This window comes from Chenopodium quinoa, unplaced genomic scaffold (assembly GCF_001683475.1).
Source record: "Chenopodium quinoa cultivar QQ74 unplaced genomic scaffold, ASM168347v1, whole genome shotgun sequence".
In the NCBI taxonomy this organism is placed as follows: domain Eukaryota; kingdom Viridiplantae; phylum Streptophyta; class Magnoliopsida; order Caryophyllales; family Amaranthaceae; genus Chenopodium; species Chenopodium quinoa.
Window position 1 is genome coordinate 2,220,582 of NW_018743050.1, and position 138,424 is coordinate 2,359,005.

General features: G+C 37.8%; 2 protein-coding genes and 2 pseudogenes across 2 annotated transcripts; all 4 read right to left on the reverse strand.

The window, feature by feature from the left end:
* Window positions 1-796: 796 nt before the first annotated feature.
* On the reverse strand, window positions 797-3,032 carry LOC110730786 (zinc finger BED domain-containing protein RICESLEEPER 2-like). The gene is made up of 3 exons (XM_021910608.1): window positions 2,250-3,032; window positions 954-2,168; window positions 797-844 (listed from the first exon to the last, which is right to left on the reverse strand). Exons 1-3 carry the CDS (start codon window positions 3,030-3,032, stop codon window positions 797-799), a joined length of 2,046 nt encoding a protein of 681 aa, XP_021766300.1.
* A 32,686-nt stretch (window positions 3,033-35,718) lies between these two features.
* Window positions 35,719-36,957, reverse strand: LOC110730787 (protein FAR-RED IMPAIRED RESPONSE 1-like). Its single transcript, XM_021910609.1, has 2 exons — window positions 36,518-36,957; window positions 35,719-36,397 (listed from the first exon to the last, which is right to left on the reverse strand). Exons 1-2 carry the CDS (start codon window positions 36,955-36,957, stop codon window positions 35,719-35,721), a joined length of 1,119 nt encoding a protein of 372 aa, XP_021766301.1.
* A 2,479-nt stretch (window positions 36,958-39,436) lies between these two features.
* Window positions 39,437-57,108, reverse strand: LOC110730905 (annotated as a pseudogene).
* Window positions 57,109-62,066: 4,958 nt separating this feature from the next.
* On the reverse strand, window positions 62,067-66,341 carry LOC110730906 (annotated as a pseudogene).
* Window positions 66,342-138,424: the final 72,083 nt, after the last annotated feature.

The following is a 138,424-nucleotide window of genomic DNA, read 5'->3' on the forward strand; positions in this document are numbered from 1 at the left end:
GTGAAGGGGATGTGATTCGCCTACACAGAGGCACTGAGACCAAGGGGTACAAGGTAAAAGTGGGACGGGGTGTTGATGATAGGGGTGTGGTTGAGAGTTCCTTAGGTGATGGATGGAGTGAGTTTGTTACTTCAAACAAATTTCAACTTGAAGACCGTATTCAGTTTATGTTAGAATTTAGTGACAAAATGTTGTATGTAGGGGTGTTAACGAGCCGAGCTGAGACCGAACATCTCTAGGCTCGACTCGAGCTCGACAATGTTGAACTCGTCAAGCCTGAGATATTGAGCTCGGCTCGAGCTCGAAACACTTATACAAGGGCTTGGCTCGAGCTCGAGCTCGGCTCGAGCTCGGTCCGAGCTCGAGCCCAACTCAAGGCTCGGCTTGAGCTCGAATATAGGATGTGAGCATTAAAAGCTTTAATTAGTCTGAGTTTTACCTGTTTACACAAAATTTATCCCGTTTTAATTTAACTAACTTATAAGAATTAGACATACAATTGTGAAGCACAAAATAATATTTTTAGCTATCAAAGTACAAAATTGACTATAAATACTTATAGGTAGCGAAATTTGGTACAAACTACTACATAAATATTACAAAATTTATAAAGTTAATGGTTTCGCTTTCGATCAATAAATAATAGTAGCATGCAGTAGCCCCTCTTTGTTGCCATATTTTGTTGGTCTTTTTAATAATGATTCCCAAACACCTGCACAATATGTAAGAGATTAAGAGTAGTCAATATATATTTTGAATAATATAGTATAAGGAGAAAAAGTTACAGAAAACTAACCTAAGGAATTGGAAGAGTGATTTCCTTTAGCTCATCTTCATCAACATTCTACATAGAAGAGTTTATAAAATTATAATAAAGTTATATATACAATTTACACATATAAATAGAAAAGGAACATATAAAAGAAAAAGAAAAATAAATATTAGTATCTTACTTTGTTCTTTCTTTTTACTCCAAAAAGAGACCTACGCCAATCTCCGGTGCATATTAGCATTTGTACGGTTTCGGGAAGCAGTGAAGCTCGATAAGGATCAATAACCCAACTTCCAGCACTAAAAGTAGCCTCAAAAGCAACGGTTGTAATAGGAATAGCTAAAACATCCGTAGCCACTTTAGACAAAATGCGATATTTTTTAGCTCTTTCTTTCCACCAATGCAAGACATCAAACTTAGTTGGGCTATTTCCTTCATCAATATAAGTTTCTTCCTCAAGGTACAACTCTACTTCTGATTTCCTAGGTTGAGATGTTTGCCTACTTCTTACAACTTGTAAAATTCTAGACATCCCATGAAGACTTGGCCCCATGTTAGTTTTTGAAGTACCGTTTTCACATTCACCAAATTCCTCCATCAAAGGGGGATACATATTATAATACTCATCATACAACTCAAACAAAGTATCTCTAACTTTATGTATATTATCCCTAACTTTATCTGAAGGAAACATTGTAGGAAAAGTAATTTCAACAACCTTCATTTTTACACGAGGGTCTAAAATTCCACCAATAGCCATGATCAAATTGCATTCACCCCAATACTTATCAAACCCTTCTTTCATATTTTTGACCATATCTTTAACAAACATATCAGGGGCATCATAAATTCTATCCAACATTTCTTTAATGTAATATACCTCGGACAAAAAAAAATTAGAAGTAGGATATTCTGATTCCGAGATAATATTAGTAGTATCATAAAACACCTTTAGGATATCAAGCAATTTTTCAATTTTCAACCACTCATCGGCACTAGGACAATAAACATACTCATTATCCTCTAAAGCAAGTCTAGAAAATACATCCTTAAATTTGATAGCACAAGCAAGCATATCATATGTTGAATTCCATCGGGTCTTGCATTCAAGAATTAGTTTCCTCTCTTTGAGATTAAATTGTTGGACAATCTCACAAAACTTTATTAATCTTGCCTCACTTCCATTAAGGTAATCAACATAATCGTGAACATTCTTAATGATTGATTTGACTTGTTTGAGACCATGTTGCACCATGATGTTAAGAATATGTGCATAACAACGAACATGGAACAATTTTCCCCCACAAATCAACCTCTTAGTATGTGAGAAAGTGTCTCTCATGATTTGTATGCTTGAATCATTTGCGGTGGCATTGTCAACTGATACCGTGAAGACCTAAAAAAAAAAGGTGTTAATTTTATCACTAATAACAAGTATATGGAATAAATATATTCAAATGTATTATTAACAACTTACTTTGTTTTCAATGTCCCTTTCCTTTAAACACTTAAATATGCAATTTGCTATGTCTTTTCCCTTTCGAGGAGGAGGTATATGTACAAAGCTCAACACTCGCTTTTGTAATTTCCAATCACGATCAACATAATGACCCGTAAGAACCATGTACTCAATCCTTTGTGGTCTTGAACGCCATAAATCCGTGGTTAGAGAAATCCTATCCACATCTTTTAAGGTTTCTTTCAACTTCTTTTTATCAATATCATAAGCTTTAAATGCATCATTTCTTATAGTATGACATGATACACTTTTCCATTGTGGTATTCCCCTCTTTAACATCATATTGAACCCTACTTCTTCTACAACAAAAAATGGTTTCTCATACATTATAATCCAATCTGCAATCTCTTTTATCATACTCAACATATCAAGTTTGCCATTATGCAAAGCACTAATAAATTCAAAATCAGGTGTACCCGCACTTGAATAAGATGGCAAAAAGTTTAGTATAGATTGTTTTTTCAATAAATTTTTTTTTGGTAAACAAGTAGAAGCATGACGTATTAAATGACTTGTACAACCAGATTTAGGAAAACTAAAAATTCTTTTGCAATGCTTACATTTAGTTTTCCGTTTTCCACTTACGAGAAAAGGTTCGTCAAAGTCTTTCCATACTTCAGATGTCCTTGCTCTCTTAGCATGTTGGGATACATCTTCCTTATTTGTCTCTGATTGGTTGTTAATGGGTACCCCTTCTTCAACATTGTCCTCCTCCTCCAATTCAGCATTGGGTATTTGCATTTCATCACCATGATTCACAAAGAATTCTTACACAAGGTGTAGAAGAACAATTAGGAGTTGGTAATTGTGTAGAATTACATTCATCTGAGGAAAAATAATGCAACATAAAAAAATTAGAGACAATGCACAAATGCACAGTGGTATTATACAATTTCAATTACCAACCATTTTAACAATTAAATTCTCTAATTTAACATGCACCCACAAATTATGAATAAAGATGAAACTCATTGCACGAGTACAAGATATTATTTAACAACAAATTTATAATAAATTTAAGAAGTACAACCAGAAACACAATAATTTGTCCAAAAAATTAACAAATTTAAACAAAAATAAATTAATTTAAACTCATATCCAAACAAACTCGTACAAGACATTAAACATAGATAAACGAATTTGATTTTGTTGTTCATAACCAAACTATGAAATCAAATCTTGCTTAATTACATAATCAATATATCACTCATAACTAACTTAAATAATTTCATGAGACAATTGAACGAAAGTCACCTGCCATATTTTTATCGGAGCTTCGGAGGACTAACGAACCAAAAGAGCGAGGCAAACAGGTGAAATCAAAGTTTGATAGGAAGACTACTCACCCGTCAGAGGATTGCTTAATTGGATCAGAGGAGTGAGGCAAACAGTGGAGTGAAGAACTAAGGGAGACAATCAGGCAATAACGGCTAGGGTTGAAACTTGAAGGTATTATATTGAGATGTGTATAATGGAGGGTAAATCTATAAATGAAAATGAGGCCCAATACAAGAATTGGGAAATACGTATGCAAAAAAAGTCTAAATAGTTTTATTTATTTATTTATTTTGTTATTTAATATATATAATAAAATGTTAATATAAAAAAATATTCGAGCTTGTTCAAGAGCTTTCGAGCCGAGCCATGGGTGGCTCAGGATTGGCTTGTTAAGATGTCAAGCCAAACTCAAACTCGAGTCGAGCCCGCTCGAGCCGAGATTTGACCGAGCTTTGACCGAGCCGAGCATCGAACAATTCACGAGCAGGATCGGTTTGTTAACACCCCTATGAATGAGGTTAGGATTTGGCGTGACGGTGAAGAGATCACAGTTCATAGATTAATTTAAACTCATAGAGCATGACGGCTCAATCGGTGATGCTGACACATCGGAGTTCGTTCCAACGGAAGTACTTGGAATACCCTCCTTCAAGTTTACTTTCACCAAAGGATACATGAGGAAACCTAGAATTGTAAGTTGACTACTCTATTATTGTTATAATTTTTTACCCTACATTTACATAGTATTGGAACAAGTAGTTCACATCTTAGTAAAGCATCCTTAAGGTTGTCAATTTGAACAAAACATCCTTATTTTTTTCAATTTTTAACAACACCATTGTTCCTTAAGCCGTTTCATATTTTCCATATTCATACAACGTTGTTGTTGGTGATTGTTTTTCTAGAATGTTCCTCTACCGTTTGCTAAAGCACATTTCTAAGGACTTGGGAAAGAAACTTCGATAGAACTTTGGGTGAAACGCAAATGGAAAGAAACAATGTGAATGAGGTTCGACAAAAATAAGTCAATTGTGTCCTGCAGCATTAAGAAAGGAGTGCCCGAAATGATGCGTGGTGAGGGGGTCCAACTCGGTGAAAAGGTGTATGTGGAGTTGGAAGGTATGCCTTTTACTTGAAGGTGACCATCTAACTGATGTAAAGTTTTGTTTATTCGGCTATTATAGGAAGTGGGTAGGGCTTTTTTGGGACTGTTTCTACTCTAATTGATAATCTAAATATGAATAGGGTAGTTGTAAATCGATCAAACTTAACTTTGAATGGTGTAGGTGTTTCATATTACAGCGATTGACTTTATAAATATGTTTTGTGGGTTGACTAGGGTACAAATGATACAAATATCACTAAGAGCATAGCGTAGCATTTGTTCTGGAGGAAATGACATATAAGGACATAATCATTTTTCATTATATAAAATTAAAAAATTTAAATAGAAAAAATATTTAAATTAGTAACATCGTACGGGCCTACCCGTAAGAGCCGTGGGCCTGAGACCCATAATGTTCGTCATAGTTTATGAGAACATGTTGGGACCACTTTCCCACGTGTGATAATTTTCCAAACGTAGCTTTCATGTTTTCAGAAACCACAAGTATGTGGTGTTGTTTAGAATAACTTTTAGGTTTTATTATTATTATTATTATTATTATTATTATTATTATTAGTCTCTCCAATATAATAATAATAAAGTTAATAATTATAATAATAATTAATAATATTATTATTATTATTGTTATTAGTACCTTATCATAATCATTGTTATTGTTAATTACTTTATTGTTATTATTATTGTTATTATTATTCCAATTATAACCTCTTATCATAATCATTAGTATTTTGACTACCACTCTAATTATTATCGTCATTAGTATTTTGTCTACCACTTTAATTCATTAAAGTAAATAATGGACATCTCACATCCCAAATAACATACGAATACCAAAAGCAATCATAAAGTTGACCTCTACACACTTCAAGTGTACTAGTCCTACAAAAATAAGTAAACCATCTGTTCTGCAGACACGTGACAAGCATCCAATGGCCAAACCAAAAACAAATCTTATAACTTTACCATCTTTCCCATTATTTCTTGCTCTAATTGGTTTTAAAAACAGAAAGTCAGATTATAAGTTGAGATAAATTTTGTATATATATGACGTATACATGTATAATATATAGTCACGCTATAATGATTAAAAAAATCGACTAGTGATTTTCCTTTAATATGCAAATAAGTCCGACAGATTTTTAGTTAAACAAGAACGAAGTATTTTCCGTATTATTAGCAACAACAATCACTAGCAACATTTTGGGATATCACCATGCCAAACACTTGATCGGTAACGTCATACGTAAGGTTTCCCCAAGAAACTATATTATAAAAAAATTGTTACTAATCTAATGAATTTTCATAACTAAACAAGAGATAAAACAATCATTTAAATTGACGAGACATCTGGGTAATTGTTCGAAAATTTGAAATAGTAGATTGATAGCCCTCCGATATTGATATGCTAATATATACAGATGCAACATTATAGGAGTAGCGCTAAGAAAAAAATCAAATTATTTTAGACTCCTCATCAAGAAGCCCAACGGGAAATGTGGACTTGCATAAATGTAAGACATAAAGTGTAGCAGACATCTAGGCAATGTATTGTCCACTGGTCAGTTCTTATAGATGTTAGTTCAAGATAATGACGACTTAAACCATTAGTAGATTTGACATCCATAAGATAAAGTAACGGTAATTTAAATCATTGGTAAATGCTCCCCAACCACCTTCAACTCCACATCACTCTTATATATATTGTGAGAGCTCAACCCACATAATTAAATCCTCATTCACTCACTCACGGTTGCATAACACCACTTAAAAAACAAAGAAGAGAGGTATGGAGGGTGTTAGGGAAGGAAACATCACAAGAGATACATATGTGAGGTCTGAAGGAGTTATGTCTTCGTCGTGTGCAATTACTAGATATATAATTGGATCAAATTATGGAGATAATTAAGTTCGTACTTTTGGGTCGTCTTTTTGCCATAGCTAGAGGTACTAACGATCTTTGGACTAGTAAAATAGCCCAAAGCCCAATTGGACGGATCCTATAAGGTCACACAAAGGGGCTAGATCGAGCATTAGAGGACGAGGCCCATCACGGGCCTCATCACTCTAGGTGGCCGGCCATATGGAGTGGACAAGGGAGTTTTGGGCTTCGTGCCCTAGCCCAAAAGCCCCAACCACCTCTCTCTCTCACGACTCTCTCCTCCTCCTAGGCGCCGGTGGTGTGTCGTGGTGGTGGTGGTTCGTGTAGTGGTCGGTTGTCCATAAAGGTGGTGATCGTGGTTTTCCTCAATCACTTGACCAATCTAGTATTGGTGGACGGCTTGTTTGAATCTCGTGGACTAAGTAGAGGAGCAACGCTTGGGGCTCTATTCTCTCCCTGATTTTCTTGTCGAATAGCTTCGTGGAATTCACGCGTCAAAGGTGTGATTATGTGTCTTGTGTGTTATGCATGTGATTCTTGGGATTGGTACTTGATTGAATATGATTCATGATTATTTCCGCTGCGTAGTACCTATAAACTCCTACAGTGGTATCATTTAGCCTCTTGCATGAACGCGCTAGATCATAATTATACGATTATTTGATGTCCACGTTAATTTTATAATCAATTAAGAGGGAGAAATTATTTTAATTATGGTTCAATTATTATTTTTAATGTGATTAAACTTTTGGAATTGATTAAATGTGATTTAATTATGCTCAAAATAGCCATGAAGGGACTGAATTTTAGCCCTAATGTGTTCGAAATTTTCGAACCCCCTAACCCTAAATTTCGAATTTTTCGAAAATCCTAGCCCTAAAATATGATTTTTGTGCTTGATTTTGATTTAATTCGATTTATTTTATGATTCATAATTTTAATTAGATTGATTTATGCATAAAAGTGTTTTGTGTATGATCATAAATTTAATTTTAAAAGTTAGAATTAAATTGGGATTAATTTTATGAAGAACCCTAATTTTAAAGTTGAATGTGATTTAATTTTAATCTTATGGACTGATTTAATTTAATTATGATAAATGTTATTTTAATTAAATTAAAACACAAAAAAAAACTATTTTAGGTGGCCGGCAGCCGCGGCTGGGTGGCACAGCCACGACGGCTGCCGATCAGGTGGCGGTCCAAGAGGGAGGGGAAGGGAGAGGGCGGCGGTCTTGGTGGCTGAGGCAGCAGTTGTGCAAGTGTTGCACGCTGCTGCCATGGCTGCCGCTGCTGCTGGTTGCTGCTGCCTTGCGGCAGTGGCTGCTGCAAAGCAGCCAGCCACCGTGGCTAGCCCCGGCTAGCCAACCACGGTTGCCAACCGTGCAGTCACGGGTTTTTCAAAAAAAAAAATTATCTTATTTTTAAAAAAAATTATTTCAAGATAATTATGAATTATTTTGGGATAAAATCAGTTTTATTTTGGATAAGATAAAATATTTTGAAAATATGATCTTTTATTTTAAAAGATAAAGTTGGTTTTATTTGGATAAAATCTTTTATTTTAAAATAAAATCAAATATTCAAGAATTGTTATATTTGATATTATCCATATTTAAAGTTGTTAAACTGGTAATTATCCTAATTAAAGTGGTTAATTTTGGATAAGATTAACTAGGATATTCTGAGCATATTCCAAAAGGATAATAATTTATTTAAATAATGTGATTATCCCATAATTAGATTAGGATATAATTGATTTTAAAATTATTTGATTGGCTAGTAATTAGGAATCTCGTAAATTTGTTAGGATAATCATGAAAGATTAAATATGAGTTATCTTTCTAGATTAAAATATGATTTGATTCTATCTCATGACTAAATTAAATATATGATATTTTATTATCGGTCATGAATAATATGTGATATTATCTAATTATGATTAAAATATGAGATATTTTAGGAAATGCGTTGACTTTATTATGAACATTCGATGTTGTAGTTTAGACAAGCATGTTAAGTGATTTATTATATGGCACTTTTATAATATATGATATTATGTTTCTATATAAAGACTAGTATGGCCCATGGATTCTTAAATACGATCTGCGCATCGTGATGTATTTTTGTAATCTAAATACGGTCTGCGTACCGTTAAGTATTTTTGTAACTTTTGTGTAAAGTAAATAGAATAGTTATTTAAATAGTGTTAGTCCAAAGAAGCCCATGAAGTGAAGGCCCAAAGGAGCGAGGTGGATGGAGATCAATGACGATTCAAGTGGGAGTTTTTTCATTTCTAGTTTTCTTAGGACTAAGGGGCCATAATATGTCATGATTTATTGCATTAGTAGATTATTCATGTTAGATTTTATTTATGTTGATTGATGATGCACTAGAGTTCACTAACTAATCACAACATAATAAATCTAGGTCCCAGTAATATTGAGATTGCTTTTCCAATTAAAAACCCGATGAAACCTTCGATATTTATGATGGGTCATGCCAAAGCTGGGTGTCATATTATATCTTAGGGAAGTGGGGGTAAAACAAATTTTACACTTTTAATTGGTTGTGCTCAACAAGGTTACCTAAAGAGTTTAGAACCTTGAAGCAAAGGGAAATAATTAAACATGTGATGATTAAATATTCAACCAAGAGTTACAAGAGTTGTAATCAGTAAAGAGTTTACTCACCTTGAAAATGTAATGGTTGATGGTAGGGCCAAAGTACGGTCAATTATTGCACAAATAAAAGATCTTGGAATCACTTAAATTCAATTGGGATCAATTAATTATTGAATAAAGTGTTTTAAAGTTACCAAATGAATGCGTTTATGGTACTTTAATTTTAAATTAAACATAATTATTAAACTTTGCCTTATTTTGACATAGATGGGTAGCCGTAATCACAATGACAACAACGTTTACAACCTTCGACCATTCCTTGAGAAGGATAGGTTGACAGGGGAGAACTTTTCCACTTGGGAAAGAATGCTAAGACTTGTTCTGAAATCTGAGGGTAAAGAGGATATCATTGATACCCCATTACCAAGACCTTTGCCAGAAAATCCAACTGCGGCAGAGATCAAGAAGCAGAAGGAAGCTCATGACAGAGCTATACCTATCACTTGCTTAATGATTGCTACCATGGAGCCTAGTCTTCAAAAGCGTTTTGAGGACCAGGATGCCTACTCAATCATGCAAGAACTCAAAGCTTTGTTTAAGAAACAAGCTAGGGTTGAAAGGTATGAGCTCCATCGTGAAATTCTGGATTGTAGGATGGAGAAGGGAGCCACAGTTCATGATCATGTTTTCAAAATGATCGGCCTAATTCAAAGTATGGAAAAACTGGGGCACCCATACAGTGATGATTTGGCAACACACATCATTCTCCATTCAGTACCAGAAAGTTTCAACCAGTTTATCATGAATTTTAACATGACTGCCACTGCAAAGACTATGAATCAATTTCATACAATGTTGGTTAGTGTTGAGAAACAAATCCCTAAGGAACCTAAGAAGGAAGTTCTTATGATTCAAAAGGGAAAGGGGTTCAAGAAGAAGGGGCAAAAGGCTAGTGCTAAGAGCAAGGGCAAGCAAGTTTCCAAGGCTCCTGAAAAGCCTAAGACGACTCCAAAGCCCAAGGTTGCAAGTGAAAGTGAATGCGTTTACTGCAAGAAGAGGGGGCATTGGAAGCGAAATTGCCAGAAATACCATGACTTCCTCAAGAAGAATGGAGCATCAACCTCAGGTATAATGTTATATACATTTTAACTTTCACTTAGGTATATGATACCAAGTTGCAGTGCTTAACATAGTGATGTTGCGCAGGAACTGCAAATAAGTGAAGCTAGCAAGGAAATGGAACTTAAAGGTTCACTAGAAGTGTTTGAGTGGCCAGAGATAGCTTCATAGTTTTAAATTTTGATTAATTATCATGATTTTAGAACAATTTCCAGTTTTGATGAGACAATATTTCGGTTTTATTGTTTTGAATACTGAATTTAGTTTACTTGGCTTGGACAAGTGTTGATCCATGACCAAGGTAATAAATTGTTTTCATTTATTTTGCTAGATATGAGTTAATTTTGTTTTATGACATTGATATAAGTAGATCAAAAAATAAGATTTAGATGATTCAAAATACACTTACTTATAACAAAGTAAGGTTGGGTCACATTAACCATTTGCACATCCAAAGTTTTGGATGGACTCTCATTCTTATATGATTATGAATCACTTGAGAATTATAAGTCATGCTTGATAAAAGTTAAAATGACCAAGTTGCCTTTTAATAGAAAGGGTAAAAGAGGCTAAAATGACCTTTTGGTACTCATACATATGATGTATGTGAATCAATAAGTTCAAAACTAGCAAAGAGATTTAACTATTTCATTGCTTTTACTAACGATTTAAGTAAATATATCGATAATTACTTAATGAAGTAAAGCTTGGAAACATTGAGATGTTCAAAGTTCCAAAATGAAATGTAAAATTAGTTTGAGATAAACAATTTAACACCACAATATGATTGTTGTGATAAATATTTAACTCAAAAGGAATGATCATCTAAAGGGAATTGTTGAATTAAATTCACAATCCAGAAACATTACAATTAAAGTGTATGTTTATGAAGAAGGAATCAAACTTTGCTTTCCATTGTTCGATCTAAGATTTAATGATTTACAAATATCGTTTTGAGGATATGCATTAGAACAACAACAATTGCGAATATACTAAACAAGAAACTTGACCAAAGCAGTAGAAAAGATGTCATAAGAGTTATGATTTGGAAATGTTCCAAAAGTTATCTTTTCTAAACAGGATTGAGGGATATGAAATCAATGTAAAATGTTTACAAAGGTAACATAGTACACCCTAAAAGAAAAATAGTTCTTCATGGGTTTTCTCATGGAAACTAAGAGGTATTATTCCTATAATCGCGTAGAACAAAGTGTTTGTTGCTCACGATAATGTCTTTATAGAAAGAATGTCTTCCTACAAAGCCAAGTGGGAGTAAAGTTAGATCTAAAGTTAGATCTCGATGAGATTCGAGACGAGCAACAAATGGATGTGGATAACACTACATCAGAGACGAAGGCATATGAAATCAGATAATTTGATAAAACGTGTGTCGAAGCAAGCTAATTCAACTACCGAGGCTTCTATCGTCCCACTAGAATGAAAGACATTAAAGAGTTGAAGAGAATAATTCTATTGTCGCTCATACCTATTGTAGGTGACTTGGGATCAAAACAAACAGTTTTCTGAAATTCTGAGAAAAGGTGGATTCTAAAATTTTCTTATTAGAATGGTTAGAATCCATGGCCTACAAGCAAGCTTTGGAAAAATGCCAACCCAGGAAATGGCTTAAAGCTATGAAATCCAGTATGGACTCCATGTTTGTAAAAATGTGTTAGTCCATAATAGTCTTACAAATAGGGTCAAACCTATTAGTTGGGTAAGCCTATTCGGATTATTCTAGTAATGGATATCAAAATCACTTTCATGAAATGTTCTTGATGGTGAGAATGTATATGATACATCCTAAGAGTTTTGAAATCCAGAAATTCCTAGAAAGTTTTGCAAACTTCAGAAATTCATTTATGGATTGAAGTAAGCATTAAGGAGTTGGACCATTCGTTTTGATTAGGCAATCAAACAGTTTGATTTCCTTAGTAGAACAAAGGAATCTTGTAGAGACAAGAAGTTTAGTGGGAGCAATTGGTCTTCTTAGTCTAATATGTAGTTGACATAAAGTTCATATGAAATGATATATCAATGCTTGAATGAATCAAGCAATGGTTAGAAAGATTGTTTCTATATGAGAGACTTAGGAGATGTTGAGTACATATTGGGAATTAAAACCCATGAAGTGAATCTTGAAGAATGATTGGAATGAATCGAGAGACTTATGTTGATAAGGATCTTGACAAGTTCATGAAGCAAGACTCTAAGATAGGATATCTTCCCATGTTTCATGCTATTACACTCAGTAAAACTCAGTGCCTTCAAAAGCGAATAGAGTTGAGTTGTATGGATAATGTACCTCATGCTTTTGCAAAAGGGTTCATTATATGTGCCATGAAATGTACAAAGAAAGATGTTGCATGTGACTTGTGCATGTGTAGCAGAATTCAAGCAAATTCAGAATAAGCATACGGAGAATTACCAAGAACAAATCCTTGAGTACTTGAGAAGCACTAAAGGAATTCTTCTAGCTATTACGTTAAATGGTAATTTAAGCAAATTGTTAAAAGGTCACACGAATGCAAGTTTTCCAAACAGGCAAGATGATTCTAGATGATGATCTAAATGCATATTTGTGTCTGGATGGAAAAGGACAGTGAGCTTGAAGAGTTAAAAAGCAGAGCACTGTTGCATACTCAATGTCAGAATATGTGTATTAAACTATAGTCAGATAGTTACAGAGGAAGTTCGGATTAGAATGTCATGTGACTAACAGGTCACCTTTGCCCAAGAACAAAGGAGCCAGAGTCACATCACAAATCCAAACAAAAGGATATGAGATATCACCTCAATTGTGAGATCATTAACCAGCGGAAGGTCATGTCCTGTAAAGTTTTATTATGAGTGAGAAATCACTAAACCCCTTCTATGGACTAAGATATGAGAGTCATATTAAAGTCTTAGGATTGAACCAAGTTATGTAATTTAAGTTGTATATGTTTTGAGAAAACATATTACATGAGAAATGCATCAATTTGAAGAATTATGTTTAAAATAGAAATTATTATTTCTCTTATTTAATTATGATTTTGGAAATTAAATAAAATGTCCAAAATAATTATGAATTGATGGGCTCATCAGGTTGATGACCTGGTGAATTGAAACCCCACAGGTGAACAAAATTCATATATTATTTAAAGTTCCTAGTTCGAGATCATTAAAGTGGACATAAATTATTTCATTAAATGAACTAGCATGTAAGATTGATTGGATAGCGCAGTTTCATGGGCTATAGGGGCATAGTGATGCTCGGTCAATCACTTGGATATGCATGAATGATGCATGATCGAACTATTGACCTACTTTGAAGTTCAAGTATAGAGCTTCCGTATATATTAGTGGATTCCTTTGACATGAGTGGAACATTGATTTCATTCAATGGATGTTGTGACCATGGTACACTCAAACGTCTAGCCGTAACTGGAGATTATAAAGGGTGTTTCCTGGTTATTTCAGAAGTTGAGTGGGAGTCATGTTTCCACAAGATTGGATAGAGTCTACCTATTAAATTAGGAAATGTGTCATGGCCTCTTAAAGAGGGAGAATTCAGAAAATACGTGGCCGCGTTCAAATTCATTACACAGTAATCAGTTGGTTTTGTAATTCTAACTCAAATTTCAAGAAACTATTTGTAGAGTAATATGATCTCGACATGTGATGCAATCATATTATCAAATCGACACATATATTGACTTAAGGAATTTGAATATTGCACCCTTGTCTCAGACAAGTGGGAGATTGAAGGAGTTATGTCTTCGTCGTGTGCAATTACTAGATATATAATTGGATCAAATTATGGAGATAATTAAGTTCGTACTTTTGGGTCGTCGTTTTTCCATAGCTAGAGGTACTAACGATCTTTGGACTAGTAAAATAGCCCAAAGCCCAATTGGACGGATCCTATAAGGTCACACAAAGGGGCTAGATCGAGCATTAGAGGACGAGGCCCATCACGGGCCTCATCACTCTAGGTGGCCGGCAATATGGAGTGGACAAGGGAGTTTTGGGCTTCGTGCCCTAGTCTATAATGAGATTATAAATAGACTAGGTGCCTAGGTTTGCAGCGAGGAAGCAATTAACTGATCAGTGTGATCAAACCCTAATTAGCAAACACGAAACCCAACCCTCTCAAAGTCCTCTCTCTCTCACGGCTCTCTCCTCCTCCTAGGCGCCGGTAGTGTTTCGTGGTGGTGGTGGTTCGTGCGGTGGTCGGTTGTCCATAAAGGTGGTGATCGCGGTTTTCCTCAAATACTCGACCAATCTAGTATTGGTGGACGGCTCGTTCGAATCTCGTGGACTAAGTAGAGGAGCAACGCTTGGGGCTCTATTCTCTCCCTGATTTTCCTGTCGAATAGCTTCGTGGAATTCACGCGTCAAAGGTATGATTATGTGTCTTGTGTGTTATTCATGTGATTCTTGGGATTGGTACTTGATTGAATATGATTCATGATTATTTCCGCTGCGTAGTACCTATAAACTCCTACAAGGTCAAGCCTCTTTGTCGGGCCTAGGGATAGGTTGCTAACACCTATCAATGAAGAGATGGATGAGGGTGTCACAACCACCCCTTTTGGCCCAATGTTGGGCTTAGGGCCAACATAAATGGACTTTGAGGAGTTGTTTCGAGGGGAACTGCCTTACAATGGCAACGAAGAGGATGACGAGTTTCCTTCTCCCGTTGATATTTCGCTTCGCAGCCTGTTATTTTCTACGTTTGATCATGTCCCTTAATCCCTTAGGGTCATGGCTTATTCAACCTAGTGTTGGAAGTCCTGAGGCAAGGTCAGTGATGGATGAAAATGACGATGAGTTTCAGGTTTCAACCAAGGTTAAGAAGATGTTTGCATGGGCAAAGGGTAAGATCAATCAAATGGGTCGAGTTTTTTATACCAAGAAGAGGCCTTTGTCCGTGGGTGGGGGAGTTGAATCGTTTGTTACTCCTACCAACAATGACCTAGGGAAGAGGACACTGAAAGCAGTTTCCAACACAAAGGCAACTCAACTGATCAGTGTGGCTGTTTTGCTTAGGTTATGCTAAATCTTTGGTAATACATGTCATAAGTAGGCATTAACTGACATGGTTTTTGGCAGGGTAATGGAATTAGGTCGGCTATGTATTAGGAAGTATTAATTGTTGCTAATGTTTACTTAACTGATCAGAAATTCAAGTCTAAGCTAGGGTTAGTATTTGTAATTTTAAGTGTTAACCCCGAATTTGTGATTTGCTTAGCTTTTATATATTTTGTAAATCATGTCCCTAGCATGTATTAATTGACATGATTTTAGGCAAGTTAATGGTATTAGGTCTTCAGAGTAATTAGGTGTACTCCTTGGAGTGTTTTAAGTAGCCCATAAACTGTGTTGTATTGCACTAAAACCAAGGTTCATGAAATATGTAGGCCGAGTTATAAGGCCCAATTTATCCAACTTAAAGTAATCTAATATCTACTAACTTTGAGTCTTTGGCCCAATTTATATTCATATTACATACATACTATGTTAAAATGGGCCTTTACACAAATATAATATGGGCCATTTGAAATCCATGGTAACATACAAACTATGTTAAATGAATTGGGCACCACTATCCCCATGTATTGTGGGCCATAATGTGGATATGATTCTAGAGTAATTGATAGATTATAAGACATCTACACCATATTAATACACGCATTATCATTATCATAAATGTATCAATTTAACAATTTTAACCTCACATAATTAAAATATTTTTAAAAAAATAAAATTAATATGATTACTGAATAAACTAAACATTAAATTATAGGTCGATCCTACTAACACACACTTTATCACCTTCGTTGATACAACAAATTATACCCCCATCAGTCCTTACTTCACTAGTTTATTACATTTCAATTAGGACTTTCATTCCAAGCATAGGAGAATCAACTGCACTTGTTCTTCTGAAATTTGCAAAAAGGGACCACATAATAGACTGCAATACTAATTCTTAGGTGTTCGTATCCATAGTTTAATACCATAAACAGAACTCAAGCAGAGGTTTGTTTTAAACAATAATGGATTGAAGGCATTCACATAGAATGTCCCCTATGGAACTATTATAAAGCTTACCATAATGGATATCCATTGACTCCTACAAGTATTCGGACAAGCTGGTTGATGTGCCAGTTAGAAGTATATCATCTTCTGCAACATATTCCATGTGATTAGTCTCCGCGACTGCTTGTTGAGAAGGGAAATTTCGCCTAACATGTAAAAAACACCAATTAAAGTAGATACTTGCGTTATGGAGATGATTGCCATTGGGAAATTTACTTGTAATGGAATGTGAAATGAACATACTCTCATCTTCTTGGGCTTGTTAGAGGACACAGCTTCATCTCCTCTATAGGTGTTGTAGACACCCATTTGTGTCTCCCCAAAACCAAACCCAGTGATGAGTACCTTTCACGTCGAATCATAATCGAATGAAACGAAAGTGTGGAAAGGTCTAGTGTTGCGGAAAGTTTTATTCCTTTTATCTTCTCTCTGTTTTTGAAAACTTTATTTTAAGAAAAAAGCCAATCCAGTTTGGTTGGTCCATGATATAGGTCCAATAGTGGTGTAGTTGGATGGGTCTTGCAAAGACCTTTCCAACGATATATTATAAGCCCAATTCCGATGAATATTGAGGAATTTATGGCCAATTTACTAAACTGGGCCTGGTTTGAGCTTTAAGTACGGCCCAATGATCTAGGGGAGGGCCTAATATGATTTATCATTCCTAATGTAATTAGGAATGGTTTTGGTCTTCTAGAACATTCTAGAAGGTCTTATCATTCTTAATTCAATTAGGACTCTTCAGAGTTTTAATTAGATCAAATAGCATTTTTGACTGAAATTATATTATTTTATCTTCCAGTACGGGAAATTTATCAGATTTTCGAAAACGCGTTGAAATACGGTTTGGCGTCCAACCCCAGGCCTTGGCGCTTGGAATCAGGATTGGCGCCAGACGCCAGCCATTGGCGCCTGGCGCTAGCCACTGGTCCTGGCGCCAATGAGCCAGGGCTGGCGCCAATGTGTTTTTGCGATCTTCAGACTCTATTTTGATAAATTATCTTTTTTGGATGATTTTCTCTATAAATATCGTATCAAAAACTCCGGTTTCATTCATCAACAATCACTTTATGATTACCAATTCTCTTTATTCTTAAGTTTTAATCAATTCTTTTCATTCATCAACTCTCTTCATACATCATTCATTCATCAATTTTCAATAACATTAATCTTTTAGCATTCTTTTATGAACCTTACTTTTTCATACAAAATTCCGCATTCACAAGATCTAGAAACACCTAGCCATATTCGAAGTTGCCTTCGCCCTAGACGTGAAAGGTTTTAATTTCTGAGGGTTTGGTCCCAAATCTTTCTTTCAATTATTTAATTTAATTGTTTTAATTATTATTTTTCCTTGAAGTTACTAACGTGTGTATTTTGTTATTAGAAAGAGGTACGAGGCATCCAAGTAAGTACTTTGATGGTTCAATTGATTTCATGATGTAGATATCATGCTTAGATTGTTATTTATGATTCCTAGTATCATGTCTAGGGTATCTTTAATATTAAGTATGATTAAAAGTATGATGTTTCCTATGCTCTTCCTAATATTAATTATCATTGATTGATTATGATTATTATTAATGATGTTGATTATTGATTATGTTGCTTGATATGCATATTATTTTATATTGTTATTGCTTGATCACCTTTTATGTATGTTTAAAGGGAATTGGTATTTGCAATCACGCTTAATAAGATATTAATAATCTTGTTAGGTTAATTGTGATTATAATTCAAGTGATCGCCAATAATAGTTTATTTGTTTATAAATATTCAACCAACATAGATTAAACAGGTTTAGGGTTAATCCTATTGATTGTATGTTAGTCAGAAAGCGCACATGAATACGAGCAGAATAAAGTAGAGGCCTATTATTAGGGCAGGTTCAATCTCTTTTAGGTTGGATTTGTACCATCATCCCCGAACCCTTATTTGGTTCATGACCTTATGGAGTTGACGATCTCTTGGATTGTTAAGGGGTGTAACCTTCACCTCGTGAACGGTTTACAAGTTCTTTAAAAACTTGTTGGCGACTCTTTTGCTCTATCTTCTTCCCTTTTGGACGCCACCGTACTTTAGTGTATGATCACAGTGGGGTTCGAGCTAGTGGGACTTCTAAAGGCTTGAAATTATTCCCTACAGTTTTTGGCGACTCCACTGGGGAGGATTTCTATTTTAATTCCTGAATTTGTTTCGGCAATGATTTAGAATGAGTGGATGAGACTCGAAAAGTTCTAAGTATTTCATGTGCGTAATTTTGATTAACATTATTGTCATATGCATAAAAAGGTTCTCATTGGAAAGACCATCCGTAATGAGTCAAAAACATAGGATTTTACACGTAGGGATTTTGAGAAACGTCTTTCACAACTAGGACTGAAATAACACCGCGCGAAACTGGATGATTTTATTGAGCAAAGAAAGCTGTTGAGGCATGTGGGAAGTAGCGTCAGGGGCCAGAGCTTGGCGCCAAACATTTAGCCGTAGTGCCAGACGCCAATATTGGCGCCAGGCGCTACAGTTAAAAGTTGGCGCCAGTCTATGTTTGCTAGCGCCAATTTCCCCTAATACCGAGCCAGAAATATGCGTTCTAATATCGACCGGTTTTTCGTATTGTTTGCTCGATCCTACTTCCTAATTGAATTTTTTCTCACTTTTCTGAAACCCATATGTGTTCTACATATGGACATAACCCTCTGGGAATTCATGCTCTATCTACCTGATTGAACGCTCCTGGCAACAAAGGGTACATCTGAGAGGTTGAATTCACCAAACCATGGAAGTGAGTTTTTTCTAAAAAACTCGCGGTGTTCTATCCACACGCGTTAACCCTTCACGGTTAGGCTTCTACGCGGTGCATCTGGATAATTAACCATGGACCCTATTTGACTAAACCATATCCCGAACTTTAGAGAACTAGAGCCATGGTTAGGTTGCGAACTCATTGCATCATATTGTGCTTACTTGCCTAATTGTGCATTATTTGTTGTGCATATATATCCTATGCTCCTCCTAACCGTTTGTTGGTTTGTGTTGAGATTATAATTAATGACTTAAAGAACTTTGCCTAATTAATTAATTAATTAATTAATTCGAGTCAATAAAGTTTTTTCTTCTTTTAATCGGAATCGAAAACAGTCCCAGATCGAGGCTCCAGTATTGGTGCCAAAATCTGGGCTATAGCGCCACTGTATGGTGTGTAGCGCCAGACATTTACTAAAAAGTCTGGCGCCAACCACCATATTGTGACGCCAGTCCTGTCGCTTGTCCGACAGTTCGGATTATTTGTCGAGTCATCACCTAATGTCTAATTAATCAGTTTCCTGTTTAATTCGGTTAATTTTGCCGGCAATAATGCTTAATTGAATCAATATTCGAGTTTAGGCACTAAGTCCCATGGTCTTACACAAGAGTCCAAGCATGTCACTTACACTCAATACACACACTAATACACATGTCTTGACCATGATTAAGGGAGTCTTGTGTGCGCGCGTCATTTTTCGTCATTTTTTTAGGGGGGTAAGTCGGATATTAATCCTCCAATAAATAATAACACTTAAGTTCCCTAAACACATGTAAATTATTGCTCCCTAAAAATATGCATACTTTTTTAAAATAAAAGCCATAAAGTCAAACTGATTCGAGTTAAGTAATTAAAACACAAACTGGCTTAATTTACAACGCGTGGTCAAGAAAGGAAGGGCGATTAATCAAAGATAACCTCTTCGTACAAGTCCAACTTTTCGACAAACCTATAGCTCGCAAGAGGAAAGCAAGAGTTATAATGGCAACTGAGGAAGAAGTTAATGATCTCAAGAACCAACTGGCTACTGTAACTGAGACACTGAAGCTTCTCACACTTAAGATCGAGGATCCCGCGAAGCAACAACAAATGGACCTCATGCAAGAAAGCCTAAGCAAGTTGTCTAGCGACTACAAGTTTCAAGAACTCACATCCCAAGGGGTCTCGGTGGATAAGGATCTTCTTCCGTAGAAGTTCAGTGCCAATGACATCCCAAAGTTTAGGGCAATCGACAACCCCTACTTCAATCTAAGGGCATTTGAAACAATAATGAGTATCAAGGGTATCGATAAGAAAGTTTTCCCTTCTTTGTTCTCGTTATCTCTCGAGACCGTTTGCCAACAATGGTTCTTTTCTCTTGAAAAAGAAAAGACCTCTACCTGGGAATCCATAGCAAACGCTTTCGTCGATAGGTACAAGTGCAACGTTCAAGTCGAAACTGACCATAGAGAACTTGAAATCCTCAAACAGAAGGAGAATGAAGGCTTCACATCTTTGTTTAACAAGTGGAGGGAAACCTCAGCTAAAATGATTGAGGTACCAAGTGAAAAAGAGTCTGTGAGATTGTTCATTAAAAATCTCCAAGAAAAATATTCAAAACATCTTAAATATCAAAATAACCTTCATACCTTTAAGGCTGTTTATGATATTGGGATTTATATTGAAGATGACTTAGCTAAATCTAAAGCTGCCAACAATAGCTCCAACAGTGGCTGGAAAGGAAAGAAGAACGACAATCCTTCTTCTTCCAAAACCGCCCACTCAAATAATGTTAGCGCCTTTAATCTAGGAGAAGTCCTCGCCATGAACAACCAAGGACAAAAGAAACCGTTTAGGAGAAACTTCACTCCTATTGGCATGAGTTATGACACCGCGTTTGATCGGCTTAATGCAAAAGGTCTTATAACTCCCATTGGACCATTTGGAGATCCACCAATCGAGAAGAGGTCTCCTAATTGGAACCCCAATGCGCATTGCAAATATCATCAAGGTAGGGGCCATTCTACTGAAAGCTGTTGGAAGCTTAAGGAAGCTATCCAAGACCTAATTGACAGTAACAAGCTGTCGTTGCCTCCTGCCAGTAAGAAACCGAGTATTGACAATGCACCTCTAGCTCACACATTGGTTATCTTCGATGAAGAAAGCGAAGTTGACCCCTCATCTCTCATTAAACCTGTCAAAGCAACCAACGTCGAAGAGGAAGAAGAAGAGACCTTTTTTGATGTCGAAGATAATCTTCCAGAACTAGCAAATGAGGTAGAGATACGAATACTCACACTGTATCTGAGGGAGACATCGCAACTGTTACATGAAACTCTCAAAATTTTGAATGAACTTCGCAAGGAATATGATCAAGAACCTAAGAGAGAATTCACACCAGTAAAAATGACTTATGAGGCAAAACACTTTCCCTTACAAGTCACCGAAAGACCCAAGAAGAGCAATAAAGTTTATACTCCAATTGGGATCCCGTATACACAAATGTTTGAAATGCTCTCCGAGAGTGGAAAGGTCAAACCTCTTGAACCGAGACCATTTGAATCATTAAAAAAGACAGATAGATATTACTGTCAATACCATCAGTCAGGAGGACACACCCTAGAAAACTGCTTCAAATTCAAGGATTTGGTGCAGAAAATATTTATAGAAAGGAATTAGTCCAAGTTCAACAAGAAGAGGACATAAATGTTAATGGAGTATGGGACAGTGATGAAGAAGATGTCTATCTAAAAGAAATATTAGGACCTTCACCTTCTGTATCATACACCACGGACGACATTTGGGCTGAAGAAGATTCATCAATAGACGTCCTCACAAGATCCGGAAGAATACAACCTCCCGTTTCAACACAACCTATGCCTACTATAAAACAAGTTCCCATACCTATCATCGAAGACAATGACATTGTTAAACAATTCAAGAAGACAAAAGTTGAGATGAATGTATGGAAGCTTCTGGCAACATCTCGAGAACATAGGTTGGCTGTGATGAATGCCTTGGATAAAATTGGGATAGATTCTGACACCACTCCTGAGGGACTAGCTAACTTCCTCACGAGTGACCTCCCTAGTCCGATTAATCTAATCACCTTCTCTGATAAAGACTTACCCTCGGAAGGTGACAAACACTACAAGGCGTTAAACCTCACAGTAGTCTGCAAAAGAATGAATGTTCCCATGACTCTTGTAGACAATGGATGGGCTATTAATGTCTGTCCACTTAGGACTGCGAGGATGCTCGGTATAAAGTATGAGGATTTAACTCCGTCCACACAAGGAATAAGATCTTACGATAATACTCGACATCAAGCTCTTGGCAAAATAACCCTAAATGTGACGGCAGGAGCAATAGAACATGCTACTACTTTTCAAGTGGTAGACATCAAAGCCTCATTCAATCTTTTGTTAGGACGCCCTTGGCTCCATGATCTAAAGGCCGTCCCTTCATCTCTCCACCAACAAGTGAAAGTTATAGTTGGAGGAATCCCCATCACCATTGATGCTTCTCCAATGAGGATCAAATCAATAGAGAATCCAATCATCAACGTGGAGCACGACGAAGATGATGAAGATCTATGGGGCTTTAACGAAGAAGTCTCCTTAATCCAAGAGGATGAAAGGACATCTCTTTGCTACGACCCCCATTCCAACATGATTATCAACACTATGCTAAAGAAACAAGGACACTTCTCTGGGATGACTTTAGGAAAGAAGAAGGGGATAGCAAAATCGTTAGAGTCACCTGGCCTCCCTAAACTAGATACTTTCGGACTTGGTTTCGAACCGACTCGGAAAGATCTCAAGCGAGCCTAGGACAAATTGAAAGCACGTAGGGACGCTCGCATTCAAAAGAAAGCAATTCCAATGGATGAGTACCCTCTTACGCTTAATGGTCAGTTTATAAAAGAAGGAGAGGACTATCCATGCCATGAATTTCCCGAACCATTTGTTGTAAATGGCATACGACAACCAGGATTCGAGATTTTCTTGGATTGCTACTTCATTGACGAAATCCCAACTCCTGTCTATAAGGAGAAAGCACCCCCATGCTTTGACTTTAACGTCATGGGATTACTGTTTGGGTGAGAAAAGATTGAGCCAGTTTATGAGGAAGATAACTCCTCACTCATTCAAACGGTCCTATAAAGTGAAAACTTCAACCCCTCAAAGCTAATTACTCCAGCTGAAGGATTATTGCAAGGGTGGCGCAAGACTATCAAGGTGATTACTCCGAGTGGGAGGAAGATATCAATCACGAGAGGACAAGGGCCAATGTTTGAAGAATCGTCAGAGTCAGAGTCAGAGTCTGAGTCAGAGTCTTTCCCTTTAGAATCTTCTAAGTCTTTAGCTATAACGCCTTCCCTTCCTTCTTCTTCTCCTAGGATAGTTAGTGATCCAGTCCCTGAGGACATATCACTCTTTGATGTAATGATCTCATAGTATAATAATATCGCTCATTCTCCTTACTTCTCGTGTTCTTCCCTAACCCAAGATGACGAACATTGCTTAGCTAACGATGAAAAAGATAAAGAATTTATTAAAGCAATGGAAACACTTGAAAAGAAAACATTAGTAATTGAAGAGACTGAAACAATTGACATCTCAAATGATTCAACTCATTAAAGAGAAGTTAAAATCGGACTAACATTGAATAAACAAGAAAGAACCGATTTAATTAACTTGCTTAAAGAATTTATCGATGTATTTTCTTGGTCATATGAAGATATGTCAGGCATTAACAGAGAAATAGCTCAACACACTATACCATTAATCGCAGGAATGAAACCTGTAAAACAAAAGTTGCGTCGAATGAAACCCGACGTAGCACTTAAGATAAAAGAAGAAGTTCAAAAACAAATAACTGCAGGTTTCATCAAGGTATCCAAATACCCCGAATGGGTCGCCAACGTCGTCCCAGTTCCAAAGAAAGACGAAAGGGTAAGGATGTGTGTCGACTATCGAGATCTAAATAAGGCAAGTCCAAAGGACGACTTCCCTTTGCCACACATCGATATTCTGGTAGACAACACAGCAAATCATGCGCTTCTCTCATTCATGGACGGATACGCAGGGTACAATCAGATTCTCATGGCGGAAGAAGACATGGAGAAAACAACTTTTATCACACCATGGGGCACTTACTGTTACACGGTAATGCCATTTGGGTTTAAAAACGCAGGTGCTACTTACCAACGTGCAGCAACTGCCTTGCTCCATGACATGATGCACAAAGAAGTTGAAGTATATGTCGACGACATGATTGTGAAATCAAAGGACCGTCCAGGCCATCAAGTAGCCTTAAGGAAATTTTTCGAAAGGCTAAGAAAATACAATATGAGGTTAAATCCATCAAAATGTGATTTTGGAGTCACCTCAAGCAAGCTCTTGGGGTACGTCATAAGCTCTAGAGGAATAGAGATAGATCCAACCAAGATTGAAGCAATCATGTCAATGCCACCGCCCAAGACCGAGAAACAGATTCGAGGATTCATTGGCCGGTTGCAATACATAAGTAGGTTCATATCAAAACTATCAACGATATGCGAACCAATCTTCAAAAAGCTCAAGAAGAATGTACCAGTAATATGGGATGACGAGTGTCAAAAAGCCTTTGACCGGATCAAAGCCTATCTCGCAAATCCTCCCGTATTAGCGCCAGCACTTCCCGGAATACCTCTTAGGTTATATTTGACGGTTACCAAAGAGACAATGGGAGCCATGCTAGCACAAGAGGTAGAAAACAAAGAAAATGCAATCTATTACTTAAGTAAGAAGATGCTCGAATACGAAACACGCTATACACCACTCGAGAAATTGTACCTCGCTTTGGTGTGGGCCACAACTAAGTTGAGACATTACATGTTGGTGCATACCGTTTTCGTGGTATCTCGATTGGATCCACTCAAATACTTGTTCGAGAAATCAACGCTCAATGGGCGTATTTCAAGATGGATAGTCAACTTAGCCCAGTTCGATGTGCGGTTTATGCCACAAAAAGCTATTAAAGGATCCGTGGTGTCAGACTTTCTGGCAGATTTTCCAATAGAAGACTCGACACCAATACAGGACAATGAATTTCCAGATGAAGATTTGATGGTCACCGAAGATGATACTTGGACCTTGTATTTCGACGGAGCCTCAAACCAAAAGGGATGTGGTGTCGGAGTGCTACTAGTATCACCTAAAGAAGAACATGTCCCAATCTCAATAAAGCTTGATTTCGACGTTACCAACAATGCTGCTGAATATGAAGCATGTGTGGTAGGCCTTGAAACAGCCCTGGCATTGGGAGTAAAGAAGTTAAGGATATTCGGAGATTCCTCTCTAATCGTCAATCAAATATCTAAAAGGTGGAAAGTAAGGACCGAAAGCCTAGCCCCTTACCAAACTTATCTGGAAACTCTTACCGATCAGTTAGAGAAGGTGGAATACACATATCTACCTAGAGAAGAAAATCAATTTGCTGATGCCTTGGCGAGATTAGCCTCAATGGTTAGGATTCCCACGGATATCGAGCAAATGCCTCTAACTATCGAAAAAAGGCACAAACGGGCATATATACAGGCTATAGAAGACGACGACCCAGTCCAAGACGAAGATGAAGAACAAGAAGAAGAACCATGGTACACAGACATTCTCAACTATGTCACCCATGGAGAATACCCTCCTCATGCTGACAAAAGAGCAAAACGAGCCTTGAGACTTTTGGCTTCTCAATATGTACTCATAGACAACGAGCTACATAAAAGGGTACCTAAAGGTCAAGCTCTCCTATGTGTAGGGAAAGCGGATGCACAAAGAATAATGAGAATGCTCCACGAAGGAATCTGTGGAACTCATATAAATGGCAAAATGTTAGTCCAGAAAATAATGCGAGAAGGGTATTATTGGACTACCATGAATAGGGACTGCCATCAATATGTAAAAAGATTCCCTAAGTGTCAAATATGCCAACTTACAACACGTTTCTTCATCTTTGCTCTACACCTACACATCACCATGGCCATTTTCTACATGGGGAATTGACATAATTGGCAAGATCGCTCCTCCAGGGACAAGAGGCCATGAATTTATTCTAGTAGCAATTGATTACTTTACGAAGTGGGTTGAAGCACAATCATATGCTAAACTCACCGCAAAACATGTAGCACTTTTTATCGAGAGAAATATCATTTATCGATATGGAGTCCCACATGAAATGATAAGTGACAAATGGAACTCACTTTCAAGCCGAATGTGAAGAATTGCTACATAAATATGGGATCCAACATCATCATTCGTCCCATTATATACCTCAAGCATACGGAGCAATCGAGGCAGCTAATAAGAATTTAAAGACTATCATCGAGAAAATGACAGAAAATTATAAGGATTGGCCTGACAAGCTTCACTTTGCATTGTGGGGTTATCGCACGTCAATCCGTACGTCAACAGGAAATACACCATTTTCTTTGGTATATGGAATGGATTCCGTACAACCTGTCGAGCTAGAAATACCATCTCTGCGTATTGCGCAAGAGAGTAAACTCGATAAATTTGAATGGACTAGGGCACGACATGAAGAATTGATCCTACTCGACGAAAAACGACTAGAAGCTCTACATCACACTCAGTGCTATCAAACTCGTATGGCTAGACATTTTAATAAGAAGGTCAAGAAAAGAAATATCAAAGTAGGAGATTTGGTATTAAAAGCGCTAAGAAAAAATGTTTCAGATCCAAGGGGAAAGTTTAGACCTAATTGGTCTGGCCCCTACATTGTCAAAACAATCCTGTCAGGTGGTGCAGAAAAATTAACTAACATGGATGGCAATGAATTCTCAAACATGACCAATCTTGACCAACTTAAAAAATACAACCCATAATTACTTGAGTAGGACACTCAAGAGAGCTACGTTCGGCCTGATTCCTTAGGAAAGGATACGTAGGCAACCCATTACGGGTGCGGCCACTTTATTTTTCGACATCTCCGCGTTCCAGAATCAACAAAAAGTCAACAGAAGTCGAAAAAGCAACTGGCGTCACAGAACAGAGTCTGGCGCCAACCAAAAGCCATTAGCGCCAGACGGTGGAATTGGCGCCTGGCGCCAGACCTCAATAGCTGGCGCCAATCTGCAATTACTGACGCCAATTCAGTCATAATATCTGGGCGAATTTCGGTGTTTTTTCGGAAAATTTTCGACTTCCGTACTCGAAAGGTTTCCGAAAATTAATTTTTTTCGGTTTTTCATTGCTTTAATAAAATAAATTTAAAGTAACAATTTAATTGAAAGCTGAAATTTCATTAATGAAATAAAATTGCATTGTTAAAGGAATTTAAATAAGGCTAAAATAAATTAACTTTAAATAAAAATTAAGAATCTAATACATCTAAATCTAAGCAATGGTCTAGTCTTTCTTCTCCTTCTTTGCTCTTTTCCAATTCTTTTCTGCCTCCTCCTCTTCATCCATTACTTTAGCCAGTAGGCATCCTTTAGAGGACCTACATTCAATTTTAGAATAGATTGTTTCTCCTTCAGCTAGCACCCCATGCTTCTTTTCCACCCAAGCCTTCTTGTTTGTAGCTTTCCTTTTCCCCTTGTCTTTAGTAGTATTCTTCTTCTTAGGCATTGTAGGTGTCTTGAACTCAATTCTTGCACCTAAGCGTTCCTTGGCCGGTGTCACCCTGTCACCTAGACGATTTTTCACATCGGTTCTACCCTGATCAATTGAAGACTTCTTCAGCAACCACTTCTTTACATCATTAGGTAAAGAAGGGGGAACCTTTTGGGTAATCACCTCCCATAAAGGTCTAGCGCTCCAGTAAGTGTCAAATTTATCTACTTCTTGAGATATGGGATACTCATAGGGAGGATGAAGATCCCCGGAAGGAATATTTCGAAGCAAGCCATATTGTCTCTTTACTCTGCAGGGGTAATAATATGTCATGCGGGACAAGCTTGGAAGACGGCATAAAGGTTGCTTGTTAACACCAACCATCCTTTTTATTTTCCACCATGGGATGACCCACTTGATAGCGAAATCACGTGATTCAAAGACTTTCTTCCACCCATGGCGCCCAATTTTAGGGATGCGCTTCTTTCTTCTCACAAAGCAAGTGGGCGTATAACTTTCAATGTCGTCCGGAGGGCTAATTAATCCTAGCCTTTCCATTAGCCACATCTATAAAAAAAAATTCCAATGCAAATAAATTAATATTACAATACAAAAATATATTTTTTGATTTCTATAATTAAAAATATTATTTTTCTACCTGTAATAAAATTGGAGAACCGCGAAGAGGTGCTTTTGGGTCCCTTTTCAACTCATCTAGACTAATCATAGTCTCTCCAACTATCAATGGCATTGGATTTCTCCCTGATTCAATTTGTTCAAGCACAGTGGTTATAATTGATTGACCCTCATTAATTTTACCACTACTAAGACAATATTGATTAAGCATGCAGAATAAAAACGCCCTTCTTCTATATATGTGAAAAGATTTAGAAAGCGGTTTATCAAAATAATAGCGTGCGAATTCTTTTAAGTTCCCTACGTTGCCATCTACTATATTTGATAAATCCCTTTCCTTCATGTTAAAAAAGCGCTCAAAATCCTTATAGTAATATGCATCTACTCTAGGGATTACTACCAGGTCTATTGCAGGGAAGCCTAAAATAGCACCAAATTCCTCTGGAAAAGGGCTAATTTCATCATACCCTATTCTAAAACAATGTGTATCAATGTTCCAATATTCTAAAGCGGTATGTATGAAGTCTATGTCTAGATCTACCCCTTTAATGCCATATATTCCCCCCAAGTGAAATAAATCCAATTCTTTTCTTTCTCTAGCATTGAGAGATCGACACCATTCATGAGAATATTGGGTGAAGGTTTTAGTGGCTAAAGACATGATTATTATTTTTTCTAAAGAGAAGAATAATTTTTTCTCTGGAATTATGTGAAGAATCGGCTGAGCAGGGGGCTATTTATGCTCGAATTGCGAGGAATTTCAATCTAGATAAAATACGGAGTCAGCGTCGATTGCCGTCAAAACACCGAGAATTGGCGTCACCCATCAGCTTTTGGCGCCACACGCTATTTATAGCGCCTGACGCCACGCGCCATAGGCTGGCGCCAGCTGGCGCCAAGTCAGCAGGACAGCCGCGTGTGCTCAGTTTGCGTTTTGATATTAAATTGGAGTCGGTTAATAACTTTATGGCCTCGTTTTAATTTCTTCTAAATATCTTTCTATCCTTTTCTTAATTAATTAAATATAGCAATTATTTTTAGTTAATTTTTATTTCCTTTTTATGATTTTATATTAAAATTCAAAAATCAGCCTTTCTCTCCGTTATAGTTTTCCTTTTTATTTTGGGGGAGAGAGTCGGATAATACCCTCCATCAATAATGAAAATGACGGAATTTTTGCGCAAAATTGTTATCACATCTGCACACACTAACATACACTAACATAATAATAGATAATAATAGATTTACAGAACAAAGTGTCTAAATAACAAGTCAAAGGCAAAGTTCTATAAAAAGTCAAAACAAAATGCATATACAGAAATAAACTACGGCGTCGGAGGACGTAGACCCATCATGCCATAAAACTGCGCCGTCCGAGGAGTCACCTCTCCACCAGCTCCTGCCTTAGCACCAGCTCCAGTCTCCGTAGGAGGAGGGAAACTCAAAACAGGACCGCTCCAGCCAAGGTCAACCTGAGGCTGAGACCGCGGAGGCTGCTGCGATGACAAGCCAACCTCGTACATCCCACCACCTCTGAAAGCCGAGGTAGCCTCTCCCACCGGTGCAGCAGGAGCACCCTCAAAAGAAGACCCTGAGCCCTCAGCAACGTCGGCTCGAGCAGCCTCGGAACGGCCACCTCTACCTCCTGACGAAGTGCGACGACGTCTTGAGCTAGACCTCGCCGGCTCTTTCCGCTCCTCAGGCCTCGTACGGGTGTGAGAAGCAATCGGCTGACCCTGCAAAAAGAATTAAATCAGAAACAAGGTGAAAACTGAAGCATAGTGCATAAATAATAAGTAAAGAAAAGTTACCTCTCGGACAGCGTCGTCTCGACGACAGGTAGCCGCGTTCCTCATCCGGACGAGTTGGCTCCGGAAGGCATCTATGCATCGTGCCATAGCCGAAACCATCTCGCGTGAGAACTGTCAAGGAAAGTTAAGTCAGTAAAAGTGCATGATAACTGAATACAAGATTTTGAATTAGAACTAGACTTACCCTGGTCTGGTGACGAGGAATCGACCGCTCCACGAAGCGCTCGCCCTCAGGAGCCGGAGAAATCATCTCCTCGATCAGTGGGACAAACTTAGTGGGACCATCCTGCTAAGACGGAAAGAAATCAGTAAGGTATTACTTGGGGGCTACTTAGAGAAAAATAAAAAGCTAAGGATCTTACCCTCACATTCTCGGCCGACACAGGGGCTGGAGCCAACAAAGGAAGTAGCTCCTCAGCATAACTCCGCCCAAGGATCACATGGGACCGCCAAAGAGAACCAGGCTCCTCAACCATGCTCAAAAACTCTCTCTCGTCGAACATGTGGCGTGGTGGAGGAGTAGGAACGACAAAAGCATCGGAAGAGTGTTGTCTGGCGACTCTCTCTCCTAAGTACACAACCGCTCCGTAGGTCCCCAGAAAGTAACGGCGCTCAGCAGAGTACTGTGCAGCTAATCCAGGGACTGTCCAACCACCCCATGGTCGGTATACTACCTCAGGTCTCTATAAAAATACCAATCGGGTAAGAACATGTCTAAAACGTCGCAGAAGAGCAAGATAAGCACCAAAATTCGTACCGAGATGATCCGACTCCGGACACGTGCAGTAGACAGGTCCACATGGTGGCCGCCCCAAGAGGCGCTCACCGGATACCCCCTCGGCGATGGTCTCGCCGGCGCAATGGAAGGAAAGTACTCATAGAACCAGATCTACAAAAAAGCTAAAGCATGAGTAAATGCTGCCTAACATATAGGGCTAAGCTTTATAGGGAATAATGTTTACCTCTACGACTTTCCAGAAAGCAGACAGAGCAACGTTCGTCCTAAAGGACCGATGGCGACACGAGTCCCTCAGTGCGTGAACGAAGTCAGTATAGGCCAAGCTGGTCAGTTCCCATAGGAGTCTCGTCTCTCGATCTCTGGCGATATGCATCCTATACAAATCGCCTAGACCATCACAGCCAGAGCCGTGATGCCGTGTCCTCCCAGGCTCGGTTCCCCGTCTCACCCTCTCAGTAATGTGGTGGACAGGGGCAAAGAACAAGGTCTTCTCATCCCACTTTGGGAACTGACCAAGCGAAGTGGACGGTGTAGTGTCGTCCTCCACGGGCTCATGCTCCCGTCTAGTGTTTCGGGACCGTGAACCTGAGCCTCGTTGTCTAGCCATGCTACATTGTGCAAAATCATCATAAATTAAGGTTCTATAGTATCTAAAGGTTTGCCTAGCCGCATGATACTATGTTCGCAAAAACAGAGTATGTAGTACTAAAACAGAGCACAAATTCAAATTGAGCATGACAACATTTTTTCAAGCAATCAAACAATTTCTTGCAATACTATAGTGATTATTGTGACAAGGTGAACAAGAATTGCTAGCAAAAACAACAAGAACAGGTCACATTGTTCTTCACGACCTTAGGAGGTCCAACAATGGCGGATTGCTCATTTCTTCACCAAATTGAGTCAAACAAGTCTCAAATTACTCCCAAGGCAATATACAAACATAAACAAGCAATTTCATGGCATAAAACTTGATAAACAAAGCACATTGAGCATTATAAGTTTCGAATTTTCTTAAAATTCGTGAATGAACATGCCAAAAATTCATAAAAAACCGGAGTGAGTTGGAGGGAAACTTACATAGATCGGGAATATGGATGAGAAGATCTTTGATTTGCAACAAATTTGAGCGAATTCGGTTGAGAAACGAATGAGCAACGATCAATTGAAGTTTCGACTTCTTTCGAGCAGCGTTCGCAACAAACCAGAGCACGAAATGAACTGAAAACGGGAATTTAAAGTGATTCCCGTGCTGGCGCCAGTCCCTAGGCATTGGAGTCACATTCCGTGCTTGGCGCCAGACGCCAATTTCAGCGCATGGCGTTAATGCCGTAAGGCTGGCGCTGATTGATTTTCAGCGACGCCAAAGCAGCCAGCCACCTGTTGGGGTTGTGCTATCCTTCTGCAATATATTTTGGGTTCCTTGATACGCCAGTTAGCCCCTCTAAGAAATTTGACATGATTAGGTAATCGGCTTGATTACGTAAAGTGATCGACCTGATAAAAAGATCGTCTCACTTAGCTTAAAGCGCCTATGCATTGGCTCATTAGCAAAAAGCACCGACATATAGGTTCAAGAGCATAAAGCACCGACATACAGGTTTAAGAGCAAAGAGCGCCGACATACAGGCATAGCACAAGCAAAGTTCAGGCGAACTTTTAAAGATCGACAGGCGTGGATCTTCGGTATTTTCCTTTGGGAGATTATCGCATCAAATGAGGATGACTTCAAGAGAAGATGTCTTCGACATCATTCCCTAGCTTGCGGAAAGTTGTCACAAACAACTGAAGGTAATTTCAGGGCGAAATTGTCTTCGATCATAGTTCCTGAGGCATGGAAGATGATCATAATGCGGATGAGAATTATTTCAAGAGAAATAATTTTCGATGATGTTCCCTTGGACGTGGAATATTATCACAGCGGAGAAGGTAGTTTCAGGCGAAGCAATCTTCTAATTGGAAGCAGTTACAAGGCGTAGCAGTTTTCAAGCGGGATGACATTCTCTAGCTTGCAGGAGGTCGTTAACAGCAACATCAACAGCAGCAATAGGTTACTTTCAGAGACGTGTGCTCGACGGTGCAAGATACACGTTTCTTAACTCTTTTATCTGTTTAACTAATGCTAGTTTTGTAGGTATCGGCGTTATAAGATTGATTTGGGATCGCAGAACGTTCTGAATCATTCTCCGTCCCTATCGATACTTTGACTTTTGTTTTCGAAACTTGCGTTTCTCCAAACTCAGTCAAAGTGGGGGCTTCTGTAGACACCCATTTGTCTCCCCAAAACCAAACCCAGTGATGAGTACCTTTCACGTCGAATCATAATCGAATGAAACGAAAGTGTGGAAAGGTCTAGTGTTGCGAAAAGTTTTATTTCTTTTCTCTTCTCTTTGTTTTTGAAAACTTTATTTTAAGAAAACAGCCAATACAGTTTGGTTGGTCCATGATATGGGTCCAATAGTGGTGTAGTTGGATAGGGCTTGCAAAGACCTTTCCAACGATATATTTTAAGCCCAATTCCGATGAATATTGAGGAATTTATGGCCAATTTACTAAACTGGGCCTGGTTTGAGCTTTAAGTACGGCCCAATGATCTAGGGGAGGGCCTAATATGATTTATCATTCCTAATGTAATTAGGAATGGATTTGGTCTTCTAGAAGGTCTTATCATTCTTAATTCAATTAGGACTCTTCAGAGTTTTAATTAGATCAAATAGCATTTTCGACTGAAATTATATTATTTTATCTTCCAGTACGGGAAATTTATCAGATTTTCGAAAACGCATTGAAATCCGGTTTGGCGTCTAACCCCAGGCCTTGGCGCCTGGAATTAGGATTGGCGCCAGACGCCAGCCATTGGCGCCTGGCGCTAGCCACTGGTCCTGGCGCCAATGTGGTTTTGCGATCTTCAGACTCTGTTTTGATAAATTATCTTTTTTGGATGATTTTCTCTATAAATATCATATCAAAAACTCCGGTTTCATTCATCAACAATCACTTTATGATTACCAATTCTCTTTATTCTTAAGTTTTAATCAATTCTTTTCATTCATCAACTCTCTTCATACATCATTCATTCATCAATTTTCAATAACATTAATCTTTTAGCATTCTTTTATGAACCTTACTTTTTCATACAAAATTCCGCATTCACAAGATCTAGAAACACCTAGCCATATTCGAAGTTGCCTTCGCCCTAGACGTGAAAGGTTTTAATTTCTGAGGGTTTGGTCCCAAATCTTTCTTTCAATTATTTAATTTAATTGTTTTAATTATTATTTTTCCTTGAAGTTACTAACGTGTGTATTTTGTTATTAGAAAGAGGTACGAGGCATCCAAGTAAGTACTTTGATGGTTCAATTGATTTCATGATGTAGATATCATGCTTAGATTGTTATTTATGATTCCTAGTATCATGTCTAGGGTATCTTTAATATTAAGTATGATTAAAAGTATGATGTTTCCTATGCTCTTCCTAATATTAATTATCATTGATTGATTATGATTATTATTAATGATGTTGATTATTGATTATGTTGCTTGATATGCATATTATTTTATATTGTTATTGCTTGATCACCTTTTATGTATGTTTAAAGGGAATTGGTATTTGCAATCACGCTTAATAAGATATTAATAATCTTGTTAGGTTAATTGTGATTATAATTCAAGTGATCACCAATAATAGTTTATTTGTGCATTAATATTCAACCAACATAGATTAAACAGGTTTAGGGTTAATCCTATTGATTGTATGTTAGTCAGAAAGCGCACATGAATACGAGCAGAATAAAGTAGAGGCCTATTATTAGGGCAGATTCAATCTCTTTTAGGTTGGATTTGTACCATCATCCCCGAACCCTTATTTGGTTCATGACCTTATGGAGTTGACGATCTCTTGGATCGTTAAGGGGTGTAACCTTCACCTCGTGAACGGTTTACAAGTTCCTTAAAAACTTGTTGGCGACTCTTTTGCTCTATCTTCTTCCCTTTTGGACGCCACCGTACTTTAGTGTATGATCACAGTGGGGTTTGAGCTAGTGGGATTTCTAAAGGCTTGAAATTATTCCCTACAGGTGTCAACGTTATCCGAATAAGGGTTAGCCTGGGAGTGATTAGAAGAACTCCATTAGTAACATTATTTTATTTTATTTAAGTTTTATTTTAAAAAAATGTAATAGACAACTAAAAAGGAGAAGAAATAAAACCTTTCGAAAGAAACAAAGACAATCATAGATTCATAGTACCTGGACAACCTTCTTCTGTCGTGGCTTCTTATATCCAATCTCTGCTAGTCCCTTGTTGCGAGAACCTTTGGGCCTCCCCTTCCCCTTTTCTTGGGCAAGGGATCTTTAACTCCCATATCAATTGGTTGTGGCAACGTAGTTGTTGTACCAAAGTCATCCGAAGTTGGTTGACAAGGTGGAACATTGTCTTCCGGGTACATTAACGGGAATGTTTGCTCTAACTTTCGCTTGCTGCATTGACCAACTTCTGACTTAAGTTTCTCAAGAGAATCAAGCACCATTGTAACTGCCTCGTCGTTCACCATGGCAGCCTCCTCACATATTGGCTCAAACGCATTCATTAGTGTATTATATGATTATATCTTTTCCCCACCAATGTCTTCTCCGGGTCATATATAGTAAGAAACCTTCACGCATGTGTGCTTCCTTAGTATATCTTTCCTCCACCTATTCAGAATATATTGTTGGGGGATGTCAACAACTTATTTATGTTCTAGAATCCTAATGATGTGCCTGCAAATAATGCCACTAGTCTCAAATTTCCGACAATCACAACATATGACTTTTGTTTCCGTGTTGAAGGTGGCAGAATAAAACATTTTCCTGTCTGTGATAACGTCCTCACTTTTACCCTCAGGCACAACCCAAACACGGTCTTCAATCAAATACTGAATAAGTGTATCAGACACTTGTATCTCTTCCCGTGGGTAGCTAAACATCATACGTGTACATTCATTTTGCACCTCTTGGAACTTGGTGTCAGTATATATCTTCTGAAACACAGCTTCCACACTGAAACCACTTACGAGTCTTCGAATGTACTTCGAGCATTTTGCATCAGCATCCGTCTCATCTCCAACTCGTTTATCCATTGCTGCTGCATACTTTTGTGGAAATTCATACAACTTTGTGTTGCGCGTAAGGAAACCGTCAAAGAAACTATTTATACTTTCCACCCTCTGTGTTGTCTTCATACCCACCCAAAAGTAGTGTATCATGAAAGCAGATACCCACATATGACGTTCCAAATATAGATCGCATAGCCAATCATTGTTTTGCAACTTGTACTCAACAATTAACGCATTCCATCTGTTCTCGAACTCCATTACTGTAATACTTTCATATACAACTTTCTTCAACTCAACTTTCAGGTATTGGTACCTATCAGACATACATCAGTGTTATTCATTATATCAAACGCAACATGTTAAATTTGGTGAATATAAAAAAAATAATTCATTTAACCTTTCACATTTGCCCAGTTTTTCAGGAATCTTTCACATTATGTGCCATATGCACCACCGATGTTGGGAAGTTGGCATCACCTCTTCAAGTGGCTTCCTCATAGAAGCAGCCTGATCAGTGAGTATAGCTTTGGGCGGGGTATCGTTCATACAGTGTAACCATTGCCGAAACACCCACCGGTACGTGTCACAATCTTCATGGGATACAAGAGCACATCCTAGCAATATGGACTGCCCGTGGTGATTTACCCCCACAAAATTAACAAATGGAAGGTCGTTTGGATTTGTCAGATAGGTTGCATCAAAACATACGACATCTCCAAACTCCTCATATGCAGCCCTGCTACGAGCATCCACCCACAACACGTCTTTCAGCCTTCCCTCCGCATCCAACCATTGAGAGTGAAAAAAGTTGTGATTGGCAGCTTGCATCTCCTGAAAATATGTCATCATTGCTACAGAATCACCCCCATCCATCTTTAATCTCCTGCTTTTGGTTACCCCATGTTAAAGGTCTTTGACAGTGTAAGACAAAGGGTTCGAGCCTCCCATCTCTTTGCTAAAACAACCATGAATTTGAGACACAGGTACACCCAAGTTAAAATAATTCTCTAACCTCTTTCTAGCCCTAGAATTAAAGTTTTTCATTCGATATTCTTTCACAAGCTTTGCATCAATAGGTTTAGGTGTGTGGTTTGTATGTTCCAACTCAACGCCCTTAATTTCCCACTGCCCCTGCGATTCAAGCTAGCATAAACCTTTTCTTTATAGTCACACTTCTTATACCTCCTTTTACTGCGACTCGGCTCATCCTCAAACTCCAATCCACCAACAACTCCACCTGAACCACATACACCCATAGCCTTTTCCCTCTTTCTGGCCTCCCTTTGCGCCCTCATATCAGGCCTACCATAACACTCACACCGCCATGTTGTAGATATTCTATGCCTCCTCTCGCCTTTCGATAACACACCCTAAACCTTACTCACACCAAAACCCTTTTTCTCACCGTATTCTTTGTAAAATGCTTCGACATCTTGCCATGATGTAAAGACCATCCCTACTTTTGGTTCTTCCACTGTGACAATACTATTCTGATTACTTCCCACCACTGTTTCTGATATCTCAAAACTCCCTATGGGTACGCTCAAATCAATACTTTCAACATTAATGCAAGCGGAAGAAGTAAAACCTCCACCTACCCCAACTGATGGAACAATCACACCAACACTAGATGTACAACGATCAATGTTATTTAATTTGCAGGCGCCTGATGAATTCCAATATCACGTCCTCTAACCCCGCTGCCCATATCACACACTCCATTTTCATTACCAGACCTGATTGTCGGAGATAAGACCACTATCCATTGCAACCAACTTATACTTACAGAGTTGCACACACACTCATCACGCAAATCCATATTAAACACTTCTCATGAGAACTTGATACATACAACCAATATCTCACAAACACGAAATAGGATTTACAGTAACTAATTAGTGTAATTATGTTTATATACAAATACATTTGGAATCCGAAAAAATATATATTTTCTTACAACGTCTAAGAAATTGTTTTCATTTGCTGATCAACTTATTAGATATCCATTAATAGTAATAATTTTTTGTTGATTTCCCCATTTATCCAAGAGTTACATAGTAATCGCCCTCTAGTAATTTATTGATTTTATGTTTTATTCCTAAATTTTTTAAATATTGTCATCCATAGCAAAGGGATTCTTAGCCTAAAATGGGTAATTTTTTTTTTGAAGTTTATGAATCGATAACACTAATACATACACAATTCTGTATTAATACCCGAAACTAATATAACCAATTCATGATTATTATATGATTAACGCCGAAATCATTTACATCTTCATATATTGAATAATGCCAAACTTTCCTACGTAATAAGTTAAGATACACTCAATAAATTTCAATTTACATAATCTTATTATGAATATCTGTTCAAATTAGTAATCATATATACTAATAAAAATGAGAAATCAATTAACTACAAGTCTATAAGTAAAACCAGCATACTAATCAAAATACATGTAGCACCAACCACCTAGTATACAATTCTATACACACGCAGCATGCTTTTCAACTACCCAATACCTGCGAAACTATACAACAACTGATAATAAAACATACTAGGTGGCTGAAATATGTTCACGAACAAGATTCAAGCTGATACACTTGGCGCCTCACTCAAAATCGTCATTCTTGTTCACTATTGTTCCGCTTTGAACTAATTGTATCGAACAAACAAGAACTCCAACTACTTACCATGTGCTAAAAGGTCAAACATTTATCACCCAAACACTGCTGCCAACCAATTTGCATCAGGAAACGGAGTTATATTTGGCGTCAAAGCCACATGTACTGCAATCCAAGTCTTCATGCCACATTGAAACCATTATACTACACCTCAGCTCTTACGTGGTAATGTTACTGTTCTTCTTATTTACTCTTTTGCCACAAGATAAACGAACCACGTTCATCATAAAGATGAATGGGGGCGCCCTAAAAAAATTGCTCTCATTTCATGCAAATTGCGAATGAGCAAATTGTGCAATGAGCAGATTTTATGTAAATGAACAAATATTACTGATATATCCTTGGTTGCACCATGTAAGGTACAACCAGTTGTATAATTAAAATTGCCTAGGTATAGAGGTAAAGGTACATCATGCAATATTTTGGTTAGTTGGCTAAACATTTAAGGTTGTTTTAGTAAATTCATTGATGGGGCTTTTGAGGAGGACAAGTATTGAATGTATAAGGATTAATACTTTGTATGTTTTATGTTTCAAATCAAATGTTGTACCAAACATCAAATTTGTACATAAAAATCACAATTTGTGGTATATCAAAAATCACAAATTAACAAAAGCAAAAACTTTGCAATTATTTACAAGTTTGCCAATAATATATACAATTACGTATATGCATATATCTTACAAGAATTTCCCTTTCTTCAATGGTTGTAATCACATACGAGTATATAATTACCTGAAACGTTTTAGAAAATAGTGTAAATTTATAAACAGATTCATGGAGTACGTAAAGCATAACAAAACATCATTGATACAAATTATATCCCGGCTTTAGAACTATTTGTTCTTTTGGGAGCATGATACTATTATTACTATCATTTTCTAGATTGTAGGATCTACCATTGCATAATTGGTAAGAACAAGGAGAATAGTATATGAAAATTTTCACAAACATTAGTTGGTCTATATATACATTCGGGCATTCGGCATCAAGTCACAGCTCCAAAACCCCAAACTGCAAGACACTTTTATCTTTTTGCAAAAGCAGTTTGTGAAGAAAGCTTACATGGTTGAATTTTACAAGGGCGCTGCAGGTCAAAACTAAGTATGTTGTCATCAGGGTTTGAGGTGTGGACAGGGAACCAACGAAGTCTTCATCTCCTATACATCGTTCTCGCTTTTCATGTCAGCTCATCTGCAATGATCGCTTGAAGGTTACAACTATGCATCTGACTTTAAAGTAGGGTAAATCTACACAAAGAAAATACACAAGGATAGTAGTGTACCACACAACCAGAGCTTTTTCTGAGAATTAAACCAAGGAGTAGGGACCAATTGTTGTTTGACGAAGAATTTCGGAGCTTTGATCAAGGCCATGAGAAGCCACCTAAATGAAAAAGTGTTAGTGTACAAGAACTTGAAATAGAAATGCAGTATTAATGTATGACAATGGCTGTCAAAATAAAAAACCATATGACAATGGAGCAACAAAATGATTTTAAAATTTCAGCCCTCACCATGTACGTCAAAGCAGCATACCGCTCCTCATTAGATACAGTGGCTTGCCCCTACGCATTTGAGCATCCTGTGGATAAAATACGAGTAATGGAAAATGAAATTAAGACGATGGAAACCTAAATCAACTTTGTAATTTTCTCGACATATAGCAATAAAACCAGTCTATCAGTCCGCCTTATGGATTAACTGAAACATGAGCATGTTGACTTAATCAGAGTGTAGACATACAGTGAGTAAAAGCATTTCACAGAAAGAAACCATTAGCTATACTTCACTGGACTTTGACAGAACAAATACTTGCATAATGAAATCTTCTGATATTTTATTGTTACCTCTTCACCATATGCATCAAGGTAAGGCGAAGGCCAAAGAGCTTTGCGTACATTTCGCTGAAGTAAAATTGTTGTTTTCTATTCACAGGGGTTTAAAAAAAAAAAAAAAATCTTAGTGAAAATCCACACAAAAATAAGGTGGAGGAGGTAGGCATGTAGTCCCAAGAAAAAGAGAGAACAATGAAAATAATCGCCTGCAACAGGTCATGGAATCCTTACCCTAATTAAAAGGAACACCCCAGTCCCAGCACCACATGACATTGCATGAGCTTGGCATTCGCTTCCACTAGATACAATGATAATATCAGATATCAATTAAAATTTACAGTTTGAGTCAAAAAAAATATCATTATTCTCTACTGATTCAATAAGAATGGAAAAAGCGATACTAACCTGCAGCAAGAATTCCTGGCTGGAGAGCATAATCTACCACACAAAAGGCACAAGGCAGGTTCAATTTGCACAGTCCCACAGATTGGACATGGAACTTTTATATACCTGAATTAATCAAGCAGCCTTATATCATAGAGAATTTTACCTTTATTTAAGCAATACACATAAAAAAATCAGTTTCAGTTAAACTTAACAGCAACAATGACAATAGACCACCCTACTCATGACACTAAAGCGTGAACTTATCTAGCTAACTAGCTTCTAGAGATTTTTATTTTGAGTAGAATTAGCAAACTAAAATCAATTCTGAAATCACCCACTGTAGTTTGAAAATAAATAAATTTTGAAAAATAAAAAAAGAAAAAGAAAATTCAGACAAAGCAAACAAAAACCTCTGCACAAGATCCTGGTAAACAGCAGGAAGACGTATCAGCTGAAATGGAACAGCTGGAGTTGAATACAGAGTACGGTGAACACGTTGATCCTCAAAGTCCTTAGAAAAATGATGAAACCATTTAAACATCATTGAACGTAGACCTCCATCTTTAAGAACAATATCCAGTGGAGGAATTCTAAAAATGTTGCATAATTCATTAGTCTCATCCCTATTCCCCAGCATACCAGCATCCTCCTGGAAATCAGAGGTACCTATTGATTTATCAAAGTCATCAACCCTTAAAGGGGAAGGTGAAATTTCAGAACATTTGAGAAGTTTCTGTAACAACAGACATCTTCGAAGATATGGTAAGGTTAAATTATCAATCACATCTTTGACATGACAAGACGGATTGACATGATTTGAAACGAAAATCTGCTTTGTAATGGAAGATGTTTCAGCTAGCTTGGCTATATCAGCAATTAGGCAATCATGGAATCCTAAATCATTCACGTTGCGGTGTGCAATTGAACAGTATGTGACTACAGCCTGAAAAGTTTTTAAAAGCATACAGAGGTGATGAATCAACACATAGTTGCAGCACCAATAAAGTAATATTTGAGAAATTCTAACACACCTGAATGATAGAGATACCGTAAAAGACATGCACAAGAGATAAAAAAGAGTCTCTTGTTGACAAGAATGGAGAGGGAAGGCAAAATAGAACCCACATCAATGTTGAGAAAGGATCATGGATAAGAACAGGGTGTGAAGCTTGATCCCAAAATTGCATATCAGGATACACCATCTTCCCATTTGCATGTTTTAATATCCACAAAAAAATTCCTGAAAAGTTAAAACTAATCAGATGCAACACGTTTATGAAATAAGCTCAGAAAATTTAAGAGCCAATATGAGAGAAAATGACAAAGGTTAAAGATTTATACAGAATTGCTATCAAACTAAAATCAAAATTTAGCAATATGTATAAATAAAATTGGCACCATTGATCATATTGAGTACTGTTCATGTACCATGCCTCCCAAAAATAAAAGCATCATTTAGCCAAATATACTTTATTAAGTGAAGAGTATACTACACAAGAATAAACATTATATTATACGGCGTGTAACTATATGATTCTCAAAGAATGTTGAAGTGCAATACATTAATATAAAAGAAAAAGATGGGGAAGTTAATTATATATCCAAGCATTTTGTCACACTTTAATTAAACCACTTCTGTCATACACTTATACACACCCCCAAATTACCCACCCAAAGGAAAATAAAAAATATTCACCTTTTACGAGGAAAAGCAGAGGTACACACTATATTAATCAAAACCTTTTTTGAAGATCGTCAATACTCAATATTACTAAAGAGCAAAAGTTAAATAAATCTGCAAAAAGCATGGAAAACTGCAAAGACAGACATGAAACTCAAACTAGTAGACCTCAATCTCTGCAGGAAAATCTATCCACTCATGTGGAATTTCAGCTATTCACACTTTCCAGAAATTGGCCAATAGCATATACCTTAGATTTTACTACAAGCTTACCTAAAATGAAAGCATAAGACTATATTTTTCTCACCTGTCCACCACTAATTCTTTTCAATAAGAGAAAAGCAATTCAGTCAATTACAAATACTGTTTCAAGATGGGTACATAAAAATAATAATATAGAGGGAATATACAGACATCAAAAAGATTTTCCCAAAGATAAGTGAATTGCACTCGGTCGAAACACAGTTTTGTGATGGATATAGTAATAAAGGATATAAACATCAAATTTTTTTAAAAATTATTCTCCTACCTTTTCCACTGATTGCTCCCTCTGGGCACTTATCGTTGTTAATGCCAGAGCAAATGGACGCTGAAAAGAGTTGAAGGGGCCTCTAAACCTTACAAGCAAATCAGGCAAGTGTGTGCTTCTAGTGCTTTGGATGGCTTTTAATAACATTGGCAGTATAAACCGACAAGATGACTTATATTCATCATACAAAGAACTAAGACCTTTTCTTGCACCAAGAGAGCTCTTTTCGCAACGAGATGCAATTTCTGTTGATACAAGTGAATGCTTGAGTGTGGCCCACATAAGAACAGAAGGGCTCACTCTCCCTGATCTTAAGAAAACGTCTTGTTTCCCTGGAAAATACATTCCACTTAGCAATTGGAAGACAGGTTCAAGATTAGGGCTGATCCTTGTATTTCTCTGAACAGGCAAAGCCTTCAGCATTTCACTTCTTGAAACAGTAGAAGCTGCGGTGTGTAACATAGACAAGGCATACTGAAGCCGCAATGAACCACATTCCTCCTTCGATGCAGTCAAAGAGCCAAGAGAATGCATTGAAGGGATATTGAAATTTGTAGGCTGCTCCCAAACATTATGAGGATCACCTGGTACAACAGGTAGTGTAGAATCTGCAAGGCGGCGACATACAGGACAAAGAAACTTACCCTGTAAAGAAGTAATAAGTGAATATAACAAAAATTTGGAAAGAAACAGTACTAAAGATCTTATAGAACTATACTTGATCTGAATCATCAATGAGTCCGCCTTCAGATACCATTCGTCTACTGATAAGTCTGCAATTTATATCATCAAAATAGCTGTGAATGACTTCTAGAGTAAGAAGACCAGATATAACAAGACAAGAAAGCTATCACCACAGAAAGATGGTTCAATCCATTCATTCCATTACAAATTGCAATTGGCCAATTGCTATTTGCTACTAGCCACCAGCCCACCACTATACTGAAAGCACTAATGTCAAGATTGTCAACAACGTGGTAACTCTGGTAAGATTAGTATGAAGCCTATAAATAGAACTTTCCCATAAGGATGATAAATTGATTTTACATCTTGAACATTTATTTGTATCAATGTTATCAAGTGTGGTAACTCTGCTAAGATTAGTATTCTTGTACTAATAATTTTTTTATATGAATTTACATTCTCTTTCTCTTTTCTTTTTCCTGATCAAATTAAAGTATGATTTTTACAGAATTTTGTCGGTTTAAGTTGGAAAAAAAATAAAAAGAGCCTAATGGTGAAAGGAGGATTAGAACGATAATGGACTCAAATTAAGGAAAGGCATGTACTATTTTGTACCTTTATATGCAAAAAATGTTTCTTTAAATTTTGTTTTTCCTAGGATTTTCCAATGCGATTTCCATCTCCAATCATCCAGTCATCCCTAACAAAGTTTCAAGTTGCAATTTTTTCATGTCTTTTTATAAATATTTCCAAATCAATGCAAAAAAAAAAAAAAAAAAAAAAAAAAAAAAAAAATCCAAATCAGAATTTCTTTATGAATTTTGATTTTTTTTTTTTTTTACCTTTTGGAGACTTTTTCCAACGTTTATCAGTGTCAGATTTGATGAACTGCATGGCCACAAGAGGAAATATATACTGAAAGGGAGAGGTACCCAAAGTGGAAATGTGGAACACCTTTGTTTATCTAGAGTAGAACTTACACAAAATTGAATCACCTAGCAAAACTCACCTTTCATTTGATGACAAATAACGATCAAGACAACCCTGATGAACTGCATGGCCACAAGAGGAAATATAAATCCCATCAGAATTTGAGGGGCCAAACCCATCATAAGAAGGAAATGTGTTGTTGCTTTGTGAAGTATCCTTATACTGTTGTGTGAGAGCAGCTATGTATTTTCCAAGCAACAAAGAGACCTGGTTTGATGAACTTCTAGTATCCTCTGCAGTAGAGATTCCTTCACCATTGCTCGCAAAACCAGAGTTGTGATTACAACTCATCTCTTTGTAAATAGATAAAAACAGATCTTTCTCTAAAGACTCAAGGGAGTATGCAGTCTTATTCCTCATCTCAGTAGATTTTCCAGGTTTCTTTATATTTTGAAGCTCAGGAAACCGAGACTTACAAAATACTACAAAATTATTAAGTTCTTCAGGGTGAGCCTGAGCAGCAAACTCACCTATTGCACCTTCAACTAACGGCAGCAACTCAGAAGATGGTAAACTCTCCACAGAGATGGCATTAGAACCACTAGCAACAGGATCCTTTTCCATACACGCTTTTACAGCGCTCTCCAACCCATCAGAATGCCAGCCTTGGTCCCATGCAGAATAACCTCTGTCAACAAAGTTTACAATCCTAGATTTCTGTTTATTTTTCAAAACGAATAAGAAAAATAAAATAAAATTATATCAATATTCAGAAGACTATTGTAAACAACATCTATTAGCCAACAAAATAACCCTGATGTGGTTGTCAAGAGAATAATTACCCAGATCACATCAAAAAAGATAAGAAGCGTGAAGCATGGGAATATTACCACAGTAGCAAAACTTAGTAAAAATAACAATATTAATAAAAGAAAAAAAAATCTGTATTCTTGGATTTGAATGCGGATTAGTGAAGCTGATAAGAAAAGCTTGGTCTATTGAGGAATGCTAGAAAGCTTCGATACCAGTGGGTTCCTAAGGAAATATTCAGCATAAATGCACCTTATAAAGACTCTTTAGTCTTTACAATTAAGCGGCATAAGTTAATTTGGAATTCCTCCTCTAGCACTAGAAAATAGATTTATTTTTATAGGATCACAGTGAAATACAGTTATTGGTATTTGTTGGTTTGTGATTCTGCCTCTTGAACCATGAAATGTGGAACAGATAGGTAAACTAAATCAGGTCATAGGGGAAGAACTGGCCTATATACAGGGGCGAAGCCAGGATTTGAAATTGATAGGGCCGAGACTTATATTAACTAAAATAGAATTGTATTGCATATACGTAGTATACTTTTCCATAGCAAACTTTTTTCTGTTGCACTATTATAAATTAGCTTTGAGCACATTTTTCACTAAACAACGAGAATCGAACTCCAGGCTTTTGTGTCAGAGCCCAATAACATAATATACTACTGTTCCTACCGCTAAGCTATGTATTACAATCATGTATTAGTGTGCAAATTTGGTTTATATAATAATACTTAAGGGACCAGTTTTGAGATTTCAGTGTGATAAGATTATAAAAGTACATTATTTTGTTTATTAGACTCTTGTTTTTATATTGACTTTTAATGATTTCAATGTTTATTAAAAAAAATTTCTTCCTAAGACAGAGTTACTACTATTTGATTTATTTGTTTGTAGGAGGGAAGATTACGGTATCAAAATGCATTGTACCCAGCTCCGAAAAAAAAGAAACAAAGCTTACAAGTGAAGTCAAATACTTTAAACCCAATAGTCACATGAATCTTGAATATATCAACTTGACCCTCAACCAAAGCAAAAAGAACAAAACAAAAAGAAAAATAAACTGTTCTTGCGGGTAACACCGACTTTCGCGGGTACCAAACTGTCAAGCAAGATATGATGAAATCAGATGATTATTGGAGCGAGATACTCGGAGCTGCTGAGATGAATCAAAGGCTAGTTTCTTATCTTTCTGAGGGGAGTTTTTGGGAGTTATCAAATCTGCATTTTAGGGGATTTTTCTAGGCTAGGTTTCACCAATAAATGGAGGAATTTATCTCAAATTTTGGGAGGTATCTAGCAGAGAAAAGTGATTGGAGAAGAAAAAAAAGAGAACCCAAGCTGAGGGAACGAACAGGAGGCAACTCAGTTCAATTGATGTTGACTCTGCTTCTACTAGAAAATTTGGTATTGTAATTTTGATTTGGATTTTCTTGTTATTGAATTTTCAGTTTCGGTTAGTTTTCTAGTTTAGATGATTTGCTTTGATAATTAAAGAGAAAAAGTTAGTGCTTTGAACTCCTTTTATTAGTTCTTTGCTATGTTAGTTTAGTGGAATTTGGCTAATCAATTTAATTAATCTAGCTATAATATGTCAGTACTTCTTGCTTGGATCATTAGTTATAATATGAATTGTATAATTTCTACTTTTGTTATTCAATTTTCGTATCTTAGTATGTCAAGCTAGATTGAATAAGGGTAGGGAGATATTATGCCCTGGGCTATTGTATTGTGAGAATGGATTTGTTATAATTATTGGGTATTATGTTTATGTCTTGTTGGGATTGGTGATTTCGTTTGATTATTATGAACTAGTAGGATTATATTTTAGACCGGCCATCTTTAGTGTAATTTGCTAGTTTAATTGCTAGAGTATTAACTTGTGATCCGTAATTGTTCTAGTTAATACCATTAGTAGTGATTAGGTGTTTGATTGGTGACTAAAACTTGTCGTAATACCTAAGATTATCAACCCTTTGAGTTGCACAAGTCCGAGCTTGTGAGATTTGTGGCTTAAGTTAACGACTTCCTAGTTATTAATGCGGCCAATTAATCGAGTCTAGAGAGCTTGTTCTAGCTTATTTATTAGATCATATCATTATTTGTTCAAAACAGGGGTTTCTAACTTACACAACTAATAATTTGATAATCCAATTCTCTGTGGGATCGACCCTAGCTTACCCTACAACATTTTAGGAGGTTTTAGCTAAGTTTATTTTTGGTAGACACACGACAGTCGTACCACAGTGATATGCGGTTGGGCCACGAGCCCCCTGGCTCCGCCCTTGCCTATATCTTCAGAAATGACAAGGTTCAAGCTGCGATAACAATCACAAAGCCTTAATCCCAGAAGGATGGGGTCGGCTGCATGAACCAAGAATTAATATTTTTTGGTCATCCACTGATTTATCTTTTCTCCTTTATTCACTATTATCTAGTGAAATTCTTTTACAAATGCAATATTAAAGATATCGTTTTTTTAATCCCTCCATGTCATCTTCAGCATCCCTTGGCTTCTTCTAAAATCTGTATAATACCAACTCTCTGATTTCCTTTCTGGGGCATCTACTGGCCGCTGTTGCACATGCCCAATCCAATGTAATTGATACTACCTTATTTTATCCTTTTTACATACAGCTCCAACCTTACTGAATATCCTCACTACAAATACTATCCCTTATGATGACCCCAAAACATCCATCTCATGAAATACATATTTGCTACACGCCTTTTCTAAATACAATCCTTCCTAAATGCCTCACAAGGCTCACATTCCGACCCATAGATGTTGTATTAACCGTCACATAAACTTTTCCATCCAAAACTAAGGCCTACAACCGCAAATACAATCTTTCCTGGCAGGATCAAGAACTAATTTTGAAGGGTTGATAATCTAATAGAACGCATCGCTGATAGGATAAAATTTTCAAATAAGATGTATTCTTAGAGGTTACATTGGATATGGAGCTGCTGTGAAATAGAGTCCACTAGAAAGAGTTTGGTATCAATATATTTAAAAGGATGTATTTTGTTTAGATTATCCCATCCCATTGGGGGGAAAAAACTCACTCTTGGTATGCCCAAGGATTGTTGTATAATTGAGATGTAGACTGGCCATGAAACTTTGACTCTTTGAGAAGTCAAAGCTTTGAGGATCGGCCTTGATACAAGTAACAGCAACTCTTTATTTTCCATTTCATAGAAAAGGATTTCGAAAAGAAAAAAAAAATCTAAACCTATCCCACAAGGCTAGCACCACCCCAATCTGGCAAGAAACCAAAAAGAGAAAGATAATTCATGCAGTGTTGTTTTTCCCAATAAGGCTTTTCATCCATTCTTATCTTTTGCCTTGATGCCTTCACCTATCTTAAAAATGGGAGGAAATTTTATTTTTTTTCCCTAAAAAGAAAGGCCAGTGAAATGGAGAAAAAAAAAAATTTGTCTATTACACAAACACTATGTTTAGATAACAATAGTGAAGGGTGAGGGAAGGGAGAAGGTGACCTTCCATTTTCCTTCCAAATCTATCCAATGGAGGAAATTGGTTTATTAAAAGGGGAAGGAAAATGGATCCTTCCATTAGGTATTCAAACAAAGGTTGATGCATCCTTTCTTTTCTCTTCTTTTACTTTCTTTCCATTTCTCTCTATCCATACATAGTGTAAAAGTAATAGCAAAGAATAAAATCAGCATACCTGAAGTAATACAAGGAAAGACATTGGGTTTGTAGAATTAGGATCATGGCAAAGACAACAAACGTGTTCCACCTTCCCAGAGCCAGAATAATCAGACTCAGTATCAGCTGAACCCTTCAAGTTTGCTAGAAATTTAGATTGCTCAGCTTTCATTTTTGCCTGTACAATGCGAGAAAAAATCATATCATAAACAATTATCACAACACTTTAAAGCCAAATATGTCAAGAAAGTGCCCATTCTTCAAAGTTATATAACCACATCCAAGGGCAGGAAATAGAAAAATGTATAAAATGAAAACATAATTAAATTATTTTGACTATTCAACTGAGTTAAGAATCCTGTCATTTACTAGTTGACTTCTGTCCTGCACTCTTTCAAGACCTAATCAGCTTTTTTCACGCATAGTATAGCCTCGGTGTCTTACCAAAATGGCAGCTTGTCTTTCCCTGGCTTTCATCTTCTGCTTCTTTGTATCAGAAGCTGAACTTAAATCCACAATACTATCAGTTCTGTGGTTAACAATTTCAGGAGCAAACTGCTGCAGTTTCACCATGCATTTCGAGTCTAATTCAGCAAACTTCAGCAGAATTTCTACAAGGGAAGAAAAATTGAAGTTCCCTGCTTCCATTGTGCTGCCCATGTTTTGTTTCCTGTGCATCCTCATCAACATGACCAGAAGTAATAGTAAACTCGGGCAACCAGATTCATCATGCAACCCCACTTCAATTTCCTCCGTTGCAACCAACATCAACGGAAAGCAATCCTCGTCATGAGTAGATATATGGCCAGATTTTTTCTCTAAAGAGCAAATATCTAAAGCTAGCGAAAGCAAGTGCAACGCAGTTATAAGTACCCCATCAGGAGCACGTGACTCCGCCGATCTATCCGTAAAGACAGCATAATAGAGGACAGCCCGAATAACCTGGAGGATAGTCTTGCAAGTAGCTACTCTAGCTATTCCAATTAATGGTTGATAGACGTTTGTCCACTTTGGCAATTGAGCACTCAGGGCAGAAACCCCACAAAATCGAGAGTATCTTTCTTCAGCAACCTGCAAGTCTCTCGTTTTCCAATATGGATGATACAAATCCAGTTCTTTTTTAATATGGCATTCGTAGAGAGTACTTCCCCTGAAGTACAGAAATTATGAGACAGAATGCATGAATGCGCCAGACACAGAATGGAAAAGAAAGGAGAAAAGAACAGGCAGATAAAAGGCAAACCTGATTTAATCCTGATGGACTGGAGTATGAAGCAATTTTACCTAAGACCTCCTGTAGCAGATCCAGTTTACATAGTTCCTTAGGTAGACCCTTGACAAGCTCACTGTGTGTAAAATCACCTGTTGCAAGCTTGCAGATCAGTTCTCTTTGCAGACTCTGAGATGTTGTTAGTCCACACAATTGCCTCTCTTTGACTATCTGTATTATTAGAGTGAGCATCTCCTGCAATAAAACTGATTCATACCTGCAAATATGGCAGCAACAAGTAAACCAATTTGATAAAAAACAAAAGAACATAAACATCATTACTAAGCAATAAAGCCCAAGCTCAGCACAAAAAAAAAAAAAAAAAAAAAGATCAAAATAGAATTATAAGACAAAGGCATGTTCATTCACATTTCATAAGGAGAATGAACATACTATGAGGTTTGACGAGATGACATACTCACTAACATGCTTGAGATCCAAAGCAAGGTAATTAGACAATTGAAAACGTTCTAAGATTCTTGTTACATATAGGTCAGCTGGAGCAAAAGAAGCACATAGCTGTAGCAAAAATAGATCAAGCTCTGACTCTTGATTAGACCTGCAAAAAGAACAATTTTTGAAAAATAGATCAAGCTCTGAATCTTGATTAATGAACACTTGATATGCACCCATATGCATACAATCACAGCCACATCCCGTTGCAGTATACACAAGCTCAATTTTACAGATTGATGCATATCGATAAATAGATGGATAAAAAAAATTCAGATTTACAAACTATTTCTACATATCTGCGAATAAAACGATATCGATGAAACAATAATATAGCAGAATCACCATTTTTCCTCCACATCCCAGCACGAACCTGGGAACAAAACACCCTGCTTTGCAGGGGATGCTCCATCATGAATGAAGAAAATCCATATGGATGGCAGCCTCTAAGTACTTTTTGAAAAAAATAAAGGTGATCAGATAAAGGATTTAGATAAGTGACATCATCCTTATTTGTCAGTACAGAATCTCCATAATAGTGCTTAAGAGCCTGCTTCAAAATTAAAGAAAGCAATCCATGAAAGGGCATATGTAATGATATCCCCTGTGAACTTACATCGTAGTCAATATCAGGCCAAACAGATAAACTCAACAAAGACAAAGCATCTTTTTCAACAGATGTTTCTGATTCGAAGAAATTCACATCCTTAACCATATCCCCAGTATTTACTGGGAAGGCATGTGTCAGTGTCACCGAGGGAACATCAGATAAGCCTGAAGTGAACACCCCCTTTTTGACACTAAATGAGGCCTCCTTGAATGTGGATACACAAAATGAAATGTCGCTAGTGACATGAGAAACAAGATTACTCCCTGCCAACCAACAATCTATAGCCTTTGTTGACTCAAAAGCCAATTGTAAGACAGAAGGCAAAACAAAAAAATCTTGATTTGCGTCAAACTTCTGTGTAGCTTCACTAGAAAGCCTTTCAACTTTAGCTTGTTTTTTACTATATCCATCATCAGTATCTTTTTCCTCTCGCACAGAAGAAGCCTCAGTCATCACTTCACTATCATGGTCAGAATCAGAGAAAGCACCCTTTACTAAAAGAAAATGAATTTTGGCAATATACTTGCACATATCAAAAGGTAGCTCAGCATTTACATCTTCTCTAAAGTAGGTTCTTTCACGTTTTCGAGGATTCATGCCTTGCACTAAAGATATAATTTGCAACCAATCTTTGACAATGTCGAATCGTTCATGTGTCACATACTTTAGTACGTCATAATGGCTTAGAACATAATTAATGTCTTTCACAACACTGATACAAAGATTGTGTACAACTGGCCACATGCTAAACTGCATAACAATTTCCCAACAGCATATTAAGGGATAAGATATGGAATGTCTACTAATGGTAATTTAAATAATAAAAAACTGTAATATTCTTCGAAGATGATAAGAATAATGAAACACACAATAAATCTTGAGTACAAGCCTGATAACAGGAAGAGAATCATTTGAAATAAATGAAATATATAGACAACAAAAGCCATATCATATACTTGGATCCCTTCGTGATTAAAGAGCGACACTTTCCAAAAACAGACACTTTTTCCAAGTGCAATTCCTCCATTACCTCAACTTATTTCAGATATAATAAGTTCAAATAAGCAGCTCGGCTTGTGTGCGGCCGGCCATACCGTGTGACCACTTAAAGTAACCCCCTATAACATTGATTAAGTAACCCTTGTAATCCCTATAACATTGACAGAGTAACTCTATAACAATGATAAAGTAACCCCTTTAACACTGATCAAGTAACCCCTATTACACTAGTAAAGTAACCCCTATAGTGGCTGGCCACATGGTGTGGCCAGCCACATATAAGACTTTGTGAATGGCCAATAAGTTGAAATAAGATAAGGGCTGATAAGTTCTGAAAAGATAAGTTTAGGGCTAATAAGATAAGATAAGTGAAGAGTACAATACCAATATTCTTCCCATGGTCCATACTCACATTTCTTCTCATGTTATTTCATCTCACATCTTCTACTATAGAATTAAATATTAAATCACTCTCTTTTTATACTTGATAATTTCCCCATGAAGCCCACTTACACAATATTTTAACAAATTTAAATCAACCACCTAAATTCCACGCGAGTCGAAGTGTATCACTTATAAAAAAAACTGAGGGAGTATCACATGAATCATCAGCGTACTTGCCATAACCTTTGCACAGAAATACTAAAGAAAATTGAGAAACAAAATGAATAAGTTACCATAATTCTCACAGATGCACTTATGATCTTGCTTTGAATAGAAAGACATAGCTCTCAAAACATATCATCACATAACCCTCTCCCCCCTCCTATCCCACAATACATCAGAGTTAAATTCTAACTAATACACAGATATTGTGAACAAGTCCATCATGTTACACTTTATAACCAAGGCTAACATTACATAAGCGTAGTTACAACTTACAAGCTCACAATAAATACACAGAACTAATAACAATCAAAAATAAATAAGTAAAAATTACCTGAATACGGCCATCATTTCCGCAGCAAGAAAAGAGAATCTCGAACAGACATCTTAACAGCACAGCCAAGAGATTACGCTCCTTTACAAGATGTGGGGCCAGTGTTGGCACAGTTATAATGTGCACAGAAAACTTCGCCACTAGAGATTTATGAAAATCAGAGCTAGATGTCTTAAGAACCTCAGAAACAGTGACAGGGTAATACTCTGTAAATACTTCAGCAAAATCATGCTTAAATATAGGTTCACTCAGAAGCTTCAGTAGCAACTCAGGCAACTTCTTTGTGACATCATTACTTAAGAATCTCTCAGATCTTGCCAACAATTTCAGCAAATCAACTGTGTGAATCAACCTCTTAGAAACAAAACTCAGCAAACTTTCACTGTGATTGCAGAAGTCCAGAAGCATCTCCACAATACTGTAGGAAAGCTCGTCAACAACTTTTCTCAGCTCATAACCATGTTTATTGGTTGAATCTCTTCTTAACATGTCTTCCCAGAACTTGAAAAGCAGATCCAATACTGGTTCAACTGAACTGGCTATCTCATCTGGAAGAGGCTGTATTTGTTCTGCGCCTTGGTGCTCTGAACAAAAGCCCTGTCGTTTCCAAGCAGACTCATCACCACAATCACAGCAACCCTCACCAGGAGTTATGGTAAAAAAGTCATGATTCTCGTGATTTCCTTTCTGGAAACAAGGTAGACAGATTACACAAGCTGAGTCATGTCCACAGGTATAACAACGAATAGCTAAATCATTTTTTCTCCAAATAACAACACACACACCACGCTGACCAAAATTCAAATTAGCCAGGTTATTCAGTGCAATATTTGGTTCATGCTCAAACATCAACCACGTTAGCCAACACATACTTTCACGATAGACATCTTTCAAGTTTAGATGGTCAAATGCTTTCTTAGACCCAAATTCCCCTTCACAAACCATCCCTGAATTACCTATGGCTGTAGGTAAAATGGCCGAGACTATTTCAGGCAACAAGGGTTTGTTGTTTTTAACAAAACACACTAAACCAGGCTGGAGATCTCTTAGGTACTCCTCAGGAACGCCAATCATGGATAGTCCCTGCCAAAGAAAACAATAACCATTTATCAAAATATAATGCCAAGATAATTGTACATACATAAGGGGTTGTCAATTGTGTGTGGTCCATTGTTTGCATGTCATCATTTGACATATAAAGTAGTACTCCCTCCGCTTTATTTAACTTTATTTGTGAGAGAATCAACGTCAAAGCAACATGTATACACGTAGACATGCACAAATTCCTGGGCACACTGCGCATGTCTCCTTGGCTTCTCCATAGATCCTAGTATCCCACCCCAACGCATCCAGGTTTGCTGCTTTTGAATACATCATTTAAAGGAAACATCTTTTTTTTTCTTTTTTTTTTTTTTTTTTGGTTTTAGAATATCATAACTTTATCATAAACATGCTTGTTCTGGAAGGGACATACTATAACTCCCCTCCTTTGTAAGGGAAGGAACCTTGTGAGACACAATGATGCATTGATGCAACCATGTGAATTCTACCCACTACAGAATGTATATCATTTCAGACAATGATGCAAGCAGTTGTGTATACTATCATATACTTCAGATCAACAGCCTATATAGAGGCCTAAATATTTCCAACACATGTACGACAAAATCATTGTACACATACAATAAAAAGTTCTTTATAAAAAAAGATCCTCAGTGATAGAAATTATTACAAACCCTTCACCAAAATGCACAACTCATATTTATTCAATTGATAATGGACATCATTTCTGGAGGATTTCCGAACATTATTGTTGATAACATAACTGAAAATATTGCATATACTTCAGTACTTCTAATCAGAATTCCCATACTGTGATTTCACTTTTTATATTCAGGCCTCATGGCTCTAAAAGATCATTTAACAAAAGAACGTGATTTCTAACCCCACAACTTACAATGTTTACCTTATGTCTCTAAGCCCCATCCACTTCTAAGTAGCACATTTGAGCTTAGGTGTCTAGTATTCAAAATACTTGTGTCAGACATAATTATGTGTCTCAAGCTTGAATGTAATATGATATTATGGCATTTATTGGTTTGAAATTAAGTGCCAAGAATCCATTGTACGGTGGGTGTCTAACCTGCCTGAGCCTTACTCCCATGGCGTTATCTACGGTGCATGCAAAGTCATGCATAATCTATAGCGAAGCAAATCATGATGACAACTTACTTCCAGGGTCATCATGTGGCATGTGCGGACTGATCAAGATATAAACCTTCTTTCAAAAAATATATTTTTATTTTCCTAGTTTACATATATTACTAGAGCATGTTTAGTTAGTGCATTTTTGGGGCTGGAAACGAATTTGGTCAAACCATTACCATCACCGAATGTTTGGTTAGAAGGTTTGGTAACAACTACCTTTACCTAAGGATAAGAGATGCCACACATTTGTTAACTCTCTAAAACCTAAGGTAACAAATATCCTTACTCTCCTTTAACACAAAGGATTCCTTTCAATAGTAAAATCAAACAAATAAAAAGGTAATAGTTAAATCATTCCTTTCTCCCCCTTTTATTTGTTTCCTTTCTACTTCATTTCCATTGTTCTAACAAGTGGTACCTAATACAAAATATGTTATAATACGCAGAACATATATGAATTTGCAATACGCGAGATTTTAACCAAACGTGCCCTTAGGGTTTAGTAAGAACAAAACAACTTTAATTCGTGCCAAGGACACAAAAAACAAAAAAAAAAATATATATGGAATACACACTAGATAAAACATGACAAAAAACTTGTCTAAATTAGTCCCTCTATCCCGTCAAGTACCTCTTCAACTAGGTCAGACGTGCAAAGCGCTCCACGTGAGAAGATATTGCTTTTGTTTTGACAAGTCAAAATAAAAAATTATAGTTGTTTCGGCAAAAAATGAGCTAACCGGGCCTTGGAGGGGTGTCTGAGAACCTCGAATTTGGGCCTTGAATGGACCTGCAAAATGAACCCCGAGCCCCGGGGGTTGAACCCGGGACGGAGCCTCCGACGCCCAAGTTAGTTGCCAAACAATGCATATTTTGAGAGGAGTTTAGGGGAGAGAGTGGAGGAGTATGGTCATCTTAGATGATAAGAGTGACCTCCTTTTACCTTATGCCCTTTGAGGGGTATTTATATGAGTACATAAGTGGGTTTATGAGCCCTAAAATTACATATGCGGGTCGTTGAAGGCCATATTGATGTATTTGACTTATTTGGGGCCTTTTATACCTTTTTTATGCCCTTTGGGCTTATATGGGTAGAGTTACCCAAGACTAAAATGGGTATGACCATTTTAGTACCCAAACAATTAGCCCCCGAGACCCAATTCTATTTGAAAAAATGAGTTGGGTTTTGTTTCAATTTCCCAAATAATTCGTTCATAGAAATTGAGTCGAAGGACTTTATTTGTTCAGGTTTATGCAAGGCAACACTCTTGATCCAAGGATTGAAAAAGTTAATTACTCTTGATCCGAGGACTGAAAGAGTTCATCCGAGGCAACACTCTTGATCCAAGGTTTGATCCGAAGACTGAAAGAGTTCATCCGAGGAAACACTCTTGATCCAAGGTTTGATCCGAGGACTGAAAGAGTTCATCCGAGGAAACACTCTTGATCCAAGGATTGAAAGAGTTAATTACTCTTGATCCGAGGACTGAAAGAGTTCATCCGAGGCAACACTCTTGATCCAAGGTTTGATCCGAGGACTGAAAGAGTTCATCCGAGACAACACTCTTGATCCAAGGATTGAAAGAGTTAATTACTCTTGATCCGAGGACTGAAAGAGTTCATCCGAGGAAACACTCTTGATCCAAGGTTTGATCCGAGGACTGAAAGAGTTCATCCGAGGCAACACTCTTGATCCAAGGATTGAAAGAGTTAATTACTCTTGATCCGGGGATAGAAAGAGTTTACTCTTGATCCGAGGATAGAAAGAGTTTATTACTCTTGATCCGAGGATAGAAAGAGTTTATTACTCTTGATCCGAAGATAGAAAGAGTTTACTCTTGATCCGAGGATAGAAAGAGTTTATTACTCTTGATCCGAGGATAGAAAGAGTTTATTACTCTTGATCCGAAGATAGAAAGAGTTTACTCTTGATCCGAGGATAGAAAGAGTTCATTACTCTTGATCCGAGGATAGAAAGAGTTTACTCTTGATCCGAAGATAGAAAGAGTTTTACTCTTGATCCGAGGATAGAAAGAGTTTATTACTCTTGATCCGAGGATAGAAAGAGTTTATTACTCTTGATCCGAAGATAGAAAGAGTTTTCTCTTGATCCGAGGATAGAAAGAGTTTATTACTCTTGATCCGAGGATAGAAAGAGTTTATTACTCTTGATCCGAAGATAGAAAGAGTTTACTCTTGATCCGAGGATAGAAAGAGTTCATTACTCTTGATCCGAGGATAGAAAGAGTTTACTCTTGATCCGAAGATAGAAAGAGTTTTACTCTTGATCCGAGGATAGAAAGAGTTTATTACTCTTGATCCGAGGATAGAAATAGTTTACTCTTGATCCGAAGATAGAAAGAGTTTACTCTTGATCCGAGGATAGAAAGAGTTTATTACTCTTGATCCGAGGATAGAAAGAGTTTACTCTTGATCCGAAGATAGAAAGAGTTTACTCTTGATCCGAGGATAGAAAGAGTTTATTACTCTTGATCCGAGGATAGAAAGAGTTTACTCTTGATCCGAAGATAGAAAGAGTTTTACTCTTGATCCGAGGATAGAAAGAGTTTATTACTCTTGATCCGAGGATAGAAAGAGTTTACTCTTGATCCGAAGATAGAAAGAGTTTACTCTTGATCCGAGGATAGAAAGAGTTTATTACTCTTGATCCGAGGATAGAAAGAGTTTACTCTTGATCTGAAGATAGAAAGAGTTTACTCTTGATCCGAGGATAGAAAGAGTTTATTGCTCTTGATCCAAGGATAGAAAGAGTTTACTCTTGATCCGAAGATAGAAAGAGTTGATTACTCTTTCTTCGGTTCAGACAAACCATCTTCGGCAGCACCCTCGGCTCATATGGTTGTGAGCTTCGGCTGGGAGCTCGAATCTCGGCGAAGGTAAACCTCGGCTGGGCTCGGCTTCGGCTATGGCTAGCCTCGGCCAGGAGATAAGAGTTGAGCTTCGGCTCGGCAATGGTTACCGACCTTAACTTGGGAGCGGTAAACTGTACCACCCTTGGTTTCTGTTGAATCACCTTCGACTCGCCCAGAACGCCTTCGGCTTGGGCTGAAACTCCTTCGGATAGCCTCGGCTGAAAAGCCTTAGGCTTGGCCGAAACACCGGTCTCGGCTCGGCTGGCTTGCTCAGAACACCTTCGGCTTGGGCTGAAACACCTTCGGATAGCCTCGGCTAAAAAGCCTTAGGCTTGGCCGAAACACCGGTCTCGGCTCAGTTGGCTTGCCCAGAACACCTTCGGCTTGGGCTGAAACACCTTCGGATAGCCTCGGCTCGATGAGCTTCGGATTCCTTTTGCTTATCCGAGCTATTTGCTTCGGATTTTTAGAGTGGTGATAGTTTGAGCTTTTTTAAGCTTCAACAATGGTAGACAACCTCAGATCTTCTTCAGCTGCTACTTTAGATGTGATGTGAAGAGATTTGGCTCACTTCACAATACTAGCCTTGACCCCCATTGACCTCGGCATGTGTTGCCTAGGATGAAATGGTGAGTCGTTCTAGTGGTGGAGTTGTGAGCCTTGAAGCTTGTGATGAAGACAATGGCAATTTCCTTCGGCAAGCATTGAATTTACATAAACTTGATTGATTTTTTATGTATGTTTCATGCCACCTGCTGCCTCTTCAACTTGGTGGTGTGAATGAAAGGCTTGCTTTTGTGAGCTTTCCATTAGAGCCACGTAGATCTAGCTTTTATTCTTCTTCAAGAATAATTAAGGTTTGACCATATTCATGGGATATTTCCCAATTTTTTTGTAAAGGCACGAAGTACCTTGTTAGTAGTGGTTAGATTGGCGACAAATCAAAATGTTTATCTATCATCTCCATCATTTGCAAGAATGATTACCCCTTTTGACAGGAGTAATAATTTTGGGTTAAATTTGCTAGAAATTTTGACCCTTTTTCGTGATAGAACACAGTAGCCATGAATTAGTGGATTTTTATGGGTAGTAGTACTCGTCTCCCCACAGACGGCGCCAAATTGTTTCGGCAAAAAATGAGCTAACCGGGCCTTGGAGGGGTGTCTGAGAACCTCGAATTTGGGCCTTGAATGGACCTGCAAAATGAACCCCGAGCCCCGGGGGTTGAACCCGGGGCGGAGCCTCCGACGCCCAAGTTAGTTGCCAAACAATGCATATTTTGAGAGGAGTTTAGGGGAGAGAGTGGAGGAGTATGGTCATCTTAGATGATAAGAGTGACCTCCTTTTACCTTATGTCCTTTGAGGGGTATTTATATGAGTAAATAAGTGGGTTTATGAGCCCTAAAATTACATATGCGGGCCGTTGAAGGCCATATTGATGTATTTGACTTATTTGGGACCTTTTATACCTTTTTTATGCCCTTTGGGCTTATATGGGTAGAGTTACCCAAGACTAAAATGGGTATGACCATTTTAGTACCCAAACAATAGTCATATAAGACATTGTTTTATAATTTTTGTTAATACATTATTAAGTATTAACGTTATTGATAGTCAAAGGCACATCTTAAAGACCGTAAAGTGAAGGTAAGGAATTGAGTTGGTACCTACTAATAATGGTAGCGACTAGTGAGGTAATTATGGTTTTCAATATATGCTTGAATTTTGAGCAAAGAGGGTAGAAAAATAGAGTTTGTTGATTGAATTTCAATATCGACGCATGAACCTTATGCTAACACAAAGCAGTATAAAAACTACTAATATACTACGCATTAGCTAATTATAATTTAAGTTACTAATTTATGGATTTCTTTTTTCCCCTTTAATAGCCATTGAGTTCTATTAGACATGATTTTGATTTGTAGAAATTAATTGATTGATTGAAACTTTATATTTGTGTATCTATGATTGATCATACTAATGGACATAAACAAATCAATGTAATAATTTATGTTGGGACATAATCAAAGTAAGTGATTGTTGTATTTTTTTTTTTCCCATGTATCTCTTTGTTGATTGATTAATCTTTCAATTTTATTTGTTGCCCTGGGAGGGGGAAAGGGAAGGAATGGCTGGTTGGTTGGTGGGGGTGGTGTTTCTTTTTTAAATTTATAAATTAATATAATAATTATTAAATGGTACTGGTAAATTAGAAGAAACTAGAGATTAATTAAGTGAATCAAAGGTACTTCAACAAAATAAATTTAATTATAATTGGGTTTTCTTTTGCCAAAAAACTTTTAAAAATATATTTTTTCGCAAAATGGTGCTTTTAAAAGGTTTTTCTTACAAAATTTTCTTTTTTAAATAGAATTTTACTACTATCTCTATCCTCAAAATAAAAAAATTAAATTAATTAAATAAAAAGGACAGAGACAAAGAGAAGAAGAGCATGACCTGAATAATACGATGACGAGGAGAGAGAGTGGACGACGGCGAACCGATGTCCATTTTGACAGTTGCGCAGCCAATTCAAAGTTCCTGAATCGAAAATATTCCGGCGTCAGTTGGTCATCAAAGACAATTGATAGCAAGTTCAACCTCACCAATTCAGATGATAATCGCAGTAGAATTGAAAAAAATGAAGTAATGGACAAATTCAGATTGTAATACCAAAAGTAACGAAGATGAAAAACAATAACGAAGTATATACTTGTTAATGAGTAATGACTAATGAGAGATACTATCAGACGGTATGAGAATTGGAATATTTATTTGGCGGGGAGAAGACTTTTATACTCCTTTTTCTTTTTCTAACATTTCTCGAAAAAAAAAAAAAAAAAAAAAAAAAAAACCTTAAGAGTTAAGAGTTTGGCATGGGGGATGTAGACAATTATGGGTGGATGGAGACTACATATCACAATTTAAATAATACAGTATTTAGAAAAAAATAATTCAATAAAAATAAAAATAAATTCAAATCATTATACTAGTGAATTAAATAAGTTCAGCAAAACAAAAGGTTCGGTTTAACATAAATAAAGCAGATGCAAACATTGTTTTAAAAAAAAAGATGTAAATATACATTGCATAAATATATGATTGGAATTAACAGGAGCAGCAATTAAGATAAAAGTAAAATATATAATAGTAACCACATAATGGTAGTAATTCAGCCAAATTCTTGCTTCAAGTACTCTGAAAGATTTTCATCAACAATGGAATTATGCAGATGAATTAAAGTCATGATACAGAGAACTTAGACCACTTCATAAACTACTAGGGCTCTTTCTGCAGCAAGCAGCAATTTCTGTTGAGATAAGAGAATACTTGAGACATAGAACAGGAGGGCTCCCCCTCTCTGACCTTGAAAATGTATCCTGTTTATCTGAAAAATATATTCCACTTAACAATTGAAAAATAGGTTAAAGATTAGGCCTAATCCTTAAGCATTTCAACCCTTGAAACAGCAGAAGCTGCAGTTAATATAGACAAGGACACAAGGTGTATCGAAGCTGCAAGGAACCAAAATAAAAGGATGCACTGAAGAGATGTTGAAATCCGTAGGCTGCTCCCAAAATTTATGAGAATCAACTGGCACAGCAGGTAGCGTAGAATTTGCAAGGTGATATAAAAAAAACGATTAGTAAAATATAGCAGAAATTTGGAGAAAAACAGTACAGAAGATCTTATTCAACTGAACTTGATCTGGATCAACAATATGCCTGTGCTCAAATACCATGCTTCTGATAGGTCTGCATTTATAAATAACCCAAATAGCCGTAAATAGACCTATAGATAGGGTAATCAGCAGACCAGATATCAAAGACAAGAAAACTATCACCACAGAAATATATCATACTCTCACCAACTGTTTAACACTGAAAAGTACATTTAAAAGACTGCTATGTATTATCATAGCTTGGGCATCATAAAAATGGAAGAACGTAGGAAGAAGATGATAATCCCAATTTTGAGAAGTAGACTCTCTACCAATTTAGCCTTTTAAAGCTAACCCAAAACATTCAACGATGTTCAACGTGATTATCTCTCTCTAATTAGGTCTATATACAGAGCATTTCCCTAACAAACAAACTAAGTTCTCCTTTAATCTACTCCCTAAATTGCCCCTCTTCCCTAACACCAGTTCATTGCACACTTCACTAAAAAGTACAGGAAAAGAGGAGTTAAAATTGTTTGTGTGTGTGTACTTCACTAATAAGTACAGGTAAGAGGAATTAAAGGAGTTAAAATTGTTTGTGTGTGTGTGTGTACTTCGCTACTATGAAGCTATACAATGGTATCCCCGGCTACCAAAAATCACCACATGAACACTTGCCAGCTTTGAAGTGATGAAACCGGTAGGGATCCTTCAATAGAATTTCCCTGCCAACTGCTGCACTAACAAACTTAAAAACAGAGTGGCAATCACCACAGACACGAAGGTTCTTGAATACTCTGATGATTGAGCCTTCTGGGGAGTTAATTAACCCATATGCAAGAGCAAGTCTCTCACTGTGGTTCCATAAATTGTGTTCCTTCTGCTCTTCCCGTATCATGCAAAGCAAAGCTTGTATCAGGGACATAACCTGCTTCAGTAATCAGCTTCTTGACTTCTTTGAGTTTTGCATCTATTAGCTTTGTCTGAGAGTGGGTTTTGTCTCCCATTCCAAAAGAGCTGACCTTGTTCTTCAACTTGACCCAGCTACATGCAGGCTTTTTCTTTACATAACCCAATTGCATTTGATTTCTGATACTCTCCACAGCCTCCCAGTTCCCACTTGATGCACATACGTTTGAATACAAAACATATACAGAGTCATCATCAGGTCCCATTTGAATAAGCTGCTGTGCAGCTTTTTTACCAAGTTCGACATTACCATGAACTCTACAAGAAGCCAATAAGCTCCGCCAAACAAATCCATTGGGAGATACTGGCATTTCAATCAGAAATTTCTCAGCCTCAGCGAATCTTCCTGATCGCCCAAGCAAATCAACCACACATACACAATGCTCAATTCCGGGTGGAATTCCAAAATCCCTTGTCATGGAATAATAATATTCAAGACCTTCATCAATAAGGCCCCCATGACTACACGCACTTAGAAGGCAGACAAAAGTCACATAATCAGGTCTTATCCCTGCATCAAGCATTTCATGAAAAGTGTCTCTTGCTTGTTGAAAAAGCCCATGCCTTGAGTAAGTTGAAATTAGAATGTTCCATGATAACCTTGACCTGTTAACTGGTTCTGGAAGTATATTCAAGACATCATCCAATTCCCCGCATTTCCCATACATATCCATTGCAGCATTTATTACATGCAAATCTATGTCCAACCCAATTTTAACAGTCAGTCCATGGAGCATTTTACCCTCTTCCAGAATTGCCAAGTTGGCTACAGCAGCAAAAGCACTGGAAAAGGTAAATTGATCTAAATCTATCCCCAGATTGTACATATTTTTGAACAGTTTCAATGCATCTTCTCCCCGGCCATGACGTGCATTAGCAGAAACTATGGCATTGTAAGTGACAAGAGTTATGTTCCTGGATATACTGATTAGTACACTGCTTGAATCAAGATCACCACATTTGGCATACATAGTAAGAAGAGAATTCTTCACATATTCATCTGATTCAAAACCTGTACAAACAATATGTGCATGAACAGACATTGCACGCATCAACAGACTACTGGAAGAAGAAAACGAAGAAAGAACATTCACTATGGTTATGTAATTTTCTTGCAAGCCTCTTCTTCTCATCAACTTATAGGACATAAATGCTTCATCAGCTTCTTCATTTTCAGCATATCCTCCAATCAAAGCATTCCATGTGACAATGTCTTGATCAGGCATCGTCTCAAAAACTTTTTGAGCTTTAATTGTCAAACCAAAATTTGCATACATGGTAACCAACGAATTGCCGACAATCAAATTATTGGCAAGGCCAGAACTGACAGCAATAGCATGGACAATAATGCCTTCAGGAAGGAACTCTTGGCTGGTACATGCTCCTAACACACTAGCAATACTGACTTGGTTTATTGATGCCCTTGCCTTCAAAAGCCTACTCAAAAATCGAAAGGCATCCATGGATTTTCCATTTTGGGCATAACATGTTATCATTGAATTCCATGAGATTAAATCTTTCTCTGGCATTGTAGTAAATATCAACTCGGCATCATCAAGTTGTCCAGCTCCAGAGTACATGGTAAGAAGAGTATTGCACACACAAACATCTGTATGAAATCCATATTTGACTACAAGACCATGAATACCCCTGCCCCATTTTACGAAATCAACATTATCAGAAGCCAATAACAAGCTGGAAAGTGTAACCGAGTTCACCTCATCATGAACGAAACGCATCTGCCTGAAGTATCCTAGGGATTCTTCACAAAGCTTGTGATGACCATATGCTGTAATTATTGAATTCCAAGAGATTGTATCCCGTTGCTTCATCAAATCAAACACATATGATGCCTCATCCAAATATCCAAAGCTATCAAACATTGACATGAGAGAATTAGCAACCGACAGATTTGACTCGAACCCAAACTTTATAACATGTCCAAGAATTTGCAGACCCAAAATTGGATACTGAAGCATCCCACAAGAACTGATCAACACAGTAAATGTATTCTCATTGAAGCCTACCCCCTCTTGCCTCATCTGTTGATACATATCAATAACTTCCTGAGGTTGTCCACTATCAGAATACACAACCATCAGCGCAGTTCGAGTAACTACACTCTTGTATGGCATGCCCTGATAAAGAGTCTTAGCCTCCATCAAAAACCCATTAGTTCCGTAAAAATGCAGCACAGAAGTAACAACAAAGACATCATCCAATAATCCTGACTTAACAACAAAACCATGTAATTGAAATGCTTGAGAAATCATATCATTAGACCTACAACAACCAGTGATCAAACTCGATATTACAAACCCATTCGAAGCAAAGTCAGAAAATTTTCTCATATCACAAAATAACTTAAAAGCCTTCACATACAAACCAACTCTCACAAACCCAGAAATCAAAGTATTCCAAGAAGCCTCATTTCTTTGCGGCATTTTATCGAACACATGGTGGGCAGCATCAATACACCCGAATCTCGAATACATACCAATCAAAGTATTTGAATGAAATATGCTGAAAGGGATCAAACCCTTGAAGCAAATGCAATGCAAAGCCTTCCCAGTGGATTGTTTGGTAATATTTGAGAAACCTTTGGTATGAAATTGAGAAATTTCTGGGTTTGGATGATAAGAAAGCCATGAGAGTAAATCTGTATTGTTGAATTTATGGTCTGAGGTATTATGTTGGACTAAGTACGTCTGAAATGCACGCTTATATAGCGAAATTACAGAGAATTGAATTTGGGGATGAAGAAATGTTGCAACTGATCTTGTTCTATAACAATTCATTGGCAAATGAATGTTTGGACTTTGGAGGTCTATAAAATAGGTTTTTTCAAAAAAAAAAAAAAAAATTGTTTGGCGGGAAGTATATTAATCAATAATCACAAATCTATCTATCTTATACTAATACTAATACTAATACTAATACTAATCTAATATATATAAATAAAATAGGCATTTTTCAAGAGTCTTCGGCGCGCCACATAAGAAAATGTAATATTTTGACCAATGAAAAATTAGAATAATAATTTATTTTAGAATTAAAAAATTCACTCACCACCTAAACAAAAGTGACAAATAAGATTCAAGAATTTTACCACATACATAAAACAACGAATTGTGAATAATTAAAATTTAAATTATACAAAAAACTAAAAATTATCTTTTTGAAAAAAAAACTAACAATAATCTTTAAATATTAGGATATAAATTATTAAAAAAAAATTAATTAGTATTTTTAATTTTTTGATATTTATAAACAATGTTAAGATACGTGCATTATAAGTTATCATAAGGTTGTGTGCATTATAAGATAATTTTTGACAATACAAGCTCAAGAAACATAAATAAATAATACTTAAAATTATATCACAAATAATATTAGATTTAAATTATAAACGTTTTTAATAAAATTTGTGATACCTACGATTATAAGATAATTTTTTACAGCGTTATAAATTGACGCATCATACGAAATACAAAACCCAATCAAGGGAATTTGTGTTAATAATTTTCTCTCAGTTTTAAGTCATCAATGGTTGGGTAAATCTTAGCTTAATTTTTAAAATTTTATATTTGTAATTATTACTTACATTATGTTTTTTGGGATATTTAACGAGTATATGTGTATGTTTTGTTTAATTTATTGAATTTTGTTTTTACATACCTATCTAATTTAATTGGGGAATTAAATTCGAGCAACAATTGATTGGAAAATCAAAGTACGAGCTCTCGCCTATTTGACATACTAAACATCCCCAAATTAAACAAGATAGCTTAATAAGTTTGTATATGGTCCAATTGGACAAGGAGGTATTATATTTTTATAAATTGTTTACCTTTATTAATTTTCAATAATATACACCTTTTTGGTTTTTTTATTAATTAATATAATGAAAAAATCTAACTTAATTTCTTATTTTTAATTGTAGGGTGATTACGTTCATGCCTCAATTAAAGCCAACTTTGTCCAACACTTTCGTCCAAAATATATTGAAGCAAATAATTTCCTTATATGGAGCATGTTTATTTTAGCTTTGGAATTACAATATTTTGTTCAAAATACATAAATATTTTAACAAAACAAAAAGAATACATAATAATTAGAATTAACATATTCAATTTCCAATAAATACTTAGAAGCTAATCTAAATAAATACTACTCATGTACAAAGGGATTTATAAAAAAGTTTTATAAGTTTTTTAAAAAGGGAAAAAAAATTCAAAAATATTACAATAAAATCTGTGCATCGCACGGGCTTACATCTAGTATATACTAAAGTACTCCCCAAAATAACTCTTAAGTTACACGTGTCAACACCCTATTAAAAACTGTGTCAAAAAAAAAAAACACCGTACTAAAAAATTTCCCTCTAAAAGCTTTTTTTTTTGTCATTTTTTCATACAAAAATAAAAAATAATTTTATCAAGATAAAAAGACAAGATAGAAAATTTTAATTTCAACAGACATAATCCATTTCCAATTTGATCGAATTTAAATAAGTAAATAAATAAAAAGTAAGTTACTATTGGGATATATTTTAGGAAACAAGATAATTGTGAATATTTTGAGAATATATTCTAGAGAATATTGTGAGCTATTTAGGTTATTTGGTCTTGCTTTCCAAGTATACCTAATTGATAAATATATTGTATGTGGCCATTGTGATTAATGAGAATTACACAGAGAATTATACGATCATAGTTTGTCGTGGTATCAAGAGCCTGAGTGAGATCCAAAATTAAATTTTTATTTTGTTCGTAACATTCATTGTTCACGTACAATTAGAGTGTGAGTGAGAGTTCACTGCTTTGAAATTTATACATACACAAATTCGTGAGTTATGTGAGTTTGTGGGGGTTTACAAATTTTGTGAGGAATTGTGAGATTGATTCCTTCATTTGTGAGGAATTGGGAGATTCATTCTTTCAGTTGTGAGGACTTGTGAAATTAATTAATTGTGCCAATTACGTGACATTACATTGTGAGTGTGATAGCTGGATGTGGTGAGCAACGTTTTGTGGGCCTTTCTTCCGATCAATATCAGCAGCTTCTTAGTCATCTAAATGGTCTTAAATTCAAGACTAATGGTAACCATGACCCGGGTTAGATCATTGACACCGGGGCATCAAATCATGTCACTTGCGAGTTATCTTTGTTGACGAATATTTTTAATGTTCAAAAATTGTCCGGTGGGATTGTCGGATGGAAAATATGCCAATGCTAACAAAATTGGCTCAGTGACTTTGCAAGGGGGCTTAACTATTGAGAATGTCCTTTACGTACCGCAATTGAATTGCAATTTAATTTCGGCGACTCAATTATGTGATGACTCAAATTGTGTCATGCAATTTACTAACAACCTTTGTGTTATACAGGACCTAATGACGAGGAAGGTGATTGGAGCAGGTGAACGAGTAGATGGACTTTATTATATTCGGGGTGTTTCTACGGTGAAGACTTTGAAGATAGATGAGGATCATTTGACAGAGTTGTGGCATAAACGTTTGGGGCATCCTTCGGCAAAGGTACTACAACAACTTCCATTTGTGAGTCGTAGTAGAAATAAATTTAAATCATGTGATGTATGTCCTCGGGCAAAACAACATAGGAGTAGTTTTCCTTTGAGTCAAAATAAAGCTAGTTGGATTTTTGAACTAGTACATTTAGATTTGTGGGGTCCGTATAAGACTCCATCGTCTTGTGGTGCCCATTATTTTTTAACCATTGTCGATGATTATTCTAGGGATGTGTGGACTTATTTAATAAGGAATAAAATGGAAGTTGAGTACATGTTTTATAATTTTGTGGCTATTGTGAAACGTCAATTTTCTCAAGAGATTAAAGTGGTTCGTAGTGATAACGGTACGAAATTTAATTCCTTGAAGAACTACTTCTTTGAAAATGGGATATATTTTGAGACTTCGTTCGTACGCACGCCTCAATAAAATGAGCGTGTTGAGAGAAAACATCAACATATCTTGAATGTGGCTAGAGCTTTAAGGTTCCAAGCAAATTTACCTCTGAAATTTTGGGGGGAGTGTGTGCAAGCAGCATGTCATTTGTTAAATAGAACACCTTCTCGATTGCTTGACTATAAAACCCCAATTGACATGTTATTTGGAAAATCACCTTCTTATGAATATATTCGGGTGTTTGGGTGTTTATGTTACGCTTATAATCAAAGGAGTAAAGGTGACAAGTTTGCAAGTAGGAGTAGAAAATGTGTGTTCATCGACTATCCTTTCGGGAAAAAGGGGTGGAAGTTGTATGATTTGGAGACCCGAGACATATTTGTTTCGAGGGGTGTGATTTTTCATGAGGATGTATTTCCATTTGTTACACCTAATGTGGATGAGAAGCGTGTGACATACTCCATTCCTTGCGTGGATGAGGGTGTAAGTGATGACGAGTGGACCTTGGAGGATAAAGAGGGGAGTGGTAGAGACGTGAGAAGGGATGAAAATGAGGTAGGGCAGCAGACCACACCGCAGGCAACTTGCGGGAGGAGGCCACAAGTCGTGACTAGGCTGCGGGAGAGTCTATCAGGGACTCTGATCAGCCCGCTGGCTCTCGAGCGCCCACTAGTGCAGCGGGCAGTGCGACAGCTCAGTGCACGAGCCTGAGCAGAAAACTTCCACCCCCCATTCAGAGCAACAAGTCGGGCAACTAGTTCATAGCAGCGACACAGTTGATGTTGGGTAGCCAGTAAGTACTGAGGCCTTGGGTAAAGGCATGAGACCAAAAATTCCTTCTGTGAAACTCCGTGACTATGTGACACACACTATCCGAAATAATAGTCCATCTACACCAACTCAGAGTTCACTTGTGACATCATCTCCCTCAGGTACTGTTTACCCTATAACACATTATGTTGATTCTCACCGATTTTCTGTGAAACATAGAAAATATATTGCTGCTATTACAAGAGGAAATGAACCCAAATGTTTCAGGGACGCCATGAAACATGAGGGTTGGAGAAAGGCAATGGCAGATGAGATACAGGCGCTTGAAGAACAGGGCACTTGGGTGCTAGAAAAATTACCACCTGGTAAAAAGGCTCTCGAGAGCAAATGGGTGTACAAAGAGAAATACGATGAGCATGGGAATTTGCAGAGATTAAAGGCGAGGCTATTTATCTTTGGCAATCATCAGGTTGAAGGTCTAGACTACAATGAGACGTTTGCTCCAGTGGCAAAAATGGTGACAGTTCGGACCTTTCTTGCAGTAGTGGCGGTGAAAAATTGGGAAGTCCATCAAATGGACATTCATAATGCATTTCTTCATGGTGATTTGGAAGAAGAGGTATATGTGAAAATTCCTCCTGGTTTTGCGAAAGATAATTCTGACAAAGTTTGCAAAATGAAGAAATCGTTGTACGAGCTTAAACAAGCTCCAAGATGCTGGTTTGCAAAGCTTGCTACAACTTTGAAAAGTATGGCTTTAAACAGTCATATTATGATTATTCTTTATTTACTCTGACAAAGGGTAAAATGCAGCTCAATGTGTTAGTATATGTCGATGATTTAATTGTTGCAGGCAACGATCAAAATGCTATGCTCAGTTTTAAATCATATCTTGGAAATTGTTTCAAGATGAAAGATCTCGGAGTGTTGAAATATTTTTTGGGGCTAGAGGTAGCCCGGAATAAATAGGGGATTTTTATTTGCCAGAGGAAGTATGCGTTGGATATCATTACCGAGGCAGGTTTACTAGATGCTAAACCTGCAGAGTTCCCTATGGAGCAAAATCACAGGTTGGCTTTGGCTCAGGGAGAGTTTTTTCATGATGTAGAGAAATATCGTCGTCTCATAGGCTGACTGATTTATTTGTCTGTTACGAGACCGGAATTAGCATATTTAGTTCATATTTTATCGCAGTTTATGCAAAATCCCAGGATTGATCATTGGGAAGCAGCTCTGCGAGTTGTTAGATATTTGAAAAAGAGTCCGGGACAGGGAATTTTATTGAGATCTGATAGTGCTTTACAGTTGGAAGGTTGGTGTGATTTAGATTGGGCAAGTTGTCCTCTCTCTAGACGTTCCTTGAGTGGTGGGTTTGTGCTTCTTGGTTAACCTACTGTTGCTCTTCTTCATCGGAAGCAGAATATCGTTGTATGAATGCAACGACTTGTGAATTAAAGTGGTTGAAACGACTTCTTGGTGACTTAGGTGTTAAACATGAGAATGGGATGCACCTTTACTGTGATAGTCAGTCAGCGTTATATATTGCGCAGAATCCGGTGTTTCATGAACGAACAAAACATATTGAATCAGATTGTCACTTTGTTCGGGATGCAATTACAGATGGGACAATTATACCTTCGTATGTTTCTACGACGGTACAGTTGGCTGACATTTTTAAAAAGGCTTTGGGAAAAGCTAAGTTCGAGTTTCTACTTCGCAAGTTGGGCATTTGTGACTCGTATGCTCCAACTTGAGGGGGGTATTGGGATATATTTTAGGAAACAAGATAATTGTGAATATTGTGAGAATATATCCTAGAGAATATTGTGAGCTATTTTAGGTTATTTGGTCTTGCCCTCCAAGTATACCTAATTGATAAATATATTGTATGTGGCCATTGTGATTAATGAGAATTAAACAGAGAATTATACTATCATAGTTTGTCAGTTACACATTGATAATCTAATCATAAAATAAAACTAATATATAAAGCTAAACTTCTAGCCAGACCACGAGACAGTGACACTTGACGCTCCAACTTTTCGTCAAGTGACACGCCACGTTGGATAGATTTAGGGGTTGTTTGGCAATTGGCTTTTTATCTAGCTTTTAGCTTTTGGCTTATAAGTTTGGTCAAACAACCAAAAAATATGTTTGGTAGTTGGCTTTTTTGTTGGCTTTTAAGCTAGCTTTTCCGCCAAAAGCCAAATACTAATAAGAGTAGCTTTTTTATTGGCTTTTGGCTTGTTGGCCCACTTTATCACTAATAAACAGCTAACAATCATTAATAATTTTACCAAACACTTTTGAAAACAGCCAGCTTAACACAATAACTTAAAAAGCCAACCCATACAGCTAATAATTCCAGCTAGTCAAACAAGCCAAGCAAATAAGCCAACAACCAACCGCCGATTGCCAAACAACCCCTTGGATAGATTTTATTGGATAAAAAAAAATAATTTAGAATTTTATTTTCAATCAAGTTTAGATAGAATTTTAGGATAAAATTGTTAGTTTTGAGTTTTATTTTCGATAAAATACCAATAATAAATTGAATTTTTTAAAAAAAAACTAATTAGATTATAATTCTCAAAAGATATCATAATACTACTTACCTTTTTTGGAGAGAAAGTAGTTCTAATGCAAAAAAATCCATTTATAATATACTTAGTAATATTCTAATTGATTAAAATAATATACTTCGTACTTCACAATCTAATATAATTTTATTATTAGGTAGACCTATGAATCAGGGTCGGGTCATGAGTCATTTCGGATCGGGTCACTTCATGTTACAGGCCAAGAAATGTTCAACCCTTGCCCAAAGTTTTGAGTTCGGGTCAACCCAACGGATTTTGAACATTTTATTTATTTATTTATTTATTTATTTGCTAATTCACCAAAATTATTATTACTCATTATATGCCAACTAGATAGAAAATCGTCACAAAAGTACATCAATTCCTAACTAATTTTGTATCAATGATATATTTTAAAATTTGACATATAAATTAAAAATTTATCTTAAAATTTAATCAACGACCCGGGCATCGCACGGGCACAAACTAGTATATATATTTAAAGGGGAGTTTTTCCTCAAGTTTTTAGAAAGCCACGTAGGATTTAATTTCTTAGCGTGCCATGCACGTAGGATTATAAATTTAAGTGGTAGCCAATTAAATAAGAGATTATTAATTTCTTTTACAATTAAATAATTCAAATATCACGTTAGCAAAATTAGCGAATGAGATTTTAAAAGTTTAAATTAATTAAATACAAAATATTATCTTTTGAGATTAAAAATTTATCTAATATTTTAAAACTAATATAATAATAATTTTAATCACATAAATATGAAAAATATTTTTTTTAAAAAAAAAATACTTACAAACCGTGCATTGCACGGGCTTTATCTAGTTCCATTTATTGACCACTAAATCATTATACAAATTTTACTTTTCATGTTATGCATAAAATTAATCCAACCATGTATTAATTGAAAAATTCGAGCGTGGTTCCGGCATTAACTAGTCTCACAATATTCAGTACTCTGCCCGTCCGCCGGTAAAGAGCTTTTATAAGAACTTTATAGCTTATTAAGCCCTATTAGAGGTAAGAGGTTTGACAATTTTTAAAAGCTAACTAGTGTGTGGATCGGACGATGCCCCGAGTTGCTAGTTTGTACTTGTTGGTTTCGAGTTTAATAAGTCTTGCTATAAACAATTTTTAGTTGTAAAACTCAATCATTACATAATGGAAACAAACACTCCCTCCGTCCCTTTATACAAAGCCTCTTTCGAACATTTATTACTCACATAATAAAGAAAAAGAGGCTTTTAATTTAGGGACGTAGGGAGTAGTATAATAAAACACCAATTAACTTATCTAAGTTAACTATACTTTCGTGGATAAAAAAATAGAAATAATAAATGGCTAAGATGGTAAGATTTGCAAGTTAAGACTTGTTGGTCTTGAGTTCAAGTCTTGTAATAAGCATTTTCTAGTTGCAAGCCTAATACATGTTGTGAATGTGACATGTTGGTAGGCGTGTCGCGTACCTATAAAAAATAACCTAACAGACCAATACTAATGTAGACTGGCAAGTAAGGGTCGGATCCCAAGAGACTAAGGTTCAAAAATAATTAAATAGACTCGAATTTCTACTAAGCAAGAATCAATTATAATCAATAACTAAGGATCTAAAATTTAGGAAAAATTCAAAAATAAACTAATTAAGATGATTAAATCAAGCAATTAAAAACATCCAAGATCTAGCTTCACCATAACTATTATCGATGCAATTGTAATTCTACCCTTAACATACGATTTCAATTGAACGGGGAAAAGTAAACCCTAATAAATACCAAGGATCTCTCTCGAGTATCAATGGCTTCCCTAACATACAATCAATCCTATTCTCATGGTATCATGCATATTAGAGACATTAAACACATTACTCTCACTTCCCAATTATCAAACCCAACTACTCTCGTGTTGAGAATCAAACCCTAAATTGAATTACTCAAATCCGTTTATACCCAACTCTCGCTGTGATAAAAACAATGGAATAATCGCAATACTATAGTTACGTCTAACCTAGCATTGGCATAATCACAATCAATTTAGAAATTCAATTTTTAAAGTTGTCAAAGAATTTAAAGATTTAATTCATGCATCAATAATAATAGGGCTACACTAGATCTTGAATTAAAGAATCTACTCACACATGATTAAAGAAACAAAAACAATAATAAATAATGAAAACATAATTAAATAACAAAGGATGAAAAATAAATACCAAATCTTGAATAAAATTGAAAGTAGAAAGCTTGAATCTTGAATCTTGAATTACAAAACTTAGAAAAATAGATGGAGAACTAGTTCTTAATGAGAGAATAAAACTAATATAAGGCTTGAATAAAACTTAATGAAATAATAAAACACCACTTGGTATATAAATAGCCTTAGAAAAGATAAGAAAGTCGGCAAAAAGCTTGGCGCACAAGGATCCCAGGAGGCACTGACGTGCCTCTCTAAAAACAAAAACGCTGCTGAGTCTGTCTTCCAAACACGGACGTGCCTGGTGATGGGCACGGACGTGCCTGCTCTGCTGCGCGTATCACTCATCTTAAATCAGTCATAACTTCATATCCGGAGCTCCGTTTGAGGCGTGTAATATATCGTTGGAAAGGTCTTAAAGTCTCCTTTCCAATGCAATTTGAATCACTCCATTATCATTTGTATATCAAATGTTATGAGCATAATAGTGAACAGGTGTCATATTTGTCAAGTATTTCATCAACGTTTTGCTTCATTTTCACTCAATTAGCTCCGTTAATCCTGAAATACATCAAAAACAACGAAACTACCCATAAAAGCATCGAATCATCGAAACTAAACCAAATTACACCAAAATGGACTAAAACACTCGACTAAGCTAATAAAACCAACCAAAAATAAGCTAATAAATACGCACAAAACACGACTTATCAAACTCCCCCAAGCTAGACTAATGCTTGTCCTCAAGCATTTAACCATGAATCACAAGGGAGGAGAATGACAACTCCTCAAACAATCACAATGTGCCATCAAGTTCAAAACCACGATAAAAACGAAATCAAGAGTCAACTTGCACAAAAACCACCATTCATCTCATATACTTGGACTTGACAACCAATCTTACCACACATCTCCCCATACCTACTCACACAAACATGAATAGTTCTCACTTTAGTTGTGAAAAATAAAAACAATAACGCTCATGTGTTTTTGGGGTGAAATATGAAGCCACTCAACCTAAGCATAGCATGCATATCAACTTCACACAACCGGCCTCTTTAGGCTTGCAATGTGACTTTCTCCACTTTTAGTGATTGATGCAAACACGAAAATCATGAAATCCATATTAGGTAAGCTCGGTAAATAAGGGTTAGACGATGTATTTTGGGAATGTGGTGCTCAAAATAAAACAACTCCTAATCCCACTACACATTCAAATGTCGGGTTCAATCCAACCTTATTTCCTCCAACTCCATACATTATAAACATAGCCCTTTATTCTTTCCTTCCTTTTTTTTCACACAAAGAGGAAGGGATTAAATAAAATAAAATGGAAGACTTCTCTATTTTTTCAAAGGCCTTTAAGACCATATTTCTTTTCTTCTTTTTTTTTTCTTTCTTCCCTTTTTTTTCATAATCTCCCTTCTTTTCTCTTTGTTTTCTTTCCTTTTTTCTCTTTGTTTTCTTTATTTTTTTCATTTTTTTTCCGTTTTTTCAACATCATTCACACTCATAGGGCTTAACAAATATAAAACACCTTCAAAATAAACCTAGAAAAATAGCTCTAAAGCTTTAAATGTAGGGTATCAAGAAGGAGTTAATATGGCTCAAATTGGTTCAACCTACGGGTGAATGTAAAATAAAAAAAATAAATAAAAACAAAAAGAAAAAACATGAAGGCCTAGAATGTGGAGGCTCTAAATTCTACAAGGGAATTTCAATCATATTTTCGCGACATGCATCATAAAGTCTCAAATAGTCAAAAAGCAAGACCAAGAATTCGATTATATGAAGGATAATCTAATCACACAAGAAGAAACATGACCGAGGTAGAGTGAAATCAGTCAAATAAGGCTCAAGACTCTCACCGGATACACAAACTATTCACATAAGTAGAGCGGGGAGACCATCCTGGCCACTACCTAGCTCAATTCCAAGCACATCAATGAATGGGTTTTCGAAAACTCTCTCTTTTTTTTTTCAAAAAGCACACATATGTGATAATAATCATAGAAGCATAGTCATGCAATGGCATATTATTCGACACTAGAAAGAAATAAACTACCCAAAAACTGAAATAAAACTAATATATACATGGTGAAAAGCAAATCCTCCCCCAAGCTAAACTATACATTGTCCTCAATGTATGCATAAATCAAGGCAAATAAACAAGGGGAAGGGAAAGACAAACTACTGATCAGGAGGGGTGGGGGGGGGGAACCATACCTCGGGTCGGGTACTAGGACCGCCCTGGAAGTGTTGTCTCATCATGCCCCCTATATCATAAAACTCAGACTGGAAGGCGGCAAGTTGATCTCGCAGGTCGCCGAAGGTGGTCGCCATGCTATCATGGGACATCGATAGATTTGTGACCGCTCTCTGGGTCTCATTGACGTCCCTCCTCAAGTCACCCATGCCTAGCACGATATGGTTGAGATCGGCCCTCATGGAGGCTATTTGCTCCTCCAAAGTAGGTGGGGCGTGGGTCTCCTGATGTGGAGCATCTTGCTCCATGTGTGCATGTCCCTCACCACCATATGCACGCCCTTGTCCTCCATAAGCATGCCTCTCACCACCAGGCAACTGGACTCCCTCCCCCATAGGCATCGGGACTCCCTCCCCAGTCTGTGGTGGCCACATGAAATTAGGAGGGATAATCCATGTATCCCTCTCGGTCACCTGAGGGATCCCGAACTTCGGGAGGTAAGCATAAGGGACCGGTCGGGGCAGAGTGGGGCGACCGACCAACCACACAAAACCTTGGGCGTTTCGGCGCCTCTTCACCCAGCACATCTGCTGGAAGCTCTGAAAGCTCATCGTGGTGGGGCCTCCAACCCTGTACTGGTCGATAACTGCCCAATCCTGCACATAGCCAACAACCAACAAAGAAAGCATACCACCTAAAGCATGGCTACATTATATAGGTGGTCTAAAAACCATGCCCCAGGGTTAATCATGTCTTCTGCCTCAGTGGGGTCGGGGTGCAAAGCAAATGCCATAGAAAATAGAGTTCTTTGGCCGAGCAAACTCCTCCTGTGTTACATCTAGCAAAAAGGGTCCAGGAAAAGAGTCGGCAAATAAGTCTCATGGCCGAGTGGATTATACATGAGGTCTTAGAATGGCTAGGGTCGTAGTCATCTAGCCCAGTCAAATCCCACCACATGTTAAGGTCACTGTAGCCAGTCAACCTACTGTAGTTTGGCCTACCTATTTGGCCGAAGGTGGGGAAGCCTAACAAGACATTAACCTCCCTCACCGTAAGGGTGTGACGTTCACCAAACAAGTTGAAAGAAACGTCCCTAGGAGTGTGGTCGTCCGGTCTACGGCGGACCTCTAAGGTAGAAAGGAACTCATAGGTGATATTGGAGTAGGTGTTGGCATGTTTGGCTAAGAAACCGTCCCAACCTTGTCGGTTAAGAATGCGTTGAACCTCACCTCCCATACCCAAGATTTCCATGGCCTCTTGGTCAAAAAACCGTGTAGGCACTAAGGGTCGTGATCTAATGCGAAGAAAATTGTTTAAGTGTTCTTCATTACCCTTAAAATCAATCCCAAAAGTCTCGATGGGTGGGATATGGGCAAGTGGTGTGGGAGAAGGTTGTGGAACGGGTGGGGTTCTAAGGCCTTTGGTAGAGGTGTTCCTAGGCCTATTTCTTCTTTGGTGAGACGAGGATGCCATGAGTTCAGTTAACAATCAATGTATAACAACTCAAGCACACAAACAAGCAATCAATCAACCACAATTTCACAAAGGTTCACAATAATTCAACAATACTCCAACAATGCTTCAAGATTAATAGTGGTTTTTCAGTCACACTACACCAAAATATAATCACAAATATCCAAACAAATAGAACCAACCAAACACGATTAACAATCTCTAACAATTTTTTATGAACAATTTATAACAATTTATTCATGAAAACCTAGAGAGAGAAAGTGTGAGAAAAAGGGTTACCCAAGGTATGGTGGAAGTAAGGGTCGGATCCCAAGGTATGGTGGGTGTTGGATGCCCACGAATGATCCACAATTTACGTATATAGAACCCTTGAATCCCTTCCTTGCCTTCCAATTGCTCCAAAGAACTTTAAATCAAAAAGCCCCAAATTGATTTTTTTGAATCTAGGGTTCTTGAAAAATTGGACAAAATTGTGTTTGGGATGATTTTTGTTGATAATGGAGTGTGAGAATTAAGTAGAAAGATGAGAAAGTTGAAGATTATGTAAAAATTTGTGAGTTTGGGTGATGGATTGAAGAGGGGAAGGCCGAAAATCTTGAGTGGAAGGAGAGGAGAGAGAAGCTCTTGAGTTTGAAAGTGGGGGAATTATGGATGAAGAATGGGGCCCGTGCCTATGTTTCGGGGGGGGGGGGACAGACGTGCCTTATGAGAGATCGAGTTTCAAAAACAATCTGCCTCAGGGGCACGGACGTGCCTCTGAGCAGGCACGGACGTGCCTCTTATGCATTTTTTTTTTATTTTTTTTTTAAAAATAGTTAAAAAAAATAAGTACGGAAAACCGAGGCACGGACGTGCCTAGTGTGGAGGCACGGACGTGCCTCTCTAAACCTTCATCCCCCCAAACTTTCTGCCTCAGAGGCACGGACGTGCCTCTTCAGGGGCACGGACGTGCCTCTGCAGAAATTTGTTTTTCTCTTTTTCCTTCCTTTTGGCGCTTTTCCTCCTTGTTTCTTCTTCTTTTTGCTCACTTTTCACCTAAATAAAAACCACAAACAATTCAAAAACTAAAACACGAGGATCAAACCAAAGAAATCAAAACGAAACAAAGAAAAAAAAAAAAAAAAAAAAAAGAAAAATAACGAACTAAAAGTGAAAAGTAGAGAATGGGTTGCCTCCCATTTAGCGCTTGTTTATGAGGTCTTTAGCTCGACCGTATGGCTTCTCATGGGCTTGGTGATGGGGACGAGAGTGTGATATCCACCCCCTCATCGATGGGATCACCGACTCGGTAGTGCTTCACTCGTTGTCCATTGACTTTGAAGGGTTCCCTTCTTGTGTTTTCTAACTCAATCGTGCCATAGGGGAAAACTTTTCTAATCTTAAATGGTCCCGACCATCTAGACCGAAGCTTTCTAGGGAATAATTTCAACCTAGAGTTGAAAAGAAGGACTTGATCCCCTTCTTTGAACTCCCTTCTCACAAGATTCTTGTCATGCCACCTTTTTGTCTTCTCTTTATACAGCTTCGAACTCTCGTAAGCATCAAGGCGAAGCTCATCCAATTCGTTGAGTTGCAACACCTATTCTCTCCCGCTGCTTTGGCATCAAAGTTCAAGCTTTTTATGGCCTAGAATGCCCTGTGTTCTAGCTCAACGGGGAGATGACATGCTTTACCATAGACAAGCCTGTATGGGGTCTTACCAATTGGTGTTTTGAAGGCCGTTCAGTACGCCCATAGTGCATCGTCTAGCTTCACAAACCAGTCCTTTCTTGTTCGCGCAACAGTTTTCTCTATGATGGACTTGATCTCTCGGTTAGACACTTCTACCTGGCCACTTGTCTGTGGGTGATAACCAATTCCAAGCTTGTGGTGCACTCCATATTTTTTCAACATCGCCTCAAATCGATGCTCCAAAAAGTGTGTTCCCCTGTCACTGATCAAAACACGTGGTAAACCAAAACGAGGGAAAATAACTTTCTTGAAAAACTTGCTTACCACACGAGCATCATTGGTTGGAGTAGCTATTGCTTCCACCCACTTTGAAACGTAATCGACAGCTAGCAATATGTAACGGTTGCCATGGGAGGAGGGAAACGGACCCATGAAATCTATCCCCCACACATCAAACAACTCGACCTCGAGTATGTTATTAAGTGGCATCTCGTTCTTCTTGGAAATCGTGCCTGTCCGTTGGCATCTATCACATGCCTTGACATAAGCATAAATATCTTTGAACATCATAGGCCAGTAAAATCCACAATGCAAAACCTTAGCAACTGTTTTCGAGGGGCCTGCATGTCCACCACAAGGTAGGTCATGGCAATGTGAAATAATATTACTTATCTCGGTTTCTGGAACGCATCTACGGATCATGGTGTCTGCGCATTCCTTGTAGAGGAAGGGGTCGTCCCAGTGGTATCTCCTTGCTTCAGAAAAGAATTTCTTCTTTTGTTGAGAAGAATAGCCATGAGGCATTGTACCTGTGGAGAGAAAATTAGCTAAGTCAGCAAACCAAGGGGATTTAGTCTGTAATAAAGCTAATAAATGTCCAGCAGGAAAAGAATCATCAAAAGGGATATCATCTCCATCTTCAGGGTCAAGGAGAAGACGGGAAAGATGGTCTGCAACGACATTCTCTGTTCCTTTGGTATCCCTGATTTTGATGTTGTAATCCTGTAGCTGGAGAATCCATCGAATCAGCCTTGGTTTGGCATGTGTCTTGGTCATCAAGTACTTCAATGCTGCATGATCTGTATGAATGATGACCTTGGAACCTACCAAATAAGAATGAAACTTGTTAATAGCATATATAACTGCTAACATCTCTTTTTCAGTTGTGGCATAATTCATTTGAGCAGAGCTTAAAGTCTTGCTAGCATAGTATATGGCATAAAGCTTCTTCTCCTTCCTTTGCCCCAATACGGCTCCCACCGCATAATCACTAGCATCGCACATGATCTCAAACGGCAGACTCCAATCTGGGGGTTGCATGACTGGAGCAGTGATTAAAGCTTCCTTCAACCTGTTAAAAGCTTCAAGACAAGCATCAGAAAAGACAAAAGGGACATCCTTGGCCAATAGCTCAGTTAAAGGTCTAGCAATTTTCGAAAAATCCTTAATAAAATGCCGATAAAAACCTGCGTGACCAAGGAAGCTTCGAACTCCTTTTACAGAGTTAGGGGGTGGTAAGCGCTCTATAACCTCTATTTTGGCCTTATCAACCTCAATCCCTTTATTAGACACAACATGACCTAAAACAATTCCCTGTTGAACCATAAAATGGCATTTCTCCCAGTTTAAGATTAGATTAACTTCTTTACATCTTTGGAGTACCTTTTTTATATTTTCAAGACATACATCAAAGGTTGTTCCATAGACAGAGAAATCGTCCATAAATACTTCCATAGATTTTTCTATGAGTCCTGAGAAAATAGCCATCATACATCGCTGAAAAGTGGCAGGAGCATTACATAATCCAAATGGCATCCTGCGATATGAAAAGGTGCCATATGGACATGTGAAAGTAGTCTTTTCCTGGTCACAAGGACGGATGGGAATTTGAAAGAAACCTGAATATCCATCCAAGTAACAGAAAAAGGAATGCTTTGCCAACCTTTCAAGCATCTGGTCGATAAAGGGTAAGGGGAAGTGATCCTTCAAGGTGGCCTTATTCAACTTCCTATAATCTATACACATTCGCCATCCTGTGACAGTTCTAGTGGCGACTGGCTCACCCTTGTCATTCTTAACAACGGTCATACCTCCCTTCTTTGGTACTACTTGTACAGGGCTAACCCACTTACTATCAGAGATAGGGTAGTTTATACCTGCAGCAAGCAATTTCAGAACCTCTTTTTTAACTACCTCCATCATGTTAGGATTAAGTCTTCGTTGAGGTTCTACAGAAGAGGCATGATCGTTCTCAAGAATGATCTTATGCATACAAAAAGAAGGATTAATGCCCTTGATATCATCAATGGTGTACCCAATGACACATTTATATGTTTTCAATACGTTGAGCAATTGCTCCAATTCTGTGTCCTTGAGTTCAGCATTGACAATAACGGGATATGAATTATTTGGACCAAGATATGTATATTTTAAGTTAGAGGGGAGGAGTTTCAACTCTACCTCAGGAGGCTTAGAACTCTCCCCAATACTCATTGTTTCCAATGTCTCTCTGATCGGGTTCTGATTTGGATTGGCCTTTGCTTCATTAAGTAACCTGGTATACTCCTTAGACTGCCAATCTCCATTATCATCTTCCTTCCCTAAAAGCACTTGTTCGAGGGCATCATCATTCTGATTCAAGGGAAGTTGCTCGTTCTGCAGCTCATCGAGCACATCAACCTGACAAATAGTGTCTCCCATAGAAGGGGCACCCATAACATTCAAAAGTGAGTATTCCAATTTCTCATCACCTACTTCAAAAGTAATCTTACCTTTCTTCATATCAATAATTGCACCTGCAGTAGCTAAGAAAGGTCTACCAAGTATAATTGGAACATTCACATCTTCATCCATCTCCATTACAACAAAATCATAGGGAATGAAAAACTTACCTACTCGGAGGGGTACATCCTCAAGTAAACCCAAAGGAAACTTCACTGACCTGTCTGCAAGTTGCAGAGATATGTGTGTGGGTTTGAGTTCACCCATCTGCAACTTCTTGCATATTGACAGTGGCATGAGGCTCACACTTGCACCTAGGTCACATAGCGCCCTATTGATCTCAATATCTCCAAGCTTCACTGGAATTGAGTAGCTACGTGGATCTCCTAATTTCTTAGGGAGAGTGTTCTGCAAAATAGCACTCCACTCTGCATTCAAAGCAACTGTAGTATTCTCTTCTAATTTCCTCTTATTAGATAGCATATCTTTCAAAAATTTTGCATAGGAAGGCATTTCAGATATGGCATCTAGAAATGGAATATTAATATGAAGCTTTTTAAGTACATCGAGGAACTTACTGAACTTTTTCTCAAGTTTAGCTTGTGCTAACCTTTGAGGAAAAGGAACCTTAGGCACATACAGAGCAAGTGGCTTTGGTGGTGCTCCCTTTGAATCATCTTCAACCCTAGAGTTTTCAACTTCCTTCTCTCTTGCACCTACTTCGTCAACAACCTCCCTTGATGGCTCCATGGTAGGAGGATCTTCCAATTGCTTTCCACTTCTCAGGGTAACAACATTCATTTGGCCTTTTTGAGATTGTTCAGTCTGGCCCGGGAAGGTTCCTGGAGTCTTTAGGGCTTGGCTAAATTGGTTGGCCAATTGGCTTATCTGATTCTCCATAAGTTTACCTTGAGCCTGCAACTGTTGGATAGAGCTATTTTGATGTTGGATGGCACTGTTTGTTGCGGTTATAAAGCTCTCTAATGTCACCTCTAGGCTTGATTTCTGAGGTTGTTGTTGCATTGGTTGTTGGGCATTGGTTGTTTTCTGTTGGAAACCAGGTGGTGGTTGGTTGTAGGTGTTGGATGGAGGTGGTGGTGGAGGGTTTTGTTGTGCTTGGGAATTTTTGTATGAGAAGTTAGGAGAAAGGGTCATAAGGTCTCTTTGGGTTAGAGGAGTAGAAAGCATTGGCTTGCTCGATTGACATCTCTTTTGTATTCTGCGAAATCTGTGGGCAATCTGGAGCAACATGACCCTGCACATGACATAACTGACACAACTCCTGAGGGGTGTTAGAAGTTCCTGCTTGGAACTTATCAAACCTGCTTGTTAGTGCTTGAACAGAACTAGTTAACATAGTTAAAGCATCAACATCAAGTTTACCTCCCTTTTTCACAGTGTTTCGGCCTCCAGGATGATAGTTATCATTAGCCGCCATCTTCTCTATGAGCTCCTTCGGTGGGGTTCTTTGTCAAGAGAGAACCTCCTGACGCAGCATCTATGTAAATACGAAACTCATGAGTCATGCCATTGTAAAAGGTTTGCATCAAAATCCAATCTGGAATGCCATGGTGAGGGCATTGTCTCTGCAATCTTTTAAATCTCCTCCAAGCCTCATAGAGAGACTCATCATCTGACTGCTTAAAAGTTTGTAGCTCATTCCTCAATCTTGCAGTCTTCTCATTCCCTAAAAACTTCACTAGGAAGGCTTTCACTAACTTGTCCCATGTATCGAACGAGCCAGTACCTTCATCTCTTAACCACTCCTTTGCCCTGTCTCGAAGTGAGAAAGGGAAAAGGCGTAGTATGATTGCATCATCTGTAACACCATTCAACTTCATAGTGTCACATTTCTCCAAAAAGCTATCTATATGGCTTACGGGGCAATCGTGTGGTAGCCCTACAAATGAATCATTGGAGATGAACTGTATGAATTGTGGCTTGAGCTCGAAATGCTGAGCCGTGACTGGTGGTCTTATGATGCTTGAAAGGACTCCGGTAGTCGTATCAGGAATACCGTACTCCAAAAGGGATTTTGTTGGTTGGTCTACCATGTTTCTATTGGCTTGATTTCTCCTTCTTCTTCTACCTGCCCGTCTTCTTGCGGTTGCTTCGATTTCAGAATCAAAAGGTGCTAGATCTTCTGAACCTGAGCTTCGTGTGGGCATGCAACAAGAAAACTAGAGAAAAAGTATCAAAAACACAAGAGAAAATAGCCGAAGCAACGAAATAAGCCTAGCAAAAATAAATCACAATTAATCTAATGAAACCGTTAGTCCCCGGCAACGGCGCCAAAATTTGGTAGGCGTGTCGCGTACCTATCAAAAATAACCTAACAGACCAATACTAATGTAGACTGGCAAGTAAGGGTCGGATCCCAAGAGACTAAGGTTCAAAAAATAATTAAATAGACTCGAATTTCTACTAAGCAAGAATCAATTATAATCAATAACTAAGGATCTAAAATTTAGGAAAAATTCGAAAATAAACTAATTAAGATGATTAAATCAAGCAATTAAAAACATCCAAGATCTAGCTTCACCACAACTATTATCGATGCAATTGTAATTCTACCCTAAACATACGATTTCAATTGAACGGGGAAAAGTAAACCCTAATAAATACCAAGGATCTCTCTCGAGTATCAATGGCTTCCCTAACATACAATCAATCCTATTCTCATGGTATCATGCATATTAGAGACATTAAACACATTACTCTCACTTCCCAATTATCAAACCCAACTACTCTCGTGTTGAGAATCAAACCCTAAATTGAATTACTCAAATCCGTTTATACCCAACTCTCGCTGTGATAAAAACAATGGAATAATCGCAATACTATAGTTACGTCTAACCTAGCATTGGCATAATCACAATCAATTTAGCAATTCAATTGTTAAAGTTGTCAAAGAATTTAAAGATTTAATTCATGCATCAATAATAATAGGGCTACACTAGATCTTGAATTAAAGAATCTACTCACACATGATTAAAGAAACAAAAACAATAATAAATAATGAAAACATAATTAAATAATAAAGGATGAAAAATAAATACCAAATCTTGAATAAAATTGAAAGTAGAAAGCTTGAATCTTGAATCTTGAATTACAAAACTTAGAAAAATAGATGGAGAACTAGTTCTTAATGAGAGAATAAAAATAATATAAGGCTTGAATAAAACTTAATGAAATAATAAAACACCACTTGGTATTTAAATAGCCTTAGAAAAGATAAGAAAGTCGGCAAAAAGCTTGGCGCACAAGGATCCCAGGAGGCACGGACGTGCCTAGTGTGAGGCATGGACGTGCCTCTCTAAAAACAAAAACGCTGCTGAGTCTGTCTTCCAGGCACGGACGTGCCTGGTGATGGGCACGGACGTGCCTGCTCTGCTGCACGTATCACTCATCTTAAATCAGTCATAACTTCATATCCGGAGCTGCGTTTGAGGCGTGTAATATATCGTTGGAAAGGTCTTTAAGTCTACTTTCCAATGCAATTTGAATCATTCAATTATCATTTGTATATCAAAGGTTATGAGCATAATAGTGAATAGGTGTCATATTTATCAAGTATTTCATCAACGTTTTGCTTCATTTTCACTCAATTAGCTCCATTAATCCTGAAATACATCAAAAACAACGAAACTACCTATAAAAGCATCGAATCATCGAAACTAAACCAAATTACACCAAAATGGACTAAAACACTCGACTAAGTTAATAAAACCAACCAAAAATAAGCTAATAAATACGCACAAAACACGACTTATCACATGTCATGTTTATAGTGACATGTGGCATATATTGCTTACATGTTGAACTTGAAAAAGGTGACACGTAGAACCTATTCTGTTTTAGGAACGTTTTAAAATATATAAGTATAGATAAGTATAGATTAGTGTTTAGCTGGGACAATGCCCCGGTCTATATGTTAAATATTCTTTATTTTAAATTAAGTTTTCTTGTATTACAATAATCTTAAATACTTTTATTATAGATTTAGTTGAAGAAAAATAAAATTGTATTAAAAAAATAAAAAAATCTCATGTCATGAATTAATTACGAGAATATTTAAGGGGCAAATACAAGATTATCTGCCACATAAACGAATTTTTGTTAATCTGGTGGCATTTTTGTAAATATATTGAAAAGGCGTGGTCATTTATTCAGTACTTTTGGTGAGCTGTCCAATTACTGTTTACAACTTGCATTTAGGAAATTACACATGTACCCCTCAACTAGTACATGAAAAGATTGTACCCCTCAACTAGTATTTGAAAAGACGACTATACCCCCAGATTTTGTTTATTTGGGGAATTAACTAGTCATAACTCATATTTAAGAAGCATAAATAAACAAAGGTATTAGATAGCAAAGATGGTATGACTTCTTATTTACTTCGTATTTTTTAATGGACTTGAGGTCAATTCTTGACATAAGCATTTTTTAGTTCACATCCGCATGAAATATACTTCGTATTAAAATAATAAAAATATGAGAAAGAAAATATTCAAATATGGAATAGTTATAATGTGCAAGGAGATATTTTAAGAATTTTATTTTAGATTTTTATGTAAAATAAAAGTCATAATCTAAATACAATCTTATTTTAATATAATATTTTTTTTTTGGAAAAATACACTTTAATAATCCCAACTACCGCCGATTTACTTCTAATAATCCCAACTAAGGTTTATTTTTTAATAATTGTAACTATTACATGACTTTGCTTCCATTAGACCCAACCAGTCAACACCAAGTTAATGACTTGTTGTAATAGGTTACCAATACACATGTCAGCACGTGATTGGTCTATAATTAAAAAAAATAACTTAAAACCCTAAAATCCACCACCCCTTCCCCTCCCGCCACCATGAAACGCCACATTCAACCCCTAGCTCACCGGAAAACGGTTGGTCGTCTCCCCTAACCCCCGAAAACGGCCAGTCGTCCCCTCCCAACCCCAAAAACCACCCTAGCCGTCCCACTCCCACCCCCAAACCACCCATCCTCCCTTGAAAAACAACATCCACCACCGAAAATGGCGCAGCCAAAGTAGCGGTAGCCACCACCAAAGCAGCACAGCCACCGCAATGGCGCGACCAAAGTAGCGACGACCTGCATCCCTCAATTGCAACAGCCCCAAAACCATCCTTCCACCACTTCTCACAGTCCTTTGCATCCCTATCACTCCCCTGAGCCATCACAACCCTTTAATCTCTTACCTCAGCTCGCTGCACCTTAATTGCAGCACAAATATGGAAAATTGGGAAAAATTAAGAGCAACAAACCAATCACCTCACTGCAAATTTTCGCTCTATACATCAGCACTGCCATTAACCTCCACCAATCACCTCCTGATCCACCATTCACCACGCCGCCACATTCACCTCCAAACATAACAACACCAGCAGGTTGAAACCTAGATTTGCACCAATTTTGGCCTTAATTTGCAATAATTTCGAATAGCGACCACCATAAATTGAAACCCGGATTTTGTCCGGCCATTTTCGGAGGGTTAGTGAGGTGGCCGATGGCTTTCAGTTGGTCGTGGTGGTTGAGATTTCACGGTGTGGTTGCTGGGTTGGCTGGGATAGATATCTGTTTTTTTGTTATTTATTTTTAAATATTAGGCCAATCATGTGTTGACAAGTGTGTAGACACTCATTTGTGTCTCCCAAAACCAAACCCAGTGATGAGTACCTTTCACGTCGAATCATAATCGAATGAAGTGAAAGTGTGGAAAGTCTAGTGTTGCGGATAGTTTTAATTTCTTTTCTCTTCTCTTTGTTTTTGAAAACTTATTTTAAGAAAATAGCCAATCCAGTTTATTTGTTCCATGATATGGGTCCAATAATAGTGTATTTAGATGGGGCTTGACAAGAGATTTCCAATGATATATTATAAGCCCAATTCCGATGAATATTGAGGAAGTTATGGCCAATTTACTAAACTGGGTCCGGTTTGAGCCTTATATACGGCCCAATGATGTAGAGGAGGGCCTAATATGATTTATCATTCCTAATGAAATTAGGAATGGTTTTAGTCTTCTAGAATCTTCTAGAAGGTTCTTTTCGTTCCTAATTCAATTAGCATTGATAAATTGACTTGTTGACTTTTCAGAGTTTTAATTAAAATCAAATAGCATTTTTGAGGAAATTATATGATTTTATCCTCTAGTACGACAAATTTATCTGATTTTCGAAAACGCGTTAAAAGGCTTGGCGCCTGACCCCAGGCTTTGGCGCCTGGAACCAGGCCTAGCGCCTGGCGCTAGCCATTGGCGCCTGGCGCCAGTGTTGGTGCCTAGCGCCAGTTAGCCAGGGTTTGCGCCAACTCTGTTTTTTGTGCGACAGACTTTGTTTTATTTATTTTATCTTTTTGGCTGATTTTCTCTATAAATATCATATTAAAAACTCCGTTTTCATTCATCAACAATCAGTTTTCATTCACAATCATTAATTCTCTAATTCTCTCTTAATCATTCACCAATTCTCATCAAGTTTTCTCGATCATTCATCTCTCTCTTTTTCCAAACTTTGTTTTCTCATACAAAATTCCGCATTCACAAGATCTAGATACACCTAGCCATATCCGAAGTTGCCTTCGCCCTAGACGTGAAAGGTTTTAATTTCTGAGGGTTTGGTCCCAAATCTCTATTTCAATTATTTAATTTAATTGTTTTGTTTATTATTTTCCTTGAAGTTACTAACATGTGTATTTTGTTATTAGAAAGAGGTACGAGGCATCAAAGTAAGTGTTTTAATGGTGTTAATTGATATTATGATGTAGAAGTCATGTTTAAATTATTATTATGATATTCCTAGTATCATGTTTAGGGAAAATGTTATAATATCAAATATATTAAATATGATTGTTGCGATGCTTCCTATTTTCTTCCTAATATTTATGATTGTTAGTATCATGTTAGGGTTAAAGATTTGATTTTTATTGCTTAGTGACATGCTAGGGTTTGTTATTAATCTTGTTAGTATCATGCCTAGGATCTTGCTTTTATTATGCTTTAGTATTAATATGAACATGATTATGAATATAATTGTTATAATTTATGATGATTATGAATATTATTATTATTATTTTAATGATGATTATTATAGTTCATGATTATTATTGTGATATTTATTTATTATGATGCTTATTTATTATTATTATTTTGATGATTATAATTATATTTGTCATGATTATGATTATTATTATTTATTTATTATGTTGCTTGATACAATATTTATATTTATTGCTTGATCACACCTTTTATGCATATTAAAGGGAATTGGTGCTTGTAATCACGCTTAATAAGATATTTAATAATCTTGTTAGGGTTAATTATGATTATAATTTCAAGTGATCGCCAATAATAGATTGTGCATTAAATTCAACCGACATAGATTAAACAGGATTAGGGTTAATCCTATTGATTTCATGTTAGTTAGAAAGCGCACATGGATACGATCAGAATAAAGTAGAGGCCTATTATTAGAGCGGGTTCAATCTCTTTTAGGTTGGATTTGTACCTTCATCCCCGAACCCTTATTTGGTTCTAGACCTTATGGAGTTGACGATCTCTTGGATCGTTAAGGGGTGTAACCTTCATCCTATGAATGGTTTACAAGTTCCTAAAAAAAACTTGTTGGCGACTCTTTTGCTCTATCTTCTTCCCTTTTGGACGCCACCGTACTTTAGTGTATGATCACAGTGGGGTTCAAGTTAGTGGGATTAAAGCTTGAAATTATTCCCTACAGTTTTTTGGCGACTCCACTGGGGATCTCTACAGTTAAAAGCTGGCGCCAGTTTCTGATTGCTGGCGCCAATTTTCCCCAATACCGAGCCAGAAATGTGCGTTCTAATTTTGACCAATTTTTCATATTGTTTGCTCGATCCTACTTCCTGATTGAATTTTTTATAACTTTTCTAAAACCCATATGTATTCTACATATGGATATAACCCTCTGGGAATTCATGCTCCATCTACCCGATTGAACGCTCCGTGCAACAAAGGGTACATCTGAGATGTTGAATTCACCAAACCATGGAAGCGAGTTTTTCTAAACTCGCGGTGTCCCATCCACTCGCTCCAACCCTTCACGGTTAGGCTTCCGCGCGGTGCTTCCGAACAATTAACCATGGACCCTCTATTGACTAACCCATATCCCGAACTTTAGAGAACTAGAGCCATGGTTAGGTGGCAAACGCATTGCATCATATTGTGCCTACTTGACTAATTGTGCATTATTTGTTATGCATATATACTCTATGTTTTTCTTAACCGTTTGTTGACTTGTGCTGAGACTAAATAAATTAATGACTTAAAGAACTTTGCCTAATTAATTAATTAATAAAGTCTAATGTTTTAATCGGAATTGACCTAGTACGAATTTAGGCATACCCCGATTGACTAATAACACCGAAAACAGTCCCAGATCGAAGCTCCAATATTGGCGCCAAGATCTGAGCTGTAGCGCCACATTATGGAGTGTAGCGCCTGACGACAACTCTGTCGTCTGGCGCCAAGCTCCACGGTGTGACGCTAGTCCTGTCGCTTGGCCGACAGTTCGGATTATTGGTCGAGTCATCACTTAGAGTCTAATTAATCAGTTTTCTAATTAATTCGATTAAATTTTGCTGTCAACAGTATTTATTTGAGTAAATGATCGAGTTTAGGCACTAAGTCCCATGGTCTTACACAAGAGTCCAAGCATGTCACTTATACTCAACGCACACACCAATACAGATACTTTGACCATATTTAAGAGAGTCTTGTGTGCGCGTTTTTCCGTCATTTTTTTTAGGGGGGTAAGTCGGATATTAATCCTCCAATAAAAAAAAATATAATACTTAGTTCCCTAAAAATATGTACATTATTTTTGCCAAAAAGTATTCACCCTTTTCTTTTTTCTTTCATCCTTAAAATAAACCGTAAAGTCAAGTTGATTCGAGTCGAGTAATTAAAACGCAAAATGGTTTAATTTACAGCGCGTGGTCAAGGAGAGAAGGACGGTTAATCAAAGACAACCTCTTCATACAAGTCCAACTTTTCGACAAACCCATAGCTCGTAAGAGGAAAGCTAAGGTTATAATGGCAACACAAGAAGAAGTCAATGATCTTAAGAACCAACTGGCTACCTTGATTGAGACACTAAAGTTTCTCGCACTCAAGATCGATGATCCCGTGAAGCAACAACAGATGGACCTTATGCAAGAGAGTTTAAGCAAGTTGTCTAGCGACTACAAGTTTCAAGAGCTTACATCACAAGGGGTCTCGGTGGACAAAGATCTTTTTCCGCAGAAGTTCAACGCCAATGACATCCCAAAATTCAGAGCAATTGACAACCCTTACTTTCATTTAAGAGCATTCGAAACAATAATGAGCATTCGAAACAATAATGACTATAAGAAAGTTTTCCCCCCTCTGTTCTCACTATCTCTCGAGACCGTTTGCCAACAATGGTTCTTTTCTCTCGAAAAATAAAAGACCTCTAACTGGGAGTCAATAGCAAACGCTTTCGTTGATAGGTACAAGTGCAACATTCAAGTCGAGACTGACCATAGAGAACTTGAAATCCTCAAGAAGAAAGAGAATGAAGGCTTCACCTCCTTCTTTAACAAGTGGAGGGAAACCTCAGCTAAGATGATTGAGGTGCCAAGTGAAATAGAATCTGTGAGACTGTTCATCAAAAATCTCCAAGAAAAATATTCCAAGCATCTCAAATATCAAAATAATCTCCATACCTTCAAGGCCGTTTATGACATTGGGATCAATATTGAAGATGACTTGGCTAAATTTAAAGCTGCCAACAATAACTCCAATAGTGGCTGGAAAGGAAAGAAGACCGAAAATCCTTCTTCTTCCAAAACCTCCCACTCAAACAATGTTAGCACCTTTAATTTAGGAGAAGTCCTTGCTATGAACAATCAAGGACAGAAGAAACCATTTAGGAGGAACTTCACTCCTATTGGCATGAGTTATGACACCGCATTTGATCGATTAAATGCAAAGGGTCATATAACTCCTATTGGACCATTTGGGGACCCACCAGTTGAGAAGAGGTCGGCTAATTGGAACCCCAATGCACACTGCAAGTATCACCAAGGTAGGGGCCATCTCACTGAAAACTGTTGGAAGCTTAAGGAAGCTATCCAAGACTTGATCGACAACAACAAGCTGCCGTTGCCCCCTGCCAGTAAGAAGCCAAGCATTGATAATGCACCTCTAGCTCATACCCTGGCTATCTCCGATGAGGAAAACGAGGTTGACCCCTCATCTCTCATTAGACCTGTCAAAGAAATTAGCGTCATAGAAAAAGAAGAGGAGATCTTTTTCGATGTCAAGGATAACCTTCCAGAACCGGCAAATAAAGATGATATAAAATTGCTCACACTGTCTATGAGGGAGGTATCGCAACTACTACGTGAAGCTCTCAAAGTTATGAACGAACTCCATAAGAAATATGATGAGCTTCCACTTCCGAAAGATGAACCTAAAAGAGAATTCACACCAGTGAGAATGACTTATGAGGCAAAGCATTTTCCCTTACAAGTCACTGAAGACCCAAAAAGAGCAATAGAATTTAGACTCCAATTGGGATCCCATATGCACAAATGTTCGAAATGCTCTCCGAGAGTGGCGAGATCAAACCTCTCGAACCGAGACCATTCGAATCGTTCAAAAGGACAGATAGACATTACTGTCAGTATCATCAATCAGGGGGTCACACTATAGAAAATTATTTCAAATTCAAGGATTTGGTACAGAAAATGATTGATGAAAAGAAACTAGTCCAAGTTCAACAAGAAGAAGATGCAACCATTAATGGAGTTTGGGACAGTGATGAAGAAGATGTCTATCTAAAGGACCTAGTAGGACTTCCACCTTCTGTGTCATACACCACAGATGACATTTGGGCTGAAGAAGACTCTTCGATAGACGTCCTCACAAGATCTGGGAGAATGCAATCTCCCGTTTCAACACAACCTATGCCAACCACACAACAAGTTCCCAAACCTATCATTGAAGACAATGATATTGTTAAGCAGTTTAAGAAGACAAAGGTTGAGATGAATGTGTGGAAGCTTCTGGCAACATCTCGAGAACATAGGTTGGCTGTGATGAATGCCTTGGAAAAAATTGGGATAGACTCTGACACTACTCCTGAGGGACTAGCCAACTTCCTCACAAGTGACCTTCCTAGCCCGATTAATTTGATCACCTTTTCTGACAAAGAATTACCCCCAGAAGGTGACAAACATTACAAGGCACTAAACCTCACAATAGTTTGCAAAAGGATGAATGTTCCCATGACTCTTGTAGACAATGGATCGACCATCAACGTCTGTCCACTTAGAACTGCGAGGATGCTCGGTATAAGGGACGAAGATTTAACTCCGTCTACACAAGGAATAAGGGCCTATGACAACACTCGTCGTCAAGATCTTGGCAAGATTACCCTAAATTTAACGGCAGGAGCAATAGAACATGATACTACTTTCCAAGTAGTAGACATCAAAGCTTCATTCAACTTATTGTTGGGACGCCCTTGGCTTGATGACCTAAAGGCCGTCCCTTCATCTCTCCACCAACAAGTGAAAGCTATAGTTGGAGGAATTCCAATCACTATTGATGCTTCGCCTATGAGAATCAAATTCATAGAAAATCCAATCATTAATGTGGAGCACGACGAGGATGATGAAGATTTATGGGGCTTTAACGAAGAAGTCTCCTTAATCCAGGAGGATGAAAGGACCCCTCTTTGCCATGACCCCCATTCAAACATGATTGTCAATGTCATGCTGAAGAAACAAGGACACTTTCCTGGGATGACCCTAGGAAAGAAGAAAGGAATGACGAAACCGCTGGAGTTACCTGGCCTCCCTAAATTAGACACTTTCGGACTTGGTTTCGAACCGACTCGGAAAGATCTCAAGCGAGCCCAGGAAAAATCAAAAGCACGTAGGGATGCTCGCATTCAAAAGAAAGCAATCCCAACGGATCAGTACCCTCTTACGCTTAACGATCAGTTTATAAAAGAAGGAGAGGACTATCCATGCCATGAATTTCCCGAGCCATTTGTTGTAAACGGCATACGATAACCGGGATTCGAGATTTTCTTGGATTGCTACTTCACTAATGAAATCCCAACTCCTGTCCACAAGGAGAAAGCACCCCCATGCTTTGACTTTAACGTCATGGGATTACTGTTTGGGCGAGAAAAGAATGAGCCAACTAGTAAAGAGGATAACTCCTCGCTCATTCAAACAGTCCTACAAAGTGAAAGCTTCGATCCCTCGAAGCTAATTACACCAGCTGAAGGATCACTACAAGGGTGGCGCAAGACTATCAAGGTGACTACTCCAAGCGGAAGGAAGATATCCATCACGACAGGGCAAGGACCGATGTTTGAAGAGTCGTCTGAGTCAGAGTTCGAGTCAGAGTCCGAGTCAGAGTCCTTCCCTTTAGAGTCTTCTAAGTCTTTAGTAGTAACACCTCCCCCTCCTATTTCCTCTCCTAGGATAGTTAGTGATCCAGTCCCTGAGGACATATCACTCTTTGATGTAATGATCTCAGAGTATAATAACATTTCTTATTCTCCATACTTCTCGTGTTCTTCTCTAACCCAAGATGACGAGCATTGCTTAACTAACGATGAAAAAGACAAAGAAATTATTAAAGTAATGGAAACACTCGAAAAGAAAACACCGGTAATCGAAGAAACTGAAACAGTTGATATCTCAAATGATTCAACTCATAAAAGAGAAATTAAAATCGGATTAACATTGAATAAACAAGAAAGAACCAATTTAATTAACTTACTTAAAGAATTTATCGATGTATTCGCCTTATCATATGAAGATATGCCAGGCATTAATAGAGAAATAGCTCAACACACTATACCACTAATTCCAGGAATGAAACCTGTAAAACAAAAGTTACGTCGAATGAAACCTGACGTAGCCCTTAAAATAAAAGAAGAATTTCAAAAACAGATAACTACAGGTTTCATAAAGGTATCCAAATACCCCGAATGGGTCGCCAACGTCGTCCCAGTTCCGAAGAAAGACGGAAGGGTAAGGATGTGTTTCGACTATCGAGATTTAAATAAGGCAAGTCCAAAGGACGACGTCCCTTTGCCACACATCGATATTCTGGTAGATAACACGGCAAATCATGCGCTTCTCTCGTTCATGGATGGATACGCAGGTTACAACCAGATTCTCATGGCAGAAGAGGACATGGAGAAAACAACCTTTATAACGCCATGGGGCACTTACTGCTTCACGGTAATGCCATTCGGGTTGAAAAACGCGGGTGCTACTTACCAACGTGCAACAACTGCCTTACTCCATGACATGATGCATAAAGAAGTCGAAGTATATGTCGATGACATGATTGTAAAATCAAAAGACCATCCAGGACATCAAATAGCCTTAAGGAAATTCTTCGAAAGGTTAAGAAAATATAATATGAGATTGAATCCATCAAAGTGCGCTTTCGGAGTCACTTCAGGCAAGCTCTTGGGTTACGTAATATGCTCTAGAGGAATAAAGGTAGACCCAACCAAGATCAAAGCAATCATGGAAATGCCACCGTCCAAGACCGAGAAACAGATTCGAGGATTTATTAGCCGGTTGCAATACATAAGTAGGTTCATATCAAAACTGACGACGATATGTGAACCAATCTTCAAAAAACTCAAGAAGAATGTACCAGTAATATGAGATGAGGAGTGTCAAAAATTCTTTGAAAATATCAAAGCCTATCTCGCAAATCCTCCCGTATTAGCACCAGCACTTCCCGGAATACCTCTTGGGTTATATTTGACAGTTACCAAAGAGACAATGGGAGCCATGCAAGCACAAGAGGTAGAAGGTAAAGAGAACGCAATCTATTACCTAAGCAAGAATATGCTCGAATACGAAGCACGCTATACACCGCTCGAGAAGTTGTGCCTCGCCTTGGTGTGGGCCACAACTAAGTTAAGACATTACATGCTGGTGCATACCGTCTTTGTAGTCTCCCGATTAGATCCACTCAAGTATCTATTCGAGAAATCTACACTCAATGGACGTATATCAAGATGGATAGTCAATCTAGCCCAGTTTGATGTAAGGTTTATGCCACAAAAAGCTATCAAAGGATCCGTGGTGTCAGACTTTCTAGCAGATTTTCCAATAGAAGACTCGACGCCAATACAAGACAATGAATTTCCAGATAAGACTTAATGATCACTGAAGATGATACTTGGACCTTATACTTCGACGGAGCCTCAAACCAAAAGGAATGTGGCGTCGGAGTACTACTAGTATCACCTAAAGAAGAGCATGTTCCAATCTCTATAAAGCTTAATTTCGACGTTACCAACAATGATGCTGAATATGAAGCATGCGTGGTAGGCCTTGAAACAACTTTGGCATTGGGAGTGAAAAAGTTAAGGATATTCGGAGACTCTTCTTTGATCATCAATCAAATATCTAAAAGGTTGAAAGTAAGGAGCGAAATCCTAGCCCCTTATCAAACCTATCAGGAAACTCTTACCGATCAATTAGCCAAGGTAGAATATACATATCTACCTAGAGAGGAAAACTAATTTGTTGATGCCTTGGCAAGATTAGCCTCAATGGTTAGGATTCCCACGGAAATCAAGCAAATGCCTCTAACTATAGAAAAAAGGCACAAACCAGCATACATCCAGGCTATAGAAGACGACGAAGTAGTCCAAGGCAAAGAAGAAGAAGAAGAAGAAGAAGAAGAAGAAGAAGAAGAAGAAGAAGAAGAACCGTGGTACACGGACATACTCAGTTATGTCACCAATGGAGAATACCCTCCTCATGCTGACGAAAGAGCAAAACGAACATTGAGGCTTTTGGCTTCCCAATATGTACTCATAAACAACGAGCTACATAAAAGGGTACCTAAAGGTCGTGCTCTCCTATGTGTAGGAAAAAAGGATGCACAAAGAGCAATGAGAATAGTCCACGAAGGAATTTGTGGAACTCATATAAATGGCAAAATGTTAGTCCAAATGATAATGCGAGAAGGATATTATTGGACTACAATGAATAGGGATTGCCATCAATACGTAAAAAGATGCCCTAAATTCCAAATTTATGCCAATTTAAAACATGTCCCTCTATCTTTGCTCTATACCTACACATCGCCATGGCCATTCTCTACATGGGGAATTGACATCATTGGCAAAATCACTCCCCTAGGAACAGGAGGCCACAAATTTATTTTAGTAGCAATTGATTACTTCACAAAGTGGGTCGAAGCGCAATCGTACGCTAAACTCACTGCAAAACATGTATCACTCTTTATCGAGAGAAATATTATTTGTCGATACGGAGTCCCACATGAAATGATAAGTGACAATGGAACTCACTTTCAAGCCGAATGTGAAGAATTGCTACAAAAATATGACATTCAACATCATCATTCTTCCCCTTATAGACCTCAAGAAAATGGAGTCGAGGCAGCTAATAAAAATTTAAAGACTATCATCGAGAAAGACGGAAAATTATAAAGATTGGCCTAACAAACTCCACTTCGCATTGTGGGGATACCGCACATCAATCCGTACATCAACAGGAAATACGCTATTTTCCTTGGTATATGGAATGGATGCCGTACAACCTGTCGAACTAGAAATACCATCTCTACGCATTGCGTTAGAGAGTAAAGTCGATGAAGTTGAATGGACTAGGGCAAGATATGAAGAATTGATTTTACTCGACGAGAAACGACTAGAAGCTCTACATCACACTCAGTGTTACCAGACTCGTATGGCTAGGCATTTTAATGAGATGGTCAAGACAAGAAATATCAAAGTAGGAGACTTTAAGGAAAAATATTTTAGATCCTAGGGGTAAATTTAGACCTAATTGGTCTGGACCCTACATTGTCAAAACAATCCTATCAGGAGGTGCAGCAAAATTAACTGATATGGATGGCAATGTGTAGGGGAATAAATTCAAGCCTTTAAAATCCCACTAGCTCGAACCCCACTATGATCATACATTAAAGTATGGTGGCGTCCAAAAGGGAAGAATATAGAGCAAAAGAGTAGCCAACAAGTTTTTTTTAGGAACTTGTAAACCGTTCATAGGATGAAGGTTACACCCCTTAACGATCCAAGAGATCGTCAACTCCATAAGATCATGAACCAAATAAGGGTTAGGGAATGATGGTACAAATCCAACCTAAAAGAGATTGAACCTGCCCTAATAATAGGTCTCTACTTTATTCTGATCGTATCCATGTGCGCTTTCTGACTAACATGCAATAAATAGGATTAACCCTAAACCTGTTCTATCTATGTCGGTTGAATTTAATGCACAAATAGTCTCACAGACTCTTTTTCGCTTGGAACCTCAATCATTTTAGCTGAGGTTTCTCTCCACTTGTTAAAGAAAGAGGTGAAGCCTTCATTCTCTTTCTGTTTGAGGATTTCAAGTTCTCTATGGTCAGTCTCGACTTGAATGTTGCACTTGTACCTATCAACAAAAGCGTTTGCTATAGACTCCCAGGTAGAGATCTTTTCTTTCTCGAGAGAAAAGAACCATTGTTGGCAAACGGTCTCGAGAGATAGCGAGAACAAAGAAGGGAAGACTTTCTTATCGATACCCTTGATACTAATTATTGTTTCAAATGCTCTTAATTGAAAGTATGGGTTGTCAATTGCTTTGAATTTTGGGATGTCGTTGGCGTTGAAATTCTGCGGAAGAAGATCTTTGTCCACCGAGACCCCTTGTGATGTAAGCTCTTGAAACTTGTAGTCTCTAGAAAACTTGCTTAGGCTCTCTTGCATGAGGTCCATTTTTTATTGCTTCACGGGATCGTCGATCCTAAGTGCGAGAAGCTTCAATGTCTCAGTCACAGTAGCCAGTTAGTTCTTAAGATCATTGACTTCTTCTTGAGTTGCCATTATAACCCTTGCTTTCCTCTTGCGGGCTATAGGTTTGTCGAAAAGTTGGAATTGTACGAAGAGGTTATCTTTGATTAATTGTCCTTCCTTTCTTGACCACGCGCTGTAAATTAAACCATTTTGCGTTTTAATCACTTGACTCGAATCAACTTGACTTTATGGTTTATTTTATGGAAAAAAGAAAAAAGGGTGCATATTTTTGGTAAAAATAATGTACATATTTTTAGGGAACTAAGTATTATTATTTTTATATTGGAGGATTAATATCCGACTTACCCCCCTAAAAAATGACGGAAAAACGCGCACACAAGACTCTCTTAATCATGGTCAAAGCATGTGTATTGGTGTGTGCGTTGAGTGTAAGTGACATGCTTGGACTTTTGTGTGAGACCAAGGGACTTAGTGCCTAAACTCTATCATTGATTCAATTAAATATTATTGACAGCAACATTAACTGAATTAAACAGAAAACTGATTAATTAGACCCTAGGTGATGACTCGACAAATAATCCGAACTGTCGGTCAAGCGACAGGACTGGCGTCACACTGTGGAGCTTGGCGCCAGACAACATAGCTGTCGTCAAGCACTACACATCATAGTGTGGCGCTATAGCTCAGACCTTGGCGCCAATAGTGGAGCTTCGGTCTGGGACTGTTTTCGGTGTTATTAGTCAATTGGGGTATGCCTAAAGTTGTACTAGGTCAATTCCGATTAAAATATTAGACTTTATTGACTCAAATTAATTAATTAATTAATTAGGCAAAGTTCTTTAAGTCATTAATTTATTTAGTCTCAACACAAGTCAACAAACGGTTAAGAGAAACATAGAATATATATGCACAACAAATAATGCACAATTAGTCAAGTAGGCACAATATGATGCAATGCGTTCGCAACCTAACCATGGCTCTAGTTCTCTAAAGTTCGGGATATGGTTTAGTCAAAGAGGGTCCATGGTTAATTGTCCGGATGCACCGCGCGGAAGCCTTACCGTGAAGGGTTGGCGCGAGTGGATGGGACACCGCGGGTTTTAGAAAAAACTCGCTTCCATGGTTTGGTGAATTCAACATCTCGGATGTACCCTTTGTTGCACGGAGCGTTCAATCAGGTAGATGGAGCATGAATTCCCAGAGGGTTATGTCCATATGTAGAACACATATAGGTTTCAGAAAAGTGAGAAAAAATTCAATCAGGAAGTAGGATCAAGCAAACAATACGAAAAACCGGTCAAAATTAGAACGCATATTTCTGGCTCGATATTGGGGGAAATTGTCGCCAGGCCAGCAAACAGAGACTGTAACTGTAGCGCCTGGCGCCAATGCTGGAGTCTGGCGCTACGGTTAAAATGCTGGCGCCAATGCTCTGGCCCCTGACGCTACTTCCCACATGCCTTAGCAGCTTTATGTGCTCGATAAAATTTTCCAGTTTCGCGCGGTGTTATTTCGGTCCTAGTTGTGAAAGACATTCCTCAAATTTCCTACGTGTAAAATCCTATGTTTTTAACTCATTACGGATGGTCTTTCCAATGAGATCTTTTTTATGCATATGACAATAATGTTAATCAAAATTACGCACATGAAATACTTAGAAGTTTTCGAGTCTCATCCACTCATTCTAAATCATTGCCGAAACAAATTCAGGAATTAAAATAGAAATCCTCCCCAGCGGAGTCGCCAAAAAACTGTAGGGAATAAATTCAAGCCTTTAAAATCCCACTAGCTCGAACCCCACTGTGATCGTACATTAAAGTACGGTGGCGTTTGAAAAGGAAGAAGATAGAGCAAAAGAGTCGCCAACAAGTTTTTTTTAGGAACTTGTAAACCGTTCATAGGATGAAGGTTACACCCCTTAACGATCCAAGAGATCGCCAATTCCATAAGGTCATGAACCAAATAAGGGTTCGGGGATTATGGTACAAATCCAACCTAAAAGAGACTGAACCTGCCCTAATAATAGGCCTCTACTTTATTTTGCTCGTATTCATGTGCGCTTTTCGACTAACATACAATCATTAGGATTAACCCTAAACCTGTTTATCTATGTTGGTTGAATTTAATGCACAAATAAACTATTATTGGTGATCACTTGAATTATAATAATATTAACCCTAACAAGATTATTAATTATCTTATCAAGCAATAAAGAATAAATATCAAGCAACATAGCAAATAAATAATAATAATCATAATCATAATCATCATAATAATAACAATTATAATAATTATCATGTTCATGTTAATATTAAAGCATAATAAACATAGCAAGATCCTAGGCATGATACTAACAAGATTAATAGCAAACCCTAGCATGTCACTAAGCAATAAAAATCAAATCTTTAGCCCTAACATGATACTAACATTCATAAATATTAGGAAGAACATAGGAAGCATCATAGGAATCATATTTAATATTAAAATACCCTAGACATGATACTAGGAATATCATAATAACAACGTAAACATGATTTCTACATCATAATAAATCAATTAAAACCATTAAAGTACTTACTTTGATGCTTCAGACCTCTTTCTAATAACAAAATACACACGTTAGTAACTTCAAGGAAAATAATAAATCAAACAATAAAATTAAATAATTGAAATAGAGATTTGGGACCAAACCCTCAGAAATTAAAACCTTTCACGTTTAGGGAGAAAACAACTTCGAATATGTATAGGTGTTTCTAGATCTTGCAAATGCGGAATTTTGTATTAAAACACAGAGTTTTTAAAAGAAAGAAAGAGATGAATGAGAGAGATGAATGATTTAGAGAATTGGTGAATGAAAACTGATTGTTGATGAATGAAAACGGAGTTTTAATACGATATTTATAGAGAAAATCAGCCAAAAAAGATAAATTAACAAAACAGAGTCTGACGCTCAGGAAACAGAGATGGCGCCAACCTTGGCTAGTTGGCGCCAGGCACCAACCTGGTTCTAGGCGCCAAGGCCTGGGGTCAGACGCCAAGCTTAAATTTAACGCGTTTTCGAAAATCCAATAAGTTTACCGTACTGGAGGATAAAGTAATATAATTTCTTCGAAAATGCTATTTGATTTTGATTAAAACTCTGAAAAGTCAACACAAGTCAATTTACCAATGCTAATTGAATTAGGAATGAAAAGAACCTTCTAGAAGATTCTAGAAGACTAAAACCATTCTTAATTGCATTAGGAATGATAAATCATATTAGGCCCTCCCCTAGATCATTGGGCCGCATATAAAACTCAAACCGGGCCTAGTTTAGTAAATTGGCCATAACTTCCTCAATATTCATCGGAATTGGGCTTATAATATATCATTGGAAAGCTCTTTGCAAGCCCCATCCAACTACACTACTATTGGACCTATATCATGGACCAACCAAACTGGATTAGCTGTTTTCTTAAAATAAAGTTTTCAAAAACAGGGAGAAGAGAAAAGAAATAAAAACTTTCCGCAACACTAGACCTTCCATACTTTCGTTTCATTCGATTATGATTCGACGTGAAAGGTACTCATCATTGGGTTTGGTTTTGGGGAGACACAAATGGGTGTCTACAGAAGCCCCCACTTTGACTGAGTTTGGAGAAACGCAGGTTTCGAAAACAAAAGTCAAAGTATCGATAGGGACGGAGAATGATTCAGAACGTTCTGCAATCCTAAATCACTCTTGTAACGCTGATACCTGCAAAACTAGCGTTAGTTAAACAGATAAAAGAGTTAAGAAACGCGTATCTTGCACCGTCGAGCACACGTCTCTAAAAGTAACCGATTGTTTTGATGACCTCCTGCAAGCTAGAGAATGCCATCCCGCTTGAAAACCGCTACGTCCGTAACCGCTTCCAAATTAGAAGATTGCTTCGCCTGAAATGATCCTCCTCCTCTTTGATAATATTCCACATCCAAGGGAATACTATCAAAGATTATTTCTCTTGAAACAATCCTCATCCGCATTGATAATATTCCACATCCTAGGGATTACCATCGAAGATTATTTCTCTTGAAACAATCTCCATCCGCATTGATAATATTCCACATCCTAGGGAATATCATTGAAGATTATTTCTCTTGAAATAATCCTCATCCGCATTGATAATATTCCACATCCTAGGGAATATCATCGAAGATAACTTTGCCCAAAATTACCTCCAGTTGCTCGTGACAACTCTCCGCAAGCTAGGGAATGTCGTCAAAGATATCTTCTCTTGAAGTCATCCTCATTCGATGCGATAATTTTCCAAAGGAAATTACCGAAGATCCACGCCTGTCGATCTTTAAAAGTTCGCTTGAACTTTGCTTCCGCTATGCCTGTACGTCGGCGCTCTTTTTCTTTGAACTTGTATGTCGGTGCCTTTTTGCTCTTGAACCTATATGTCGGTGCCTTTTGCTAATGAGCCAATGCTTAGGCGCTTTAAGCTAAGTGAGACGATCTCTTATCAGGTCGATCACTTTATGTAATCAAGCCGATTAATAAATCATGTCAAATTGCTTAGAGGGGTTAACTGGCGTACCAAGGAACCTGAAAATATGTTGCAGAAGGCTAGCACAACCTCATCAGGTGGCTGGGTGCTTTGGCGTCGCTGAAAAACCATCAGCGCCAGCTATTTAACGTTAGCGCCAAGCCTAATTTGTGACGCCAATACACAGGGCCTGGCGCCAGCACGGGGATTTCCTTAAATACCCCTTTCCTCTTCATTTTGCTGCTCTGTTCGTCGCGAACTGCTCGAAAGAAGTCCGAAACTTCAACTGCTCATTGCTTGTTCGTTTCTCAACCGAATTCGCTCAAATTTGTTGCAAATCAAAGCTCTTTTCATCTATTTTCCTGATCTATGTAAGTTTTCTTCAAACTCACATTAGTTTTATGAATTCTTGGCATATTTATTCACGAATTTCATGAAAATTCGAAATTTATAATGCTCAATTTGCTTTGTTTGTCAAGTTTTATGCCATGAAATTGCTTGATTATGTTTGTATATTTCCTTAGGAGTAATTTGAGACTTCTTTGACTCAATTTGGTGAAGAAATGAGCAATTTTCCATTGTTGGACCTCTTAAGGTCGTGAAGAACAATGTGGCTCGTTCTTGACATTTTTGCTAGCAATTCTTGTTCAATTTGTCACAATAATCACTATTGTGTTGCAAGAAATTGTTTTATTGCTTGAAAAATGTTGTTATGCTCAATTTGAATTTGTGCTCTATTTTTGTACTACGTACTCTGTTTTTTGCGAACATAGTATCATGCGGCTAGGCGAACCTTAGATACTATAGAACCTTAATTTATGATGATTCTGCACAATGTAGCATGGCTAGACAACGAGGCTCGGGTTCACGGTCCCGAAACACTAGACGGGAGCATGAGCCCGTGGAGGACGACGTCACGTCGTCCACTTCACTTGGTCGGCTTCCGGAGTGGGATGAGCGGACTCTGTTCTTTGCCCCTGTCCACCACATTTCTAAGAGGGTGAGACGGGGCACCGAGCCCGGGAGGACACGGCATCACGCTCTGGCTGTGATGGTTTAGGCGATTTGTACAGGATGCACATCGCCAGGGATCTTGAGACGAGGCTCCTATATGAGTCTTACGGGCTAGCTACTCTGTTTGAGACCTCCGAGGCTATGATCGCCTCCAGTGGGGGTCATCACGTAGTGCGAGCTTTGGTGGAGTTCTTCTGGGACACCACCAACACCTTCCATTTCCCTTGGGGCGAGATGATGGTCACCCCTACGGACTTCAGTCTCATCACAGGACTGGAGTTCACCTCTGTGCCACTGCCGTTCGATAGTGGGATTGACGTCTTCTCTTCGGAGGTCGAGGAGTTGTTGGGGCCGATCGCTATTCGGGCCCGAGCTGAGGTCGAGACGACTTAGTTTAGTGCTAGGTGAATTCGCCGCTCGACACTGGCAGCGGCTCTTGATGACGATGCGACTACCCGAGAGCAGCGGGTGCGCATCTTCGTGCTGATGTTGTTGTCAGGGACATTCTCCCCTGACAAGGGTAGTAGGGCATTGTTTTACTACCTTCCTGTTGTCCGCAATCTCCAGCGGATCGGGACTTATGACTAGGCTAGCTTGGCCTATGCTGACTTCGTCCGTGCGCTGAGGGACTCGTGTCGTCACCGGTCCTTTGGGACGAACGTTGCTTTGTCTGCTTTTTGGAAGGTCGTAGAGGTAAACATTTAGTCCCTATAAAGTTTATCCCTACATGTTAGTTAGCATTTACTCACACTTTTAACTCCTTGTAGATCTGGTTCTACGAGTACTTTCCTTCCGTTGCGCCGGCGAGACCATCGCCGAGGAGATTTCCAATGAGCGCCTCTTGGGGCGGCCACCACGTGGACATGTCTACTGCACGTGTCCGGAACTGGATTATCTCGGTACGACTTTTATTGTTTATCTTGCCTTTCCGCGGTGCTTTAGATATATTCTTGCCTGATTGATGCTTTTTATAGGGACCTGAGGTGGTATACCGACCGTGGGGCGGTTGGACAGTCCATGGATTAGCCGCACAGTACTCTGCTGAGCGTCGCTATTTTCTAGGGACTTATGGAGCGGTCGCGTACTTAGGAGAGAGGGTCGCTAGACAGCACTCTTCTGATGTCTTCGTCATTCCTGCCGCTCCACCACGTCATATGTTCGACGAGGCGCGGTTGTCGAGCATATCTAAGGGAGCTGGTACCCCTTGGCGGTCCCATGTGATCCTCGGGCGGTGTTATGATGAGGAGCTTCTACCTTTATTATCTCTAGCCCCTGTTCCGGCTGAAGATGTGAGGGTAAGATTTTTAGCTTTTATTTTTCGCTAAGTAGCCCCCAAGTGATACTTTACTGGTTTTTTCTGTTTTATCAGGATGGTGCTGCTGAGTTCGTGCCGCCCCGTATGTCCATCCACTACCAGGGGATGTATGGGCCGATCGAGGAGATGATTCCTCCGGCTCCCGAGGGCGAGCGCTTCGTAGAGCGGTCGATTCCTCGCCACCAGACTAGAGTAAGCTTTTTTAATTAAGAAATTTTGTGTTCATGTGTATCATGTATTTTTATTGACTCATTTTTCTGACAGTTTTCACGCGAGGTGGTTTCGACTATGGCACGATGCATAGATGCCTTCCGGAGTCAGCTCGTCCGGATGAGGAATGCGACCACTTGCCGTCGGGATGACGTCGTCCGAGAGGTAGCCTTTATTTACCCATTATTTTTGCATTGCTGCTTCAATTTTACCTTGTTTCTGATTTAACTCTTTTTGCAGGGCCAGCCTATCGTTTCTCACACCCGCACGAGACCTGAGGGGCGGAGGGATCCAGCGAGGTCTAGCTCGAGACGTCGTCGTACTTCGTCAGGGGGTAGAGGTGGTCGCTCTGAGGCTGCTCGAGCCGACGTTGCTGAGGGCTCGGGATCTTCTTCTAAGGGTGGTCACACTGCACCGGTAGGAGAGGCTACCTCGGCTTTCAGAGGTGGTGGGATGTACGAGGTGGGCTCGTCATCGCAGCAGCCTCCGCGGCCTCAGCCTCAGGTTGATCCTGGCTGGAGTGGTCCTATATTGAGTCTTCCTCCCCCTACGGAGATTGGAGCTGGTGCTGAAGCTGGAGCCGGTGGAGAGGTGACTCCTCGTACGACGCAATTTTATGACATGATGGGCCTACGTCCTGCGGTGCCGTAGTTTGTTCCCGTGTATATTTTATTTTGACTTTTTTATAGAACTTTGCCTTTGACTCATTATTTATGGACACATTTTGTATATTTATGCTATTATGAATTTATTTAATTGTTATGTTCGTGTGTGCAAGAAAAGTGTGACAAACAATTTTGCGCAAAAATTCCGTCATTTTTATTATTGATGGAGGGTATCCGACTCTCTCCCCCAAAATGAAAAAATAAAAAAGGAAAAGAAACGAATAAAAATGTCGGTGTTTTGGAATTTAAAATAAAGTCCAAAAAGAATAATATAAATTAAAAATAATAACTATATTTAATTAATTAAGAAAAAGGATAAAAAAGATGGTTAGGTAAATTAAACGGAGCCATAAAGTCATTAACCGACTCGAGTTTAATATTAAAAACGCAAACTGAGCACGCGCGGCTGTCTGGCAACTTGGCGCCAGCTGGCGCCACACCATGGCGCGTGGCGCCAGGCGCTACACTTAGCGTGTGGCACCAAGCTCTGGCGGTTGGCGCAATTCACGGGGGTTTGACGCCAATTGACGCTGACTCCGTATTTCATTCTGATTAAAATTCCTCGCAATTTGTGCATAAATAGCCCCCTGCCCAGCCGATTCTTCTCATAATTCCAGCGAATAAAATAATTCTCTTCTTTAGAAAAAATAATAATCATGTCTTTAGTCACCAAAACCTTCACCCAATACACTCATGAATGGTGTCGATCCCTTAATGCTAGAGACAAAAAAGAATTAGATTTATTTCACTTGGGGGGAATTTATGGCATCAAAGGGGTAGATCTAGACCTAGACTTCATACATACCGCTTTAGAATTTTGGAATGTTGATACTCATAGTTTTAGAATAGGGTATGATGAGATTATCCCTTTGCCAGAGGAATTTGGTGCTATCTTAGGCTTCCCTGCAATAGACCTCGTAGTAATTTCTAGAGTAGACGCATACTATTATAAGGATTTTGAGCGCTTCTTTAATTTGAAGGAAAGAGATTTATCAAAAATAGTAGATGGCAATATAGTTAATTTGAAAGAATTTGCACGCCATTATTTTGATAAACCTCTTTCTGAATCTTTTCATATATATAGAAGAAGGGAATTCTTATTTTGCATGCTTAATCAATTTTTTCTTAGTAGTGGTAAAAGTAACGAGGGTCAATCAATTATAACCATTGTACTAGAACAAATTGAATCAGGGAGAAATCCAATGCCATTAATAGTTGGAAAGACCATGATTAGTCTAGATGAATTAAAAAGGGACCCAAAAGCGCCTCTTCGCGGTTCTCCAATTTTAGGTAGAAAAATAATGTTTTTAATTACAGAAATCAAAAAATATATTTCTGTATTGTAATAATAATTTATTTGCATTGCATTTTTTACAGATGTTGCTAATGGAGAGGCTAGGATTAATTAGCCCTCCGGACGACATTGAAAAATATACTCCCCATTGCTTCGTGAGAAGGAAGAAGCGCATCCTTAAAATTGGGCGTCATGGGTGGAGAAAAGTATTTGAATCACGTGATTTTGCTATCAAGTGGGCCATCCCATGGTGGAAAATAGAAAGGATGGTTGGTGTTAACAAGCAACCTTTCTGCCTTCTTCCAAGCTTGTCTCGTGTAACATATTATTATCCCTGCAGGGTAAAAAGACAATACGGCTTGCTTCAGAATATTCCTTCCGGGGATCTTCGTCCTCCCTATGAGTACCCTGTATCTCAAGAAGTAGATAGATTTGATGCTTACTGGAGCGCTAGACCTTTATGGGAAGTGATTACCCAAAAGGTTCCTCCTTCTTTGCCCAATGATGTAAAGAAGTGGTTGCTGAAGAAATCTTCGATTGATCAGGGTAGAACCGATGTGAAGAATCATCTCCTGCCAAAGAACACTTAGGTGCAAGAATTGAATTCAAAATATCTACAATGCCTAGGAAGAAAAATACCACAAAAGACAAAGGAAAAAGGAAAGCTAACACCACAGACAAAAAAGCTTGGGTGGAAAAGAAGCATGGAGTGCTAGCTGAAGGGGAGACTATCTACTCTAAAATTGAATGTAGTTCCTCTAAAGGATTCCTACTAGCTAAAGTTATGGATGAAGAGGAGGAAGCAGAAAAGAATTGGAAAAGAGCTAGAAAGGAAAATAAAGACTAAGAGCATTGCTAAGCTTTAGATTTATTAGACTTAGATTGTTATTTTTATTTAAAGTTAATTTATTTCAGCCCTATTTAAATTCCATCAACAATGTAATTTTATTTTATTAATGAAATTTTAGCTTTCAATTAAATTGTTTACTTTAAATTTATTTTATTAAAGCAATGAAAGTCGAAAAATTAATTTTCTAGAAATTCTTCGAGTACGGAAGTCGAAAATTTTCCGAAAACACCGAAATTTGCCCAGATTTTATTCCTGAATTGGCGCCAGTTATTGGCATTTGGCGCCAGCTATTGACGTTTGGCGCCAGGCGCCAATTCCATCGGCTGGCGCTGATGACTTATGGCTGGCGCCAGGCTCTGTTCTGCGACGCCAATAATTCGCCGATTTTCTGTTGACTTTTTAATTGATTCTGGAACGCGGAGATGTCGAAAAATAAAGTGGCCGCACCCGCAAAGGGTTGCCTACGTATCCTTTCTTAAGGAATCAGGCCGAACGTAGCTCTCTTGAGTATCCTACTCAAGTATCTATGGGTAGTATTTATTAATTTGGTCAAGATTGGTCATGTTTGAGAATTCATTGCCATCCATATCAGTTAGTTTTGCTGCACCTCCTGACAGGATTGTTTTGACAATGTAGGGGCCAGACCAGTTAGGTCTAAATTTTCCCCTTGGGTCTAAAACATTTTTCCTTAGTGCTTTTAATACCAAATCTCCTACTTTGATATTTCTTGTCTTGACCTTCTTATTAAAATGCCTAGCCATACGAGTTTGGTAACACTGAGTGTGATGTAGAGCTTCTAGTCGTTTTTCGTCGAGTAGAATCAATTCTTCATATCTTGCCCTAGTCCATTCAACTTCATCGAGTTTACTCTCTAACGCGATGCGTAGAGATGGTAGTTGTAGTTCGACAGGTTGTACGACATCCATTCCATATACCAAGGAAAATGGCGTATTTCCTGTTGATGTACGGATTGACGTGCGATAACCCCACAATGCGAAGTGAAGCTTGTCAGGCCAATCCTTATAGTTTTCTGTCATTTTCTCGATGATAGTCTTTAGATTTTTATTAGCTGCCTCGACTGCTCCGTTTGCTTGAGGTCTATAAGGGGAAGAATGATGATGTTGAATGGCGTATTTTTGTAGCAATTCTTCACATTCAGCTTGAAAGTGAGTTCCATTTTCACTTATCATTTCATGTGGGACTCCGTATCGACAAATAATATTTCTCTCGATAAAGAGTGCTACATGTTTTGCAGTGAGTTTAGCGTACGATTGCGCTTCGACCCACTTTGTGAAGTAATCAATTGCTACTAAAATAAATTCGTGGCCTCCTGTTCCTGGGGGAGTGATTTTGCCAATGATGTCAATTCCCCATGTAGAGAATGGCCATGGTGATGTGTAGGTATAGAGCAAAGATGGAGGGACATGTTGTAAATTGGCATAAATTTGGCATTTAGGGCATCTTTTTACTTATTGATGGCAATCCCTATTCATTGTAGTTCAATAATATCCTTCTCACATTATCTTTTGGACTAACATTTTGCCATTTATATGAGTGCCACAAATTCCTTCGTGGACTATTCTCATTGCTCTTTGTGCATCCTTTTTTCCTACACATAGGAGAGCTCGACCTTTAGCTACCCTTTTATGTAGCTTGTTGTTTATGAGTACATATTGGGAAGCCAAAAGCCTCAATGCTCGTTTTGCTCTTTCATCAGCATGAGGAGGGTATTCTCCTTTGGTGACATAATTGAGTATGTCCGTGTACCACGGTTCTTCTTCTTCTTCTTCTTTTTCTTGGACTAAGTCGTCATCTTCTATAGCCTGAATGTATGCTGGTTTGTGCTATTTTTCAATAGTTAGAGGCATTTGCTCGATCTCCGTGGGAATCCTAACTATTGAGGCTAATCTTGCCAAGGCATCAGCAAATTGGTTTTCTTCTCTAGGTAGATATGTGTATTCTACCTTCTCTAACTGATCGGTAAGAGTTTCCAGATAGGTTTGGTAAGGGGCTAGGCTTTCGCTCCTTACTTTCCACCTTTTAGATATCTGATTGATGATCAAAGAAGAGTCTCCGAATATCCTTAACTTCTTTACTCCCAATGCCAAAGCTGTTTCAAGGCCTACCACGCATGCTTCATAGTCAGCAGCGTTGTTGGTAACGTCGACATCAAGCTTTATTGAGATTGGAACGTGCTCTTCTTTAGGTGATACTAGTAGCACTCCGACGCCACATCCCTTTCGGTTTGAGGCTCTGTCGAAATACAAAGTCCAAGTATCATCTTCAGTGACCATTAGGTCTTCATCTGGAAAGTCATTGTCTTGTATTGGTGTCGAGTCCTCTATTGGAAAATCTGCTAGAAAGTCTGACACCACGGATCCTTTAATATCTTTTTGTGGCATAAACCGTACATCAAACTAGGCTATATTGACTATCCATCTTGATATGCGTCCATTGAGTGTAGATTTCTCGAACAGATACTTGAGTGGATCTAATCGGGAGACTACGAAAACGGTGTGCACCAACATTTAATGTCTTAGCTTAGTTGTGGGCCACACTAAGGCGAGGCACAATTTCTCGAGCGGTGTATAGCGTGTTTCGTATTTGAGCATCTTTTTACTTAGGTAATAGATTGCGTTCTCTTTGCCTTCTACTTCTTGTGCTAGCATGGCCCCCATTGTCTCTTTGGTAACCGTCAAATATAACCTAAGAGGTATTCCGGGAAATGCTGGCGCTAACACGGGAGGATTTGCGAGATAGGCTTTGATCTTTTCAAAGGCTTTTTGACACTCGTCATCCCATATTACTGGTACATTCTTCTTGAGTTTCTTGAAGATTGGTTCACATATCGTCGTTAGTTTTGATATGAATCTACTTATGTATTGCAACCGACAAATAAATCCTCGAATCTGCTTCTCAGTCTTGGGTGGTGGCATTGACAAGATTGCTTTAATTTTGGTTGGGTCTTCCTCTATTCCTCTAGAACTTATGACGTATCCCAAGAGCTTGCCTGAGGTGACTCCAAAAGCACATTTTGATGGATTCAACCTCATGTTATATTTTCTTAGCCTTTCGAAATTTTCCTTAGGGTTACTTGATGGCCTGGACGGTCTTTTGATTTTACAATCATGTCGTCGACATATACCTCGACTTCTTTGTGCATCATGTCATGGAGTAAGGCAGTTGCTGCACGTTGGTAAGTAGCACCCGCGTTTTTCAACCCGAATGACATTACCGTGTAGCAGTAAGTGCCCCATGGTGTTATAAAGGTTGTGTTCTCCATGTCTTCTTCTGCCATGAGAATCTGGTTGTAACCTGCGTATCCATCCATGAATGAGAGAAGCGCGTGATTTGCCGTGTTGTCTACCAGAATATCGATGTGTGGCAAAGGGAAGTCGTCCTTTGGACTTGCCTTATTTAGATCTCGATAGTCAACACACATCCTTACCCTTCCGTCTTTCTTTGGAACTAGGACGACGTTGGCGACCCATTCGGGGTATTTGGATATGTTGATTAAACCTGCAGTTATTTGTTTTTGAACTTCTTCTTTTATTTTAAGTGCTACGTCGGGTTTCATTCGACGCAACTTTTGTTTTACAGGTTTCATTCCTGTAATTAGTGGTATAGTGTGTTGAGCTATCTCTCTATTAATGCCTGGCATATCTTCATATGACCAAGCAAATACATCGATAAATTCTTTAAGTAAGTTATTTAAATCGGTTCTTTCTTGTTTGTTCAATGTTAGTCCGATTTTAACTTCTGTTTTATGAGTTGAATCATTCGAGATGTCATCTGTTTCAGTTTCTTCAATTACCGGTGTTTTCTTTTCGAGTGTTTCCATTGCTTTAATAATTTCTTTGTCTTTTTCATCGTTAGCTAATCAATGCTCATCATCTTGGGTTAGGGAGGAACACAAGAAGTAAGGAGAATGAGAAATATTATTATACTATGAGATCATTACATCAAAGAGTGATATGTCCTCAGGGACTGGATCACTGACTATCCTAGGAGAAGAAATAGGAGGGGGAGGTGTTACTACTAAAGACTTAGAAGACTCTAAAGGGGAAGACTCTGACTCAGACTCTGACTCAGACGACTCTTCAAACATCGGTCCTTGCCCTGTCGTGATTGATATATTCCTTCCACTTGGAGTAGTCACTTTGATAGTCTTGCGCCACCCTTGTAGTGATCCTTCGGCTGGAGTAATTAGCTTCGAGAGGTCGAAGCTTTCACTTTTTATGACCGTTTGAATGAGCGAGGAGTTATCTTCTTTATAAGTTGGCTCATTCTTTTCTCTCTCAAACAGTAATCCCATGACGTTAAAGTCAAAGCATGGGGGTGCTTTCTCCTTGTGGACGGGAGTTGGGATTTCATTAGTGAAGTAGCAATCCAAGAAAATCTCGAATCCAGGTTGTCTTATGCCGTTTACAACAAATAGCTCGGGAAATTCAGGGCATGGATAGTCCTCTCCTTCCTTTATGAACTGATAATTAAGCGTAAGAGGGTACTGATCCATTGGAATTGCTTTCTTTTGAATGCGAGCATCCTTACGTGCTTTCAAATTGTCCTGGGCTCGCTTGAGATATTTCCGAGTCGGTTCGAAACCAAGTCAGAAAGTGTCTAACTTAGGGAGGCCAGGTGACTCCAGCGATTTTGCTATCCCTTTCTTCTTTCCTAGGGTCATCCCAGGGAAGTGTCCTTGTTTCTTCAGCATGGTGTTGACAATCATGTTGGAATGGGGGTCATGGCAAAGAGATGTCCTTTCATCCTCCTGGATTAAGGAGACTTCATCGTTAAAGCCCCATAGGTCTTCATCATCCTCGTCGTGCTCCACATTAATAATTGGATTCTCTATGGATTTGATTCTCATAGGCGAGGCATCGATAGTGATTGGAATTCCTCCAACTATGGCTTTTACTTGTTGGTGGAGAGATGAAGGGACGACCTTTAGATCATGAAGCCAAGGGCGTCCCAACAACAAGTTGAATGAGGCTTTGATGTCCATTACTTGAAAAGTAGTAGCATGTTCTATTGCTCCTGCCGTCACATTTAAGGTTATTTTGCCAAGAGCTTGACGACGAGTATTATCGTAGGCTCTTATTCCTTGTGTGGATGGAGTTAAATCTTCATCCCTTATGCCGAGCATCCTCGCAGTTCTAAGTGACAGACATTGATAGCTGATCCATTGTCTACAAGAGTCATGGGAACATTCATCCTTTTGCAAACTACCGTGAGGTTTAATGCCTTGTAATGTTTGTCACCTTCTGGGGGTAAATCTTTGTCAGAAAAGGTGATCAAATTAATCGGACTAGGAAGGTGACTTGTGAGGAAGTTGGCCAGTCCCTCAGGAGTAGTGTCAGAATCTATCCCGATTTTATCCAAGGCATTCATTACAGCCAACCTATGCTCTCGAGATGTTGCCAGAAGTTTCCACATATTCATCTCAACTTTTGTCTTCTTAAACTGTTTAACAATGTCGTTGTCTTCGATGATAGGTATGGGAACTTGATGTATGGTGGGCATAGGTTGTGTTGAAACGGGAGGTTGCATTCTCCCGGATCTTGTGAGGAAATCTATTGATGAATCTTCGTCAACCCAAATGTCATCAGTGGTGTATGACACAGAAGGTGAAGGTCCTACTATATCTTTTAGATAGACATCTTCTTCATCACTGTCCCAAACTCCATTAATGGTTGTGTCCTCTTCTTGTTGAACTTGCACTAGTTTCTTTTCATCAATCAGTTTCTGTACCAAATCCTTTAACTTGAAACAGTTTTCTATAGTGTGAACCCCTGATTGATGATACTGACAGTGATATCTATCTGTCCTTTTTAATTACTCAAATGGTCTCGGTTCGAGAGGTTTGACCTCGCCACTCTCGGAGAGCATTTCGGACATCTGCGCATATGGGATCCCAATTGGAGTGTAGATTTTATTGCTCTTCTTGGGTTTTTTAGTGACTTGTAAGGGAAAGTACTTTGCCTCATACGTCGTCTTCACTGGTGTGAATTCTCTTTTAGGTTCTTCTTTCGGAAGTGGAAGCTGATCATATTTCTTATGGAGTTCGTTCATAACTTTGAGAGCTTCACATAGCAGTTGCGATGCCTCCTTCATAGACAATGTGAGCAATTGTATGTCTTCCTTATTTGCCGGTTCTTGAAGGTTATCTTTAACATAAAAAAAGATCTCCTCTTCTATTTCTTCAACGGGTTTAATGAGAGAGGAGGGGTCAACCTCGTTATCCTCCTCAAAGATGGCTAGAGTATGAGCTAGAGGTGCATTGTCGATGCTTGGCTTCTTACTGGCAGGGGGCAACGACAATTTGTTATTGTCGATTAGGTCTTGGATAGCTTTTTTAAGCTTCCAACAGCTTTCAGTGGAATGGTCCCTACCTTGGTGATACTTGCAGTGTGCATTAGGGTTCCAGTTACCCGACCTCTTCTCGACTGGTGGGTCCCCAAATGGTCCAATGGGAGTTATAAGACCTTTTACATTTAATCGATCAAACGCGGTGTCATAACATATGTTAATAGGAGTGAAGTTCCTCCTAAATGGTTTCTTCTGTCCTTGATTGTTCATGGCAAGAACTTCTCCTAAATTAAAGGTGCTAACATTATTTGAGTGGGCGGTTTTGGAAGAAGAAGGATTGTCGTTCTTCTTTCCTTTCCAGCCACTGTTGGAGTTGGCAGCTTTTGACTTAGCCAAGTCATCTTCAATATTGATCCCAATGTCATAAACAGCCTTAAAGGTATGGAGATTATTTTGATATTTAAGATGCTTGGAATATTTTTCTTAGAGATTTTTGATAAATAGTCTCACAGACTCTTTTTCGCTTGGCACATCAATCATTTTAGCTGAGGTTTCTCTCCACTTGTTAAAGAAAGAGGTGAAGCCTTCATTCTCTTCCTGTTTGAGGATTTCAAGTTCTCTATGGTCAGTCTCGACTTGAATGTTGCACTTGTACCTATCAACAAAAGCGTTTGCTATAGACTCCCAGGTAGAGATCTTTTCTTTCTCGAGAGAAAAGAACCATTGTTGGCAAACGGTCTCGAGAGATAGCGAGAACAAAGAAGGGAAGACTTTCTTATCGATACCCTTGATACTAATTATTGTTTCAAATGCTCTTAATTGAAAGTATGGGTTGTCAATTGCTTTGAATTTTGGGATGTCGTTGGCGTTGAAATTCTGCGGAAGAAGATCTTTGTCCACCGAGACCCCTTGTGATGTAAGCTCTTGAAACTTGTAGTCTCTAGACAACTTGCTTAGGCTCTCTTGCATGAGGTCCATTTGTTATTGCTTCACGGGATCGTCGATCCTAAGTGCGAGAAGCTTCAATGTCTCAGTCACAGTAGCCAGTTGGTTCTTAAGATCATTGACTTCTTCTTGAGTTGCCATTATAACCCTTGCTTTCCTCTTGCGGGCTATAGGTTTGTCGAAAAGTTGGACTTGTACGAAGAGGTTATCTTTGATTAATTGTCCTTCCTTTCTTGACCACGCGCTGTAAATTAAACCATTTTGCGTTTTAATCACTTGACTCGAATCAACTTGACTTTATGGTTTATTTTATGGAAAAAAGAAAAAAGGGTGCATATTTTTGGTAAAAATAATGTACATATTTTTAGGGAACTAAGTATTATTATTTTTATATTGGAGGATTAATATCCGACTTACCCCCCTAAAAAAATGACGGAAAAACGCGCACACAAGACTCTCTTAATCATGGTCAAAGCATGTGTATTGGTGTGTGCGTTGAGCGAAAGTGCCATGCTTGGACTCTTGTGTAAGACCAAGGGACTTAGTGCCTAAACTCTATCATTGATTAAATTAAATATTATTGACAGCAACATTAACTGAATTAAACAGAAAACTGATTAATTAGACCCTAGGTGATGACTCGACAAATAATCTGAACTGTCGGCCAAGCGACAAGACTAGCGTCACAATGTGGAGCTTGGCGCCAGACAACATAGCTGTCGTCAGGCGCTACACACCATAGTGTGGCGCTACAGCTCAGACCTTGGCGCCAATAGTGGAGCTTCGGTCTGGGACTGTTTTCGGTGTTATTAGTCAATTGGGGTATGCCTAAAGTTGTACTAGGTCAATTCCGATTAAAATATTAGACTTTATTGACTCAAATTAATTAATTAATTAATTAAGCAAAGTTCTTTAAGTCATTAATTTATTTAGTCTCAACACAAGTCAACAAACGGTTAAGAGAAACATAAAATATATATGCACAACAAATAATGCACAATTAGTCAAGTAAACACAATATGATGCAATGCGTTCGCAACCTAACCATGGCTCTACTTCTCTAAAGTTCGGGATATGTTTTAGTCAAAGAGTGTCCATTGTTAATTGTTCGGATGCACCGCGCGGAAGCCTAACCGTGAAGGGTTGGCGCGAGTGGATGGGACACCGCGGGTTTTAGAAAAAACTCGCTTCCATGGTTTGGTGAATTCAACATCTCGGATGTACCCTTTGTTGCACGGAGCGTTCAATCAGGTAGATGGAGCATGAATTCCCAGAGGGTTATGTCCATATGTAGAACACATATGGATTTCAGAAAAGTGAGAAAAAAATTCAATCAAGAAGTAGGATCGAGCAAACAATACGAAAAACCGGTCAAAATTAGAACGCATATTTCTGGCTCGGTATTGGGGGAAATTGGCGCCAGGCCAGCAAACAGAGACTGGCGCCAGTTTTTAACTGTAGCGCCTGGCGCCAATGCTGGCGTCTGGCGCAACGGTTAAAATGCTGGCGCCAATGCTCTGGCCCCTGACGCTAGTTCCCACATGCCTTAGCAGCTTTATGTGCTCGATAAAATTTTCCAGTTTCGCGCGGTGTTATTTCGGTCCTAGTTGTGAAAGACATTCCTCAAATTTCCTACGTGTAAAATCCTATGTTTTTAACTCATTACGGATGATCTTTCCAATGAGATCTTTTTTATGCATATGACAATAATGTTAATCAAAATTACGCACATGAAATATTTAGAACTTTTCGAGTCTCATCCACTCATTCTAAATCATTGCCGAAACAAATTCAGGAATTAAAATAGAAATCTTTCCCAGCGGAGTCGCCAAAAAACTGTAGGGAATAAATTCAAGCCTTTAAAATCCTACTAGCTCGAACCCCACTGTGATCATACATTAAAGTACGGTGGCGTCCAAAAGGGAAGAAGATAGAGCAAAAGAGTCGCCAACAAGTTTTTTTTTGGAACTTGTAAACCGTTCATAGGATGAAGGTTACACCCCTTAACGATCCAAGAGATCGTCAACTCCATAAGGTCATGAACCAAATAAGGGTTCGGGGATGATGGTACAAATCCAACCTAAAAGAGACTGAACTTGCCCTAATAATAGGCCTCTACTTTATTTTGCTCGTATTCATGTGCGCTTTTCGACTAACATACAATCATTAGGATTAACCTTAAACCTGTTTATTTATGTTGGTTGAATTTAATGCACAAATAAACTATTATTGGTGATCACTTGAATTATAATAATATTAACCCTAACAAGATTATTAATTATCTTATTAAGCGTGATTACAAGTATAAAATTCCCTTTAACATGCAATAAAGGTGATCAAGCAATAAAGAATAAATATCAAGCAACATAGCAAATAAATAATAATAATCATAATCATAATCATCATAATAATAATAATTATCATGTTCATGTTAATATTAAAGCATAATAAACATAGCAAGATCCTAGGCATGGTACTAACAAGGTTTTCTTAAAATAAAGTTTTCAAAAACAGGGAGAAGAGAAAAGAAATAAAAACTTTCCGCAACACTAGACCTTCCACAGTTTCGTTTCATTCGATTATGATTCGACGTGAAAGGTACTCATCACTGGGTTTGGTTTTGGGGAGACACAAATGGGTGTCTACACAATGAATTCTCGAACATGACAAATCTTGACCAGCTTAAGAAATACTACCCATAATTACTTGAGTAGGATACTCAAGAGAGCTACGTTCAACCTTATTCCTTAAGAAAGGAAACGTAGGCAACCCTTTACGGGTGCGGCCACTTTATTTTTCGACATCTCCGCGTTCCAGAAATAATTAAAAATTCAACAGAAGATCGGCGAATTATCGGCGTCACAGAGAAAAGCTTGGCGCCAGCCAACCAGCTAATGAAATTGGCGCCTGGCGCCAGACTTCAATGATAGGCGCCAATTGCAAATAAGTGGCGCCAATTTTTATACAAAAAAATTCTGGGCAAATTTCGGTGTTTTTCGGAAAATTTTCGACTTCCGTACTCGAAGAATTTCTGGAAAATTGATTTTTTCGGTTTTCATTGCTTTAATAAAATAAATTTAAAATAATTTAATTAAAAGCTGAAATTTCATTAATAAAATAAAATTACATTAATTGATGGAATTTAAATAAAGCTGAAATAAATCAACTTTAAATAAAAAATAATAAACTAAGTCTAATAAATTGAAAGCTAAGCAATGCTCCTAATCTTTCTTTTCCTTTCTAGCCCTTTTCCAATTTTTGTCTGCTTCCTCCTCCTTATCCATAACTTTAGCTAGTAGGCACCCTTTAGAGGACCTACATTCAATTTTAGAGTAGATAGTCTCCCCTTCAGCTAACACTCCATGCTTCTTTTCCACCCAAGCCTTTTTATCTGTGGTGTCAACTTTCCTTTTCCCTTTATCTTTGGTAGCATTTTTCTTCCTAGGCATTGCAGGTGTTTTGAATTCAATTCTTGCACCTAGGCGTTCCTTGGCAGGAATCACCCTGTCACCCAGACGACTCTTCACATCAGTTTTACCCTGATCTCTATCCTTTGAAGGTTTCTTCAGCAACCACTTCTTCACATCATTGGGCAAAGAAGGAGGAACCTTTTGGGTAATCACTTCTCATAAAGGTCTAGCACTCCAGTAAGCATCAAATCTGTCTATTTCTTGGGAAACAGGGTAATCATAGGGAGGAAGAAGATCCCCGGAAGGAATATTCTTAAGCAAGCCGTATTGTCTTTTTACCTTGCAGGGATAATAATAAGTCACACGAGACAAGCTTGGAAGACGGCAGAAAGGTTGCTTGTTAACACCAACCATCCTTTCTATTTTCCACCATGGGACGACCCACTTGATAGCAAAATCACGTGATTCGAAGACTTTTCTCCACCCATGGCGCCCAATCTTAGGGAAACATTTCTTCCTTCTCACGAAGCAATTAGGAGTATACTTCTCAATATCGTCCGGAGGGCTAATTAATCCTAGCCTTTCCACTAGCCACATCTGTAAAAAATTATAATGCAATTAAATTATTATTACAATACAAAAATATATTTTTTGATTTCTGTAATTAAAAATATTATTTTTCTACTTGTAATAAAATTAGAGAGCCGCGAAAAGGTGCTTTAGGGTCCCTTTTTAGTTCATCTAGACTAATCATAGTCTCTCCAACTATCAATGGCATTGGATTTCTCCCTGATTCAATTTGTTCCAGTACAGTGGTTATAATTGATTGGCCTTCATTATTTTTACCACTACTAAGAAAAAATTGGTTAAGCATGCAAAATAAGAACGCCCTTCTTCTATATATGTGAAAAGATTCAGAAAGAGGTTTATCAAAATAATGGTGTGCAAATTCTTTCAAATTAACTATGTTGTCATCTACTATTTTTGATAAATCCCTTTCTTTTAAATTAAAGCAGCGCTCAAAATCCTTATAATAGTATGCATCTACTCTAGGGATTACTACGAGGTCTATTGCAGGGAAGCCTAAAATAGCACCAAATTCCTTTGGCAAAGGGCTAATCTCATCATACCCTATTCTGAAACAATGAGTATCAACATTCCAAAATTCTAGAGCGGTATGTATGAAATATAAGTCAAGGTCTACCCCTTTGATGCCATAAATTCCCCCCAAGTGAAATAAATCTAATTCTTTTCTCTCCCTAGCATTAAGAGATCGACACCATTCATGAGTATATTGGGTGAAGGTTTTGGTGACTGAAGACATGGTTATTATTTTTTCTAAAGCAAAGAATTATTTTATTCGCTGGAATTATGAGACGAATCAGCTGGGCAGGGGGATATTTATACACAAATTGCGAGAAGTTTTAATCAGAATGAAATATGGCATCAGTGTCAATTGGCGTCAAAACCCTGTAATTGGCGCCAGCCTCTACCTCTTGGCGCCACACGCCAAGTGTAGCGCCTGGCGCCACGCGCCATATTGTGGCGCCAGGTTGCCATATCAGACGCGCGTGTTTTATTTGCGTTTTTAATATTAAACTCGAGTCGGCTAATGACTTTACGGCTCCGTTTTTTTCCTAAACATCTTTTTTATCCTTTTTCTTAATTAATTAAAATAGCTATTTTTTTATTATATTATTCTTTTTGGGACTTTATTCAAATTAAATTCCAAACACCCGACATTTTATTTGATTTTTTTCCCTTTTTATTTTTTCTTTTTTTGGGGAGAGAGTCGGATACCCTCCATCAATAATAAAAATGACGAAATTTTTGCGCAAAATTATTTGTCACACTTCTCTTGCACACACTAACATACACATAATAATAAACAACATAAACTCATAATAGCATAAATATACAAAATATGTCTATAAATAGTGAGTCTAAGGCAAAGTTCTATTAAAAGTCAAAATAAAATATACACAGGAACAAACTACGGCGCCGGAGGACGTATGCCCATCATATCATAAAATTGCGCCGTACGAGGAGTCACCTCTCCACCAGCTCCAGCTCCAGCTCCAGTCTCCGTATGAGGAGGAAGACTCAATGTAGGACCACTCCACCCAGGATCAACCTGAGGCTGAGGTTGCGGAGGCTGCTGCGATGACGAGCCTATCTCGTACAACCCACCACCTCTGAAAGCCGAGGTAGCCTCTCCTACTGGTGCAGCATGAGCACCCTCAGAAGAGGATCCCGAGCCCTCTGCAACGTCAGCACGAGCAGCCTCGGAGCGACCACCTCTACCCCCTGATGAAGTACGACGACTTCTCAAGATAGACCTCGCCGGATCCCTCCGCCCCTCAAGGCTCGTGCGGGGGTGAGAAGCAATAGGCCGGCCCTGCAAAAAGAATTAAATCAGAAACAAGGTAAAATTGAAGCAGCAATGCAAAAAATAAGTAAAGAAAGGCTACCTCTCAGATGACGTCATCCCGACGGCAAGTGGCCGCATTCCTCATCCGGACGAGCTGGCTCCGGAAAGCATCTATACATCGTGCCATCGCCGAAACCACCTCGCGCGAAAACTGTCAGAGAAATAAGTCAGTAAATATGCATGATATATGAACAAGAAATTGAGAATAACTAGGCTTACTCGAGTCTGGTGCCGAGGAATCGACCGCTCTACGAAGCGCTCGCCCTCGGGAGCCGGAGGAATCATCTCCTCAATCGGTCCATACATCCCCTGGTAGTGGATGGATATACGGGGTGGCAAGAACTCAGCAGCACCGTCTTGATAAAACAAGAAAAGGTCAGTAAAACATTACTTGGGGGCTACTTAATGGAAAGTAAAAGATGAAAAATCTTACCCTCACACCCTCAGCCGGTACGGGGGCTGGGGCTAACAAAGGTAGTAGCTCCTCAGCATAGCACCGCCCGAGGATCACATAGGACCGACAAGGGATACCAGCTCCCTCAGACATGCTCGAAAACCGTGCATCATCGAACATATGACGTGGTGGAGGAGTGGGAACGACGAAGACATCAGAGGAATGCTGTCTAGCAACCCTCTCTCCTAAGTACACAATCCTCCGTAAGTCCCCAAGAAATAGCGACGCTCAGCGGAATACTGTGCGGCTAACCCAGGGACTGTCCAACCGCCCCACGGCCGGTACACCACCTCAGGCCCCTACAAAAAACATCAATCAGGAAAGAATATACCTAAAGCACCGCGAAAAAGCAAATAAATAAAAGTCGTACAGCGATGATCCAGTTCTGGACATGTGAAGTAGACACGTCCACATGGCGGCCGCCCCAAGAGGCGCTCACTGGAAATCCATGCGGCGATGGTCTCGCCGGCGCAGCAGAAGGGAAGTACTCGTAGAACCAGATCTACAAGGAGTTAAAATTGTGAGTAAATGCTAACTAAATGTGTAGAGCTAAACTTTATAGGGAATAACGTTTACCTCTACGACCTTCCCAAAGGCAGACAAAGCGACGTTCGTCCCAAAGGACCGGTGTTGACACGAGTCCCTCAGCGCACGAACAAAGTCAGCATAGGCCAAGCTGGCCCAGTCATAAGTCTCGATCCGGTGAAGATCACGGACAGCAGGAAGATAGTAGAGCAACGCCCTACTACCCTTCTCAGGGGAGAATGTCCCTGACAATAACATCAGCGCAAAGATACGCACCCGCTTCTCTCGGGTGGTCGCATCGTTATCAAGAGCCGCTGCCAGTATCGAGCGGCGAATTCCCCTAGCGCTAAACTAAGTCGTCTCGACCTCAGCTCGGGCCCGAATAGCGATCGGCCCCAACAGCTCCTCGACCTCCAAAGAAAAGACTTCGATCCCACTGTCAAACGGTAGTGGCACAGAAGTGAACTCTAGTCCTGTAATGAGACCGAAGTCCGTAGGGGTGACCATCATCTCGCCCCAGGGGAAATGGAAGGTGTTGGTGGTGTCCCAGAAGAACTCCACCAAAGCGCGCACTACATGGTGACCCCCGCTGGAGGCAACCATAGCCTCGGAGGTCTCGAATAGAGTAGCTAGTCCACAAGACTCCCATAGGAGTCTCGTCTCAAGATCCCTGGCGATGTACATCTTGTACAAATCGCCCAAACCATCACAGCCGGAACCGTGATACCGCGTCCTCCCAACAGAGATACCCCGTCTCACCCTCTCAGAAATGTGGTGGACAGGGGTGAAGAACAGGGTCAACAGAAATAAAGCGAAGTGGAAGGCGTGACGTCATCCTCTACGGGCTCATGCTCCCGTCGAGTTTTCGGGACCGTGAACCCGAGCCTCGCTGTTTAGCCATGCTACATTGTGCAAAATCATCATAAATTAAGGTTCTATAGTATCTAAGGTTCGCCTAGCCACATGATACTATGTTCGCAAAAAACAGAGTACGTAGTACTAAAACAGAGCACAAATTCAAACTGAGCATATACGGAATTTTTCAAGCAATCAAACAATTTCTTGCAACACTATAATAATCATTATGACAAATTGTACAAGAATTGCTAGCAAAAACATCAAGAACAAGCCACATTGTTCTTCACGACCTTAGGAGGTCCAACAATGGCAAATTGCTCATTTATTCACCAAATTGAGTCAAACAAGTCTCAAATTACTCCCAAGGCAATATACAAACATAATCAAGTAATTTCATGGCATAAAACTTGACAAACAAAGCAAATTGAGCATTATAAGTTTCGAATTTTCATGAAATTCGTGAATAAACATGCCAAAAATTCATAAAAACTAATGTGAGTTTGAATAAAACTTACATAGATCAGGAAAATAAATAAAAAGAGCTTTGATTTGCAACAAATTTGAGCGAATTCGGTTGAGAAACGAGCAAGAACCGAGCAATTGAAGCTTTCGGGTTTTTTCGAGCAGTTTCGCGACGAGCAAAGCAACGAAATGAAGAGGAAAGCGGTATTTAAGGAAATCCCCGTGCTAGCGCCAAGCCCTATGCATTAGCGTCAAAAATTAGGCTTGGCACCTGGCGCCAATATCAGCGCCTGGGGCTAAGGCTAAATGAGTGGCGCTGATGGTATTCAGTGGCGCCAGAGCACCCAGCCACTTGGTGGTGTTTTTCTACCTTTCTGCAACATATTTTTGGGTTCCTTGGTATGCCAGTTAGCCCCTCTAAGCAATTTGACATGATTTAGTAATCGGCTTGGTAACATAAAGTGATCGACTTGATGAAAGATCGCCTCACTTAGCTTAAAGCGCCTAAGCATTGGCTCACTAACAAAAAGCACCGACATTAAGGTTCAAAAGCAAAAGAGCACCGACGTACAGGTTCACTGCAACGGATGCGCCGACGTACAGGCATAGCGGGAGAAAAGTTCAGGCGAACTTTTAGAGATCGACATGCGTGGGTCTTCGGTAATTTCCTTCGGAAAATTATCATATCAAATGAGGATGACTTCAAGAGAGGATATCTTCGAGGGCATTCCCTAGCTTGCGGAGAGTTGTCACAAACAACTGGAGGTAATTTCGGGCGAAGTTGTCTTCGATCATGTTCCCTTAGGCATGTAAGATGGTCATAATGCGGATGAAGATTGTTTCAAGAGAAATAATCTTCGATAGTATTCCCTTGGACGTGGAATATTATCCATGCGGATGAGGATTTGTTTCAAGAGAAGCAATCTTCGATAGTATTCCCTTGGACGCGGAATATTATCAATGCGGAGGAGGATCGTTTCATGCAAAGCAATATTCTAATTTGGAAAGAGTTACGGGCGTAGCAGTTTTCAAGTGGGTTGGCGTTCTCTAGCTTGTAGAAGGTCATCAAAACAGCAAGGATACAATAAAGCGGCAGCAAATCGGTTACTTTCAGAGACGTGTGCTCGACGGTGCAAGATACGCGTTTCTTAACTCTTTTATCTGTTTAACTAATGCTAGTTTTGCAGGTATCGGCGTTACAAGATTGGTTTAGGATCATAGAACGTTCTAAATCATTCTCCGACCCTATCGCTACTTTGACTTTTGTTTTCGAAACTTGCGTTTCTCCAAACTCAGTCAAAGTGGGGGCTTCTGTAGACAACAATTTGTGTCACCCCAAAACCAAACCCAGTGATGAGTACCTTTAACGTCGAATCATAATCGAATGAAGTGAAAGTGTGGAAAGTCTAGTGTTGCGGATAGTTTTAATTTCTTTTCTCTTCTCTCTGTTTTTGAAAACTTATTTTAAGAAAACAGCCAATCCAGTTTGTTTGGTCCATGATATGGGTCCAATAATAGTGTAGTTGGATGGGGCTTGACAAGAGCTTTCCAACGATATATTATAAGCCCAATTCCGATGAATATTGAGGAAGTTATGGCCAATTTACTAAAATGGGCCCGGTTTGAGCCTTATATACGGCTAGAGGTGTCCACCGTGCGAGTCGTGCGAGCTGGGTTAGGGTTAGGTGGGTCGCGGGTTGGGGTTTCATGACACACGGCACGACACACGTAGGGTAGGGTGGGCCGGGTCGTGGGTTGGGTCGGAGAAGTTGGACACACCAGGGTTAGGTTCGTGGGTTAGACGAGTCGTGGGTGGGTCGAGCTGGGTTTGTGGGTTAGACGGATCGTGGGTGGGTCGAGCTAGGTTTGTGGGTTAGACGGGTCATGGGTGGGTCGAGCTAGGTTCGTGGGTTAGACGGGTCAAGGTGGGTTAGTGAGTTAGGGTGGGTCGAAGGGTGGGTTAGTGGGTTAGGGTCGGGTGGGTTTGTGGGTTAGGTGGGTTAGGGTCGGGTGGGTTAGTGGGTTAGGGTCGGGTGGGTTTGTGGGTTAGGTGGGTTAGGGTCGGGTGGGTTTGTGGGTTAGGGTCGGACGCCACCCAATTGTGTTTGGACGCCACCCCCCGAAGGACGGGGGCCATTTTCGAACAAGTCGTGTTTATTTTGCAAATGCCGACTCAAGGTTCCGGTTCCATCTCCCGTTTTCCAATTATATGACTTGACATTTGCACCTAGCGCCTTGCAAACTAGGCATGTACACGTGAACCTCTTTGGTTGACCAGGTTGCCATCCCGGGGGTGTGACCTCAACTCGTTCAAAATGTTTCCACACCCAAGAAAAATGTGCTCGACCTCTACTTTCACCGCCACCACCTTTCATAAATCAAATTATTAAAATTAATTTTTAAACGCTATTCATGAAAATAAGCTTTTAAATTTTAAATATTTTAATTATACTTATTTAAACGCATTTTTCATGGTAATTAACTAATTGTAAATCATAGAAAATTGGAAACTAAACTAACTTTATAATCATTAATAATAGTTTTTTTAAATATTCATAACAATAAAAATTTAATTAGAAATTACCTTGAGATGAAGGTTGAGATGTTGGTTGCGATGGAGGTGGCATAGTTGAACTTGATGATTGGTGGGACTCGTGGGAGAAATGTTGTGGTGGAGACGTTTGAATATTTTGCCTATCTCCTAAACCATAATCTCCATATTCATTGACAAATTGGTTTAAATTTTCCGTATTAATTTCATACGAAAAATTTGTACCACCACTCCTTTGGCTACCACTTCGACCACCACTTTGACTCCTTCCCATTCCTCCTCTTGAGCTCATTTTTTTTTTTGTATGATTACTAATTATAATATGGAGAAGAACTTTTTTTTTTTAGAATCTTAAGAATACTAATAATAATATTAAGGAGATTTTTTTTAACAAAAATATAACTCTATATAACACTTGAGAATTTGAGAACAATAAGAATTTTTAAGTAAGAGAGAAAGAAAGCTTGAATTTGTGTGGAAATTTGAGTGAAATGGAATTGGTATTTATAGGAAAAATAGAATGGATGATCATACACTTAAAAAACTAGCCGTTAGATACAAAAAACTAGCCGTTAGATACAAAAAACTAGCCGTTTTTTTTTAAAATGGATGTTAGGCCGTGCGGGCCGTGCGGGTCGTGCGAATTGTGCGGGCTGTGCGGGCCGTGCGGGTTGTGCGGGCCGTGCGGGTTGTGCCGGCCGTGCGGGTTGGGTGGGTCATGCGTGCGGGTTGGGTGGGTCATGCGTGCGGGTTAGGTGGGTTGGCTCGTGCGGGTTGGGTGGGTCATTCGTGCGGGTGGGCCGTGCGGGCTGGGTTGTGCCAGGTGGGTCGGGTTAGGTGGGTTCACGGGCTAGGTGTGTCGAATTAAATGAGTCAAAACGGGTTGTGCGATTTGGGTCGAATCAAACGGGTTAAACTGAGCTGGGTTGAAATGGGTTGTGTCGAAAATTTTGGACCCACGACACAACCCGGATTAAATCCGAGCTGTGCCGGGCTGTGCCGGATTGAAACCAGGTCGGACCCACGTGACCCACCAGCCGTGCGAGTTAGGGTGGGCTGGGTCCAACCCGGCCCACTGGCCACCTCTATATACGGCCCAATGATCTAGAGGAGGGCCTAATATGATTTATCATTCCTAATGCAATTAGGAATGCTTTTAGTCTTCTAGAATCTTCTAGAAGGTTCTTTTCGTTCCTAATTCAATTAGCATTGATAAATTGACTTGTTGACTTTTCAGAGTTTTAATTAAAATCAAATAGCATTTTTGAGGAAATTATATGATTTTATCCTCCAGTACGGCAAATTTATCTGATTTTCGAAAACGCGTTAAAACCAGGCTTGGTGCCTGACCCTAGGCTTTGGCGCCTGGAACCAGCCCTAGCACCTGGCGCTAGCCATTGTTGCTGGCACCAGTGTTGGTGCCTAGCGCCAGTTAGCCAGGGTTTGCGCCAACTCTGTTTATTTGTGCGACGGACTCTGTTTTGTTTATTTTATCTTTTTGGCAGATTTTCTCTATAAATATCGTATTAAAAACTCCGTTTTCATTTATCAATAATCAGTTTTCATTCGCAATCATTTATTCTCTAATTCTCTCTTAATCATTCACCAATTCTCATCAAGTTTTCTCGATCATTCATCTCTCTCTTTTTCTAAACTTTGTTTTCTCATACAAAATTCCGCATTCACAAGATCTAGATACACCTAGCCATATTCGAAGTTGCCTTCGTCCTAGACGTGAAAGGTTTTAATTTATGAGGGTTTGGTCCCAAATCTCTATTTCAATTATTTAATTTAATTGGTTTGTTTATTATTTTCCTTGAAGTTACTAAAGTGTGTATTTTGTTATTAGAAAGAGGTACGAGGCATCAAAGTAAGTGTTTTAATGGTTTTAATTGATATTATGATGTAGAAGTCATGTTTAAATTGTTATTATGATATTTCTAGTATCATGTTTAGGGAAAATGTTATAATATCAAATATGTTAAATATGATTGTTGCGATGCTTCCTATTTTCTTCCTAATATTTATGATTGTTAGTATCATGTTAGGGTTACAAATTTTATTTTTATTGCTTAGTGACATGCTAGGGTTTGTTATTAATCTTGTTAGTATCATGCCTAGGATCTTGCTTTTATTATGCTTTAGTATTAATATGAACATGATTATGATTATAATTGTTATAATTTATGATGATTATGAATATTATTATTATTATTTTAATGATGATTATTATTGTTTATGATTATTATTGTGATATTTATTTATTATGATGCTTATTTATTATTATTATTTTGATGATTATAATTATATTTGTCATGATTATGACTATTATTATTTATTTATTATGTTGCTTGATACAATATTTATATTTATTGCTTGATCACACCTTTTATGCATGTTAAAGGGAATTGGTGCTTGTAATCACGCTTAATAAGATATTTATTAATCTTGTTAGGGTTAATTATGATTATAATTTCAAGTGATCGTCAATAATAGATTTATTTGTGCATTAAATTCAACCGACATAGATTAAACAGGTTTAAGGTTAATCCTTTTGATTGCATGTTAGTCAGAAAGCGCACATGGATACGATCATAATAAAGTAGAGGCCTATTATTAGGGCAGGTTCAATCTTTTTTAGGTTGGATTTGTACCTTCATCCCCGAACCCTTATTTGGTTCTAGACCTTATGGAGTTGACGATCTCTTGGATCGTTAAGGGGTGTAACCTTCATCCTATGAATGGTTTACAAGTTCCTAAAAAAAACTTGTTTGCGACTCTTTTGCTCTATCTTCTTCCCTTTTGGACGCCACCGTACTTTAGTGTATGATCACAGCGGGGTTCAAGTTAGTGGGATTAAAGCTTGAAATTATTCCCTACAATGTGGCATTTTAAAACAAAAAAAAAATTACACTTTCAACAATTAATAGGTTTTTTGGGACTGTTGGAGGATAACTCACCTAATAGTTGGGATTATTAGAAGTAATTCGGCAATAGATGGGATTATTAAAGTGTTTATTTTTCCATTTTTTTTTTTGTAGAAAGTAATTTTTGGCTGAAAATATTTTAATAATACATTAAGTGTCCCTTTAAATTCGCTTTAAGTAGTATGTAATTTATTTATTGATTTGGTGGTTGGTAAAAGTCTTCTCGAAATAGCTTTTCGGGCTCAAAAGCTCATTATAAGAGCCTTTCAAAATTAGATCGTTGAATAATTAGCTTTTTATATAAGCTATTTAAAACCAGCTTGTCAAACCTGCTAATATAATCAGTTAGTGAAACCAGTTAATACATCCAATTGCAATATATCAATTAACAATTTGCAAAAGTTTGACGAACAAACATGCTAATGTACAAAGTTTAACTAGAACTTACAAACAACATATACTCCTTCTGTCCTATTATTTAGAGTTTATTTGTGTTTTTTCACGAAAATTTAGGAAGTTATAGATTCCTTGAAATTAATGATTGGAAGTACAAATATGCATGTGGGGTTAGAGTGATAAAAAGAAAGAAAAAGTGGTTGAGAATTATTGATGAGAGGGAGAGAGAAACTATTGGGGAATTGATTTCAAAAATACAACAAAGAAAAAGGAAAAAGATACCAGATCATCAAAATGAGAATAATATTAGAAAAAAGTACAACTTTTAAATAGAATTATGCTCTTAATTTTGGTTAACCCTAAAATGAAATACACTGTAGTGAGTGAATAGCTCACTGGAGCTACACTCACGTTCCGTGGTCTCGACCCGAGATCGAGCACATCCTCGGGCATTCCCACCCAAAGTTTTCTCCTATGATAGGATGGACTGTGTGGGACCCGCTTACCAACAAAAAATTGAAATACATGCTTTGTATAAATAAGCGGAGGGAATACTTGATTATGTATACAGAGACTAATTTAATAACATATTTCCACTGTTCCTAATATATCAACTTATTTATTAATAAGATAATCCCATATTCTTGTAAAATCTTTGTACTTATGAACATAATAGGGTAACTGGTTTGGCTGGCCGTGAGCATTAAATAGTTCTCGTTGATGATTGATATGTCTGTTTTATATAGTATTTTACCCCCATCCCTTGGTCATAATTGGTAGTGTTTTTGGCTCTTTAGAGCCACTTTTATTACTAATTGGTGTTTTCGTAGATTTGGTTGACTTTTGTAGGGATTTGCACTTTTGGAGCATTTTCCCGAGTTATTATGGAGCAATTATGAGCATTGGAGAAGTACAACCAGTTTCTATAGCCCAGGGCCAGCTAGAGTCATCGAACCGGTGATTAAGGGCTCGATATATGTGATACCGGGGCATTTGGACCGAGTATTCAAGACCTGAAGAGGAAACCCAGATTGGCCCTAAGAATTTGATCCCAATCGTAGTCCAAATAGTGGCCCAAGAGTGTCGCCCGGCCAAAGAGGCTGGCGCCCGGAGGCGCGCCCGGCCGGGCGAGGGAAGCAAGGCTGTCGCCCGAACTCGCGCCCGGCCGGGCGCGAGGAAGTATACCTAACGGAAAAAGGCGGGCCCGATCGGGCGGTGCCTCGCCCGATCGGGCGCGTGTTATTATTAGGAGTTAATTTTCGTCGTTTAAGTTTGTTTTAATTTAGGATTCTTGCTTAGTATAAATACTTTTCCGTTAAGCGAGTTTAGTATCTTCTTTTTGCTCTTTCTTAGATTTTCTCTCTCTACTTAGCTTTTAGATTAGTTTCTTTCTCTTATACTTTGTTCTTAACTCTATTCTTAATTTCAGATTTCTTTAGTAACAATTTCTCTTCTCTTAATCTTAGTTATTTATTTTATTCCTTTGGTCATGTCTTGTTTTTTTGCTTTGATTAGTTTAGTTATTATTATGTGTGAGTAGTTTTGTTTCTAGGGTTTGTGGGGATCCATAAATAATATGAAGGGGTAATTTATTGTTGTTAATTGTCAATGCTAGATTAATTTCCTATTGATTGATTTAATGCTCTGTGACTAGATTTGTGCAGATCTTTTATGTATGAGTTTGACAATATTGATTTGAGATTCGAAAGATGAGAATTAATGTTTAGGTCTAGTTTCAATAGGCAGGTTAATTTATAAATGGTTAAGTCGAGATTTGAGGGATGAGATTTAATACCGGTAGATTAATTGTGTGATTGTAATACGTAGTGAAAGCCCTTTATGATCTGATTAATGTATGCATTGATGATTGATTATTATGTTTTACCCTGGAATATTATTTATTGGTGAACCTATGCCCTAGGCCTTTTATTCATTGTTTTCTCCTTATTCTTAATCTTCGTAGTTTAGTTTCCTTCGATTATAATATTTTGGTTACCTTATAATCTAGATTATATTAATTAATTAGGAATAGAAAGACTCGTTTCTCTGTGGATTCGACCCTACTTCCCCATCTACATTAGTTAGAGGATTTAGGAATTATTTTTGATTAGGTGATACGACTTGAGCCTGTCAATGATGCTAGCTGATTTTGGTAGCAATTTGCATTGAATTGAATTCAAAAGTGAAAAGCTAAATACAACCATAAAAAATGATCAAACCGCCATCATTTCAAGCAAAGAGACATCCTACTAAAAAAAAATTCAATTTTCTTTCACTAACATAAGTCCATCTACCATCACCAATCATGACTCTGATACGACCCACACCATCACATCGATCACCACAATAATAATAATGTTTTTTAATTGCTTCCTAAATAAAATACCCGACAATATTAAGATTACTAATTATAGTAACAATTAATTATAATTGTAATAGTTATATATAATTTTTTATCTAATTCAAATATAATAATAATAATAATAATAATAATAATAATAATAATAATAATAATAATAATAATAAGGCCATGTTCTTTTGAGCTCTGGGTACAATAGAGTAACTTTCAGCAGAGTTGGGCATGACTTCCACATACTGCAGAGCAGAGCAAGACAGAGAAGATTTGTGTAATACCCTGTATTTTCATACGTATTTTCCTAATTAATTATTATTTTCTAAAAAGGGTATTTTAGTAATTCAACTTACTATTTAAATCAAATGATCTTTGAATTTTGTCGCCAAAAGTATTTTAAAAACTAATCATTATTTTGGATTAGATTTATTATCCATTTACCTATTTTAAAAACCGGATTATTTATATATTTCGGATATTTTAATTAAGGCAAAAGCTATATTTTATTATTATATTTATACGTCTGAAAATTCCAATTAATTAGCTAATAATTTCGAATTTTTCTATGTGAAAATCTGATTTCTATTTAGTTAAATTATTTGGTGAATATTTGGTATTTTGTTATTTAATTATTTATTACAATAAATATTATTTACACAATTATTTTTAATTCCTTAAAACTAGAAAAATATATTCCTAAATACTAAATAGGAGGGCCGAAAATATGAGCTTAGGAAAGCTCAAAAATTTCGGCCATCCCATGAAGATTTTGGGAAAATATTTTGGTAATTTGTATTTTTAATTATCTTCTTAAAATCTCCTATTTTCCATAATTCTAATTCTCCATCTTTTTGATATCCAATCATTATATTTTCTTTCCATTCATTCTTCTTAATTATTCCCCAATTAATTCCAATTTCCTTAATATTTTTCATGACAAACATACCTTCCATATTCAATTATACACAATCCCTTCAAATATCAAAACTTTCCTTAAATATTTGCTCACTTCTCCAAGTAATCTCTTAAACCCTAATTACCATAATACTTCCTACATTTTCCTACCGTAATTCATGCTCATACTAGCCTATAAATACCCCTTCATACCTCTCACATTCTTCACACCAATTCTCTTCTTTTCTTCTCCTCAATTTACACAAATCATCCCCTTCATCTTTGAAGCCAATTTTCGGGAACTTCTAGTCAGTTTTTGGGTATTGATGTTTCACAGAAAGTTGTTCCTCTAGAAAAATCCTTGAGGTTAGGCACAAGAATCACCCAATTCGGAGCTATAGCCTCTGAAAGTTCTACCTATTATTTCCTGCGCAAATCCAATTCTTTTCTTCTTCTTTTCTCTTATTCAATTATTATTATTATTATTATGGGAGATTAATATAATATTATTATGAGTAGTTTTAATTATATAAAACCAGATTTTAATAATGTTCATGTTGAATTAATTTAAGAGGTTCATGTACATATAGTTGGGAGGGTTTAATTTAATTATTTGTGATTATTTGTTAACCTTATATTGATTAAGGTTATATTTATTTGTAGGGTGTTTTTGATCAAGCTACTTGAGAGTTCTTTAGAAGTGTTGTTGGCTAAGCGAAGATCTAGGTACGTTAGGTGGCTAGATACTTTGAAAGTGATCGATTTGAATAACATGTATGAACGATTTAGGTTGCTTGAATTAAATTGAATTGAATTATGGTTTATGAATTAAAAGTATGTTTAAAGGATTGGTTTTAATAATTAAATTGGAGTACTGATTTTTATAACATTTTTTTATTAATTAATTTATTATTCATGTTTAAAAAGGATTGATTTTGAAAGCAAGTTGGATTTATTGAAAAGGAGTTTGGATTGTTTTCATTAAAGGTTGAATTATTGGATTTAAAAGAAGATTTATTGAATCATTGATTTATTATTATGCTTTATAAGCATGTTAGTAATCCCACTATGCGGACTTGGTTTATTGATAAGGTCTTGGACTTTGTATGACCGGGTCTTTCCTCAAGAATAGCCTTGTAACATAAGGAGACTAGCTTGGGGAGTGTGCACACTTAGGAGAGGAATTGGTTTTACTCGTTTTATTGGTTTATTATGAGGAATTGGTTTTTAATATGAGGAAATGGTTTTAAATAATTGGAAATTGTTTTATTGGTTATTGGAATATTAAGAATTGGTTTTACACTATGAGTTTGGTATTATTGGATTATTTATTGGAAACTGGTTTTAAAGCATGTTTGCGAATAAATTGAGTTTAATCATCTTGCACTTGTCGTACTTAGCATATTGTGCTAACTCGTACTTCTTATTTGCTTTGGTTTGCCCTGTTTACCGTAATGGTAAGCAGTGTTGCTTATTTTCAGGTTGGAGTGAATAAATGATGCATTGGAGTCCCGTGATTGGTTTTCACTAAATTAGGAATTTGGTCTTGTATCTATTTTGAGTACTCATAACATTGGTTACTATTATGGTTATTATTAATAAAGAAGAGTATTTGAGTTTCCGCTGCAAAGTATTGTTATTTTTTGTAAGTTGAGTAGCCTTGCGTAATCACGCGGCGGTAATATGCCTAAATCTATCTCTACGGTATAATTATACATATTATACTAGTATTTCCGTAGAGGGAGATTTGGGGGTGTTACACGTGCTAGAAAGGACAACGGGCAACCCATAATTTTTTAAATTGATATATTATTTAAATAATTTTATTAATTTATGTTTATGTTTTTTGTTATTAAATTATTATAGTTCTTTTTATTATTTTTATTTATTATTATTATAGTTCTTTATTATTATTTATGTTATTTTTATTATAATTAAATTTTTTTATTATTATACTTCGTTATTATTATTTAGCAAAAAGTAACAATGCATATAATTAAAAATTTTACGAGTGCAATAAGCCGATAACGCAAGAGTTGATGAATAACTAACAACACTGGTATTTATTGAGGATTGGATGAATTAGCTTTTAGGAAGAAAAATATAGCCGGTAAGTGGGAAATATAGCCGTTAAAAAGAGTTGTTGCAAACTAGAGCCGTTGGAATGCAGAGAATTATAGTTTTTTTTAGCGGGTCAAGCCGTCTTGCGGGCCAAATTGTTGTGCCGCCCGTGGCCTCGTTCCGAAAATTCCAAAATGTGTTCATGTCACGACCTACAGCCATAATTCCTAATGCCTACAAGGGCTAAAACCCTCTCTAGGCAATGCTGCCTACTCCCCCCTCCCACAATTACCAAAATAGCCCTAACTCACTTCACTAAACGCACAAGTTAGAACTTGCAGTTAATTCCCCAATTCTCTTCAACACCATATTTTCTCTCTTCAAATACTCAAAATCGCTACAATTCAGGAAAAAATCTTCAAAATTACTGCAAATCGCATAAAAACATCTTAAAATATCTGACATTCAAGATGAAGTTCGTCAATCACAACTAAATTCTGAAAAAGAAGAGTAAGAATTTGTCCATTTAAATTCTGAAAAAGGCTCTTGTGAGAATTTTTCTTATGTGAGAAATTTTCATATGTGAGAACACCCTTTATGTTCTAAATTTTTACTCATATGTTCTAAATTTTAAATATGATGTTCTAAACTTTTCCTTAGGTGTTCTAAATTAAATCAAATGTTCTAATTTAGTACTCACATGTTCTAAACCATAAATTAGTTAAGTTTGATGTCATAAATTTTAAATAACTTGTTCCAAAATTTTAACTTATATGTTCTAAATTTTAAAACGTGTGTTCTAAGATTTTTAATTATATGTTCCAGATTTTAAAAGGTATGTTCTATTTTTTTTACACGTATGTTCTAAATTCTTTACTCACACTTTCTATATTCTATATCAGTTTGTTCTAAATTTTTATTCACATGTTCATAATCTTAAGTCAGATGTTCTAAATTTTACTCATATGTTTAAAATTTCATAAAGCAAATTTTTTAAATTTTTAATCACTTGTTCTAATTCTAAAATCAAATGTTCTAAATATATTACTCACACAAATTTTCTAATTTATACTCATATGTTCATAATTTTAATTTGAGTCACATGTTCTAAATTTTAACTCGCATGTTCTAAATTTTACTCACATGTTCTAAATTTTAAATCAGCTCTCATATAAGTATAAATTCTCACATATGGACCTATTCTCACCGGATCCCTTCCCTATATATATATATATATATATATATATATATATATATATATATATATATATATATATATATATATATATATATATATAGGGGGAGACTCTCGTGAGAGTTTTTCTTATGTGAGAACACTCTTTATGTTCTAAATTTTTACTTGTATGTTCTAAATTTTAAATTTGATGTTTTAAACTTTTCCTTAGGTTTTCTAAATTAAATCAAATGTTCTAATTTAGTATTCACATGTTCTAAACCATAAATTAGTTAAGTTTAATATCATAAATTTTAAAGAACTTGTTCCAAAATTTTAACTTATATGTTCTAAGATTTTTTATTATATGTTCCAGATTTTAAAGCGTATGTTCTATATTTTTACTTGTATGGTCTAAATTTTTTACTCACACTTTCTATATTCTATATTTGTTTGTTTTAAATTTTTATTCACATGTTCATAATCTTAAATTAAATTTTCTAAATTTACCTCATATGTTTAAAATTTCATAAAGCAGATTTTATAAATTTTTAATCACTTGTTCAAATTCTTAAATCAAATGTTCTAAACATATTTCTAACTTAGATGTTCTAAATTATTACCCAGATGTTCTAAATTTTAATTTCAGACACATGTTCTAAATTTTTACTCAAATGTTCTAAACTTTTACTCACATGTTCTAAATTTAAAATCAGTTCTCATATAAGTATGAATTCTTACATATGAACCTATTCTCACTAGATCCCTCCCCTATATATATATATATATATATATATATATATATATGTGTGTGTGTGTGTGTGTGTGTGTGTGTGTGTGTGTGTGTGTGTGTGTGTGTGTGTGTGTGTGTGTGTGTGTGTGTGTGTGTGTGTGTGTTTTGATATTCTAAAACAAAATCTACTATATTACACTTATTTTTGTGCAAAATAGACTAAAATCTACTATATTTGGTGGTATTTTTAGATTGTAGAAACGAAACAGAAAAGAACACTTCGAATGTTCCGTCGGAGAAGATGGTTGCTGAACAAATGTTCATTTTCGGAAAATGTTCATTTTCAATTTAATATATGTTCATTATGATATTAGTA

Bases quoted from the DNA above. Each gene is read 5' to 3' on its own strand.
- LOC110730786 (XM_021910608.1), bottom strand. From the start codon at position 3,032: ATGCAAATACCCAATGCTGAATTGGAGGAGGAGGACAATGTTGAAGAA. The intron at 2,169-2,249 runs GTAAGTTGTTAA...TTTTTTTTTTAG, and splicing joins AAAGGGACATTGAAAACAAA to GTCTTCACGGTATCAGTTGA. The intron at 845-953 runs GTAAGATACTAA...TCTTCTATGTAG, and splicing joins GAGTAAAAAGAAAGAACAAA to AATGTTGATGAAGATGAGCT.
- LOC110730787 (XM_021910609.1), bottom strand. From the start codon at position 36,957: ATGGATGGGGGTGATTCTGTAGCAATGATGACATATTTTCAGGAGATG. The intron at 36,398-36,517 runs GTGAAAGATTCC...TATGTCTGATAG, and splicing joins TGGTGCATATGGCACATAAT to GTACCAATACCTGAAAGTTG.